The following is a 144,179-nucleotide window of genomic DNA, read 5'->3' on the forward strand; positions in this document are numbered from 1 at the left end:
TCGGTAACAACACATATATGGTTTCTTCTTAATGCACGTTCGTCACGGTTCTCTCGGCATTATTTACTTGAATATAACGAATATGCGATGAACACACAACCATGACTTCCTACTCATAGAAAAAAAAAGTTGAATACCTTCGGGTATTTTTCTAATTTTGTCATACGTAGTTCATACAGAAAGAACTTGCTGCCAGTAAGTTGGGGGCTCTATTGTAACGTATTCGTGATGGTTACATTTGCATGTCATTCGTTGGTTTGATCTCAATACTTCAAACAATACCAAATAAAAAAAAATCATTTGCAAGATTGGCAAGTAGTACCAAACATATGTAAGTCATTTCAGTACATCGAACTGCGTCAGACTTTGTTGGCTTGGTCACAGTATTCCAAGAAATAACATGTTTATATACAAACTCATTTTTCACGCTGGCAGCCATATTGGATTACAGATTATACTCTTTGATATTTTGTGGACTATTAACCAAAAACGTTCACTTCTTCAACACCAGTGGTGTGAGCTGGATATGCGTTCGATACATAGTGCAGCATTTTGAACTCAAGATGTCGCGTTTTTGAACATTTTGCATATTTTAGTGACTTACTAATCAACATTAATGCCAAATTTGTTTTCCTAGCTTCAGCAGTTTGGTATGCTTATCCTTTCGATATAGGTTTTAAGCGGCCATCTTGGATTGTTTTCCAATTTGTTTACATTTTGACCCACCGCAATTTTGGACAGGGTTGTCGTAGAAAATCGAGACGTGCTCCATCTTCTTTCACTTAACAAGAGCTTTCAAACGATGTCCTACCTCTCTTGCCATTTGAAATTTTTTAGTTGGACCCCACCTGGGACCATTTGGGGACCCTGGGACAAGACGTTTTCACTTAAATCGTTACACTTTGAAAATAATACCACACATCCTTTTCTGTTTTCACATTTGTCTCACCATTTCCGATTTATAGGGGTGACCATGGACTTTTCAATTAAGTTTTTGTTTACACTTTGACCCGTCGCCATTTTGCACAGGGTTGTTGTAGAGAGTCGAGACCTGCTGCATTTTCTTTCAATTTACAACAGCTTTCTAATGATGTGCCACTTAACCCCCTTTGCTATTTAAGAAATTTTGAGTTGGACCCCGTCTGGAACCCTGCTGGGGACCCTGGGACAAAGTTTTTTTTACCCCAAAACGGTTGTCGTTGAAAATGATGGGAACGTGTTGGCCGAGTTTTCCACTTACCCAACCGTTTCCGAACAAATGACTCGGTTCAAACTATTCTGCCATTTTTTTTTTTTTTTTTTTTTTTTTTTTTTTTTTTTTTTGTAGTTCTTACATTACAAAATATGTTATAACTCACGATATTCCTCCTGGTGGCACGTATAACTTTGGGATTCATCTAGTTATAGCATTTCAAATGCAAACACAATTGTCTCGTTCGGATCTGAGCGGAGCCACTGCGTGATCCTTCCTTGTGAGTTCAGTCATAGTTTAGGTTTGGGTACACTATATGTTGTTCTCCAGATATAAAGCCTACAAGAAATTTTTTGTCTGAAATATATTGGATCTTTTGATCCAATAATAGTCCTTTATCCTCCATTTATACATTAAGCAAGTAACAGTATAACGTGTACATTACGTGATACACTTTGTATTTTATGGTGTGATTTTTAATAATAAATTATTAACAGAATACCCGTTCTTCGCACGGGGAGAATAGTTTCATTTTGAGCATAAAGGGCAATGGTATCTGAGTATGAATTTAAATTGCATCGGAAGTGTTACTGTTCGTCTGAGTGACTCCAAATACTATTTCATCGACACTAATATCGGTATTATTTTTTATCATTATATATATAGGGTGTAACTTAATTAATGTAATGAACGTCTGGAGGTGATTCCTGGACTCGGAAGAAGAATTTAAATGAAACGAAGTCTTTAGCTTATCACAATTATAACTTCTATGCTAATGGTAACGGATGATCAATAAACGGCTTCCCGTTCAACTTAAGAGTGTGTAAAAATGGAAAAAATAACTTTGATCCAGAGTAGTTTTATAACGACTGTGCATAAGACAGTCAGGGGCAAAAGATCGTGTATGATGAACTAGAGTATAAGGGATTCTTCACATAACAACAGTGATTCCCACAAATTATGTGAATATAATTTGAGCCAAAGTAAGCTGCATTAAAAGATTTCCTCCCCGTAATGCGTAAATCCGTGGAAGATAATAACTACGAGTACAGAAGGAATGAAATTCGACGATACTCAAGGTGTTGCGCGTGTTGCACAAGGAAACAAAGAAATACAATTTCAAATTATCGATTTATTCTGTTTCGTACAAGGTAGGATAATGTGAAATACTCAGAGGTACCTTGTACAGTATTTGTGCAATGCAGTATGTGTACACGAGACAACTATGAAGAATAACAGTTCACAGTCTGATATTGTCGACCGTTGACCGCACTGCAAAGATGACATCGGCGAAGCAAATTTTTCCGCGTGTGGTCAAGCACATCTGAAATTTCGTAGATGATTGCCGCAGCTATATTAAATCGAGCTACAAGTTCTTCGACTGTCGTGGCCGGAGTTCCATACGTATCCCCGAAATAAAAAATCAAGCAGCGTGAGGTAGAATGAACGAGGTTGTCATAACACAGGTTTTTCTCTCCCAATCAAACGATCTGGGAATGCTTCATTTAGGTAAGTCTGCATATTCCTGTCAAAATGTGCAGGTGCACTGTCATACTGAAATCACATCTGCTGTCTTATGTTCAAGGGCACATGTTCTATCAATTTTGGGAGAAAATTACGTAAAAATAAAAGATACGTACTCCCACACAGGCAGGCCGGTAATAAATAAGATCCTACCACAAAATTATCCACCATACCACACCAAATTTCTGCTCCTGATCGTTTACTAGAGTTGCATGTGGATTTTTACGCCATACACATGATAGTTTCAAGACGGTCTCTGATCATTCGACGTACGCTGTCTTCAAGTTCAGCTGTCCATATGGGGCTATTTCCTCAGATTGCACGTACGAGAAACTGAAGGGACCTCTCTCTCGAAGTCGAATATGGAGGCGTGGAAAAATACAAGGAAAGTTACTCTCTTTTGAGGGCGACGGTCACGATATAAACGCCTCGCCTCTGGGCTATTGTCCCTTGCTACTCCATAAATGAATTGCATATCTGCCAGCTCGTGGACAGGGTAATCTTCCATTGCGCAGGCGTGTACAGGTTAACACAATCAATTTTACTTAAACACCAACGTCTACACTTTTACACGACCTTAAATACCTGGACACAACCCACTACCGTTGAACGCAACACTTTCCATTCTGTTATAAAGCAATTACACGTGTAACAGTAGAGCATCTGACTATGTATATCACTCACAAGTTGCGTAGATGCTTATTACTACTCAGCCATGCTAATTGATGCCATTCCACAATAAAACTGCAAGACAGCCTTCTGCAAGCCACTCGCAATTGACACACAAGGGACGATAGTTCCGTAGGTATTCCTCCGTGTAGGTATTCCATACAGCTCTAAGGTACAAATGGTGATCAGAAAAATGGAATCACCTGAACGAAATTGCAACTTACCAGATTAATATGGTGTCGGGCCGCCTTTCGCCTTCAGAACAGCCTTGATGCGACGTGGGATGGAGGCATAGAGGTCGTGAGTAGTAGCAAGTGGAATTTTACACCATTCCTCGTGCAGGGCATCAGTCAGTTCTGTGAGAGAGGATGGAAGGGAAATCATCGCTGGAGTCGTGTTTCCAAGACGGACCACAGATGTTCAATTATGTTGAGATCTGGAGATTGGACAGGCCAGGGGAGGTGTTGAACTTCATCCCGATGTTCCTCAAACCACGCTGCAACAACGCCAGCTGTGTGAATGGGTGCATTCTCATCCTGGAAGATGGCGTCATTGTCCGGGAACAACATCCGGACCATAGGATGCAAGTGGTCTCCTACAATTGCGACATAATTGTTGGCAGTGATTCGTCCGCTAAGTGTGACCACAGGACCCAATGAAAACCATGATATGGCAGCCCACAGCATCACCGAGCCTCCGCCATGTTTCACAGTTGGGCGGAGACACTGCAGATCATAAGCTTCTTTGGGCGTTCTCCACACATAAACATGACCCGTGGTTGGGAATAGGGTGAAGGATGACTCATCCGACCATATCACACGTTTCCAGTCCTCAACGATCCAAGTTGCATGGTCGCGGCACCATTTGCGGCGTGCGAAAGCGTTATGGTCCCTGATGAGCGGTTTGGCCCGTGCAACACGACCTCGTAAGTTCATGTCATATAATTCGCGGCGGACTGTGATTGTCGAAACAGGGTGGGGGAGATGCTGATTGAGTTCCCCCGTCACTTGCTCCGCAGTGGCACGACGGTTCTGCGTGACAATGCGCTTTAATACCCGGCGTGACCTGTCACTCATGATTTTCTTCCGCCCACTGTACCGCTTCCCCGATGTTAGGGATGGTACCGAGACGGACTTTTATATACCGAGACGAGACCGAGACGAGACCGAGATCGAGACAGACCTCTATAAATCGAGACGAGACCTTGGTCAGTCTCGAAAGTCTCGGTCTCGTTTCGAATATTGATAGTTATTTTGCCTTTACTCAAAATTTGTTTCGTTGCTGTGTGAGCTAATATGGGAACGGTTGACTGATATACAGTGGCGTATTTAGGGGGTAGGTATGGAGCTCAAGCCCCTCCCGAAATATATTTGGGCGATTCTCAGCGTTACGCACGGGACATTTGTACACAAAAACTGCTTTTTTAAACAAAAATGTATTTTCAAATAAAATAAAAAGCATGTCAAAATTAGAAGGAAAATTATTAGCGCATAGTTAAGTAAAATGAAACACTCAAAACAATTTCAACTTTGAGTTATAAGCCAAAATTAAGCGTTACGCACGGGACTCAGACAAAAAGCTCATTTGACAACCTCAGTTTCATTGGACATTCTCTGCGATTTATGACAGAATTTTCATTTTGTATGCCATCACTTATGTTCTACAATCATTCTCCTTACTGTGCATTACATTTTTAAATTGAAAAATATAATTTAATTAGTTTCCCATTGTGTTTTCTTTTTCGACTCACCGTTACGCACGGGACAGAAAAGTAACCATGCAATTGTTTGGTTGTTCTAAGACTATTCTTATGCAATATCCTTACTAAAGAGATAGATATTTTAAGATTAACATTTGGACATTAACAAGCATAAAAAATTGCATCCATAATTTAATTTAAATGAATTAAATTACATTCCAAAGTATCAAAGTCTAACTTTGCTAGGCAACTCGCTTAATGTTATTACCATGTCTTTGAGGTATTTGTCTGAGCGCTGATTGGAGGCGTTCAAACCACATAAGCTGTACAGTTGTTGAGCTGTCGATCCTCTGTGCTGCCTACTAAACGTTTAGTCGTTTGACCGTTGCCATTGTCAGGTGAAATGTGGGAAAGTGAATTGAAGGGAAAGAGTTGGTTTTTGGTTATTTGGTATGATTGTTTGTTACTTCATAGGGAAGATTTGCTTTAGGGTGAGTTTTTTTAAATAAGTAATATGGATTCACAGGCAAGTAACTCTGTTCCAAGTAATATTGTCAGTGATGAACTGAATCAATCAACAAAAGCAATGAGTGGCGCTGAAATGGCTAGAAAATATACACTTAAACATAGGAACAAGGTGAGACAGAAAAATAAAGTGAGGATGCAGCGTTATAGACAAGTTAAAAGATTAACTTTTTTACTCTCACGTTTCTTTTGCGAAACTCATTCCGCATTGTTTGCTATTTAGAAGAGGAAAACACTCTAAAATGTGAAGAACAAGGTAATTCAAGTTAGATTGGTTCAAGAAAAACGAAAAGAGTGCCAGTGTACAGAATGATATATTCATCAAATGATGAGAGCGACATTAATTCAGAATACAACTTTGAAGACTATGTTCATAATGATATTCCAACCTTCCAACTGTCGAGGTCAGAATGGACAATATTAGACCAGGTGTAATTTTCCTAGTGAAATTTGATTGTGGTTCTTCCAGAAATAGGATTAAATATCAGTATGTATGTGTCTGAAAGTGATGTAGAAGAAGATGAGGACATTAGAGTAACAAATCCGAAATACATAGACAGCAGTTTTACGAAGTTTTGTATTGATAAACTCATTTGGTCAAGTTTTAAATATACTTAAAGCACCAAATTTGCGGATAAAGGGTAAAAGAATTTACTATAAAATTCCAGAACCAATAGCCGTTTTTGTAAAGAACTTAAAGAGTGTTGAAGAGAATCCATTCGTCCCCAACAAGACTGTCGAACCAACTTAGATACCTACCTTTCTAATAAAAAGAAAAAAAATTGTGATTTATCATGATAATTCGTTTTTAAGCTACGTGGTAAATGTTTCCATGTAACTTAACGTAAACTTTTTTGGTAGTTATGTTTAGTTATATTTGATTTAGTTTCTCTCAGCAAATTCATGTTTCTTGGAGATAATATAAAAGTTTATTCTTCATTGTTTAATCTCAATAACAATAAACACGTATTGAAACCTAATTAACTTGATTTTATTCACTTTCTTGCATAAATCTGTAAATGTCCCGTGCGTAACGTTACGCACGGGACAACATTTCGATAACTCATAAAATAAATAAGGGTGATAATAAACAAATTTAATAAGTACCACTAACAGGCTAATAATAATTCTACTTTGGACCAAAAGTTTCAATACTTTATATTCTACAATTACAAAAGAAATACGAAAAATACATGTTTTCCGTTACGCACGGGACAGCGAAACATGACATGAGAAAACTACGATTTTTGCCTACCAGAATCAAACATTAATTAAAACAAAATTATCAAATTTTTGCCAAAGGCTCACTTCATATTTTTTGCTATTGTTCATATAATTACAGATTTAGAATTTAGTTTGAAAGTTATTTGAAAATTGGGATAAGTAAACTGCATTGAGCATGGTGTAGAACAGATAAAGTTTATGTGGTCAAAACCTAGTAAATATATTTTTCAAAAAGATTTTAAATGTCTCAGTATATAGTTACACTATTTCTTAATAGAAAAACATAAACATCATAGTTTCAAAATAATTTTGAAAATTTACTAACAATGGACCACTTGCCAGAGAATCGCCCATTTATGATAATTTTTTCGCATTACAAGTACAACACAAAGGTTTCTTACCCGTTCCTCAAGCCTCTTCCGAAACAAAATCCACTGCTGTTGTACATAATCTCCTCTCTCTCTCTCTCTCTCTCTCTCTCTCTATATATATATATATATATATATATATATATATATATATATATATATATATATATATATAGGCGCAGATCTAGGATATGATAAAGGGAGGGGCTTGAGGGCCGGGAGGGGAGAGGAGGGACCATACTTTGCCTCTTTATCCAGTGTAAAGCAGGAATGAAGCTCATTTTATTCAGTGTATACCTGAGCGTTAAGGGGGGATAAGGGGGAATCCACGTATGTATATATATAATCAAAATGCTGAAATTTTGTACCATGTTGTGTGAAATATTGAAGGAAAAATTCTTCTAGATACCCTTCAATACCACTAGATAAAGAAGCAGTGTTGCTAACGCAAAATAAAGTTTTATTTTCTCAAATTGCATTATGTAAAGTATTACCTATTTCTAATTTAGATATTAAATAAAACCACAATACCACATACATTATTCCGTGTAACAAAGGACAATACAGTATCGCTAACGTCAACATTTTGGAGATGACTAATAACTCAAATGGAATGGTGCAATGATCATTATTTGTATCTTAGCGTTAAATACTATGATCATGGCATAATGCATTTCGAATGAATGAAGGAACAAAGTTATAAGAAATGAAAAAAAATAACTTTTTCTGAAGATTTTACTTCGAAAACGCGCTGACATATCACGTCTCATCATGTAGATTCTTCCAAAAGACTTAAGTGACCATAATGTGATTTACAACAATTGTTATTTCAAACCGTTTCAGAGATACCAAACACTTGGATAGTGATTGTTATACTGCTTAAAATATCGTATTTATGTTAAATTTCTATAATGATTGGTGCTTTAGTTTGCTTCTATAACATTACAACAATAGTTTCTGGTGGTTTTAATTACAAGTCGCAGTTCCATTATTTTAAGCAGTGTTGCCATCTTAAATAAATGCTAGATACTATTCTAAATACAGTGAAAATAACGTAGCTAAACTGCAAAATATTTTAAATTACACGTAATTTGTTTTATGGTACAAGAATGTTTTCAAAAGACGATGTTTTTCAGTCTTTATAATGTTAATGTCAAAGTTTTGGTTCCAGCAATACATGTAAATGCAAATTGTAACTGAAATTAAATGTAACTGATAACTTTTTAGTAACACTAGTTGTTCCCCTTAGCCTTAGGCCTGATATACACAAAACCATACTTAATTAAAAGTTCTAATTACACCCTACTTACATTTTACTTGTTTTAGTTTGACCACCGACCACCTCAAACTCAATCCATACCATAGTTGTATGAAGTTATTCAAGAACTTACAGTTAGTAATACACATTGTGTTGATTTTTGGTTGGGTTTGTTTTAGTTTAACGTCCCACGATTATGCTAGAGCGTCTAAAGCAGACGTGGAACTAATGATTATAATGGAATCCGAACCACTTGGGTCGTTCAACTGTACCCCCACCGAAAATCGAATTCGGGACCACGCGAAACGAAGTCAAGCGTGCTAGCCGCCAGACCAAATGGAGGTCCTCATATTGTGTTGAATTAAATCATTGAATCAGTGTTGTCAGATTCAACACAAAGATCAAAAACTAGCGTTTCAGTGCTCCAAGAGTAGCGGATTTGAACTATTTGTAGGCCAAATGTATAAAATAGAAAGAATTATTTGGCAATTAATGACTGGTACTAATAAAATTATTTTTAGCATGGGCTGGAAAATGTGCTGGACATATTGCAAGAAATTATGATCGATGGACAAAAACAATTCTAGACAGGATACCACGAGATAGAAACAGCCTAGGAAACGTCCTTATACAAGAAGGTTTGACGAAATCAAGACCAACTGGGGAGTGACCTGAAAAAGAATTGGTCAAGATAGATAGTTGTAGAGAAGACTTGGAAAGACCTTCATCCAGCAGTGGATTGATAATGGTTGATTATGATTATGGCTAAGACTTTATTATATCTGGACCTCAGAGGTAAACAAAACCAAGTCACAATTTCGCAATTTTACAGGAGAAGCGAAAATCCGGTTCCTTAACTAAGACCTATGGTACTGTTTTCAAACTATACTAAGCAGTTACAAAGTAATAGGTTGCTTTTAGGCTTACATTATTACACCACTGGAAAGAACATAGTATATTAAAAAAAGTATAGTTAACTCAATTTCGACCAAAAAGTGACTTAGCATAGTCTACCTCTAAAATTTAAAATTCATATATATATATATATATATATATATATATATATATATATATATATATATATATATATATATATATATATATATAAAGATAACTTTTACTAGGTAAGGTAGGGTAAAAACGGATCAAAAATTTAACGAAATTCGTACAGCGAAAAAAAAATATATTGTTGATCCTTCATATTGCAGCAAAACGACGAAAATTAATAGAAAAGAAAACTAGAAAGTTAAGAATCACTTCTTTTGCCGGGACAGAGAAAATAGATACAGATAGCTCGAATTACCTATATACTTATATAATATGTGAGTCCATGTTTCGCAAGTAATTTTCAATCAATATAAAATTTCAGCGTAATGAACGCATGATTAGTTTTCTCTAATAAAGATAACATGCAGCGCTGAGAGCTCAGGAATAAGCTTAATCTATGTTACGACACTGAATATATGCTTATGTAATACATTACGACATTATGAACTTGTATAAGAAACAGAATGTACTTAAAGTGAGACGCATACTATACGAAGCATCGGACTTTGAATCTAACTTGTTTGGTGATCCAACCTAGGGATGGCCAGATCCGGATATTTTTGGATCCGGATATCCGGATCTACTTGGGTCCGGATATCCGGTATCCGGATATCCGAACACTGGATCCGGATCCGAAATTTCGGATCTTGGATCCGGATCCGAAAAAACGGATCTTGGATCCGGATCCGAAAATCCGGATCTTGGATCCGGATCCGAAATTTCGGATCTTGGATTTGGATCCGAAAAACCGGATCTTGGATCCGGATCCGAAAATCCGGATCTTGGATCCGGATCCGAAAAAACGGATCTTGGATCCGGATCCGAAAATCCGGATCTTGGATCCGGATCCGAAAAAACGGATCTTGGATCCGGATCCGAAAAAACGGATCTTGGATCCGGATCCGAAAATTCGGATCTTGGATCCGGATTCGAGAAACCGAATCTTGGATCCGGATCCCAAAATTCGGATCTTGGATCCGGATTCGAGAAACCGAATCTTGGATCCGGATCCCAAAATCCGTATCCGAAATTTCGGATTCGAAACTCCGTGTCAGAAAATTCGGGTGTTCCGAATCAGCAAAATTTTCGAAATTATTGACAAAGTGATTTTCATTCCTATGCTTAAAATAAGATTTTAAGACACTTTTGGTATCTGATCGTGTGACAGCCTTGCGTTCTCTTCATTCCAAATTTGATTGAGTAAAACTGTCGACTTAGGTAAGAGCAATCTCATTGTCAGATTCGATTCTAGTGGAAATACTTGACCGAAAAGGTAGTAAACCTTTTTTAAAGCGGTCGTCCTGATGGAAATTTGTCCTTTGTTTTCTGTAACACTAGTCAAATGCTGGGATGAAACCTTAGTCTCAAGCTTCTTCATTAGACTCAGGCTGCTTACTTTTCTAATTCTTTCTGAGTTATTGTGGTCACTGAATGAGGCCATTTCCTAGTCGTGATGGGCTAGGCCATTGCTAATGGAACAGACTATAAAATATAGATCAAATCAAATTAAGGAGCAACTTCCTATTCTTGCTCTTGATAAGTTTTTTTTCTTTCTTTAAAAATACGTTTCTCTGTGACCGTACCACTCCAGTTAGAATTAAGAATTGTAGTAGAGATGAAGTTCTAAATGGCAATTAATGTATCAAAATCAATGTATTAATGTACTGTATGTGTATACAAAATACCATATGGAGGCACGAGCAGTAACACGTATCTTTGTAATTAGTAATCCACTACTTTAACTCTGCATAGGTTGTATAAGGAGCTATATCATTCATGTAAACACATAGGCGGATGCAGGGGGAGGACGAAAAGCCGTTCGCCCCTACCCAGCGCCACCATTAACAGTGTACTACTTTAGTAGTAATTTGTGGCAATTTCAGATCATCTAAGTAATTTTTCACTGCTAGCATCCCCAACCGCCCCCTCCAGGAGTCCGTTCTGGATTCGCCCCTGCGCAAACATAATATACAACTCATTTTGGTAGCTTTTTAAAATTTTTATCTTAAAGGATTGTCATTTCTCGTGGCTACTTATGCAATTTTCTCCACAGGCATACATGCAATTTCCAGTCATTACGCAAATACATTTATATACTTAATAGACCTCGGCTAGTTGGGGGCTTCGCCACTAGACCCCCGTTACTAGGGCCTCGCACCACAAAAGCCTCTAATCATAATTAATTTAAAAAGAAATGTCTGGGGATTTGCCCTTAGACCCTCTGACATCTCATTTGATCGGCCTATGACCTCGTACCTCGTAAACCTACAACCATACCGAATCTCAGTTCAAATATCAAATTGTATGTAATAACATTCTGGTATCCCGAGACATACCGGTACCGAATTTCAGTGCGAGTACATGGGGCTTTCCCCCCAGCCCACACATTTGCTCGGTCTACGGCCTCGCACATCATATGCCTGCAAACATAACGAATTTTTAAGGGGCCGCGGTGGCTCAGTGGTAGAGCGTTCACCTCCGGAGCTTGGGGTCCCTGGTTCGATCCCAGATCGCGCCGTGTGGACTTTGTGGTGGACAAACACCGTGCTCGTGGGTTTTCTCGGGGTTTTCCCGTTTCCTCCCACTTTCTTCATTTCATTTATTTTTCATAATCACCGTCTCCTTTAGCCTAACCGGCATAAACCTGGGACGTAAAAACTCAAGGATTTCATTTCATAACGAATTTTTGTTCAAATAACAAGTTTCATTTCTCTAACATTCCAGGATTCCGAGATATAAAAGTCTTTTCTCCCCGCCCCTTTTCTTCTCCTCTAAGACATCAAAAAACGCTTAAGTACATACGGTACCTAATTATTTAAATGTAAAGTCCAAATACCAAATTCTATGCTCCTAACCTTCAGAGGTTCCCAGAAATCGACATGTTATTATGTATAATAATTACAATCCCCACTCTCTTTCCTTTCCATCTCTTTTCTTTTCCTTTTTACTAAAACGTCAAAAAACACTGAAACACATGTCAAATTATTTTCAATGAGAAATGCAAATACCAAATTTCAAGTATCTAACCTTAAAGGATATAACATATTAATACAGTAATTGTAAACCCCACTTAATTTTCTTCTCGCCCTTTTTCTTCCCTTCTGGGCCACACACACACACACACACACATATATATATATATATATATATATATATATATATATATATATATATATATATATATATATATATATATATATATATATAAAACGTTGAAATACGTATCTAATTATTTTAAGTGAGAAGTCCAAATACCAAATTCCATGTTTCTAACCCTTTAAGTTTCCGAGATATAGGCATATTATTATACTAGTTGCAATAATTGCAATTACCACCCGCTCTTTTACTTCCTATATCTTCCCTGCCCCTTCTAATTTAAATATCAAAAAGCACTTAAACAAATATCAAATTATTTTCAATGAGAAACCCAAATATCAAATTTGAAGTATCTAACGTCAAGAATCATCAATATTTTCCACCCCATTTCCCCCCTTCCTCGTCAAATTTCCCAAAGTCCTTCCTTAGTGGTATCCTACGTCACAAAGCCTATAAACTGTCCAAATTTCAAGTTTGTAGTTTAAGCGATTTGGCCTGTACGGTGATCTGTCACTCACTCACTCAGTCACTCAGGACTTTGCCCTTTTTATATAGAGAGATTTAAGATTTTATGGGAAAGCCATGGATTTTGTCCTAAGGCCGCCAGTGTCTTAGAAATGTAATAGCTTTGCTATAAACTTTAAGCAATCAACTGACTGATCTGCGTCTATATGTATTATGTAAAATACCGCTTATAATATTTATTTTGCTCGTAATAAAAGAAATAGAAATGATGACGAAAATTCAAAGACATCCATGATTTTAGCGTAATGCTGCAGGAGTTCAGATCATTGAATTAATCATAAGAGCCGACTGTATAAGATAGACTACATTAAATTCCAATGTGGCACAAAGAAAATATGCAGCATTACTATGCAGTTTTTCAACGTTATAACTCATTCTGAAAATATTATCATAGGTCTCACAAACAATCGAATTTTAATCCTAACTCGATTAATATATAACAAAAGGCAGATCTATACAACTACTGACTTGAGATGAAAGTGGCATACTTGTAGTACGTTTAAAGATATACTAAAGACTAAATGATGGGGTGTGCGCAACAATGGTGAAAATGACATTTTGATGTAATCTTTTGTCATTTAAATTGAATTGTCTTCCCACTGAGTTAGATAAAATTCACCTAGTAAATTTTATACATATGGATATTTTAGTTCTGGCTCTCAATCTAAGGCCTAAAATATTCAAAACAGGAGTCCGAATCTGAACTTCGAAACTTCGGATCCGGATCCAAGATACAAAACTTCGGATCCGGATCCAAGATCCGAAATTCCGGATCCGGATCCAAGATCCGAAACTTCGGATCCGGATCCAAGATCCGGATCCGGATCCAGGAACCGGATATCCGGATCCGGATCCAAGATCCGAAATTCCGGATCCGGATCCAAGATCCGAAATTTCGGATCCGGATCCAAGATCCGAAATTTCGGATCCGGATCCGAGATCCGGATCTTATAGGATCTGGATCCGGATCTTATAGGACCCGGATATCCGAGATCCGGATCCGTCTGGCCATCCCTAATCCAACCAGAAACCACAGACAGCAAAGATGAGTGTCGTAGCTTCCACCACAAGGTTAAGGAAGTGCCAGTTTTAAAGTGTCAATTAAACACTGAGATGTGAAACGGTAATAAAGCATTTCATCAATTTGAAACAAAATATATTGTAGTAATAATTTACTCTATTTGTTAAGATAATGACCATTATATTCTGTTTTTAAAATGACAGTCAAAGCAGAATGTATTGGATAGTAACTGAGAAATTGTAAAATTTCAATTTCGGTACGACTAAATACATTCGTGTTGCTATGTGTTGCGTTATCCGTTAGGAAGTATTGAACAACTCTGTTTCAAAGGAAGGAAATAAACTACTGTATAGTTCTGGCGTTAATTTAATAATTTTAATTGTATAGGCAGTACTGAGGCTATATGAGACAAAATCTATTACTGAAATTGAAATATGGGTTACTATTAGGGTTTTATCCCAGGTATATTATACCCACACTGATGATTGATCCTGGAACACACGCACGGAAACCATTAGAGATAGCAAATTAGCTACGAAGAGGTACATCATACCATAATTCTAAATCAAGAATGAAGGCAAAAAATAAGAAGCGAAAACGACAGACTGTCACTATTTATTTAGAGACTTTCGAGACGAGACCCGAGACGAGACCGAGATCGAGACAAGCATCTGCTGACCTAGACGAGACTGAGACGGCGATTTTTGACTCGAGACGAGATCGAGACCGAGACCGCTACTTATCTACCGAGACAAGACCGAGACTGTACAAAGTCTCGTCTCGTCTCGTCTCGATACCATCCCTACCCGATGTAGTTTTCCCGTGTGTTGTGTAGGCCGTCATCAACTTCGACACTGTCCCACGCGACACACCTAACACAGTAGCCACTGCTGTCATACTCACTCCACATAACCGCGCACCAATAATTTGCCCTCTTTGAAAATCTGAGAGGTCTCACATTTTACACTACCTCCGTCTGCTACAGCCACTGGACACTGCTGTTCCACTGCGCCTGACGTAGTATGGAGACCGACCTAACACACCACCACCAGCGGTCCGGCGCTGCGGGCGCACGACACCGCTGCCATCCCATACATCTGACGTGTTGCCAACTACAGGTGTTTCCATTTTTCTAATCACCATCTGTACATTAGAATTTCGAAAAAAGACTACCCTTTTTTTAAAATGTACTTTCAACGAGCTTCCTTTTAGAAAATTTCTCCAGCAATGACAAAATCAAAATGTAAGTGGTCTACACTAGGATAGTATTTTGGTATATTCACAATAGCAATGAAGTTTTTCATAGCTCAGGGAAAAGTTGAGGTCTGCCAACTCGAAGGAAGGGGAAAACGCCATCAAAAGTATTCCAGGGAGAAGATTCACCTAACCGATAAATCAAGGATACTGTTCCAGCGCACTTCTTGGTATCCTTATGCAACGTGTACAACATCTCTTGTTTCCCTACTTTTGTTGCTTCTGTGTACAGAAGTACCATATTCCACGGAATTACATATTACGAGGAGGAAACCGTTTAATGCAGCTTACTTTTGCCCCATATGTATTCACTCAATATTTGGAATCCCTGGATCATGTGGAGAATTCTTTATAATCAAGTGTGCAGGCGGGACATAGAGCCCGGTTCCTCTATTTACACCTAAAATTCTTTTCCTTTGTTTCAAGAGAGCTTGGTTTCTCCTTTATACCAGCGTTAGGGTCGAGTCGAGCCAAATCTGGTGTGTAGTTTCGAGTATTCTCTTCAAGTATCTTGCATAGACAATATAGGTTATCAATGATACTAGTACTACTACTAGTACAACTTTTATTATTATTATTAATAATAATAAATAATAATTATAATTATAATTATAACAACACTGTGATTAAACATGAAAGATACGCGGTCTGTATTTGAATACTAAAAAACTAGTTGATTGCTAACCTCGGTAGTCGTGAATTCTAGGAGTCAATGATATTGTTCACGAGCTTGTGAATTTGGGTTGAGGGTTTAGGTTGAGTATTCGGGCTCAAGCCAAACATTGTTAAAAGTTATAGGGCACTGGCCAAATATCTTCAAGACTGTTCGCCCCGGGTTTACAATTGTCAACAACTTGAGCAGCTCGGCTCACAGCGCACTCACTATCGACCCGAACCGAGAAGTGAGCCGAGCCAACAGCTCACCGAACCGAGTCAGCTAGAGCCTTCGGCCCAGATGAGCCGAACCGAGCAGATGACTCATCCCAACCAAGCCAGCTCGAGCCGATGGTTCACCCCAAGCGAGCCGGCTCGAGCCATCGGCTCAATTATTACTTCCCAACTGAGCTTCTTATTAAAAAATCTCTTGTGGTCTCTATATCGAGACGAGAAGACATGCGAGCAGTGTTTCCTCTAGTGAACAACATTAAAAGTATTCCATATTACTACTTAGCTTACATTTCTCATGGCTTTCGCTTTCTAGTGTAATCAGGCCATGATTTCAAAACGAGTTAAAACGTAATAATAATAATAATAATAATAATAATAATAATAATAATAATAATAATAATAATAATAATAATAATAATAATAATAATAATAATAATAATAATATAATAATAATAATAAATATAAGTATTCCAAACATATAGAATTGCTTTTGATCAAGCACACAAGAAATTATATTTAGTCCATTTAGCACTATCATTCTTTTGTCACTCACAATTATTAATATTCATATAGTAAATATCTTATATTTTAAAATCAATTGACAGGGCTCTGATTGCTTTTATGAGAAATAAATCTTTGGTTTTATAGATCCTACGCAGTGGCGATGATCGTGCGTCGTTTCGGTCCTACGCCGTTTCGGTCCTGCGCCGTGTCGATCCTGTGCCGTGTCGATCCTGTGCCGTGTCGATCCTGTGCCGTTTCGGTCCTATGCCGTGTCGATCCTGTGCCGTGTCGGTCCTATGCCGTGTCGGCTCTATACAGTTTCGATCGTACGTATTCTATGCATATAACTTGCACAGGCATAGAATCGACAGGAGTTTATAATTTGTAAGAGCAAAGATTAAACAGATAATAAAAATATTATTTTTTAGGCACATGATTAAATGTTAAATTATTTCAGAGCAGCGGCGTGAGAGCAAAACGGCACAGGACCGAAACGGCATAGGATCGACACGGCATAGGACCGAAACGGCACAGGATCGACACGGCACAGGACCGAAACAGGTTTCTGAGCTGAATTGTCGGTCGTATGCCGTGTCGATCCTGTGCCGCATCCCCGTTTTTCGGTATAATGCAATTTGAAAACTAAAATTCTCATTTTTTTTTCTTGAAAAGAGTTGTGAAGGATTTAAACTCAAGAAAATGTCGGTGTTAAGAAAACAAAGAGCAAATGAAGAAAGACTTGAGGATAGAATAGAAAAAAATTAAAAGCAAAACAAATTTAGAAAAGAAGAGCGAAAAAAAAATTAACATGATTGATTGCTAATAATTTCTTATTCACTTCTTTGCTACACTCCTATTTCTTCCATCCGAAAATTAGTGCTTATTGTAGACAGTACACAGGAATTTATTTCGGAAGTGGTCCAAATTGAGTGTGAGGATGAATAATAACATTTATAAAATTACCCCTCTAATTAGACTAAATTTACAGAAAAGTTGGGATTTCGGGGAGTCCAGGTCCAACAGGACCCACCGCTAGGTAGTCCCCGGTCGACATACTGAATTTAAGGCAATCACGAAAACAACAGGTACTTATGCAATTGAGCTCACAATCTTTAATATGAATATTTCTGCATGTTACGTATTACCATCGTTAATTCTAACACCTATAACTACTAACTATTAACGCTACATAACTGCTAAACAAAGATACATAATACCAAAACAGGGGTGGATCCAGGACGGACTTCTGGAAGGGGCGGTGGGTTCTAATACTGCTACTTAGAGCCACTTTTAAGAGCTCCAAACCCTGGGATGGATTTTATTTATACAGGGTGTTTCAAAACAACACGGACAACGTTTGGGAGGTATTTTCGTAGGTGACACCCAGATAAGACAAAAAGTATAGACCAACTTGGGTGCACAAACGCTTCCTTTCGGAGTTGTAGGCTGCCGAAAACATTAAAAATATAAATTTTAAAGGTCCACAGCTCCAAAACTATGAGACCTACCGTAGTCGGGTCAAGATTTCACTTAGGAACTACTGTGCCCTACCAAAAATAAATGTTTCGGAATCCTAAAGTACTCACGCAACAATTTTTATAGAGGGAGTTTGACTACGAACATTTAATTGGAAGTATTCATAAACTACCTCTAAAAAACTGATGCGGAAGTACTACAGGATTCTGAAACGTGAATACTTGGATAGGACACATATTAGTTCCTAAGTGAAGTCTTGACCCGACTACATTAGGTCCCATAGTTTTGGAGCTGTGGACCTTTAAAGTTAATTTTTTCATGTTTTCGGCAGCCTATAACTCCGAAAGGACGCATTTGTGCACCCAAGTTGGTTTATTTTTTTCTTATCTTGGTGTCAGGAATCACCTCCCAAACGTTGTCGGTGTTGTTTTGAAACATCCTGTATATGCCCCTTATGGATCCGCTCCTATACCAAACTAAATGAAAATAACAAAAGAAAGTGATATAAACACTTACGTCTGTTATTCAGTTTTTTGGGTTTTAATAACTCCCAACTCAGGAAATCTTTCGAAGTTTATCTGAACACAAATATCAACCATCATAAGTTCTGTCAACCTGTTGTTTCCATCATTTGAGCATAAAGCTTGTATTACATCAAACACTCTTTCGATGTGTGCATTACTGACTAGTATAGCGAGAGTACACTGCACTATTTTGATCGAATTTGGAGCATCTGGCTTCTTTGAAAAGGTACTTCATAATTTACAATTAGTAGTATCATTCCTATCAGCTGTCGATATTACAGATTTCAAAATGAAACAAAGAATACGCAGTTCATTTCCATCGAAATAAAAATTAAGTTATAAAACATTAAATGGAAACAGTATTGTTGCCGTGCCATAATACAGACGCAACAATGAAAAGAAATTGAACTGAGCCTTTGATTTAGTTTGGAAATTGAACTAACAAACAACATCTACATGTATTATAAAACATAAACAATTATTAATTATCGGTAATTTAATATTTCTGCTCGTAGATCTATAGAAGGTGTTTCGAACATGGGCACTCCGGTTAGTGACACACGGATTTGTATTTGTATTGACTTTGAAAAGAGTAAAGATCGTGTTAATCGAATTGATTTTTTTTTTTTATGTCAAAATAGTTTGTAGGTATATAATCATTATCTGTGACATTTTTTCCTTGGTTATTTTTCTACACTAATGGAATCTCTACGTCAGTAGTACGCCCCATAAACACAGCCTGGGCCCCTCAAAAAATAGTTTAACGTCCCATGTTTATGCCCTTTAAGCTAAAGGAAACGCATGATTTATAAAAGTGAATGATTATGAAATTACAATTTTGTGCTCTCCTACCGGGACCACATGCACCAAAAGCGCACACGCTAGCCACTAAACTAACGGGAAGAGCTAAAAGAACAATAGCTATACACCCTGCACACTGGGCAAAGATACTTCTTTCCCCAAAATTTTGGCAATTGTTTCAGGTAGCCTCTATGGGCACAAGTAACTCTGTGTCTAACGTCTGGGAAGCGATAGAACTTCCCCAGAGAATAGCATGGTATATTTCATTCGAAAGTATTATTAGAACTATTTGTTTTACACAATTCAAAATTCGTCCAGATCTGTGTTACTATTAATTGCAGTTTTTCTTGCTAGAGTGACATTAGACTGCGCTTGTTAAAAATTATTATTATTATTATTATTATTATTATTATTATTATTATTATTATTATTATTATTATTATTATTTGAAAGTTGTTTAAAACATGCCCTGCATTTGGTAACAGCAATCGGAGGTTCATTTTGTAGCTAGAAAGGCAGGCTAATTTTATTCTCTCTCTCCTTGTTAGGTCAAAATGTGGAATGGCAAAGTAGACTTTGCTCCAGATTTTGGAATGACAAAGTAGATGCAGATAATATTAGATCCACAATAGATGTACTCCTGGGCAAAGTAGGTACAGAGAGAAAGAAAAAACAAAGACGAGAAGAAGACTGCAGGCTTATCCTTGAAGAAGACAGTAGTGACAAGCAAACAAGGCATAGTAGATGGTTTTGCATATGCACTCTTGAATTCATGATTGTTTTATTCCATTCCACCTACCTCGTTCCTTCCCCTTCATTGCTCAATCTCTTCTTTCTGGCCCTGGTTCTGATCTTGGAAGCCCGCTCTTAAGCCATACATTTGCCAGTTAGAAATGACTTGTTTTTAGATTCAAATTTTAGTTTTTTTAATATCAATTTCGTAAGTACTCAAAGCCTAAAATTTTGAAGGAGGAGATCAAGATGAGGACCAACTGCTTATTTTCTTTCAACGGCGTGCAATTTGGTCAGATCAGTGTTTTAGCCCTTTTAGAGTTGGTCCTTGATCGAGGGATGAAGGTACGTAGTTCTCAATATGGAATCTATACGATAGTCCTCGATTTGGTATACCCCCAGTATATTCAATTTCGAGAGGAATACCTATTTGGCCCAGGTGTGCATCAGTTCTACCTGTAGAGATCTAATTTCTAATATTCTGGGGATTTCCTGGTTTGAAGTGTAGGACACGTAACCTTAAATTTTAGAATTTTATGAAGACGAGACAAGACAGAGCTCTCCTAATAGAAACAAGTACGTTCTTTGAGACGAGACCACTTTTACGACAAACTTTCGAAACGAGGCATCTTCAATTCTTGTCTCAGACGCTTCCTTACTAAATTTTGGTCAGGGATGTATTTATCTACTGTGCAGTGAGGAATGTACTACTACGAAAAATCCAATCAAATACGTGAATCCTGAACAAGTATTATAAATCCTGTTCAAATAAGCAATTATTATCTCGGTTATCTGTGACGTAAGCAGTAACACTTAAGGACACAAGCTAGGTTACTTTTTTGTCACATATATAATATGAAAATGAATAAAGGTAAGTAAAATTCCGTCTGGAGGTCACAAGATATAATGAGCACGGCCTTCACATGAACTACTAACAGAAGCACAAACCCAGCAAAGACCTCTCAAACTTCATGAACGAACAAATTAGTTGACTCCATTTATTCTATATGAAGAAAATAAAATAAAATTTTTAACGTTCCACGTTTATGCACCGAGCCCAGGGATGATGACAGTCAATAAAATGGTGAAAAGATCGAGGTAAGAGGAAACGGGAGAACATCAAGAAAAGCTACGCACTTGGGATTGTCCATCGTGAGAGCTGGGATCGAACCAGGGACCTCATGCACTAGAGGTGAGCGTTCTACTACTGAGTCACCGCGGCCCTATGAAGGAAATTAGTAATATATTTTAAACCTTTTTTTGTAACAAAAGAAATACTGACCAATGCTAAGCTGGCCAAAGTGTTTCTTTTGTTACAATATCGAATCCAAAGCCATGGATAGTGTTATAGAAGTGACTCCGAGACTGAGAAGGAACATACACATACGAAAAGATAGGAGAAGAAGGGAGATAGTAAAGATGCAGAAAAAATGTTTCCTGAAAAAAAAAATGTTTGGAAGAAGTAGTGACACCAACAGGTCTCAAGATAATGAAGAAAGGAGTGGAGCACACATCAGTGATGTTTAGGAAACTACTGAAAAAAGCGGAAAAAGAATTAGTGATAAGTGGAGTGTGATAGAGTGTGATTAGAAGAGAAAAGGGAAAAGAGCGAAGAAGTAGAGAGACTATAGAGAGAATAAGAAGTCAAATAGAGGACGGACTGACAGTGTTTATGAGAGAAAAGGTTATGAATGGTTTCGAGAAATGGGAGAGAAATTTCCAAGCAAAAGTAAAAGGGAGATTGATGAAGAAAGGGAGAACTTTAGGATGGTGTAGAGAAAAAAAGCAGGGAAAAAGTGAGGGTTGTGGTCTTGGGGGATGTGAGAATAACGGAAGAGGAAAAAGAACGTCTTAGTTTAAGTCACAGATTCAAGGTGAAAGAAGAGGAGGTGGACTTTAGAGAGCTGATTTACTCAGCAGAAGAATCCTTAACAAATAAGCTTGGACATGTCTGTATCTTGATTTATGTTCTATAGTGTCTGATGTCCTCCCTCAATATCTCCACCTTGACGCGGTGGGGGGCTTGCCTGCTCTAATGATCCCAAGAACTATGCCGGAGATAGCTTCGCTATCAGAGGGTTCCCCACGCCCGACAGGTCTTTAGGGGTAGGATCCAGACGAAGAGAGATTATGGTAGTGGGCAGCAGCTCTACCATTACCACACTGAGGCTGAAGATGATTGACATCGGCAAGGTTCAGATGTGGACAGAAACAGGCAGGGACAGGATGTCCTCTATGGCTGTTTCACTGCAAGGTGGAAGGACCTGGGACACCACCACTTTACTCAGTCCCTAGCAAACAACATGGAAAGAGAAATAAGTGAATGTAATATTAGGGAATACGACACTGTTGTTTCACAGAGGGTCGTCCCTGGTAGTGGAGGGAAACACAGTAGGACCTCCTCGGTCATCATCAAACGAAACCCCTGCAGGATAGGAACCTGGAATGTGCGATCGCTGATATAGTGTGGAAAACTGGAAAACCTGAAGAAAGAAATGGAACGCATGAAGATAGATATCTTGGAAATCAGCGAAGTTAGGTGGCCTGAAGGAGGAGACATGTGGTGCATGGACTTCAGAATGATTTACTCAGGAGCTGTAAACGGTACAGCAGGAGTCCGTTTTGTCTTGAATAAGAAGATAGGACAGAAAGTTATAGGCAGCTGGAGATACAATGAAAGAATAGTAATGTTGCAGATAGCAACCGAACCGAGGAATATGACGATAATCCAAGTATATATGCCTACATCAAGCTACACAGATGGAGAAGTAGAAGAAACCTATGAGCAACTACAAGTATTGGTGAAAGTTGAAGACCAGGACAACTTAATCATCATGGGTGACTGGAACGCAGTAGTCGGTGAAGGCAAAGGAGAGACTGTAACTGGGAATTCCGGCCTAGGAGAAAGGAATGCGAGAGGTACACGATTAATTGAGTTCTGTAAAACCATAATCTGACTGTAACGAACACTCTCTTCGAACAACCACCAAGAAGAAGATACACATGGACAAGACCAGTAGACAAAGAAAGACATCAAATAGACTATATACTGGTCCGACAAACATTTAGAAATCAGGTGAAGAATAGTAAGAGTTACCGAGGAGCAGACCGTTGACTCAGATCATAATTTAGTTTTGATGAAGAGCGAACTCCGACTAAAGAGGAAACGAGTGGTAGCACCAAACAAAAGATGGAACACAATCAAGCTAAGAGGAGATGAAACATGAAAAGGGAATTTGCAAACAAAGAGACGTCTCAGGTAACTTTAGCAGGTGACTACATCGATTCAAAATGGGAAGCCATGAAAACAAGGATTACAAAAGCTGCCGACGAGCACATAGGAAGAGAAACGATGACCCAATATAAACCGTGGATAACAGCAGAAATATTGGGAATGATGGAGAAAAGAAGACAGTTCAAGATAACAAAGAAGAGGAATACAGGAGATGCAGAAATCACATCAACAGAGAAGTAAAGAAGGCCAGAGAAAACTGGATAAACAACTTGTGCAAAGAAATTGAGGAAAATATAATCAAAGGCAATACAGAAACGGCATATAGAAAGGTTAGAAAACAGTTCAGTGAGAAAAAGAAACGCACAGACATTATCATTGACAAGGACAGAACAACGCTAATAGTAGATGTACAGATAACAAGAAAATGGAAGAAATACATTGAAGAACTCTACAAACGAGACAGAGTGAACGAAGAAGAGATAGAGAGGGAAGAAGACGTCGATGAAAATGAATTAGGACCATCAATTTTACAGTGCGAATTTGACTATGCTTTTGAGAAAATGCAACATGGTAAAGCCCCAGGAATAGATCAAATACCAACGGAAGTGATTAAGAATCTCGGAATAGCAACAAAGAAGAAACTATTTAATCTTATTAATGAAATCTACATCTCGGGAAAAATACCAAGAGACTTCCAGAAAGCACTGGCATCTATCCCGAAGAGGAAAAGCGCACGGAAATGTAAAGAACACAGAATGTTAAGTTTGCTTTTCCATGCATCAAAAATACTGTGCAAAATTATAGAAGATAGAAAAATTATAGAATATACTGTGCACAACGAATAGAAGGGAAAATCGAAGAACGGCTATCGGAGGACCAGTTTGGATTCAGGAGGAAAAGGGGAACAAGGGAAGCAATACTGAGTCTACGGTTGATCATGGAACAGCACATCAGAATAAATAAACCAATTGTGGTAGCACTTGTAGATATAGAGAAAGCTTTTGACAATGTCGATTGTAATATCATGTTCAGAGCGTTTTCAATCTGAATCTGAATCTGAAAGTGGATTACAGAGACAGAAGAATAATATAACAACTTAATATATATGAACCAGAATATATTACAGAGACAGAAGAATAATATATATGAACCAGACAGCTGTTATAGGAAGAGAAAAGAAGGAAGCAAGAATTAGTAAAGGAGTGAGGCAAGGATGTGGACTTTCACCTCTCCAGTTCAACGTCTATATAGAAGAGGCTATGAAAGAATTCTTTGAGAAAAACAAGAAAGGCGTAAAAATAAATGGTCAGGTTTTCAGAACAATAAGGTTTACTGATGTCATAGCATTGATAGCGGAGAACGATAAAGACTGGCAGGAAGCAGTTTCAAACTTGAACGACCAACTGAAAAAAAAAACATGCAAAATGAAGATAAATAAGAAGAAAACCAAAGTGATAAAGTGCACAAGAGCAGGACAGGAAAAGGCAAACGTGTGGCTAGATAGAGAGAAAATTGAAGATGTTAAGACGTTCCCATATTTAGGAAGTCTAATATCCTCAGACGGAAGGAGTGAAAAAGAAGTAAGTTCCAGAATAGTGCAGGCTAAACAAGCATTCAATAGCAAAAGAGGACTGCTAGCATCAAGAAATATGTTGTTGGACGTTCGTAAATGATTTATTAAGACCCTGGTATGGAGCATGGCACTTTACAGATCAGAAACGTGGACATTGAGAAATGCTGAAATATCCAAGCTGGAAGCATTTGAAATGTGGTGTTGGCGCAGAATGCTCCGCATATCATGGACCTAAAGGAAAAGGAATGAAGACGTACTAAAGGAAGCTAACGAGGGATGACAGATCATGAAGATAATAGGAAACAGAAGAAACAGCATGCTTGGCCATCTTATTCGGCACTCCGATTGAATTACCGTGCTGATAGAGGGAAAGGCAGAAGTAAAAACAGGAAGAGGAAGACCAAGGATAGAATATCTAGGTGCAGTTACGAAGAAGAAGCCTTATCAAAATATGAACAGTTCTCCCAAGCGAGAGAAAAGTTCTAAAATTTCCATGTTGCCCACCAACCTATGGTGAGGTGAACAAGAAGAAGCATCTGATGAAGGATGTTAGATATCCGAAACCGTAACACTTTATAGTTTAAAATACAGTGTGCGTTGAAGCTGTAGTCAGTGTTTCTTTTTGTTAGAATATGCAATCCAAAGCCACGGATAGTGTTGTTAAACTTTTTTCTTTATTTATTTTTAAAGTAGGAATTTTTAGAAGCTGCTCTGAAGTCGTTTTTTCTTTGACATTTTTCTGTTTTACTATTTTACACATTTCGCCCACAAAATAACATAAAATGATTACCTCGTTTAATATAATGTATCCTACTTATGTTCGGAATCATGAATATTGTCAATTCAATGAATATAGCAATGAGTATTCAATGAGTATTACAAGATAAGAGTGGGACCGTCTGGTCTCAAAAAAAAAACATCGTGGAAGTGATATCTGGTCTCGAAAAACTATTTGCTAGGTTTGAGGTATGGTTAGCGTCCCTTACAGCACCAAGGCTATGTAAGACAGAGAGTGAGATCCGAACCACATGAGCTCTCACCAAGAATTGGACCCAGCTTTCCCACAGCGAAGGCACGTACGCTAACCATACACGCACGAATAAGCTGAGTCTCGGAAAGCATACCTACTTCGCATTAAAAAAGTTATCAGATGGTTTCATTCACTTGTATACATGAGATTTCAAACGGGCTCCAGCTCCCTTGTGGCTCAATGGTAGTGTACGCTCCTTTGGACAGGGACAACCAGATTCGATTACCGGAGGAGCTGATGTGCTTCAGAATCTATATTTAGTTGAAGTACAGTACATGTCTTATATACATTGAGAAAAATCCAGACAGCGGTATATTGTACAAATATACGGTATCCTTATGTTTACAATAGAAATCAATACGGAGCATACGTTATTCATATGCTACATACTTTTCCCACTTAGATGTTACATCATGTTGTTGCAGGATGTATGACATCTAACATGTTACATATGTTAGCTGTATGTTACATACGTCTATCTATATGTGAGATACTGACCACCTGTATACTGTTCTTCGTTCGTACGAAAGTACGTTTATTCGGAGCATTTATGCAGAAAGTACGTATAAAATATAGCCTACTTTTTCAGTTATACGTTTGCTATACGTTAACTATAAAAACTACAGGATTTACACATGTAACCTACGTTTTTACGCACGCCACATACGACTTTTTTTCTCACTGTAGAGTCGGTGCTGAAACATTCAAAATCAACTAACAAACTTAATGGAACTCCATAAGTGACTTTAATTAAGCTCTTTCTTATGATTTCGCCTTCGATTCTTTTGTAAACGTACATTATATTAATAATTTCCTTAGCAGCTTAATCAAGCAAGACCAATAAAATAAATCGTTAGTTTGTGCAAACCCAAGACGTAAATACCTCGACAACTGCTTCATATAGATGGTTCAACTCTTATTCGTTCTTTTTTTAAATGTTTGTATAAAACTCAATTTATAATAAAAGAAGTTATTTCTTAACGAACAATTGACCAAGATATATGCAACCCTATCAAATAATTCAATAAACAATTAATAAGGATAGGTTTTTCATTCTGGAGATGCTTTTGTTTCCTTGTTTGGCGCGTTTTCTTTATGCAAATAGACAACCTTATACAGTATTGGTCTGATTAATAGTCCCTATAACCACAGGTAATTTCAAATAAATAACATGTATTTGGACACTGATACACACAATTTGGGGTTTGGATTTTCTTAACTTATTATTAAATAGTGACAGGTTACGTAGTGCGCACAGGATATTCCGTGGTTGGATGGCTAAGGATTATGTTTTATAGTGCGTCCAGTAAGAGAACGTCTCTGACAGCTCGCAGTGACATTGCCACTACTCGCGTGTCAAGGTTTTTTCGGTGCAACTGTAGTGGCAATTTAATTAATGATATAAGACAGAGTGATCGTGGTTGGTAACACTGGTATCAAAGTAGGGGCTGCAATGTCCCACCGCATGTGGTAAGAAACGTCAGAGACCATCTCTTGTTGGCCGTGCTATAGCACTATTAATCTTGAGTTTCCATCAATTATACCAAATACAGACTAAATCTATTGCATATTGTGCGAGTAGGTTACTTTAGTTGTTTGTATTGAATTTCTAGAATCTAGTAGACCCACATTATGGGCAAAAGTGTCATCTTTAGTATACCACTTACATAGACGTATGTATTACTTACAGTAGTGGAGATAATACGGAACCTTGAGAAACACCTTTGAGTTTAAAAGATGGATCCAATACGTTGTCAAGTTTACCATTATGGAAGAACGTGATGTATTTTAGCAAATGATATATAGATAACTACAGTTCCTTTGACACAACTTGTCCTTTCTGACAGTTCCTTTCCTCTGTTTTTTACTTGCTGCACGTGATCATAACAATCAGGAAAAAAGAACTGTTTCTATGACAACAGCACGTTCAGCCAATTATAGTGGCTCATTTCTCTCGCTCTGCAATAGTAAACATTCCACCCTTTCTGCATGTTGCCGGTATGAATATAAACAAATGCACATTATTTTAGTCGAATGTCAACGTGAGTAGTGGACCTGCTGATTAATAAGAGTATTCTCTTTAGTTCTCTTTTGTTTAATTTAATTTTATAAAACTGAGATTTACTTGTTGTGAATAATTTCGTGTTTGAATACCCGTGGCAAAAGCTGGCAACACAGCATTGAGCACCCCATGCGTGCAGCGAGCTGTCAGAAAGGACAAATAGTATAAATTGCAGTATAGTACTGTAGTTGGAAGATATAGATTTTAATAATTACCCTGTTATGCCACACGCTATCGAAGACTTCCATCAAGTCAAATAGAAGAGATAGGATAGACTGTCTTTATTGCATTGATTACTAAGATTCTTAAGGTTAGCTAGGAGACTATATTGAGGGCAAAAGCGTCATTTATGTAATGGTAGGATATCATAAATATTGAGGTGAACATGAAGACAATGAATTATATTTCTTCCAAATTTTTCTCTGGTGTTAATGTTAGACGAAGAATTTTATCAAGAGAAACATATCCTGGGGCAAAATTAAAAATGTGAGGGTGATTTGCTAAAGGCACTGTACTATTGCACTGAGGCGCTATTTGCTAAAGAACGTGCCATAAACCAGGGTGATATGTTATCCCAACTTAATTTATCTTAGCTGCGGAAGTTGAGGCGGTTGGCTAACTCTGGGGAAGAGGAAGGCCTTTGGAAGTATGCTGCAAGAAACAGTGCTTTTATTCGGTTTTGGAAACATTCACACTTCAGAAACGCTATAGGTGATGGGATAGTGTTGGATTCGAAGGACAGTGTTATAGAAGCTAGAGAGGACTTGCAGCATAACTGCAAAAGCGTTTTGCTGTGTCTGTTAAGTCGTTAGGTATAATATTGCTCATGCACTTTTGAAAACGAAAACGAAACTTTTGTACAGTTCTTGAATAGTATTGTTCTGAGAAAACTGTACATACTTATTACAATGTTTTAATTAAGATTTAAAAAAAGAACTAACGAGGAAAAAATAGAGTGGTACTTGTAGAAGGTAAGAGCGTTGCAGATTACTAAACCATTAGAACTAGTTACTAAACTATTGGAAATACATTTCCACATCTAGAATCTTATTTCATATATAGGGTGTTAATGAACTATACCGAGCTAGAGCTATCCAAACTCATGGAAAAAGCTAAATTACAACATGTGTTGTTTTGAATTTGAGAAACCGTGGAGGACGGTTCATATCAATGTAAAGGAAGCCATACATACACAATCCAAAAAAGCATATTTCATCAAAGTGCAATGTACGTGCAAGGGATTCCTACAGGGTATAATTCCCAAACATGCTCTCAACATAATTTTTAAATGTGCTCTGATTTCAAGGAGGGTCCAAAGTAGGCACAAAATAAAATTTTACAGTTAACATGGAATGCTTTTGTGGGAAGATGGAACTGTTAGGGACTACCAGCACCACGGTCCCTTGTGTTCGGAATAATGCGTGCCGCGGTAATTTGTATCACGCTTATACATAAAAAATAAATATACCATACCAAATTACGTCATAGCACGCATTATACCGAATATGAGGAACCCTGAAGCTGGGAGTATTCCATATCCATTGTTGTCAAGACTTCCCTTTTGCTTACTTTGGATCCACCTTGAAATCAGAGCTCAAAAATTTTTTTTGAGAGCAAGTCTTGGAATTATATCCTGTATTGGATAACTTCCACCCCATTACACATTGATTAAATATGGATTTTTGGATGGCGTATGTTGTATGAATTCCTCTGCAGTGATATAGACCACCACTTCAAGATTTCTTGATTTCGAAATAGTGTATGTTGAAATTTAGCTTTTCTGCGATTTTGGAGAACTGTAGCTCTAAAATGATGTACCTTTCCCCACAGATTTACTGTATATGATATCTTTCTCCTACTTTGATGTAAGGAATTCCTCTTACTGTTTGTCGGTATAGTTCATTAACATGCTGTATAATATTATTCATATACCACAATCTTAATCATCTTACATGATAATCTTTTACACAATACTTATAAATCTTGAGTCTTCAACCCATATGTCCATACCATATTTCTTCTTAACATATCTTGCATTTTCCTGTTATTCTTAATCCCACAGACTATCTGACAGCCAGTATCTGACTCGGCATGCGCCAATCTGTGATGGAATGCATCACGAAATTCGTGATCCGTGAAACGAAAGTCCCAGAGGCAATCAGACTCACGGCCCACCAGATCAAGTGGTCCGTACACATCCATGACCCGAAGTGACTCAGTGACACGGCGGACCCATGACCTGAAGTGCCCGGTCTGATTCATGACCATAGTGACCCGGATAGATATGGTGTGTTCTGGAGACCCATGACCCGGACTGATCTGGTGGGAGCCGAACTATAAACAAGTCGAAGTGAACCGAACTGAGAAGCTTGTGGCGTGTAAGGCTGTGGAGTACAGCATTTATTGTCGAGCCAAGTCTGACCCTGAACAAGCTCGGCCACCAAAGCCAAATATAACAATCTTTAGTTCTTAGATGATGGGATCCTTGCCCATCGAATTTCATTCAGATAAGGAGAGTGGTTACCAAGAAATAAAATACATAAAAGGCGAGCCGAGCCTATCCTCGGCCGAGCCTGGCCACTAAATATAGCAATCTTTAGTTCTTAGATGATGGGCTAGTTGTCCATAGAATTTGGTTCAAATCCGGTCAGTGGTTACCGAGAAATAAAGTACTACATAAAAGGTGAGTCGAGCCAAACCAACCTTTCCTGGCCTTGCTTGGTCAGCAAATATAGCGCTTTTATTCATTTGGCCTGGGCTCTTTGCCCACCAAATTCAGGTCAGACTCGACCCGTAGTACCACACATACATACTCATGCACACGTATAATCTTTCGTATGCTTACGCCGGGAGCTAAATATGAATTATGATGAACTGAGTAGTGAAGTAATGTCACATGTTTTAAACAGGGGTAAATTCCATGACTAAATTTATGTACTCTTTTAATCGACAATGTAAGAAGGAAACATAGATTATTTCTGCAATCAATCTATTTATCTATTTATTCATTTAACAGCCTTTTCTGTTTATTTCAAATTCTGAATCACTCGAACAAAGATTCATTCCAATAAAGATAGTAAGATAAATTTCACTACTTCTTGAAGGAGGTTGGTAAGAAAGGGCCAACGTTGTTTGGGAATAATGATGTACTACATGATTCTTCTCCACAAGAAAAATCCCTATGCTGTAGGATCCATCACTCAGCATGACAACATTGAGCTCAATGCAAACGGAACTGAAGACAAATGAAGCGAAATTGTATGACGACATCATTAATAGAAATCTCAAAACATAAGACCATTGGTTGTTTAAACACGCAAGATATTCAGTTCAGCACTTGCGCAAACTCAGGCGATTCTTTGTAATAAATAATGTTGTTCTAATATTATTATTTGAAAAGCTGGACATATTATTAATTATAAGAAAGCAGCCTGGATGCATTTTCCTGTGCCAATTGCTTTTATGGAACCATAGATGTGTAAAATTTACAGAAGAAATATCTAATGTTACTTCAAAAGGAGAATGTATCAGTGATAAACATTTATGGGGATCTTACCTGTGACGTGTTTAATAATACACAAATACATCAATAAAAGGGCTATCAGCTTTTACACACGCATTCCTGCCCTACCTGCACAAACAGGCCAATCGTGGGAAACAGTACGCTAGCCAACTGCTAACGTTATTCGCTATTCGGCCTTACCTCTAAACCGCGATGCTGTTGGCTTACCATTAGAAGTAATGATAGAAGTATTAAATTTATGCATGAGCAGTGGTTTGGCGCCAATTAAACTGTATAGGTGTGTTCTGTTTTTAAGTCTAAAAGATGGTTAACATGAATTCTGATTCCGCGAGTGTTTTAATAAAGCACAACAAGAGAAACTTTTATATAGTGACGTAAAGCATCTTGTGCTAAAAGTGTTTAATAAGTTCTGTTTACTAACGAAATTAAAATTATTATTTTTCAAATCACTAGCTGAACCTGCGCTGTCTACTGAGTGCATCAGTCTGATATGACCATGGATCTCCTTCCCATTTCCTCGCTATATTTATGAATGTCTGTTTACACACATAAGTGAAGGACAGGACGACTCACAAAGGAAATGAACTGCTATAGACAAACATATAAACGTAGCCTTTAATGTATATATGTTGAGTTGAGTTTGTGGTAAACTGGAGAAGTAGCAGATGATGTCAAATAACTCTTTTCTCCTTATAAATCCATATCCTTTGAGTACGCTTCATTGCGGCTTTTGAGACTTTTGAAGTTGTCAGCATGCAATAGGTTTCGAAATTAAGATTTATGCAAAGTGCCTGCAATATTCGTCAATCCGCTCTACGTAGCTCCTCTGCTGGTTGCTTAACACAAGGATATGAACCTTATCTTCGTCCTAGTGACAATGTTACTCATACGGGCTCAAAACGATCCATAAGATGTTGATTCGAACAATAACGGCACATTTAAAAAAAAAAAATGAATGAGAACTGGCAAGTATACACAAAGTTAGAAATAGGCCAGTGAAAACAGCACGTTTGTAGAGCTTGTGGTTTGCGAGATCTCATTGTAAAAATTAATTGGCCACAAATATATACACTTATCTTGACCACAAACATAGAAGCCTAGCATTTTAATATATAGATACGGTAGTTCCATGTTTCGAGCAGCAGAAGGATACAACAATGTTTATCTCCCTTTAGAGGTAAGCCGGAACAGATAATACTTGGCTCTACTTTGTAATTGGCCGCTTTGCCGATTGGGAGTACGAGGTCGTTGGATTAATTATGGCAAGTCGTTGGTTGACCAACATACATTTTAAACTACGTTCGTTTAACGTATTTTTCAACTTTATATTAATTCGCATTACCATCAGCGACGAATTTAGAAGGTAAAAGCTGAACGGAAACAGCCAGAACCCATACTGTAACAAGTTTATCATGAGTTTAATATAAACTTCCAAAAATATATAAATAATACCTTCAATTATAAGGTATATATTTGTTACTCCAAAAACTGGGGGGCCTAGACCCCCACGCTAGATCTGTCACTAATTACCATATGCTGGCCATTAGATATGTAAGATCTATCAAGTGTGCTACTAGGGGAGAGGACTGCCCTTTTTTCCCAGACACTGTACACACAGAAACTTGATCCGCGTAGACAATCTTAATTGGGATCAACATCTATTCTCTGACGTTTTGAAACAAGAAATTATGTTACGAAGTTCCGGATCCAACGTTAACTTTTCATATTCCATTAGCACCGAAAGAAACAAAAAACTTTTTTTTTTTTTTTAAGTAATTGTATCTGATCTAGAATAAAAGAATCTGATGCTTTTGCACAGAAGCCTCAAGGACGTGACCTTGACTTCGGCCAAAGTGACTCCGCCCAACGCAATCCACTTAGATCGGGTAGTGACTGCGTTCAAGATTGTTGTAATAGCGGTTCTCCCCAACACGTGTCCCCCCCCTACTCCAGAGGAATTACAGCTGGTTTCTACCACGAGTAGACACACAAATTACCTGACAAGAACTCTTTTAAAATGTAACAGTGATTACAGTTAAAAAAAAAAAAGTACGTATCACATGCGTATATATATATGCCCAAGAGAGTAATTTCTTTTGTAGACGTTTGAGCAACATGTTTAGTGCGGATGGAAAGCCCCAAACAATCTTTTCCTTTCAATGTTATATATCAATGATGATGTATGAGTCGCCAAATAGAAATACAATTTACGATGTAGCGTGCTACGTTTAGGTCAGTAACGAGAGAGAATGCATGTTAAACGTGGTGAATGTCACGTACTCATTGTCTAATTTTTCACCTGACAGCTACAACAATAGGAACGATAATCTAATCAGTTCTTTTATAGCATTCTAGCTGAGGCTCCGTTAAGACTTGTTGTCGCCAAATTGAGTCGACTTAGCAGCAGCAAGGTATGGAGGACATACGAAGGTGTATGTATCCCACCCTTAAACGCCAGAATACGAGAGGGGCTCAGAGAACTTTAGCTTTTTAATATTGTAGTTGAGAGCAGAGACGTAGTTTAGTGTGTTCATGGGATCCTGCATACTTAAAAAAAAAAAAAAAAAAAAAAAAAAAAAAAAAAAAAAAAAGGGAAAAATGAAAAATGGAGACTGCGACAAATAAGACATTACCGGTACTTTTAAAGGTAGCAAAAGGTTGGCCCCCGAAATGAAATTTCTGGCTAATGCTAGATTGAGGGGCTAAGCCTCTCAATTGTTTCAGTGACCTTTTCGTGCTCGTATTTCTGCAAAAGTATTCTCCTACGTTATGTTTCTTTTCTCTTTCTTTCTTTTCTAATTACTACTCATGTAAATTTTAATTTTGGAAACACAGTATTAACTTGGGTATTATTTAGTTTCTCCCCCAAATCACTTGCTTATGACTACGGTTCGTTGTTTGTAACACTGATTTAGTCGTAAGTATAAAGACAATGTGAACGTATGATATATAAACTAAAACAAGAACCAACTTATGCTAGGTGGCCACTAAACAGCACGAATGGTATCTAACTGAGTTAGGGCAGAAGCGCAGCAAGGAGGTCCGAGCAGTAAAAAGAAGTTACGTCCGTAGGGAACAAGAGCGTCAGCGACGGTGCGTGTACGCATAAACGGGGTCGTTTACTATGTCACAGTACCGAGTGATCGATGGATTTGGGAGGAGATACTAAATGTCATTCATTCGCTTTTTAAACTTATATGTTGTATGTTATTTAAGTAGTATTAGTAATTCGAAATAGCTATTTTCATTTTTTCCAGAACTTTTATTGACAGATGGAAAGGCATATTCTTCGTTTTCTTTTTCACCCAGCTTCAGTTGTTTGCTGGTGACTGATGAGCACTGTTGTCGATTTATTAATTCGTAAGTTGTAACTCCCTTGTTATTCTTACAGTCTAAGGCAGAGCCGAATTTAACATTGATGATGCCCTGAACTATTGAAGGTAATGGGGTTCTATATATGTTCAGCTGTGAAACCAGTCAATGGAGAACGCAGATACCCTATATACAGAAATGAGCTAACGAGTCATGTTTTACAGAGCAAGCCAACAGAAGAGGGCCCAAGTAGGTCTACTTATGTCATAAAAGCCTATACAATATAAATTATTGATGATATATGTAGGTTTTATTTTCTTTCTTTCTTTCTTTCTTTCTTTTTTACCTTACATATTGAAAACGTACGCCCAGTTCTTTTTTCCTTTATTTTTTTGAACTCCCAAGAAAGTGGTGCCCTAAGCTATAGCTTGATTAGCTTATACGTAAATCCGACACTGGTCTAAGGACAGCCGGGATCATGGGCGGCGATTAGGGGGCCAAAGGGGGGAAGTTGCTCCCACTTTTTTGAAGTAACCCATTAATGTACATAATTTCATTTGGAAATGTAGTTTTTGTATGTATTACTGTTTCATAGAAAAACTGGTACCGTATAATATTTGCCGTTGCGTGAATACGTATTGGTTGTCTTCCTGTGGAGTTAAGAGAGCTACATAAATTGCAGTTTAATTGCCTCGCAAAATAACTCAAAAATTAACCTATTGGAGCACAACGATTCCAGCATACTTTCATTTCTTCTTACATGGGGTTGATATGCAAGTCAGCCGCTTTGAAACTGAGAGAACATTAAAAAAAAACTTTCACAAATTATTCTTTAATTGCACAAAAATTGACAGTTTCTAAAATGTCTTTTCTTCTTTCTAATAATAAGGAGTATTGATTAAAAAGAGAATAATAAGAAATAACTTCTACATTGTTTTGCTGTGTATTATACGAGTGAAGTGGTGTGTTCAGGAGTACGAGTACAATTAAATTGAGTGAATTTAACATAATTCTAGGTTTCAGGATTATTTTGTATAACTGGAGTGTGGAGTGATTCTAAGTATTGTGTTTTGATGTGTTCCAAAAAAAAACTGCACCTAATGGCAACGAACATTTTCAGGAAGCTGCAAAAGCAAATATTTCTTTAAATGTCGTATCATATGCTTGTAGTATTTACTGTCTTTCATTTTCTAAGAGTAATAACATACATTTAATAGCATGTATATAATTAAAAATATAAGTTGTTCATTAATCCCCAGTTTCAATATCACTTTTGCAAAAACAAGCCTCACTATTCATTACTGTGATTAATATTATCCTTGGTATTTGATTGTTTTGCAAATTTGTTATTAAATAAGCTGATCACGCAAGTTTCCAGACAGAATTTTAAGATGTTCATGAGCAAGGAATCAAATCTTTCTTACACCTTCGTTGTTTAAGAGTACAAAGGGCTAGTACCAACTTACGTTGCTCTTGTCAATTTACTTAATAAAATATGAAATACGATATACGGTGTGTTAACTGAAAAAGATATTATCCTATTGGTTATACAATCTTTCGTCAAACAAAGTGTTAGAAACAACCAGGAAAGATTGAAATACAAATATTCAGATCGTGTCTTGCCCCCAGCCCCCACTTTTAACGTCCAATGGCCGCCAATGAACGGGATGATGATTTATTTGGTTCTAGTCCTGGCTTTTTTTTTTTCAAGTGCAGCCTGGACGCGAAAATGTTTTTATTTTTTTTCTTAAAGTTAGTTATTTTATTTTACACAGTTATTGTTATTTTGTCTTACAAATCTTATAAGGTTCATTGTTAACACACGTATTTTAAATCATCGCATATGGATATTCCATCAGAGTGATCTTCAACCTTTCAATATTCGCAGATTGGCAATAGACCCTATGCTGGAATCCGGCAAAATATAAAGCACTACACTCAGTGGCGTAGCACACTTTTGCGCCCCCCGCAAAGTATAGAGAAGGGCCCCTAGTTGTAAAGCCGACAGAAGTAAGGTTGAAGCTCTGCTTCTTTAAATCTTTATTCATCCAAGACTTCGGGGCCCCGTATACCTCGCCCCCCCCCCGCACTGCGGGGGTTGCGGGGGCAGCTGCTACGCCACTGACTACACTTCTAGTGACACTAATTAGAAATGACTTTGCGATCCGGCAATTGAAAACTATTATTTTATACAATAACATTATTTAAAAAAAAACAATAGAGATACGAAAACTATTTTCTCTCTCTCTCTCTAGTAGTGGTAAACAGGCGCGCACCCAAAAATTTTTGTTAGGAGTACAAGCTTTGCAGAAGAGTCGAATACTACAAGTCATTACGTCTATGTAGTATTGAATGGGTATTATTCAGCACTTGAAAAGACGATAAGTAAATGTAAAATATTTCCACCCATATTTTCAGGGAAATGATAGGACTAGATTGTTTTTATAAGAGAAAGAGTACAGATGAAGTTTCTATTCTCTGTGTCAAGTGAAGTGAAGTTTCTGTGCTGGGAACAGTATACTGACTTGAAGTGGCAAGGAATTATCAGTGTGTGTTGCGTGTGGTACAGTTATAAAATAAAACTTCATATAGCTACAGTTAAAAAATGTTTTAGAGAAATGTCTCAATTTCATACTCTAAAAAATATAATAGCCTTGGAAGGGCGTACCCACGAGAGTAATCCACCGGTTCCAACCCCCCCCCCCCAAACTTTAAACTAAGCTTGCTCTAGAAGAGAAATAATTAATATCAATTACGTACATAAATATGATTTGTTCTCCACAAGAAAGTCTTACTGTTAGAATTAATATGCTGGTACACTTCTCTCCTATCTGCATGAAGTGTCCCTAGTGTTGCCAACAATATTTTGACGAAGTCCATACAACTAAGCTAAAATGAACCTACTTTCCACCGAAAAGTACGTGCAGGAAATTTTAACTCCAGTATTAATACTAAATATATGATCATGCGTTACGGAAGTCATTATATATAATTTTGCTATATAAAATTACGTAACATGTGTTTTTACTAACCAAAAATCCTTTTATTTTATGCATGCTAACGTTGTATCCTGTCCATTATTTTTTTCTTTCTAGAAACATTCCAAGACACACTTGCATTTTACATGAAGTACCATGGCTTCGGATCTCATGAAGAATAGGCAATCTGTATAATAATTTAGTTGTGGAGAGATACGAGAATATGCTGATCTGTTATGTTAAAAATTGTGCAGTTTTTTTTTTCTTGTACCTTCCAGCGAAAGACCCAGAAAAAGTCAGACCCATGATCTGCCAGATCTGGTGTGATTCGGGCAGACCCTGTCATACCCATGATCCGTTGACCAGGACAGACTCGGAGACGACGAAGCATCGTCATACACATGAGGAGTAGATGTGAGTCTGTTAATACAATTCTAAGAAACACGATTTTTCCTCTCGATCTGCTAACTAAATCTATAATATTCCTTTTCGCTTGCTGTTTGTGTCTTTGTGTGCCAAAGCACTGCACTGAAAGATAACTACAAATTTTATCAGAGCATAAATACGTGAAAATCACAGAGAAGATAAGCTACTTGTTTTTCTTATGAGGAATCGTCAAACAATACTGTAAAACGTCGTTTAGAATATAAAAGATATTCCTAAGCCCAAACAGTGAAATCTTTTTGTATAGTTCATGTTCAAAAAGCACCGTATTAAATTCCAGTATGGGGAGACGAATAAACGTGAAATTATACTTGAAATTTTCAAGACATGTGGACACATTCCGTAACGATTTGCGTCAAAGCAACGCGAAATTACGTATTTATTTTGCGATAATCGGCATAGCAGTTATATTGACGTTTTGCAATTTTTTTTTTTCAATTTTGTGAAGATTGGTACAGAGTGACTCCACAGTATCTTGATTAAGAGATGTTACACCAAGAATCAAACAAGAGAATGTTCGAGTTCAAATAATGAACATTGTTAATCCGCTACAAAATAAAATTCTTCAGTAATGCTTCAGAGCTGATATTTGGGCTGCTTCTGGGTTACTAGTTTAGCGAGTTTCGGGGTCATCAGGCCTGTTCAGGCCAAACTGGGTCTGAGAAGCGAGACTCAGACCTGGATGACCCAGACTAAAGTCGTGACTCCAGTGATGCATGGCCCGTGTCTCAAGTGATGCATGGCATCACTGGTGCCTTCAGCCGGGAAGGACTCAAGTAAAAGTGAATTTAGAAGTTCTTGCCACAATTTCGCCGATCCTAAGAGTTTCATCCAATCCATGACTCAAGCAGGACTATTATTGGTCAAATTAAATGCTGACGTGGAAAGTTTCAAGTTCAACTTGCTCTTGCTAGTCTTGTTGATATCCTTTGTTTCTTTCTCTCTCTCTCTCTCTCTCTCTCTCTCACACACACACACATATTTTATATATAGTGTGTGTGTTAGAGAGAGAGGGGGATAGGAAAAATATTCCATTAAATATTAAATATACTGTAATATAATTCTTGATTTATTTTCAGTTCCTACGCGATAAAAATAGGTTTATATTATCTATACATAAGTGTTTGTCCAAGTACGTAGGTATTTTTAAAAAAGAACCACATATCACTATTATTACTATATAATTTTAACATTTTTATTACATAATCTATTAGTTGTTGGTGTCACACACAACGAATTCATTAACTTTTGCATAAGATCATGGGTAAACTTTGTAACGCAACACCTTGTTTTGTTTCTACAATTGCATACAACACTTGAATTCCAGTCAGGTGAGGAAGCAAGCTAAGAATATCTTGGCATTGTTACCAGGAGCGTCATTTCAGATTTTGCTTGGGGGGGCAAGACCCCTTAATGTAAGCAAAATTTCGCGTTTTTCACTGACTTTCTACTGTTCTATTGATAAAAACTATATAGATCTTAAATTCAGGGGGGCAATTGCCCCTCCCTGCCCCCCTAAATGACGCCCCTGATTGTTACATTTACCATAATGTATAACATGACAATATCTTTCAATGTGTTTCTTGGGTATAACTTTTCATTTTAGACTTTAACTTTTAATTCCCTTTTCAAGATAAAATTTTCCTAATTTTCGTTCAATATATATATACACTCACACCATTGTTTAAAGAAAGCATTATTGCTTACCTATGGATTATTATACTGTGTTTCCATCTCCACAACATACATTTGTGGTTGTGATATTCTGTTATTACTTCAATGTTATCTTGTATAATGACATCCTCAAGCCAGGTCGCGGAAGGCTTGTGGAGAACAAAATGTTTGTCACTTTGTGTGGGATTCTGAAAAGAATGCAACCGTCTTTTGTCATACCGCCGCAGTACTTAGTAACATAACATTTGCTAAAAGTTAAATTTCTCTACGTTTTATCTCATATTCGTAAATTCTCCATTTTTTCTCTCTTAAAAGAATCTTTGCTAAATCTGCCTACGCCGCGGGAAATTTCCCTCAAACTAACATCACTGCATTCACTTCCGTTAAATTTTCTACTTTTTTAGCCTGAAGGGCATAGACGTAGAACGTTAAATTAAAAAGTAAATAAATAAATAAATAAATAATAAAAATCTTCATTTCACGCTCCAGTTACTCTTTATGCTGAGAGTGATGTAGAAGCATTTTGCTGCAAATAGTGTTATTATATCTTTACAAATAAGCAATGTTTGATGCCATTATGCGACATACATCCACTAACTTGTGATAGGTTATTAGTACAAAAATCGTTCCATCCGTTCTTCTAAAGACATAGGTTACGGAAAACCAGAAATTAACGAGTTGGAATAGACAAATAAATAATATGAGAATAAAGATAAAAGATACCAGGAACTGAATAAATATGACTTAATTACACAGATATTCACTTCTAGATGCCATTAATATTCTAGATGTAAAGGTCCTGCATAAAGAAAGCAGATACCCGACACCTACAAGAAATTATAAATTAGTATCCCTAAACTTGACAAGAATAAAGAAATAGACTGGGCCAAACTCAATTTTTCGTTTCGTCCAAGCACCGTAGTCCGTAGAAGAAAATTATACATTTGATTTATCGCTAGATGTGAACACTCAACTAGTGTAATAAATTAATACACCTTTCCGGGCTTCATCATCATTTGTTAAACAGTTCTTTATATATAGATAGATAACAATACATAGTTCTAAAATGGTTGATTCAACTAACGTATTGCAATAATTGCCACTAATTAGAAAATTAACTTTTGATATTTATCTTACTGTTTACCTTGAAGGATAAAGGAAAAAATGGCTGGTAACCTTGAGAATGTTATTTTATGTCAGAGGCTATATTGAAAGACCTTTCAGCTTGTACTTACTTTTTTTTTTTTCCAAAAAATACTTTTAGTCATGAATACACAAATTGAATTTGGGAATTGGTTAGGCCAACTAAAATTGCTTCTTCGTATAATTGCTTCTTTTTGTCACGTTGCTTTTGGAATTATATGTCATTTGCAGATGAACATAAAGATAAAAGTATGAAATATTAACAAAATCCGGTATTTTTTTTTAATCAAACAAGAGGCGTTCAGTTATCTATCATCGAGATCATAAATCCCACATGCTTATATAAATTGATTTATTACACGCAATCAGCCGGATGTAGTAAAAATTAGTTTGTTAATTTTGTTAACCATGTCCTTGGACAATCTTTTTCCCACTATAACTAACTTGATAATTTAGTCAATACGTGAAACACGTTCTCTGTGTTGAAAAATTAAATCTTTTGTGCTTCCCCTTCAGTCTTAGTAGGTTTCCTTTAAACAATTCCTTAATTCTCTCTAAATTTTCCCTTTTCTTATCAATTTTTTCCTATTTCTTCAGTGTTCAATTGTTACGACAGAAGTTGTGATAAGATTAATTTAGTTTTACTTTAACATTTACTCTTTTTTATTTCTTTACTGAGCCGCAGTGACTTAGTGATAGAGCGTTCACTCCTAGTGCGTCGGGTCCTTGGTTTGATCCCTGTTCGCGCTAAGTGAGCTTTGTGGTAGACACACTTCGTATATGTGTGTTTTCTCGGGATTCTTCCGTTTTCTTCCCCTTTCTTCATTCTACCATTTCTTTCATTTCTGATTATCACCGTCTCCTTTAGCGTCGGTGTATAACGTGGGACGTTACAACTAAATATTTTCATTTTTTTTTTCAGAATTCTTTACAAAAATACATTCAACCATCAATGAGTGAAAATTATGCTATTTTGAGCACACACACACACAAACAATTGTTATTGTATCGGTTTATCTCTGAAGAACAAAGAAAAATTTAAGCATTTATATTGGTCAATCAGTCAGCATGAAAATTTCCCTGGATCGAAAAATTTCCTTTTCGCTAAATTTATCTACGAAATTTTCCTAGATTACGAAAATTTCCTTCAAGCTACGAAAATTGTTCCCCTGTAGAGCATTCTGTAAATTTCCGTTCATGAACTGGCTTTTGAGTGTATATGGCTGGCACTTAAAGAAACTACCTTCTCATATGGAATTACTGAGGAGAAGATGTTTATCACTGCACAAAATGAAATTTAACAATGCAGACAATTTGTCATTCAAATTAACAATAAGCTTTAAAACAAAACAAACAAAAAAAAAATGAGGCGATTCCATAAGCTTTACAAACAGGCAATTTAACAAGAATAACATTTTATAGTTTGTATGATTTAAAAAAATATCAAAACTGGATAATAAAAAAGACGCTTTTGGAGTATAATATTTTATATAGAGTATTAAAACAATAATATCAAATTAAAAATTGATTTATAGAGTATTAGAGATTAACAGTATTAAAACAATAGTAAACAATCTTATATAATCTATAAAACAATATTTAATAAGGCTTAGAAAAAATAAAATACTTTTCATTTTTCATAAAATAGTAAAAAAAATTAAAAAAATAATACTTTCGTTATTATTAAGTAAGGAACTAAGTGAAATGCCCGTTTTTCGTATTGCAGTTGGGAATAATAGGTTTATGGACTTCTTTGCGAAAATTTAAAATCCTTGTTGCCCCTACCCCACCCCACCCTTGGGATACATATTTCAATCCAAGTGAAATAATAAAATCCCAGATCAACCTAAGATCTAACTATGTTCAAAAATTAATTTTAAATGGCAGGAACCCACTTTTGTAGGCCAGTCGAATTAGAAAATAAAAATGAAATCTTTGAGTTTTACGTCTCACGGTTATGCGGCTAGGCTAAAGGACATTGTGATGATGAGAAATGAATGAAAAAATGAAATGAATAAAGTAGGAGGAAAAGGAAAAACCTCAAGAAAATCCACGCACACAGTATTTTTCCACCACACACTTCACTTGGCGCGAACTGGGATCGAACTAGGGACCCACACCAGAAATGAACGCTCAACCACTGAGCCACCGCCCCTCAGTCAAATTAGAATGCGCTTATATGAACTTCATGGACATAATTAGTAATGAAGTTCTTTCTTTTTTTCATAGAATTGTCGTAATTGTCTTCCTCATCAACATACTAGAAGTCCACATTGATTCGACTTCTGCTAGAGTACGTTTCTTTTATCTTGGCACGCTTCCCGCCTAAAGGATGGATCTGTCTGCAACACGTTCTTGCCACGCTGCAGTTAAGTTGCGAGATCAATACGCTAGAAAACAAAGCAAAATACACCATTCACAAGTCACTGTAACAGACTTGTTCGCATGTGGCAACTAAGCACCAGTGTTTGTAGTTTTTTTAAAAAAGAAAATTTCCCTCGACTGATACAAAATTTTCCCTTTTCTTATCAAAATTTCCCTAGTTTGTTGAGTGTCCAATTTCTATAACAGAAGTTATGTGATAAGATTAATTTAGCTATATTAAAAAAAACTACGAACCACATTTGTTTCATTCATTCGCTTTTTTCTTCTATTTTTTTGTTTACTTTTCATTCGTTCATTTTTTTAATACATAAATATACACACATATACACCCAGCCAACAAAATGTAATGAAATGAAATCTTCCAGTTTAACGTTCCATGATTATGCCTTTAGGCTAGGGGAGACAGATGATTAAAGCAAGTAATTGATGATCTAAGAATTAGTGGAATGAGAAAGTGGAAGGAAACGGGAGTACCTCAAGAAAACCCACGGACACGATGTAGTTCATTACAAACTTACATGGCCGGGGATCAAACCAGAGACCCCAGGCACCAGAGGTAAGCGCTCTACCACTAAGTCACCGTGTCCCCTTCCAGCAAACAATGGTTGCAAATTATCTTATTTTCAGCACACGCAAACTATTGCTATTGTATTGGTTTATTTCTGAAGAAGAAAGAAAAAATTTAATAATTTATATTGGTCAATTAGTCAGCTAGAGAATTTTCCTGGATGTTTCACGTTTGATCAAAAAATTCCCTTTTTCGCTTTTTGCTAAATTTACCTATGAAATTTCCCTAGATTAGGGAAATTTCCCTCAAACTACGAACACTGTTAAGCACTTCAACTACCCTCCAAATAGCAATGGCCTCACTTGATCGGCTGGCTGACAACTAACTTCACCTACACGATAAAGCCAATAAGAAGGCTATTGGATTAAAACGATCACATGAGTGCTAGCAGAAAGTACTTTAAAAGCCAACCAAGTGCACTGGCGGAAAGTGTGCCAAGATAAAACAAACTTACTCTAAGACCGCCATCTTGAAAAAATGGCACACGAGCGATCATCTTAATTCTGTTTTAGGGATTTTTTTTTTCAAACTACGTCTAACTAGAGCCTTTCTAGTTCAACTGTGCCCTTGCTGGCTCTGCTATCGATATGTGATTTCCCTTACCCCTCTCAAAAGAGGAAGGATAAGTTTCTGCGACTGACATCTTTCAATTGTTGGATGCGGAAGCGTTGCCACAATGAATTATTTCACGAACTTCGCTGTCCCCTGTCTTATTAGCCACTTTAAGTAGCCTACGATCTTCACTCGTCAAGACCAAGCGACTGAATGACAAATTGGCAACACAGCCCAGGTCATTCACTTCTTTTCCCTAAGCAAAGGGAGGGTTTCCTCCATCAGAGGACGGCGGGGGTGGGGCCGAAGTTTAGTTCGCATAGTTTCCGAGGACACAGGTGGAATAGACGGGCTTTTTTTTATTTTCTAGAAAAAATGAAATGTGCTAATTTACAAGAGCAAAAAGAAAATCCTATCAAGTTGAGTTTTAAGAGTTGCCCCAGAAATGGTCATCTTCCGGAAACTTAAATTGAAAGAAAAAAAAAAAAGCAGAAAGAAAGAAAAAGAAAATAAAACGCGAATACTATTTACTTCGTTTTCCAAAATGCTCTGGTTCTGCCCTTATGTTAGCTAGCATTGGCATCATTTGGAGAGGCCAGAAGGTAGACTAATTGCCTTCTTTAAGTTTGACAAGCACGTGCTTTTTAATAAATTGTGTGTTAATAGAAAAAGTGAAACTGGCATATCGGTGGACAATCTTGCCTCCCTGGTAAAATCTCAAATTATGCCACTGTCTTCTGGATCTGTACGCAAAAGGAAGGTCCCAAGGGGCCATGAACCCTACTCAAACAAGATTAAAAAAAAAAAAAAAAAAAAAAAAACATGCTCACATAGCTCGAAAATGCCACCAAGGCACCACAGCATTGAATATCACACACGAATTAATATTGCAACGATATATTTAGGATTGTCTATTCTTAAGTTAGTACATGAATTTTAAAGCCTATACTTCCTTCGGAAATATAATGAAGTTGGCACTAGCTCTGGTTTCTTCTTAAAAATTCCCGAGTAGGCCATGTTTCATATGGAACAATTCCACTTCACTTCTATTTCATGTTACAATTGTTGTCCAGGAGAAAATTTCAGATTGATTTGAATAATCCAACACTCAGAATCACAGTAGATAAAGTACGCAAATAATACATTTTAAGATGCTGTTCATGAGCAAAGATTTTACAGTATAATCTTGCACTACCAAAATTTGCGATTAATCTTTAATTCTTAAAAACATATAAATCGAAAATTCTTTTGAAGTATCTTTACTTTTTTTTTTTTTTCCTGTTCTAATGTGGTAGTTGTGTAGAATCTTTCTGGCATTTTCTTTTCATGTTACTTACCAGGTTAGATATTTTAGAGCCAGTTGACAACGCAAGCTTTACGTACTTTCTTAGCGGGCGTTGGAAGTGTAAGGGTAGAGTTTCTTTTTTTGTTTTCCGAAAAGTACACTTTTACATAATTTGACCTACGTTGCAATACAACATACCTAGGGAGCATGCGTTGTCACTGGGGAGTGCTCGTCCCCCTTTAGCGTAATCACTGTTTATGACTATGAAGATTGAGCTCTGATCAAGCATTTGTGCAAGAAACTCAAGATAAGCTGGTTCATTGATTTATAACTAGGAATATCTTGTATCCACATTGAAGACAGATATTCTTACTTTAAAAGGTCGTGGCTTTATAAACCAATGACTTTTCCAGATAATTTGCAAAATTAAATTAAATGAAATTTTTACTTTTATGTCCCACGATCATACCCCAGGAAAACCCACACAACGTGATCCACCATACATTCACGTGCCCGGTATCGAACCAGGGTCCCTAGCACCAGAGGCGAGGTTTCACCTGCCACTGTGCCTTGTGTCCCTACCAAAATTTGCACCCTAGAAAAACTACGTGGTTCACTAAAAACACATGATCCTGGATTCCGAGAAGGTGTACCATTAAATTCCAATTCATAGAAGAACATACACGAATGGTATTTAAAAAATGATACATTTTCACTTGCATTTGTGTTTATGTTTTTTGGTGCAGTTGTCAAATAATAAGTATGTTAACTAACTTTAATACAATTGAAATACATTTTCTTGAAGTGGCAAAAAGAAGAAAAAAAGTGGTATTCTCCTGTAGATACTTGAAACGGAAGCAAGGTACTTGGCATCCACTTGCCGAAGGACTGGGTGTGTGCCCGGATGGAAGCAACTGCAACCAAGACAAACGCCCTTGACACTTTGCAGACTCCCAGCAAGGTCATTTTCTTGCCTGCTCGCACACCCTGCCTCGAGGAGAAGCCAAATTTATACCTGAGGAACAACGGTGTCTTGAGTTATAGACAATGTTCATGTTGTAAACTCTCTTTCAAACAGCTACCGAAGCCACCACAGAGAGAATAAAATATGTACGTGTAATACAATAAGTAATGCCTGTTATCGATTTTATGTTCTTTTAACTGGAGGAGTTAATAAATTAGTTGTCTAATTCAACTTAAAAGAAAGAAAGACAAAAAGAATAGGGCGAACTAATGAGATAAATAAAAAAAAAATCTTCAAATTGGTGCGTGGCGCTCGTCGCTAGGTGGAGACAGCATCTGGTAGCGGACCTATTGACCTGCTACAAAATGATATAAAATGAAACGAAATCTTTTAAGTTTTACGTACCACAGTTATGCTTGCTAGGCTAAAGGAGATGGTGAGGATGAGAAATGAATGAAATGGTGGAATGAAGAAAGTGGGAGAGCTCCGAGGAAATCCACGCACACCGTGTTTGTTCACCACAAAGCTCACTTGGCGCGAGCTGGGATCGAACCAAGGACCCCCATGCACTAGAGGTGAACGCTCTAGCACTTACCAACCGCGGCCCTAACCTGCTACAGTACACCACATATTACGGTTCAACTATGTCGATTTTTCTTGCATTTTACATGAACAATAATAAATAAGGATAAATAGGCGAGTCACAGACCTTATGGACTTTTTTTTTCGGAGTTTCTGGTAGCATTTAAGCATTGTATTTGATGTTATTTCTAGGATATCGTAAAGCTAGATAATAGTTGGAGCAAGTTTTGAACACAGAAAGTTTGGAGTTCATGATGGGTACCAAACAATCGACAATGAAATTTCAAAGCTTCCCTTTTCAGTGTCGGGGCTATATGATGTGTGGACCTACAGTTTAGGCCGACCGAAGTAATGACTGGGGGATAAGACAGTTGAGCTGCGGTTCAGGTTTCAGTATTTGTGAGCAATACAACAAAGACTAATATTGCATATTCACTAGAAAAAGCCTAGTACGTGCCAGAAAATGGCCTCTCTGAAGTTGTGACCCACACACAAAAGCAATATATTCAGACCTCTCTCTCTCCGTATCCTCTACTGGCTGGTGTCCCTCTGATCAATATGCAGCCGACCATAAGGTCGAATCCGAGCCAACGTAAAATATTTCAATTTGAAGGCTCTCTCAACTGGAATTCAATCCGGCACTCTGTAAACCAAAGTTGCTCGCGCTAACCACTAAACCAGCGGGAGTGTGGTGCGGGCTAAAAGAAGGAAAGAGTAAAGAGTCTATGATTGATGTAGGTATAAAAACAAATTGCGTGACACTTGCTATATGTTCGAAATTAGACCTTAGGGGTCAAGCAGGGAGGGAACATTTTCGGTTGTTAAGTCAGAGGAGAGATGCAGTTTCGACGAGTACGCAAACGCCACGCCTCATCATATATAAGAAGCAAAATAAAATTAACCTCAAATAAATTTGTAATTTACTATCTTATTTTACAACAGAGTTAAATTAGTATGTATGTTAGAGACAATAATCAATTGAAGTTCAGGAGCAATATATAATGTATGAAATTATGATAAAGTTAATACTGAATAGGTCTACAATGCAATGATCAGTATTATAAGAATACAAATTGCTAATCTAGTATTGGTAACGGATCGTTTAAGGGTAATTCCCTGTTAGCTTGGTGGCGGAAATAAGAAGCAGTAGACATTATTTCTACTATTGTCAACTGGAAAAGTTTAGCGCTACAGTTTGTTCAACATTCATTAAAAGAATAATGTAGTTTTAATGTACTCTGGCATACTCTTCAGACTAAAGAAGATGTGCTAAATGAAATGGAATAGTAAGGAAATAATCCAATGAAAAATGAGGCTGGAAGGAAGGCAAAACTCAGAGAAAACCCACGCATGCAACGTTATTAACTACAAGATTCATATAGCACGATCGAGGATTGAAACAGGAATTTTTAAACATTCATTTTTTTTTTAAGTGCTTGTGCTCTCTATACACGATATCACGACCTTATCTTGTGCAAGCTTTTTCACTGCTGGTTTTAGAAGCCACTATTGGGTCGCAGTGGCTCAGTGGTAGTGTGTTCACTTCTGGTGCGTCAAGATCCTAGATCGATCCCAGCTCGCACCAGGTGGGCTTTGTGGTGGACAAATATCATTTGCGTGAGTTTTCTCTGGTTTCTCCCGTTTGATCCCACTTCGAAAGGGTATGAGCATTACTACGTACGCGTACTGCCAACCATGAACAGGCTGAAAGTATTTATACGTCAGAAACAAAAAGGGGCACTGGCAGACGAGGTTATTTCATGATAACGCACAACCACTTCCAGCCTAACGGACCCATACACAAATCATGAGTTTTAACTGAAGAATTCTTGACTATCCTCCGCATAGCCCTGATTTAGCCCCTTCTGATTACTATTTGTTTGGATCCCTAAAGAAACACCTTCGTCGGCGGCGTTTTAATAGCCTATAAGAGACACAACATGCTACGGTTACCTAGTTAGGGAATCTGGAGGAACATTTGTTTGCAAAGGGCATGGACGATTGGCTGTCACGTTGTTACCAATTTATGTTTGCATCCCAGTGGTTCCTATATCGAATGTTAGTATGATACCATGTGTCAAAATGATACAATGTGCAAATGTGATACAGTTTCCGGTATTTATTTCTGCACGGTTTTCAGTAAATCGAAAATTCACCTTACCTTTTGATATATCTTTGTATAAAAATGGATGTGTGTGTGTGTTCCAGCAGAACTCTGGAACATCTGAAGCAAATTTAACCAAACTTGGTACACATTTAACTTACAATTGGGTGCGCGGTGGCTCAATGGTAGAGCGTTCATTCCCGGTGCTTGGGGTCGCTTGTTCGATCCCAGCTCAGGCCATGTGGACTTTGTGGTGGACAAACACCGTGTTCGTGGGTTTCCTCGGGGTTCTCCCGTTTCCTCCCACTTTCTTCATTTCATTCATTTCTCATTATCACCGTCTCCTTTAACCTAACCGGCATAACCGTGGGATGTAAAACTTGTAGATTTCATTTCATTCTTTTTAAACTTACAATTCTGGAAATCAGTACTGCAGGGTAGGGCCCCTAGCACAACTAGGGAGAAGATGGAGAGGTGATATATAAAATGATCGAAAACGGCCGATAGTATTGTCGAATCCGTATTTTCAGAATCGCTTAGATGAACAGTGACACTCCTTATGCCGTTTAAATCCAAATTCAATCCCCATTAATACTCTTGAGGAGGAGATTGTTACATATATAATAATTAAAAACTACAGATGTTAGTGTCGAATCCGTAGTTTTCGGAGTTCTTAAGCTGATTGGTGACAGTTCCGATGCCCTTAAGTCCAAGCTTAGTTTCCAGTGGGGATAAGACACCCTAGAACACCTAAGGTGAGGGGGTGAGAAAAATAATCGAAAACGACCGATATTAGCGTTGAATTTATTTTTGTTCTATGGCGTTATGTGTTGAAACCTACTCGCTTTTTCACGAAGCTTTGCAGCCCTTGTAAACAATGCAGACGGCAGTGTGTAAATGTTGCCAACTAACAGACTAAAAAGTTTATAGAAAACCTCGAGCTAAGAAATTAAGAAACAAACCGAAGAGCGGGAGATTGAAAATGAAATGGCATGGACTTTTGATAGATTACCAAGATGCATTTTCTCTCTCCTGAATCTTTGAAGTAGCATATAAATATAGACACAGAACTCTAGGAAGCATGGCTGCCCGCAGTGGGAAAGGGTAAAAGGGGATGTTGCCTCCCTGGGTTTTAAAATGTTTTTGGAAGTGCATGTCAAGACATAATAATTTGCTTACTTAAATGTTGTAACACTTAGTATATTCATATTAAATACAATAGTATCTGGTATTATAGATTATTTACTGTAGTTAAAAAGCATACGCGCGTAAATAACTGTTGTTTTACTTGATGTATTATGTGCCCTCGTGTATCAAAATATTGTGTATTCGCGACTGAGTTTGTGTGTCGGTCTTTTGTACCCCCCTTGAATCGGTATTTTACCCCCTTGAAAAAGTCCTGCGGATGTCCATGCCTGGAAGCCGGGCTGAACAATCTCTTAAATTTTCCCTGTAACTGCAAATCATGGCTAATCGTGGTTGACCATAAATCCTCGTCTTTTGTATATCAGGGAGTTCGCATTAATGGTTCAAAATATTCAATCTATCACTACTAAATTTTATTTAGCCTGCCCATAGCGTTAAGGGATAACATGGAAAATTAGAATCAGAGCTATTGGATCTTACTATGTTCTCTAGTCTCTGTTGTCTTACTATGTTTATTAGCTTGACTAGCAGATCTACTAAAACATATGCTCTTTACTCCTGTCCATTTCAAGACTGTTTCGGATCACTACGTAACTCTCAAGTAGAGGCAAGAGAACCTGTGGATCAAATAATTGTTCATTAACAAAAAAAAAAAAAAAAAAAAAAAAAAAAAAAAAAAAAAAAAAAAAAAGCGAAAGAGTTCATTTATTGAATAGATTACAATTTTGGTATCCCTTGAAGATTTTTTCAGATATTTTGTTACTCCTGAGAACGGACAATCATTCTTGCGACTCTTAAATGTTCATTTAAACCCGATCGTTTCTTTTAATCGATATGCGAATTATAACCAGGGGTAAAAGTGTGAGGGAACGCGGGAGAACGCCATCCCCGACCTCGGAAAAATATGTACGGCGTCCTCCAGTTCCTAAAAAATTAAAATGGGCTAGGATTAGCGGAGGTAACGGCGTGACGTCATGCCGCTGCTACCGTCCCAGTACCTTTTCAGATCCACTTTTACCCCTGATTATAACACAGAATTAACATCAGACGTCACGCTACTTCGAATCGGTGAAATAGCTTTTATCTTTCTTTCTTACTTATCTTTAAAATAATAGGCCTACAACTTTTTATATCCAATTATCCGAAGTATAATGCATTTGATATATTAAATAGAAATTTAGTACAAGGGCTCAGCTTTTCTTTTGGGTAACATAATGAACATTTGCAGCCCAGTTCTCTGAAACTGACTAAACAGTCTGACTACGATTAAAAAAAAAAAAAAAAAACGAAATATAATCAGAAGTGAGCAACACTGACAATGAGCCAAATGACCATTATTCTTCCATAAAAAATAGTCCCCAAGAAATTCCACTTGTTCAACCTAGGTAGCAATTATTGTATTTTTAAATCACACTAAGAACATTTTAGTTTCAATTAAAAGCACATCTCTACATGTGGATTGACATCATACACAAAAATATTAAATTTAACAAGAAAACAGCTACAACCACTGACAAATACGCAGAGCGCGCGCTATAGTTGATGATGGTCATGCAGGCAGGAAGGTTACCAGTGAAGAATTACATGCACGTGCAGAAGCAGAAATATTGCGGGAAACTGACGAAGCATTTTCTCCTGCACCAATCACTGAATACTCGTGCGCGGAGTGATACAAATTGAGTTACGCGGTTTGTTTTTGAAAGGTGCAAAGGACTGTGAAAAACGCTTTAGAAACCGGAAATGGTTAATTTGAACCTCTTCCAGTTTGAATAGAGGGTTAATGAAAGATGAAACTTTTCTTCATACAGTGAATTGATTGCAAAACATCTTGATATCTTTTTGCTCTGTGGAAATCAGTATTGAAACCGGGAGTAGTAAATTTTAAACACTTACGGTTTTGGCAATGTACGATATAGTCGTGGTACGCTGTCTTGTGGCGCTGAATCGTTTGAAAAAAAAAAAAAAAAGTTTCTCGCTCTCTCTCACCGTTTTCGTTCTATGGCGATAAACGCTGAAACCGGAAACGACTAACTTGAACAACTTCCAGTCTGAATAAAGGGTTAAGAACATATTCTTGGGACGTTGAATCGATTGCAAAGAACTGCATCTCAATATCTCTTACGCAGGAGCGTCATTTCCAATTTTGCTTCGGGGGGGAGGGGCAAAACCCCCTGATATAAGTAACATTTTTGCGTTTTTCACTGATTTTCTACTATTTTATTGATAACATCTGTATAAATCTCAAACGCAGAGGGGTCAATTGTCCCTCCCTGCCCCCTAAATGACGCCCCTGCTCTTACTGTTTTTACTCTACCTGTCACCAAACGTATGGACAAAACCGTTCTACAAGACTTCCGACACTTATGCATAGCATAATTTTAAAAAACTGAAACTTTTCTTCATATTTCGTATGCTGTATATGCATGTGTATCTTTAATAGGCAAATAGTTCCTCGTATACTATAATTTTCATGTTGACAGAATATGTTACAGAGCAAGCGACTGTCTATCTTTATTTCAGTGGCGAGGATTGAGGATAGACAGGGAGACAGCGTCTACCCGTTAGAATTTTATGTGCATTAAGTTTAGGACTTTACCTAACTTAAAATTTCCTATAATTTATTTTCCTTTTTTTTCACTTTGAAAGTGGATTCTTATTTAGGCCCTGGCTTTATGTAGGTAGACAGATCGTCCAGCGTCTACCAGAACCATAACGTTATCCTTGCATGTAATCCATATCCCTTACATCAACTTACAGAAGTGTAGGAATACGAGCCGCGCGCGATTAAAGGGCCAAATATTCGCTTTGCAGAACTTCTCAGACGTTAGGCGTTCCGTCAATTACAGGATTGGTAGTCTTGTTTATTTTAAAGCTAGATTTCTAACTATAAACCTTTCGATAAATACTTCATCAGATAGGAGGGGACGTGAGAAAGGCATAGAGAAAAGGGTATAAAGCATTCAGATGGATCCCACGCTGGCTATTAGAATTATATTGGAGTATTTTTATCCCGTCTCTCTTTTCTTTGAATATCTGATAATTTATTTTAACATTTCAGAATTTTGCTTAACAAAATTGGTTCCTTCTTGTATTCATTAAAAAAAAAAAAAAAAAAAAATTCTTGTGCTAATACACAAGTCGATTATTTTAGCATATTCGCAAAAATAGAAATTAACATTATATTAGTTAATTACGAGTTATGGACATATTTTCATATTTTGTTAGACAAACTGCCACAGTTTAACTCCTGTACTATATAGTAAAACCTCTTGATAGCCACCATCCAAAATTTTTAATTAAAATCGGTCGTTCAGATGAGTGATCTCAAGCTTTCTATTATTTACTGAAGATTTTCTAATCAGGGAGTAAAACTCAAAAGAGATAAATTATTGAGTCTATCGTAATTTTTGTTCTTTTTTCTTAGAATTTTACAGTACCAATGATGAAATAAAGGAGGAGTTGGTTTGTGTTACTATTATGAAAATTTTGAGGAAACATGCAATGTTTTGTACATGGAACTGCCTGTAAAAGCCTGTCAGATTTTGACAGGCATTATACAGGCGCCTGTTACGGCGAAAACATGTAAAAAAAATATTACAGGCACATTGTAACTGATATGCATGTCGAACAAGTATTAAACTTCTGTTGGAAATTTTGCACGGAAACACGCGTTGTACAGAGCCTGTACATTAAAATGAGAACATGCAACGTACACGTAGTCACTCACATGCAAGTAAATGGAGGGAATATGTGCATGTAAAGTATCTTGAATGGATTGTTGATAACATTCGCAATACAGTAAGAATGAAAAGTACAAGGAAGGTGACTGCTTACCAACATGTAATATACATGTGAAATTCGCATTACATGTAAATACCATGTATTAGCGTATAGCATGGAAAACGCATGATGTAGAATATGTTATTTTACATTTATCATTTTTATATACATGTGAAGTGTGTAACTCTCGTACGTGCAGTGTACAGGCAATGTACAGGTGAACGGAAACATGCAATGATCATGACTGCCAATAAATGGATTAAACAGATACATGTGGTGAACAAGGTGGATTGGAGCTAAACATTCACGTTATAGGCATAGGAGACATGCAATATTAAGGCACAAAGTCTCCAATTCGACTTCGCTGTGCAAGGTCCTGATACATGTATAATACATGGGATTACAACTGAATACATTGCCTGTATTATCTCCGTGTACATGCGAAGTTTGAACCCACCTATATGCAATGTACAGGCAATGTGCAGGTAAACCGAAAATGCAATGATCATGATTGCCAGTAAATGGGTTAAACAGGTGCATGCAATGAACAAAGTTGATTGGAGTGAATCATTAATGTTACAGGTGTAGGAAACATGTTATATTCAGGCACCAAGTCTCCACTTTGACATGCACATATGCAAGGTGCTGACATCTATATATACGGAGGCGTGTGTAGACCTTTGGATTAGATGAATCAAATAATAGTATTACTCCTCCTTAAAGTATGCAGCCTACATTCTAGTAATCCACCTATAACATACATTTCCCACGTATGTCACAGGTAGAAGTAATTCACCTGTAACATGCAGGTCTCATGTATATGTGATCAACGTTTAACATGCATGTGATCTATACAATACATACCCAATTCATGAACAGGAAAACTGCATGTTACATGTGGCTCCCATGTACATGTTACCTACATGTCTCTTCTGCCGTATATATACATGAAACGCACGTGTATTATGCGTGTCCCTACACATGTGACACGCAAATTTGATGTACACTTAATGCGATGTACTTTACATGTATATTCCGCTCACACGCCCACTAATTCGCTAGCACCTGTATTTAACATGTCAATTACATTTTTATCAAATGAAAAGCAGCTGTCGTCAGATCCTCATGAGGTAACGTATATGTCAACTACATGGAATATGCCGGTTACGTACATGTCCTTCCACTCTTTCATGTTGTTTACACGCATTTTTCACGTTGCAAGGTTGCAACCCTATCAACATGAAAACTACCTTTTCCCGTGAAATGAACATGCAATGATCTTGAAACAAATCGATACCTGTCTCATGCGTTTAAATGTTCCATTTTCAGGCGCCTGTAAAAATATGCCTGTTCATGTAAAAGGCCTGTAAAAATGTGCCTGTAAACTACCTGCATTTTCTGTCTGGGTGGGAAATGATGAGGATGAGGCCGTACCTTACCTGGTTATATTTCCAATTACACTCATCTACTGTACCACTTCATCATACTCTTCACTATTAAGACAAAAATAAAGAAATAGATCAGATTGCAAATACAACTAACTTCCAACTTATTTCTTACGACTGGACTGTACAATTATCGATTTGATTTACAAAGGTAAAAAACACGACAGGTTAAAAAAAAAAAACACCCCCCACAAGCAGGGATTTTAAATTTCATGCACCTAGAAAGAGAACATCTCATTTTAAGCATTGGTACAAGTACTTGAAACAAAACGCTCTACTAAAGGATTTATTAAAACGTGAATTATCTTGATATGTCATTCACATTACACTTTTAGTATTCAACTACCTGAAATGCCCGTTTTTGCACGTGAGAATACATTTATGGGAAGTATTTTAACCCCTTCTCCCTTTAGGACACGCATTTCAATGAAAATGTAATGATAAAAATCTGTAATGCCTCCCTTTCTTCCTCAACCTCCATCGCCATGGAGGTTGAACTGGAACTTAAATGGCATCAGGAGGTCACTATTCATCTCAACAACTCCAAAAACTAAGGAATGCATATTAATGTAGGTTGTTTTCAATTATTTTTACATGTCATCCCCTTTCCCACCCCTATGCAAATGGGGAATGAATTTGTACTTACGCGGCATCAGGAGTATCAATATATATATATATATATATATATATTATCTCAGCGACCCCGAAAACTATAGATGTACCAAAAATCATCTAATTCGGTGCAGCGGTCTAGGAATCGGCAGTCAAACATCGTTACATTCATATTTAATTATGGAGAAAATGGCTCCCTGCATTGAAAGGAACATTTTCAAAAACGCTGGAACATGTGTCCCCTTATTTTTAATGAGCTCGTACACCACGATTCGTCTTTTTAACCTGATGGGCTCATGAGATTTTTGGCATAAATATTTCACCCCATTTACCCTCTTAGGATAAGCTCTTCCGGACTAAGATAGTACGATAAATCCTGATGCTTCTTGAAGGAGGTTATTCAAGAAAATTCAAAAGTCTGCGAGAATATTGGTTCATTATATAATCCCTCTTCACATATACTCCACACACAAATCCCTATGCTGTAGGATTTATCTTTGAACATGACAACACTGAACTCAATGCAAACAATACGGAACAGAAAGTTAAAACAATCGAAATCGTATGACGACATTAGTAGAGCCAATCTCAAAACACAAGACCACTAGTCATTTCAACACGTGTTTGGTTCTGTCCAGCATGTGGGCAAGCTTATTTAGGAGGTTACTTTTAGTAAATAACTTTATTCTGATTTTCTATAAAAACCGTCTCATACTACTATACTTCACAAAGCAGCGCAGACGCTTTTCCACGAGGGAAAAAAGATGTTTGCTAACCTTCCCTATAACTAGATAAGTATTTCCAACTTTAACGAACTCTCAACCTCAGAAAAATGGTGCCACATATGTGTGAATATAAATTCCTCCAGAGTTGCAATAATATAAGTAGTCCTCAAACATTCACTAACTATAACTTCCATAACTTTTGGTAGGAGAAATAAAGCATTACGGACAATTTCTCTATTTTAGAAACTCTTTTGTGAATAGTGTAACAAGAAACTTCTTAGACTTATCTTTAAAATAATAAACGACCTGAAGTTCCTTAAGACCTTTTAGCAATTCAGCAAATGAATAACTGTGATAGAAAATCCTGAATCATACAGATCTAATTTGATTTTTAGACTTTCTTGACCTACCTGACAATTTCTAGACTTTCCTGACTTCCTTGACCGGTAGACATCCTGATGTAGAGGGTCAAAAGCAGGGTTGGCAAAAACCATGGTTTTTATTGAAAAAAAAAAAAAAAAACAGTTTTCTTTTTGGTTTAAACCCGGTTTTTTTTTGTTTAAAACAGATTTTTTTGGTTTAAATAATTTACTCTATGTATTTATATTAGATATGGACAGAAATTAGTTTCTTTCGCCTTGGTGTTATTATGCAACAACAAGGTTATGCTGGAAGGGGTCACATAAGCTTAAAGCGTAATCCAAATCGCTTCTCGGCTTCATCCAAGAAAAATTGTCAATTTCGACACGAAACCGGGACAAATTGGTCACAAATGCGATTGTCGACTCACTCACGAAGGACTCCTGATAAAAATACGTTGTACTGATCTTTACATAGGTCTAATTGTTAATATAATTGCCAAGAGTCATTTCAGAAGGACAAAAAGATAAATAGTTACACAAGTAAAGACATTATACAATTATATATAAATCGGGAAACTCCCACCTTAACCATTGGGAAAATCCTGTTATTACTTTAAATGTATTTGTATATAAAATTTTAAGGTCAACGTATCATAATCACTACGTAAAATCTGAGGTATTAAATTACAAATTTGGTATGTAGATATCATTCAATAAAATTAAAACAAAGTCAAATCCAAGCTGATGTTGGAAGCTGCGTAGGCAGTTGATAAATTTTGCCAATTTCTATCAATATATTTAAGCAACGTTGGCTTCTTTATAAAACAGGAATTCAGGCAGTAGAAATATATTTTGGTTTCGTTTCGTATGTTTAGGCTTAACATCCTTATGAAATACCAAGGTTATCACGGAGAAGACTTTCGCTTAAAGGGACACCTCGAATCGCTACTTGGTTTACACTTGAAAGATGGGTTGTGGTTCGACCGAGAATTGAACACGGGATCCTTGATTAAAAGGTGAAAAGTACATAAACGTAATGCAGATGGTTTCATATATGGAGACTTCACCATGAAGTTCACACGATTTAAAGCATTTTTCGTTCTTTTTTTGTTTGGTTTAAAGCAGTTGGTTTTTTTTAAAAAAAAACAGCTGGTTTAAACCATGGTTTAAACCAGCCAACCCTGGTCAAAAGTTCGCTGATGGAGGTGGTATTTAAACTGGAAGTAGTCGAATTCAACCATTGCTGGTTTTAACGCTAATCACAATAGAGCAAGAAACGGTAATAGCTAAAAGCAGTTTCCTACAACCTATTAAATGTCTCAAGAATACGTTTCATCTTCATGCTTAACTCTCTGCTGAAACTGGAAGTTATATAAATCCACTACAACTTCTGGTTGTTTCAATATTGATCCATATAGAGTAAAAACGATGAGAGACAGCGAGATATGTTCTTTCTGGAATCTATTTAACGTTCTAAGAATAGTTACCATCTTCTCTCTTAACCCTTTATTTAAACCAGAAGTGGCAGAAATCAAACACTTCCGGTTTTAACCTTGACCGTAATAGAGAAAAAAACGCAATAGATAGCTAGAAGATGTTTCTTGTAATTAATTAAGCATTAAAAGATAGAGTGTATTCTATCTCCACTCTAATATTTCTATTAAAACCGAAAGAGGTGAAAATCTACTACCACTTCCGGTTTCAGTATCACCCCATACAAAGTAAACTCATTCAAGTGATATACAAGTGACACTGCTACTTGGTTAAACATATTTTCGCAGTCTAATACTTAATAAACATTTACGTTTACTCATCACGTATTAATTCTTCAGTACTGACTGAATAGTTAAGCCTGTAGCTATGAACTATCGGGATACGCGCTGCGTCATCACGAAACTCACGTTGAGAATAAGTTCAAATCCACTATTCAGGGAGGTAGTCTTAATTCAGTGATTGCCGGTAAATACAGGTATCTATGCTCTCCACCGTGGCTTCAATATTGGCATACGTGCTTTTGATTGATTAGTTTGAGTTTAGTGTCTCTTTCAAGCACCGAGGTTATATGACACGCGGAAATACAATTAAAGATGATATCCACACGCGCATTCGGCGCGACAGACCTGACCTCGATTCCCGTGGTTTGGATTCAATGTTAAGCTATAGATCCATATCTCATGCACACTTAGTGCTAAAAACGGACGTTAACTCTTCATCAACCAAATGTCCTACTTTGCTAATTCGAACTCCCGGATAATACGAGGAACATTCAATTTATAACCGGATTATTATTATTATTATTATTATTTATTTATTTTTTTTTTTTTCAAGTGTTACTGTGCACAGTTTGGTGCCCGTGTGCCATCCTGTGATAGGGTAGTCTTCACACTTTTCTGCGACAAAGGGCAGTTGTGGAGATAAAGTCTCAGAGAGCGGCGATGGACAATAGCAACAAGCCTGGAAGTATGGAGTTGGTGGCCCCAGAGGAGTAGCGCTGCATCATCAAGTTCCTCCTGAGGAAAGGCGTGAAATCTGATGAAATCTTCAGAAGATTAAGTGCGCAATATGGTGAAGAAACTCTCTGTCAGTCGCAAGTGTACGAGTGGTGTTCAACATTCAAGGCAGGAAGAGAATCTGCTCTTAACGTGGCCCGTTCTCCACGCCGAGCTACCGCAGTCAACGAAACCGACATTCATCGGGTGAAGCAGCTCATTCGAACTCAGTAATCTACACATCCGTCTAAGAGATTTGAATGCGAAAACAAACATCAGCGTGGAAACAACCATTCACTCCGGAAAATCACAGCTAGATGGACCGCTTAAATGCTAACGTTTGATGAGGAACAGTGTAGGGAAAACGTCGTTTCGTCTCGTCTCAGCATCTGCAGCAATATCAGAGAGAAGGCGAAAGCTTCCTTGCAAAGATAATAATTTGCAATGAGCGCTGGGTGTATCTGAGTCAAAGCGCTCCAGCATGGATCTATGGGACAAGTGTGTGCATGTACATGGCGAGTACCTTGAAAAAGAAAAGTAATTGATTCACATGTTGTCTTCTCTACGTAACAGAAAAAAAATCTGCTTATAATTGAACGTACACTGTAACTACAATTTTAAGACAGTAACAATGTTGACTACCATTTTTCTCACAATTATGTATCTTGTATCCTGTTACTAAGAATTAAGTCACCATTTTCCACAGAATACGGATCTAATTCTTAATATTACAGTATTTCAAAATTAGAAGTTATATATTTAAAAAATCATGTCAGTCTAATTAACAAAATATATTTCATAATCATGTACATTTTTCGCTGAGGCACTAAATTCATTGACAAGAAAAACAATCTCGATATCATTCAATACCTGCCCACAAACAATCTATCATCTTCCCAATTAGAGCATAATACTGTACAAAAAGTTAAGTACTAATGCAAATATGAATGCGGAGCTTTCGGAGTGATAATACTAGCTTCATTATGCTAACTATAGTACTTTTTTTTATGCCTAATAGGAAACGTCGGGAACGGTGGGCAATAAGTATTGTTACAAATACAAAAAATATGACAAACATCAAAAATTTTCATCAGCAAAATAAAATCTCTTTCTGTATTCACACTCGATTACGAAATAATTGAGCACTCGAAAATATATATATATCTAAATACACACGCGTACAAAGCACAAGAAAAATTGAAGCTCAAGCATATATATAGATTCTAGGTCAGCTTTGATCAAACAATTTTCTTAATCCTCAGGGATAACTTTTATTTCCATGCGTTGGGATCCTCTAAATACATTCATTCTTAAAGAGCCGCTACTTTCAAGTGCTGTATACACATCTGCTGCAGATCGAACAGCCTTTCCATTAATGTGAGTGACGATATCTCCTGGTAAAAGACCACCACTGAAATTAAAACAAAACAGAGGATAAGCGAGACATGTCAACTGTGCATCAATCATCAAGAAAAACATGATCACTCACCTTCATTTCTACAGCTCTGCACTTACATTCAGAGATATTTATTTTGATACGAAAAATACAAGATTTTCTTTTTTCTTTTCTGCAATACCTGCAAAGAACTGAGCTTTCGAAAGAAAGATGGGTGTTTAACTTGTCTTGAATAAGAATACCTATATATCATTACAAGAAAACCGTGACCATACTCATTCTGGGCCTTACTGCGGCCCTGAATTAATTTAACAGAGTGACTACGGCACCGAAATCGCAGCAAGTCGTGGGTTACAGTAAAGAACACAGCAATTTGCTACAAACACAATTAAACTTTTACATTGAAGTTCATTTCTGTATCTCGCAAGTGAACGAAGAGATCTACAAGCTCCCTCATGGCTACAGAGTTAGCGTACGCGCCTTTGGGGTGGGAGACCAGGATTCGATTCCTGGCAAGAGCTTATGTGGTTCGGATCCCACGTTAAGCTGTAAGTCCACGTCTCATATAGCCTCGCTGCTGAAAGGCGCATCAGATCACATCAAATCAAGTCAAAATCAACGAAAAGGTCTATGTTATTAGGATTGCATTCAAATTCATGGTTTTCCCTAATACCCGCCTGCACCAAAAAAACTTTTTAGTAGTATGAACTCCTTTGATTAGTTTCCTTAATTGCTGTTGTTTCTATGAAATATTTTATTTCACTCCTTCACATAATGCTAGCTTATATGGTGATTATTAATACAGTGAAGGTGTTTCATGTACCTCTCGTAAATATATCTTCAAAATGTTACCAGTAAAACAATTTTTGTTATAACTTTGTGTTGATATGAGCTATAGCGTTTAGTTTGCGGTATATAAAACACAAGATAAAAGATTAACATTTTACTTTCAAATTCCAGCCGGGCATATGTTACAAAGGCTGTCTTGCGCTCTCACAGGCGCCGACTAGCAAGTTGCGAGAAGTAGCCTGCGGGGGTCTAAGTCATCTTATCTGTATCAATCATACGCTTCCCTCTTGCGAGCTAATGAACAGACCACTCTTGTCTACAACTGACCTTTGGTGGACTAACTGGGAGTCACACTGCAAAGAGTGTTATATCTAATTTACTCCAAATTCTCTGGAACGCTGTTGAATGGCTTTCAGTAGGCAATATTGACACCCTTCAAAAGTTCGCGATCGCAAGATGGACTCGCTGTGACTATAAAATGTTGGGCAAAAGACGTGATGCGATGACGTGTAGATTAGGCACAGGTCACGGATTGCAAAACTACTTCTCTTTTGATTCCCTCAACGCATCACAAAAATAAAAAAGCTTGGCCCTTTTTAGGCCATATCCAAACACAGAAACTTTGGCCCTTCTTTGAAACAGCTTTTCAATTTGTGTTCACTAAAAACATATCGCGTCAAAGAACAAACACAAATGCTTCAAAGAAGAAAGAAGCAGAAGGTGGAGACGAAAACAAGAGGACACACAGAGATGTAAACTCTCACTAATGAAAATCAATACTCCCTGCAAGTGAAGCAGAGGATTAATACACGGCATACGGCCTGTAATACTTCACTTAGCCCGAGCTTCAGGTCAACGGAGGATATCATGCGCAAGAAACGCACTAAGATAGATGCCACAAACATTCAAGCTACTAAACTAAAGTTACAGAAACATGCCATCTACTTTCAGACAGAAGGGAAATTTTTGGATCTTCGTAGACGAGGAATTTTAACCACAAAACTTTCACAGTAGACAATGAGGGTTTAGTAACTGAAATCCTCCTTAGGCTAAGCGGCTGTTATAGAACCAAGAACCACTATTCTAGGAACCACACCTGAGAGCAGCGAACCGTGCACAGAAACACAGGCGGAGGAACCGTGTTCTCATACAAATGGAAACCATTCCGACATAGACATACAGGAGGAAAATCAAGGTTCCTCATTCTCACACACAGAAGAAAACTTCACGAAAGTGAGATTAAGAAGAAAACAAACCAAAGGATGTGTAACTTCAAGGAAATCTGTCACACAAAGAACAGCAACAAGATGACAACAGACCATCAAGACCCGGTGTCTGGCTGGAATTACTACCAATATGGGCGCCAAAAGTATCAGGAGGCAGAGCATCAATGCAGACCTCCACACAGAAGCAGGAGCCAACCTAACGGAAGGCAGCTGAAGTATAGTAGAAGACATTAATACCAACTAAACAAAACTACAGAAGACTAGAAGCATATAGTAAGGAAAGAGGGAAAAAAAGCAACACAACGACGCCCTACATTCAGATGCGTAATAAAGGAAGTCCCCACACAAATATCATTGGAGCAAGTAATAAAAGAGTTACACAGTCAGAAAGCAAACTTCATTAATGTAACGAGAACTCTTATCTTCCAGAAGACCACTCCAGCTATTAAGACTGTTGCACGGACTCCACACGAGTAGATAAGATCATTTTCCGCGAAGACCTATGAGTTGAAGACTCAAAAATTCAAGCAAACCCGGTGTCTGGCTGGAATTACTACCAATATGGGCGCCAAAAGTTCCAATATCAATAGCTTCAAAGTTGCAGATGCTTTCTTGGACTCAATATGTTTCAAGGTTTTCCTTCCTGCTACTCAAGACATTGGTGAAAAGATTTTAACGCTCTTTTTTATCTCCTATTTTACCCTTCTTTCTTCTCTAACACACCATCTAGAAAATGTCTTCGGATAAACAAAAGAGTGCGCGACACAACATTTGACATGCTGCTAACTAAATGTAGGAGGTACACGTAAATATAGACTGGTGCACAACTCAAAGAAGCGACCTGTTTTCGTAAAGAACCATCTTTACTTTAATTTATTTCCGTGTAGATTAGGTGTGTGCCTCAAGCAGTCAAGGTGACTTCGCTACAGTGTACTAATGTGATAGTGCATTCTTCTGTTCTGTTACTGTTTTGACAATCGGTTGCCGCTAGTTTTGAGGAAGTGTTTAGTCAGAATGAGTCTTTCCAGGAGGCATGAAGAAACACTAAGATTTACCACCATCATAGTAAATGGGAAGATGAACAACTATGAAAACATTTAAGGTATTCAGATATTCAAAAATATTTTTGTCTTGTACAAATATAATCAGCGAAGTGAAAATTCTTTTTTTCAAGAGCACCAGGAAAGCATCCAACTAGACCAACATAAAATACTTATATTAACATAGATTCTATTAGATGCACGGATAATGACTTGCGGGATTCCCATTAGATGGTGTTATTTCTTACACAGGCATTTTGTTAAATGTGGTAACATATGTATTTAAGGGGCACATATGTCAGCTTCAAAATACTATATGCCATTCGAACGAGACATCACAAACATGTTTTCTTTTCGTTGTGAAAATGTCCACTTTTGTTTCGGAAAAACGACAATTGCAGGAAGTTTTACTTCATTATTTTCTTTAAAGAGAAGTTCTTAAGAAGTCCATCATATGCTTGTGAACCTTGCAACAAATATGCTCCATCCATCAGCATGTGTGAACGATGGTTTAAACGATTCAACGATTGCGATTTCGGTGTTTACGACAAAAAACGTGGAAAACCTTCTAAGATCTTGACTTGCACGCCTTACTGGATAAAGATTCATCTCAAACGTAAAAATAGTTTGCAGTAACAACACAAGTTAATCAAGCAACTGCTTCCATACGTTTACATGTTTTAGGAAAGATCAAAAAGGAAGGAAAATGAATCTCATACTGATTAATGGTAAGAGCCATAGAAAAACGAAAAACACCCAGCGAAATTTTGCTTGCTAGGGAAAAAAAAAAGAAGTATTTTCTTTACCGAACTGTTACTGGTGATGAAAAGTAGATTTATTTTGACAATCTAAAACGCAAAAGCTCAAGAATTGATCCAAGCCAGCCATCAACACCTCAAGCAAAACACAATATCCACAGAAAGAAGGCTTTACTCTGCATCTGATGGGATCAGAACGGTGTTTTGTACTTCGAGCTGTTGGAACCTGGTCAAACAGTTATTGCAGACCGCTATCGACAACAACCGCCGATCTGAAACGAACTTTAAAAGAAAATCGTACAGAATTGGCCAATAGACGTGTCCTTCATGATAATACTCGACCACATCTTACTGAGCCTGTCCGGGAAACTTTGGAAGCATTGGGTTCGATGTTTCATCCCACCCTGAGTATTTAGCAGACATAGTCTCTTCCGACTATAGTTGTTTCGTTTGATGTAACATGGACTTTCGGAACAGGGCTTCAGTTCTTACGCAGAAATCAAACATTAGCTTGAAGGAGGGGTTGCCTCAAAAGATGAGGAATTATTCCAGCGAGAAATCCGTAATTCAACTGAAAGATGGACGAAGGTTGTAGTTAACGACGGTCAACATAATGATTATTATTTTTTTTTCGTTTAATAAAAAAACCAACGTGTTTCACTTGTCGAAAAATCTCGCAAGTCACATACATAGATTTAATATCTTACGGCAAGTAAAACGCCAGTGATTTCTGAAATGAAAATCAATCCTCAAACCTAAAATGCATGGCCAACATTTTTTTTTTTTTTAACTTCAAAATACAAGTATTTCTATTTCATTCTTGGGTCCAAATAAAATTCCTGAGTCTACTATATTGTGTTTGTTTCTTTCAAATGTTTCGCAAGACGTGAAACTGGGTGTTGTTATTTTTTAGCTTCTCTAAGATGTTCTTTGACCCGAACATTATATTATTATTATTATTCGTCATGCCCACATAACCCTCCAGACAATATGTCTTTGATGATTTAGTTAGTTGTATTTTTATTCTTTGTGAACATGGCTCCAGAGGAGAACGAAAAGCTTGGAAGTGCAAGCAATTTTCAGTAAACAGAATTTAAAGCAAGTGAAATGATTGTTACAATTCCTGAGCGTGTTAGCATGTTACCTGACTATGGCTTGTACACAAGATTGTTAATGACAAAAATCGTCGGCTTTCAACCCTTTACCTAGCAAGTAAATTCCCTTACTCCACTCGATTGTGGTTGCTGCGACGGCCACAAGGCCGAACGCTCGAACGGCTGTAGCAAATTTCTGCATAGAATGGGAAGGGGAATGTATCGCTATATCGCTTCAGCGATTTTCCGAAGATTATGCACGATACGGGGACGGTGTTGAGCAAGTACTGTTTGATGAGTCCAAATCCGCAGTAGTCCATTGGCGCGGTGTCCGGCAATTTCACAGTAATGGACGAAAATGGAATCATTCGAATCCCTGCCTCTTTTGCCATTGCATAGAACGCCTGGGATGTTTGAGCAGTATGGCTGAAGGCTTTGTCCATAAGGATCCATGCATTTGTGGTCTCGTTACCGTACAAATGAGGGATGTGTGTGTCATACAGGAAGTTCATGACATTCTCCTGGCAGTAAACTGCGATGATTTGACGTTGGAAGACGCTTCCACAAGTAGCAGCGTTGCCCAACTGAAACATCACGTCATTACAAGAAATTCCTTGGAAAACTTTTCCATGTAGCGTAGCACAAAGTCAAAGTAGTTCTTATGATCTGTTTAATGGCAGAAAATAGATCGGATTCTGTTGGCCCCATCTCGATAGAGCTACTCCTTATCCAGGATACACACCCATTTTCACTTCTCCCCTCCGAGATTATACAGTTTTCTGGCGTTTGTGAACCTTTCCTGGATATGCGCTCTGTGACGTGCTGTTCACGAGCTCCCAATACAAAGTTCTTCCGAATGATATTGGAAACCCTTTCGAGATACCGAGTAAGTTTGTTTCATGGTCAAATTTCTCTGCGTTGGAGAAGCCCTGTATCAATGTTCTCCTAATGGCGTGCAATGTATTGGGGGTTTGAGCAGGCTGAGGCTGTATTCTTACAATTTCCAGCCATCTACCGCAGAGCCTATTGGGCACATCGTCGGATAATGCGACCCACCCTTGCTCTGTTGACGTTTAAACTGTCTTTTATGGATCCGTTTTCACTATTGCTGAGTAGCAATCATGGGCGGCAGATACTCCACAAATGAACCCCTCTAAGAAAGCTGTCACTTCTATCTCTATTGTTCCATGGATCACACTCAACTGATATTGTTATCAACTATACTGATACTGGTAAATACGTCATTCGAGAGGGCCTAAAAGTCGACTATTTTTATCGTGGGCAACCTTCTGTAACATGTTTCACTGATAGTCGTAGAAATAGGATCAGCTGCTAGAGGAAAGCATTGCGTTCTTTAAATGTTTCAAATATACTACAAAATCTGGCAGCATTATATTTAGTCATCAGTGAATTAAAGAGTAAAGTTCTAATTGCTCTATATATACCTATTTTCTATTTTGAACTAAACAAATAAACGATTAAATATGATTTTAAAAATCACAATTTCCAGTCGGTAGTAGTTTCGTTTCTGTTCATACAGATTTTCATTTATATTTCATACGTTTTCGTTAGGTAATATACAAGTCAAAATAATTTCATTAGTTTATCGCGATAGCAAGTGTGTTCATAAACTTATTCTTTCTTTGGTTCAATAAGGATTTAGCACATATTCTGATTTACGGTGAAATGAATTACTGTACGGATGTTGCCCAATAGAACCAATTACTACACATATTTTTTATAGTTAATTTCATTCAGGTGTCATTTTAATATCAAGAAAATTATTGGCTAATTTCTAAAGTTTGACAGTTCTTCAGACAGTTACGAGAGAAAATTTCCTGGAATGCTTCCAAAAATACAAACACAATTGGAGTTGGTGTGTTCAGTCAGGAGGGAAGTACTACATTATATAAATTAATATTGGTAATCTAACCAATAAATACCACATCTAAATCATATCTTGGAAATATACATACTTCCATGCAGGAGATCCAGTAACAACCTTCCAAACAAGCACTCCGTGAAATACTGAAGGAGGAATTTGGTGATTTCTCATTTGTAGCTCGTTGATAATTTCTGGAGTTAGTGTCAGCATGGTGATCCCCATGTAACGTCGAGAAGATGATGTTTGTCTCTTTGCTGAAATAAAATAAAATAAAATGATATGCTAAATACAAGTACCCGGTTCCAAATATCAGTGAACAAATAAACAAATTTACCAAACACTACTTAGGGAACTGAACTGACGCGCGATTGCAAATATTAATTCAACTCTGATACACGTCAATGCATTTACTTAATTGCTGCTGATTAAGATGAGGAGTTACTGTTGAAAATTCCGGTAATGAAATACCAGAGTTTAAACTGAAATTTATGAACACTTTATATTGTTTATTATATTGTAAATGGATAAATAAAATCCCAGATTATTTTGAAAAACGATATTTCAAAGGAAGAGACGGTTCGTCGAACCACTTTTATATATACATGTGTATATATAGTGTTTCTGTAAACATGCTAATAAAGAAGAGTTTTCATCAAACGAAGAAAAGCATCTTATAAACGTAGGTCGAATATCGCTTTATTCAAGTGCTACAGGTTTCCTAAAGTCTGGAAAAATAAAGCTTGCAGCTATATATTTCTACAACTAATAGCCGTTGAGCTGGTTCTCGTCTTAGATTTGTGACTTGCTCTATCCAAAAACGCATATTTCAGAATCATCCAATGGTCCCTCAAGCGATCTCCTTAAGAGGTGTAAAGAATTCTCGGAAATTCTGTGAACTAAAGTGAACCGTGAGTGGAACTGTGAGTAAAAATGAGCATCATACAGGATCGAGCAGCTACAAAGAAAGAATAATACGTTTGTAGTAAGTGGCAATTTTAAATACTTTAAAGATAAGAAGTATTTATAAAAAACTGCATATTGACCTAGCTCCAGAAACAATAGACGAGTTTTTAAAAAAATGTCCGAAACACAACATGAGCTTGCAAACAGAGAGCAAATTCATGGCTTAATACTACAGTACTCATTTGAGTGGGAGATACTGTTATTCCATGCATTTGTTAACCACTATCTACTCAATACTGATTGTAAACAATTGTACTGATGGATTCTATTTCTGTTTTAAGTTGGCTAATATTATTTTACTCTTTTTTAAACTTTTTCGATCTGAAGTGCTTCAACTTCCTCTTTAGTTTATTCTAACAATCTCCTTTTCTTCTTCTTCAACTCATTAAGATATTCTGCTTCCATCTTGAATTTGTTTCCTCTTTCGTGTTCCTCACTGATTTTTTATATATATATGTATGCGATAGCCTGCGATTTGGTAGCGTCTAAAGCCGACCACTGACATTTTTGGTGAATTTCAACGTTTTATAGAACAAAATATTCCCGTCTCTACTTACATTTGTACTCCAGTCTCTACTTACTAGATAAAAAATCGTGACCGAAAAGCTAAATTTCGTGATTTTTTTTTTTTTTTACTTTACTTTTACTGATTTCGTGACTTTTTCGTAACTTCCGTGACCGATAGATACCCTGTATTTTTTTTTCTGTTATTGCATATACGTTTTTAGTTAATTACTTTCCTTATTTCTTGATCAGTTTTTACTAGTGTGAAACCTAGAGAATTGACAAGGACCTTCTCGGTTTTTGCCAATTTTTCTCCTCGGTCACAATTATTCGCACCGTTCGTAAATTTAGCCCACATACTCCTGCGGTTCTCTGCTGAGAATTGGTAACGCAGTGATCGCATGCCGGAGATGGGAAATTTCCTGCTCAGCCTCGTTTTTAAAATAATTACATACCCCATAGAAAATTTTACGAGCCTGTTTGTGTGGTCCTTGGTGTTTACTAACCTCGTCCTTCATTATTAACAAAAATAATTTTAATATTTCACGTTTATTTGCACGAATACGTTAAAATAATCACAATGTTTGAACTCCTGACACTATGATCATCCACTGAAGAATTACTGTAATAAGTTCCATCTGTCATCCGAGCCGTTCCCAAGTCTAACAGTTATTAAAAATGGGAAGTGTGAATTCAGCACCCTATAACGTATTTCTCAAAAGTAAACAAATAAATTGCTTCGAATTTTTAGTTCTACAGTTAATATAATGTTTCTTGTTTATTTATCCAATTGTAATTAGGTTCAATAAACAAAGTCAGGGGTTTACATAACTCACTAAATTAAGTTCCCGAATCTGCCACACACACACACACACACACAGAGAGAGAGAGAGAGAGAGAGAGAGAGAGAGAGAGAGAGAGAGAGAGAGAGAGAGAGAAAGCTATATTCTAAACGACATAGAGAAACACGCGTAGGGGAGGATCCTCTTTACATGTCCCCTCTCTCTCCCACAAACCATTAATTACGCCACTGACATATTTTCTAATTGTATGCCATCACTGAACAAACTTTTACCTGATTCTGTTCCCGTTCCCTTTTTTCTTTCTTCGGTCTTCTTGAGGAACTCTTTCGCGTAATCAATAGGAATAGCAAAAGAAATTCCTGCTGTCACTTTCATTGAGTTTATGCCTATGCACTCTCCATCCAAGTTCACTAGAGGACCTCCTGAGTTACCGAACTGCAAAGAAGCAAAACACTGACTGTAATATATAATAATGTTAAAGTTTATTCTTTACTACGAAGTTTTCCTATTTGTCTACGACAGAGTTAAGACAAAGTACATATATTTGAATATAGTTGTCAGGACTGCAGAACCTCAGTATGGAAATGTGGAAGACGAAAACAGAAGTATTTAGCTTAATATAAAAACACATACACAATCATATTCAATTCGTCAAATGTTATTAACCTTGTGGAAATCGCTATGGCGCACTATGGCAATGGAACCGTAAATATTTAAAAGGGTTATGTGATGTGTGTAAAACTATTACAAGAACAGAGTTTCAACATTTTATATTTTGTTAAATTTGAGCTAAGATAATTATGAGTTTCTCAGCTGATGATTATTTTCCATACATCAATTAATCTGTCTACACGGTGTTTCAAAACAACACCGACAACGTTTGGTGTTGTACATGTTTCAGAATCCTAAGGAACTCACGTAACAAGTTTTATAGAGGGAGTTTGGCTACGGACATATAATATGAAGTACTCACCAACTACCTCTATAAAAATTGTTGTGGAAGTACCGCAGGATTCTGAAACATGGATATTTGGATAGGGCACGTACTAGTTCCTAAGTGGAGTCACGATTCGACTACGGTAGGTTCCATAGTATTGGAGCTATGGACCTTTACAGTTCATTTCTTCATCGTTTTCGGCAGCCTCTAACTCCGAAAGGAAGCATTTGTGCACCCAAGTTGGTCTATACTTTTCGTTTTATCTTGGTGTTAGGAATCACCTCCCAAACGCTGTCGGTGTTGTTTTGAAACATCCTGTATATAACCATCAAACCACAAGGTAATAGATTTTATTGATTTACAGAAAGTACAACAGTTATAAAATAAACCTTTTGGGAATAAGTGGTGTGAAATGATTCAGTGTGTTCGTACATGTTATGTGTGTACATGTTAATTAATCTGTCAAAATATTCATCAACTACAAGGAAACAGTTTTGATTATTTGACTATTACAAACATATTTTCAGGAACAATATGTTCGTGCATAGAAGAATAATGAGTCGCCTTGGAACAAGGAAAAAAAAAATTAATATCATTATTTTCATACAAGGGGTGTTACTCACTAGCTGATATATTTCGATGCATTATTTAAATGTTTAAAGTAACTTCAAGCTCACAGTTGTCATTTTTCTACAAGCGGTGGTAGTTTCATATACAATATTCAAAATGAAAGTGTGGAATTATTTAGCTTTTAGCGCACACATAAATAATCTGTTACCGTTTATTTACTTCAAGTCTGCATACCGGTAATGAAACACAACTTAAGCTATAAAGCAAGGTACCGTACCCAAAAGAAGGGGAAAAAAAGCTCTGTTTATCAACTCAACCATAATTTCTACAAGGAAGAAAAGTTGAAAAATGCGAACCATTTCATGGGTTCTCCTCTCTCATCTGTAGAAACAGTGATGGCTTCTTTCAAATGCCATTTTCTCCTATGGTTAGAACATTAAAGCAACATAAGACTACACTGAAGATGACAAGAATTTATCGCTGAAACAGTTTCGAATTGTTTCCTTAATCTGATGCTTCAACTGTGTATCATACATTTATATTATTATTATTATTATTATTATTATTATTATTATTATTATTATTATTATTATTATTATTATTATTATTATTATTATTGTGTATTCTATTCTACCATTACGTAATTTACATTTATTTTTCCTTAACCAATATAATCAGTATTTAGCATCTACATTGTAAAACAATACTTGTTCCGGTGGCTTTGATAACATTATAGTATTGTTATATTCAGATTATTATAACTCTATCCTATTGTACCAATAGTCTAATTTTTAAGGCATGCAAGTGATTACGGAGAACCTGGACCGGTATCTTCGTATTACGATATTATAACTAATTAAATTGTCGAGAAATACTATGATTAATTTTTTATTAATGGTACGTCACGACATTCCTTATCGTACTATCGTTACATCAATTAGTATGACATGTATTAATCAGGGTGGGAAAAAAATCATGATTTTTTAAAAAAAAAATCATTTTTGTTGATTTTTTGATTTAAATCAAATCTTTCTCCTCGTATAATACAAGTTGCGAACTGAAGAAAAAGCATTAGGAATTAGTATTAAATGCTAATTATGCCATTTAAGTGAAAGTATTGGTGTTGAATTTTGAATTATCCTCAATCGTTAACCTATATCAATCCCAAACAATGTTTCTTAACCCTTTTAAATTATGGCTCTTTTTAAAGGTAAATTACAGACTTTCAGTCAAGCAGCGACAGCCCATCATCCCTATTTATCCTAGCATCATGGTACATACATCACTTTCTTTAGAATAGAACAGTTTTTGAAACGGTAACATTCACATTTCCCTATCATGTCCCTGAGGCAGGAAATTTTGAGAGTAATCGGTATTTTTTTTGAAACTTTTCAGTCTTCTAAATGCAAAATGTAACCCGCCAAAAATTAATAATAATACGCATAACAAAAAATATCATTTTAAATTTATGACGTCATCACACACTATGCCTCAGCGCAGAAAGGCATGGAAGCATATATAACGTGTTCTAAAATGCCTCCAGTCTTGAAGAAAACGAAGTAAAAAGCCTTATTTGTACTTTTTTTTTAATCGAATAATGAAGATTCTACCCTATCACCTAAAATATGTGATATAATTTAAAAGGTTAAGCATTAAGGAAAAAGTACAGCAACGTTTATCAAAATGACACTTTTTTTTTTTTCACAAAAGTTACTGATAATTGGCAGGGGCCTATTTTTAAAAACTCAGAACTAGCTTGCGGCATGAAATACATAAATTCCGCCTAAAGTTATGAAATTAAAAAAAAAAAAAAAAAAAAAATGGAGAGGGGATAGGACACCTCTAAATACACCCTATTATATGGGAACAAACAAACAGACACGCACAAAAAAGAATTTTCGTCTTAAATGTCGATGGTGATTTCCTCGTTGGAATAGTTAACGCTTTTAAAACCCAAACCCAATGTCACGAAAAGAAGAAAGCAGGATTGCTCCGTTACCTGTTCAAAACGGGATTTTTCCTAATCATCCCCTGCATGACACTTGTTTTCATACTATACTGTACATTTGAGTCTCATTGTATTACGATTATTAATTTCCATAATCGAAATAACAGAACAGAAAGGGGATTTTACTTATTTTCATTTTAAATTAATTTATTTCGGAATTCGATTTAAATCAACGATTTTTATTTAAAAAATCAAGTGATTTAAATCAATCCACCCTGGTATTAATATTCCTGTTATTGTTAAATCCTTTTATTTAAATATCACTGCGTATTTATTGTTAACCAAAGTCAAAATATATTTATTGTTAACCAAATAGTTGTTGCATACCTATTAATTCAAATCATATTTGACTTTAATGTCTAATTGCATCTGTCTATATGTAGCAGTAATATTTGTCATTGAAATATTATCATTTACTAACTTTCATGACTCAATTAATTATTCTTACAGACTGAGGATCTACTATTTTTATTGAGGTGAACCATTTCATACGTCCTCTCCAACTGTAGGCCAGTGTTGGGCAAAATCAATTGAAATCAATTGCAATTGATCAATCAATTGAAAGTAATTGCTCTGAAAATCAATTGCAATTGATTTCAATTGCAATTGATTTCAATTTGTAATTGACAATTAATTTCAATTGCAATTGAATTCAATCATAAAATTTGCAATTAAATTTTCGTCAATTGTTAATTGTTAATTGGTCACCAGGCAATTGAAACTTTTAATTGTTAATTGTCAATTGCAAAGGGTGCAATTGAAACATTCAATTGTTAATTGCAATTGACAATTGAAACTTGTAATTGTTAATTGTAATTGTTAATTGCAATTGAAATCAGCAATTAAAATTGAAGATAAGAAGATGTGTGTATATTGTATTGTCCACTTGTTACTGTTTTACATATTTCAAATAAGGTACTTATAAGAAATGCTGGATACCTACCATCCCTTCCCCCCCCCCCCCCCCTGGGAAGAAAGCCGTGAAACTAAGTATTTTTTAAATATATTATGTTTATGGTTCTATCCCCCTCGAAAGAACTCTATATGCCCGTCATGCATACAAGAGGAATGAGCACGAGCGAGTTCGAGCGAGTTTTCTTGAAAACTCGACTCGACTCGAAGCAGACATATTTGAGTTCGACTCGAGATCTCGGCTCGAAAAATTTTCCCCAACTCGACTCGAATTCGGATCGAGTTTCCAGTCGAGTCGAGCCAATTCGAGCTAAATCCTTTGTGTAGTTCCAAGTACTACTATCTTCAAGTATCCTACATAGACAATATAATTATCAATGATACTACTACTACTACTATAACTAATTATTATTATAACACCGTGTACGTACATGTATAAACATGGAATATAGGCGGTTTGTATCGGAATACTAAAAATTAGTTAACTGTCGATCTCGGTAGTCAAGAAATCTTCAGGAGGCAAGGACATCGGTCACGAGGTTCTTGGTTTGAGTTCAGGAGGAGCAAGTATTCGGGCTCGAGCCAAAAATTGTTAGAAGTTATCGGACTCCAGCCAAACATGTTTAAAACAGCTCGACCCGGGTTTAGGGTTGTCAACGACTCAAGCGGCTCGCTCACAGCTCATTCACTTATCGAGCCGAACCGAGAACTGAGCCGAGCCAACAGCTCATCCAACCGAGCCAGCTCGAGCCGAAGGCTTACACGAGCCGAACCGAACCGAGCTGATTGCTTACCCCAACCGAGCCGGTTCGAGCCATTGGCTTAGTTAAGCTAACTCGAACCCAGCCTATGGACTCGTTTCAACGGAGCTGGTTCGAGCCATTGGCTTCAATCGAACCAAGTCGATAACTCGTCTTTACCGAGCCGATTCAAGCCATTGGCTCAATTGAGCCCAAGGGGCCGCGGTAGCTCAGTGGTAGAGCGTTCACCTCTGGTGCTTGGGGTCCCGGTTCGATCCCAGCCCCCGCCAAGTGAACTTTGTGGTGGACAAACACCGTGTGCGTGGGTTTTCTCGGGGTTCTCCCGTTTCCTCCCACTTTTTTCATTCCACCATTTCATTCATTTCTCATAATCACCGTCTCCTTTAGCGTAACCGGCATAACCGTGGGATGTAAAACTCAAAGATTCCATTTTTTTTCAATTGAGCCCAGTCGATGGGTAATCCCAACCAAGCCAGCTCAAGCTGTACGCTCAGTTGAACCGAGCCGGGCCGGTTGACATCATTACTATTCCGGTTGGGCTTCTACTTTGGCTAAAAAATTGGACCATGCAGTTCTCAGCCTTGATGGTAAGAACTACAAATAATTATATGAAATCTTTAGTTTTACGTCCCACGATTAAGCCGGTTAGGCTAAAGGAGACGGTTATGATGGGAAATGAATGAAATGAAGAAAGAGGGAGGAAACGGGAGAACCCCGAGAAAATCCACGAGCATGGTGTTTGTCCACCGCAGTCCAAACTGCGCGAGCTGGGATCGAACCAGGGACCTCAAGCACCGGAGGTGAACGCTCTACCACTGACCCACCGCGCCCCCTGGTAAGAACTACAGTATATACTTATATTGGTGCAATATATACAGTATATATTGGTGGATTAACTTGTTCCACCACCAACGAATTTCGAGGTACTTTGTTTTGCATCTTTTGTGCGTGTTTTCTGTCGCTTTGTGCGCCTATTCCCACATTTTGTGCATCACCGGAAGTGGGTCAAAATGGGCCTACAAATATGGCGGAACAAATTATTGCTCTTCCGCCACCAATGAATTTCGAGTCGTTTCCTTCACATCGTTTTGTGCCGTTTTGTGCGTCATGGGAAGTGGGTTAAAATGAGTCCCCAAGGTGGGACGAAAATGACCAAGAGTTCCGCCACTATTAAATCTCGAGGTCGTTAATTTCACATCGCGTACCCTTTTGTGCGTCTATTTCGACGTTTTGTGCGTCACTGGAAGACGGTCAAAATGGGTTTCAAAGGTGGGACGAAATTGACCCACTGCTCCGCCACTACCGAATTTTGAGGTTCTTCCTTTCGCATCGACTAGTGAATGTGTCGTGCTGTTTCGTGCCCTTATTTCCACGTTTTGTGCGTCACCGGAAGTGGGTCAAAATGGGCTTCCAAGATGGGACGAAAATTACCAAGAGTTCCGCTACTATCGAATTTCGAGGTCGTTAATTTCACACCGCGTACCCTTTTGTGCGCCTATTTCAACGTTTTGTGCGTCACTGGAAGACGGTCAAAATGGCCTCGAAGGTGGGACGAAAATGACCCACTGCTCCGCCACTACCGAATTTCGAGGTCCTTCCTTTTGCATCGACTACTCGACTACTGAATTTTCGTGCTGTTTCGTGCCCCCATTTCCACGTTTTGTGCGTCACCAAAAGTGGGTCAAAATGGGCTTCCAAGATGGGACGAAAATGACCCACTGTTCCGCCACTATCGAATTTTGAGGTCGTTAATTTCACATCGCGTACCCTTTTGTGCGCGTATTTCGACGTTTTGTGCGCGTATGTCGACGTTTTGTGCGCCACTGGAAGACGGTCAAAATGGGCCTCGAATGTGGGTACTGGTATTCAACGTAGAACTGGTATTCAACGAAGTTACCTTTGGCTTTCAGAAAATGGCAAAGTTTGTATAGCAGTAACGGGTCACCATGAACTAACTTCATGATTCCCCCAAAATCGAGCTTCTGCAATTCAAAGTGTAGATATAAGGAGTCTGCAAAAAGGAACTTATGTTACATGCATATATGATGACCAGTAGTGGTAGTAGAAATACTATCAATAAATCATGAATTATGTAACGCTGAAGTGCTGTTTTTGCTTCCACATGGACCTTCAACAGGGTACAGGTTTCAGGGTTTGAAAAAAACCGGGTATTTTTGAAAAAACCCAACCCATCTGCGCCCATATGGGTTTTTCGGGTATTTTCGGGTTTAGTTGGGTTTTTCGGGTTTAATTGGGTTTTATCGAAATATTTCAATGTCTTTGGGGTAAAAGTGTTAAAATGTGATTTATATTTCAAGATGTCATTGTCGCAACTAGCAACAATTTTCTATTCACTACTGTTTTGAAAAAAATTTGAAATTTTACATTGGATCGCTGAGAAAATATATACAGCAAATTTAGAATGTCTCTTGCTTCTACCCTCAAAATTTCAACTTAAAAGACCGAAAATTGCGCATTGTAGCGTGGATACGCACTATTTTGAGAAAAAATGGCCGCCATTTTGAAATTTTACGTTGGTATGCCGCCAAAATCTATACAGGAAATTTAGTGTGTCTCGTGCTTGTACGCTAAAAATTTAAACTTGAAAGACCGAAAGTTGTACCCTGTAATGTGTATGTGGTACAGGCCACTATCAATGTGATCACCTTTGTTGTACCAATAATATACAAACAAAAAGCTCAAAAACCCAGGTGAGTTTTAAAGTGCGTTTTTTCAGGTGGGTCCAACCCGAAAAAACCCGCCGGATTTTTTCGGGCTGGGCCCACTTGGGTAAACTCACGACAGGTTTCCAGAAGAACATAAGAGAAGTGAAAATAAGTGTTTTGTGACTTATCGATGATGCGCTACGAGTTTTGATTGCACCAACACCTATCAGAGCATGTGCATGGTTACATGCTATTAGCAAAGACACTAAGCAAACAAATGATTGCTTCAGTGTGGAGAAAAAAATCAGTGAAACTTTGTTTCCGAAGACCATTTTAAGTAAGTAAACTTAAAATTTGTGTGTTTCGTAATCGTAATTTCCATCTCAGATTACTTCGGATTAAGAAAACGGAGGAGCAGTGGGGGAGGTTCATTTTACTTTTCAGAGAGAGCCTTTTTGATCAAAATAATAAAAAGCAGTCAGGAAACAGTTTTGTTCTTTATGTTATGAATGTGAACCACAAACATATTCAAATTGCTGCACTTTTATTGTTTCTAGTGTAGCAACTGCGACATCAAAATTAACGGAACTTCGCTAACTTCAAAAGGCTGTAGTTAATTTATGAAGCATTGGTCGAGAATGTTATTTGGTATGTTCATTATTCATGTAAAGTTGAACCATCTGACAAAATTTCAATATTTTAAAATATGGTGTTTTTGAGAAAATGGCACCCAAAATGGCGATTTTTTGAAAATTTGACAATTTCTCGAATTTTTTGCAACAAAACGATTGCACACAGAAGCGATAAAAATATTTTTTCGTAAAACAGGTAACGATGTCTTACCAACTGTGAAAAAAGAAATTTAAAATTCGAACCGGAAGTGCTCAAAAAAAAAATCGCGAACTTCGACTTTTTAGATAAACTGACGTTCATTTGTTAATTTATGTACAAAAATATGTTCATGCGCAAACCTAACTATAATAAAATATAGTTTATTTATATTCCTATGTACATATCACAAGAATTATAACTACCTGTCTCCATAGCTGAATGGTGGGGCTCCGAATTTGACCATTTTCCATGTTTTCTACAATTCATACATTGTATTCCCCGTTTTTGATGACCCATTACTTGGCGGGAAATTTTTTTTCGATAAAACAAAAAATATGGGTCCCTCAAAAACACGTATAGTTTCTATTTAAAAAGTTTCAACAATATCTGAGATGGTGATGGTACAATTTTATTTTTAATTTGTATTTTTTAATTAATTAATTAATTTATTTATTTATTTTTTTGTTGCCTGAGTTGAAGTGGAAGGCACCTATAAGAATTCACATCTGCAAAGGATCTGGTGTATTAAAAAATCAGTTGTTTCTTCTTTCACTAATATCTATAAGAAACTATGTAGTTTGGATATCAATTCATTATCGGAAACTTTAGAGTATCCAAAAACTTTGCAAAGCCCAATTCAGAAGACAAACATAGATACAGTGGGAATTCAAGTATGTTTTTAGTAATGAAAATCATATGATATTAACTAATTTTATGGACCGAAAGGAATAGGAATCATTACCTAGTAGTCAAATCATTTTACAAAATTAATCATACAAGCAAAGAAGTTTGTAGGAATATTTTATATCTTTCTAATTCAAATTACATGAATTCTCCAAAAGTAAAAGTTGAGCATAAGCCACCACTTTGGAAACTCTGAATACTCTCTCAGTATTACTCTGAATATTTTCGAAAGAAGTCGCAGCTCTAAGTTTAAACGAATATAGCAAGCACACTAATTGATAGCTGGTACAAATTATAACTCTTTGGAATTACAATAAAATAGACATTTATACGATGTATAGCAGCTGTCTGCAGTACCTAATAAAGAAAAGGAAGTAACTATGGAATTTTTTTTAGATTTAACATCAAAAATGTTCTTTTTTCGACTTTTCCCTATTTAACATGCCAACACTGCATGGAAACCAACCTCTCTCCCGCCAAAAAGTCAACCTACACTAATATAGTAGTAGGCCCCCGCGTATATTGAGCCGAGTCAGCAAAAATTTTTGTGACGTCATAGGTCAAAGGTCAATGACCTTGGCCCGGGGTCAATGACCTAGGGGTACCTAGGACCACCCCCTCTAAATTTTGGCAGGGGTACCTTGGCCCACCCCCTAAATTTTGGCAGGGGTACATAGGACCACCCCGCTTAAATTTTGGAAATTGCCAAATCTAAAAATTTGGTATGGTAGCCTAGGACCATAGTATGTACCTCTATCAGTATTGGGTGTCTATGTCGTTCCCTTTTATGGGTAAAAAATTGCCAAAAATTCAAATTTCCAGGGTTTTTGACCTAATTTATCCCCTTTGATGAGGTGTTATTACCCTATATAGTTATATGGGCGTATACAGGGGTCCATTACCTTTCATAACATATGGGTATATTAATGCACCCCTTGAAAAATTTGGGAGGGGTACCTTGGCCCACCCCTTAAATTTTGGAAATTGACCAATTTAAACATTGGGTATTATAGTATAGGACCCTAATATGTATTAGGTTAAATTTGGGTGGTCCACCTCGTTCCCTTTTAGGGGTACAAAATTGCCAAAATATAAACGTAAGCAATACGTAGTACCACGTGTTTGGTTTTTGGTCGATTTTATCCCCTTTGATGACGTGTTATTATCCTATATAGTTATATGGTCATGTATAGGGGTCCATTACCTTTCATAAGATATGGGTATATTTGTGCACTCCTTTAAAAATTTGGGAGGGGTACTTTGGCCCACCCCTTAAATTTTGGAAATTGCTCATTTTATATATTTGGTATTATAGTACTGGACCCTAACATGTATTATAATAAATTTGGGTGGTCCACTTCGTTCCCTTTTAGGGGTACAAAATTGCCAAAATATAAACGTAAGCAATACGTTGTACCACGTGTTTGGTTTCGACCCAAGTTATCCCCTTGGATGAGGTCCTATTACCTTATATGGTTATATGGTCATGTATAGGGGTCCATTCCCTTTCATAACATATGGGTATATTGGTGCACCCCTTTAAAAATTTGGGAGGGGTACATTGGCCCACCCCTTAAATTTTAGAAATTGACCATTTTACATATTTGGTATAATAGTATAGGACCCTAATATATATATATATATATTACTATAAATTTGGGTGGTCCACCTCGTTCCCTTTCATGGGTACGAAATTGCCAAATTGTTAGTACAACCACGTGTTTCGTTTTTGACCTAATTTATTCCCTTGGATGAGGTCCTATTACCTTATATGGTTATATGGTCATGTATAGGGGTCTATTACCTATCATAAGACATAGGTACATTTGTGCACCCCTTTAAAAATTTGGGAGGGGTACCTTGGCCCACCCCTTTAATTTTGGAAATTACCCATTTAATATATTTGGTATTATAGTATAGGACCCTAATAGAGATTACTATAAATTTGGTTGGTCCACCTCGTTCCCTTCTAGGGGTACAAAATTGCCAAAATATAAACGTAAGCAATACGTTATACCACGTGTTTGGTTTTTGGTTGATTTTATTCTCTTTGATGAGGTGTTATTACCTTATATGTTCACATGAGCGTATACAGGAGTCTATTACCTTTTATAAGACATGGGTATATTGATGCACCCCGGGAGGGGTACCTTGGCCCAACCCTTTAATTTTGGAAATTGCTTAATTTCATCATGTGGTGTCATAGTACTGGATCCTAATATGTATCATGATAAATTTGGATGGTCCACCTCGTTCCCTTTTAGGGGTACAAAATTGTCAAATTTTAGTACAACCACGTGTTTGATTTTTGACCTAATTTATCTCCTTGATGAGGTCCTATTACATCATATAGTTATATGGTCATGTATAGGGGTCCATTCCCTATCATAAGACATAGGTACATTTGTGCATCCCCGGGAGGGGTACAATGGCCCACCTCTTTAATTTGGAAATTGCTCAATTAAACATTTGGTATTACAGTATAGGACCCTAATATGGATCACTATAAATTTGGGTGGTCCACCTCGTTCCCTTTTAGGGGTACGAAATTGTCAAATTTAGGTACAACCACGTGTTTGGTTTTGACCTAATTTATTTCTTTGGATGAGGTACTATTACCTTATATGGTAATGTATAGGTGTTCATTCCCTATCATAAGACATAGGTACATTGATGCACCCCGGGAGGGGATTCGGTATCATAGTACAGGCCTCAACATGTATCATGATAAATTTGGGTGGTCCATCTTGTTCCCTTTCATGGGTAAAAATTGCTAAAATATAAACATAAGCAATATGTTGTACCATGTGTTTGGTTTTTGGCCCAATTTCTCCCCCTTTGATGAGGTTCTATTACCTTATATGGTTATATGGTCATGTATATAGGTTCATTTCCTATCATAAGATATGGGTACGTTGATGCATCCTTTAAAAATTTGGGAGGGGTATCTTGGCACATCCACTCGGTTTTAGAAATTGTTTAATATAAGCATTTGGTATCATAGTACAGGTCTTCAATATGTACCATTATAAATTTGGATGGTCCACATCGTTCCCTTTTCATAGGTAAAGAACTACCAAAAATCAAATTTCGGAGGTTATTGACCCCTATTTAGCACATTATATGGGTATGTACAGAGGTTTATTACCTTTATATGTTTATGTTCCCTTTTAAATTTGGGAATTATCAAATAACAAAATTCGGTAAACGTTTTCTAGGACCCGTTGGTATTCCTCTTATGGCCAAATATTCAAAATTTAAAGGTTATTGACCGGCTTTATTATTGAATAAGTACAGGATTTATTACTTTTTTCATAAGACACAGGTGTATTTGTGTACCAATCTTAAATTTTGGAAGGGGGTACATTTCTTATTGTCATATCAATAATTGGTAATTGTTCTTAAAATTGGATAGTATCTCATTCATTGGGTAAATTATTAGGATCACGTGATCGGTTATTGACCTATGGTGGGATTAGGAGTCCAGGACATTGGTACATTGAAACTTTGTAGGATAATTTGAGAATTGTCAAATGAAATTACGTCATTGGTTTTGATTATTCCCGCCAAATATAAACGTAAGCAAGACGTTGTACCACGTGATTGTCCTTGATGAGGTAGTGTACAGGGATTCATTTCCTTTGTTGTGGTACTTCTTAAGTTTGAGTACATTAAACAGTTGGTTCTACTCAGGTAAACAATTGACGGACATTATTGACCTTATTGATATGATTAATTCTAAGACTTAGGTATATCAAGAGAAGTATTCTTTAAATTTGGGAATGGTGATAAACAGAATTTTAACATAAGGTGCGAAATTTGAAACAATACATTGAACTTTAGTCACAGCTCATAGTCTAAGATCATTGGTGGTGATTCATTTGAAATCTGATAGCTAACCTTATTGAATCTTATGACTCATAGACGAAAGGCAATACATGCTACAACACTGGCAAAGTTATTGTTAATGCAATTTGATTGGTTGATCACTATCTTTCCTGCAATCTGATTGGTTGATCACTATCTTTCGTGCAATCTGATTGGTTCAAATCTTTGCTGTATTCAGTTTTAAGTTTTGTTTAACATTTAAAAATCTTGGTTTCGTTCAACATTTTGCACTCACTGATAAATATGATCAAAACCGTTTATTTGTTAATCGAATAGTTAAAAACCGGATAAAGTTTGACGGTTAACCGTGAAACGTAAATTTTTTTTTAGTTTGAAATTTTTTTGCTTGAAATTTTTTGTTTGAAAATTTTTTCGTTTCCAAATTTTTTTTTGTTTCAAAATTTTGTTTGAGATTTTTTCGTTTGAAATTTTTGTTTGAAATTTTTTTCGTTTGAAATTTTTTGTTTGAAAATTTTTGTTCGAAAATTTTGTTTAAAATTTTTTGTTTAAAATTTTTCGTTTCCAAATTTTTTGTTTGAAATTTTTTGTTTCAAAATTTTGTTTGAAATTTTTTTCGCTTCAAAATTTTGTTTGAAAATTTTTGTTCTCGAAATTTTTGTTTCAAAGTTTGAGTTGACATTTTTAAAAGTTTGTGCACTTATTAGTAAAGAACCGGAACTGTTTAGAACAGAAACCTTTGACAACATTGTGGTGCAATAGTACACGTCAGAACCTGGGGTTGTACTTGAAATGAAAAAACACAATTCATTGAAATGGATCATTTTATTACACTCCACATACATCCATACCAGATAGTGGTTCTGGATATTGTCGATACAATGTATTTTGAACTTCTTGCACTAGTTTGTCTTTAGCATATAATTTTAATTCCAGTTGAAGTCTTTTAAGGTCTAGTGCAATATCAATTGGTGGAAACTCAATGTCCATTTGATCACAAATAAACTGTTTATCAATACAGGTATGCACCCACGAACGATGTTGACAACCGTCACAATATCTAGATACATGTTGTACAATATGCATAACACATTTTTTCAGGAATATACTGGTTTTGTTGCACACTTCCACTGCATGTTTCACACACTGAAATACGCTGATGAATTTGTTCCATTCTGTTTCCGTTAGATACACCATGTTGCGAGGGACATGGAATGTACTCTTTTACGTAACAGCACCATCTTCTCTTCGAGGACCACTTCATGATTTGAGCCTAATGATTTGACTATGGTCACATTTAGCTCATCGTTCATTTGGTCGATTCGTGCCATTCTTCACAGGTCAGTTGTACACCAAATTGTTCTGCTTTGCCCAATCGAATCACAGGTTCAAATGTTCTAGCACTGATACCAATCATCACATGTTTTGTTTGAAATATATTTATTGGATAATAGCTTGCGAAGATGAACTCTTTATCGTTAGAAGTACACATCTTTCCTCCTGAAAAGCACTTGCTCAAATGATTTCACGGTATTGGTTGATTTATAGAACTACGGCTGACGTCATGTGCTGACGTTTGAATTCACGGTTTCATCACAGTTGCCGACCAACCAAATTCATACAACTATGTCTGATGTGCTGATTCATGATTTCATCACAATTGCTGACGAATCCGGCTGTGTACTAAATTCAAACTGATGACTTCGACCCAAGAGTCTTTTATAGCATAAAGATACAGATCCAGTATTTAAGAAACGCAGCAGTTCTTCTTGTTTTGATGCTTCCATGGGTAAATATCTTGCTGGTAAAATTATATTCTTATCATTTTCAAGATTCACTACGATTCTTAATCCAAACTCTGTAGGGATCATTTGGCTAGCTAAGATTCTATGAGGTACATTCTGTTGTAAATCAGTAATCTTGGTAAATGATTTCATCACATCACGCGTGTTTAGAAACTGCAGACAAGTAGCCATGATGATGTTATCATGAATACTAACTCGAACGATGATGCAAAACTGATGACGTTTTATTATCATGTTCTGACGTGTACTATTGCACCATGTTCTGACGTGTACTATTGCACCACAATGTTGCCAGAGGTTTTTGTTCTAAACAGTTCCAGTTCTTTACTAATAAGTGCACAAACTTTTAAAAATGTCAAACCAAACTTTGAAACAAATATTTAGAACAAAAAAATCTTTGAAACAAAATTTTGAAACGAAAAAAAATTCAAACAAAAAATTTCAAACGAAAAAAAATTCAAACAAAATTTTGAAGCGAAAAAAATTTCAAACAAAATTTTAAAACAAAAAATTTCAAACAAAAAAATTTGGAAACGAAAAATTTCAAACAAAAATTTTAAACAAAATTTTGAAACGAAAAAATTTAAAAAAATTTCAAACGAAAAATTTTTAAACAAAAAAAATTTTTGAAACAAAAGTTGTCAAAAAAATGTCAAACAAAATTTTGAAACAAAAAAATTCAAACAAAAATTTCAAACGAAAAGTTTCAAACAAAAAATTTCAAAAAATTTTACGTTTCACGGTTAACCGTCAAACTTTATCCGGTTTTTAACTATTCGATTAACAAATAAACGGTTTTGATCATATTTATCAGTGAGTGCAAAATGTTGAACGAAACCAAGATTTTTAAATGTTAAACAAAACTTAAAACTGAATACAGCAAAGATTTGAACCAATCAGATTGCACGAAAGATAGTGATCAACCAATCAGATTGCAGGAAAGATAGTGATCAACCAATCAAATTGCATTAACAATAACTTTGCCAGTGTTGTAGCATGTATTGCCTTTCGTCTATGAGTCATAAGATTCAATAAGGTTAGCTATCAGATTTCAAATGAATCACCACCAATGATCTTAGACTATGAGCTGTGACTAAAGTTCAATGTATTGTTTCAAATTTCGCACCTTATGTTAAAATTCTGTTTATCACCATTCCCAAATTTAAAGAATACTTCTCTTGATATACCTAAGTCTTAGAATTAATCATATCAATAAGGTCAATAATGTCCGTCAATTGTTTACCTGAGTAGAACCAACTGTTTAATGTACTCAAACTTAAGAAGTACCACAACAAAGGAAATGAATCCCTGTACACTACCTCATCAAGGACAATCACGTGGTACAACGTCTTGCTTACGTTTATATTTGGCGGGAATAATCAAAACCAATGACGTAATTTCATTTGACAATTCTCAAATTATCCTACAAAGTTTCAATGTACCAATGTCCTGGACTCCTAATCCCACCATAGGTCAATAACCGATCACGTGATCCTAATAATTTACCCAATGAATGAGATACTATCCAATTTTAAGAACAATTACCAATTATTGATATGACAATAAGAAATGTACCCCCTTCCAAAATTTAAGATTGGTACACAAATACACCTGTGTCTTATGAAAAAAGTAATAAATCCTGTACTTATTCAATAATAAAGCCGGTCAATAACCTTTAAATTTTGAATATTTGGCCATAAGAGGAATACCAACGGGTCCTAGAAAACGTTTACCGAATTTTGTTATTTGATAATTCCCAAATTTAAAAGGGAACATAAACATATAAAGGTAATAAACCTCTGTACATACCCATATAATGTGCTAAATAGGGGTCAATAACCTCCGAAATTTGATTTTTGGTAGTTCTTTACCTATGAAAAGGGAACGATGTGGACCATCCAAATTTATAATGGTACATATTGAAGACCTGTACTATGATACCAAATGCTTATATTAAACAATTTCTAAAACCGAGTGGATGTGCCAAGATACCCCTCCCAAATTTTTAAAGGATGCATCAACGTACCCATATCTTATGATAGGAAATGAACCTATATACATGACCATATAACCATATAAGGTAATAGAACCTCATCAAAGGGGGAGAAATTGGGCCAAAAACCAAACACATGGTACAACATATTGCTTATGTTTATATTTTAGCAATTTTTACCCATGAAAGGGAACAAGATGGACCACCCAAATTTATCATGATACATGTTGAGGCCTGTACTATGATACCGAATCCCCTCCCGGGGTGCATCAATGTACCTATGTCTTATGATAGGGAATGAACACCTATACATTACCATATAAGGTAATAGTACCTCATCCAAAGAAATAAATTAGGTCAAAACCAAACACGTGGTTGTACCTAAATTTGACAATTTCGTACCCCTAAAAGGGAACGAGGTGGACCACCCAAATTTATAGTGATCCATATTAGGGTCCTATACTGTAATACCAAATGTTTAATTGAGCAATTTCCAAATTAAAGAGGTGGGCCATTGTACCCCTCCCGGGGATGCACAAATGTACCTATGTCTTATGATAGGGAATGGACCCCTATACATGACCATATAACTATATGATGTAATAGGACCTCATCAAGGAGATAAATTAGGTCAAAAATCAAACACGTGGTTGTACTAAAATTTGACAATTTTGTACCCCTAAAAGGGAACGAGGTGGACCATCCAAATTTATCATGATACATATTAGGATCCAGTACTATGACACCACATGATGAAATTAAGCAATTTCCAAAATTAAAGGGTTGGGCCAAGGTACCCCTCCCGGGGTGCATCAATATACCCATGTCTTATAAAAGGTAATAGACTCCTGTATACGCTCATGTGAACATATAAGGTAATAACACCTCATCAAAGAGAATAAAATCAACCAAAAACCAAACACGTGGTATAACGTATTGCTTACGTTTATATTTTGGCAATTTTGTACCCCTAGAAGGGAACGAGGTGGACCAACCAAATTTATAGTAATCTCTATTAGGGTCCTATACTATAATACCAAATATATTAAATGGGTAATTTCCAAAATTAAAGGGGTGGGCCAAGGTACCCCTCCCAAATTTTTAAAGGGGTGCACAAATGTACCTATGTCTTATGATAGGTAATAGACCCCTATACATGACCATATAACCATATAAGGTAATAGGACCTCATCCAAGGGAATAAATTAGGTCAAAAACGAAACACGTGGTTGTACTAACAATTTGGCAATTTCGTACCCATGAAAGGGAACGAGGTGGACCACCCAAATTTATAGTAATATATATATATATATATATTAGGGTCCTATACTATTATACCAAATATGTAAAATGGTCAATTTCTAAAATTTAAGGGGTGGGCCAATGTACCCCTCCCAAATTTTTAAAGGGGTGCACCAATATACCCATATGTTATGAAAGGGAATGGACCCCTATACATGACCATATAACCATATAAGGTAATAGGACCTCATCCAAGGGGATAACTTGGGTCGAAACCAAACACGTGGTACAACGTATTGCTTACGTTTATATTTTGGCAATTTTGTACCCCTAAAAGGGAACGAAGTGGACCACCCAAATTTATTATAATACATGTTAGGGTCCAGTACTATAATACCAAATATATAAAATGAGCAATTTCCAAAATTTAAGGGGTGGGCCAAAGTACCCCTCCCAAATTTTTAAAGGAGTGCACAAATATACCCATATCTTATGAAAGGTAATGGACCCCTATACATGACCATATAACTATATAGGATAATAACACGTCATCAAAGGGGATAAAATCGACCAAAAACCAAACACGTGGTACTACGTATTGCTTACGTTTATATTTTGGCAATTTTGTACCCCTAAAAGGGAACGAGGTGGACCACCCAAATTTAACCTAATACATATTAGGGTCCTGTACTATAATACCCAATGTTTAAATTGGTCAATTTCCAAAATTTAAGGGGTGGGCCAAGGTACCCCTCCCAAATTTTTCAAGGGGTGCATTAATATACCCATATGTTATGAAAGGTAATGGACCCCTGTATACGCCCATATAACTATATAGGGTAATAACACCTCATCAAAGGGGATAAATTAGGTCAAAAACCCTGGAAATTTGAATTTTTGGCAATTTTTTACCCATAAAAGGGAACGACATAGACACCCAATACTGATAGAGGTACATACTATGGTCCTAGGCTACCATACCAAATTTTTAGATTTGGCAATTTCCAAAATTTAAGCGGGGTGGTCCTATGTACCCCTGCCAAAATTTAGGGGGTGGGCCAAGGTACCCCTGCCAAAATTTAGAGGGGGTGGTCCTAGGTACCCCTAGGTCATTGACCCCGGGCCAAGGTCATTGACCTTTGACCTATGACGTCACAAAAATTTTTGCTGACTCGGCTCAATATACGCGGGGGCCTACTACTAATATGCACTAACAGTATTCGGTAAGTTACATATCATTCCAACGAAAGTGAAGGGAATAGTAATTAGAGATATGAAATGGCCCCAGGAAGGGTCTTCGCATTCTTCAAGCTATTCTGACACCTGTCTTGAATCGTAACAGTCTACCTGATATCTTCGACCGTCTACTGAGGGTTTCCATGTATATATTCTTCTCTTGTGCTGATTGAGCCAAGTGTTTCCAATTACTAGTGAATTCTGTCTACAGAAATTGACTAATCCGTCTCCCCTTTCATTTCTTTCACCTAAACCATAGTTGCCTATGATACTACCTTCCTGTTTTTCTCCCAAAACTGCATTGAAATCTCCCATTAAAATTACGCATGCACCTCTCTTCTTCTTGTGTATAATTTCTATTTTCTTGTAATTTTCCTTTACTTCTTTAGTTGTATGCGAAGTCGTCGGGTGCCCATGTCTGTACCACCACTAGATCCTTCTTTTTTCCCTTTAAATCTTAACATCATAACTCTGTTTGAAGAATATTTGTTCAGTTTCCCTGAAGATGTATTGAGAGGGTTGGGTAGGTGAGTGTCTACAAGAAATAGAGGGTACGATGATATTCTACGAGACAATTCGAAATGACAGATCTTCAGAAATTACAGTTCTGCATACTTTCTCTCCCTTTCAGATAAAAATTAATGGAAAAGGGGTGTCTATGCTTGATGAGTATTGATGATTTTAAGCTAACTAAGTATTAATTTTAAAGTATTCAAAATAATTACGATAATACAGGATTTTAAGGTAATTTTCTGCGAATAGTGTTATGAAACATGCATATTTTGTGATGTCTATGGCATAAGACACGTTTGATATGACGAGCTTTTGAGGTGAGCTTACTGCATATTGGAAGTTTGATATCAACATCAGTCTTTAAGGTGCAATCTTGAGTTTGACACTTACATCTATAACATGAACTGTGAACAGAAAGAACAAGGTGAAATTTATAATGTTTTTATCTGCAGATTGTAGGAATTGCTCTGACATTGACCTTGCTACTTGTTCTTCCATGAAAACATTTAAAATAACATAAAAATGACACACGACCAGATGCTTTTAATTCCTCTTACCATTCATTTTCTTGCCTCCTCGCTTTTCTATGCTCTGACAAGTCATGACTTGAAAGCTAAGTGTTCCTGTAAAGTGTTGTTATAGACTTCCAAACTGTGCCATACATAGGTATGGCAAGTCCTATAGAAAAACTGTCTGACCCTCCTTCTGAGTGTCTATCTCTCTCTGTACCACTCTACTGAAACCGGAAGTGATAGGCTTAGCATATAATTTAAAACTATCGTAGTTCCACATTGGGAAAGTTCACAAACTGCTGACATGATCACGTGCAAGTAACCATTTATACATATGCCCCACTGATATTCTACTTTACGTGCTACAGCTAAACAACATAACTAAACAACTTCATTATTCTTATTGCTTATTTATTACCATTTTCTTTCTACTGAAAATTACAAAACTTACTTTACATACCTACCGTAATGGCAGCATCTGTTTGGATATATTCCATGTCTTTATTTCGGAGACCCAATTCCGCACTGTATCGATGTGCAGAGCTAATAACCCCGGCAGTAATTGTATTGGAAAGTGCTAATGGACTTCCGATAGCAACAACCCATTCGCCTGGTCGAAGGTTGCTAGAAGATCCTAATTTCATTGTTGGCAAGTTTTTCTGCAATACAAGAAATATAATTTCCTATTTCTGCTTTTTTTTTTAAATTCATTTTTAGTTACACCTAAGTACAACACAAAAACACTTTCAAGGGCATTTGTTATAAATAACATGAATATACTCGTTTAATTGGTATTCATCACTCAATCCTTCATGGTAATTTAGGATGAAGACACTTCTAAAATGTAATATCAAACTTTTGTCACTAATTAGGAAGTCTGCAATCTATATCCACAATACGTGTATAATATGCAAAATATTTCTAGATCGATTGGCTTGTTTTAGCGTCCTTATCAGACTAAAACTATATGAAACGTGAACTTAATAGTTTCAGGTGGAATCCCAACCACCGTAATGCCTTCAAATTTCCAGGCTCTGAAACTGGCAATCGAACCAAAAACACATGTGCTAGCCACTAGACCAGTGAGGACTACAAAATATTTGTGCATAACAGAAAAAATAAAAAGGCGAGAAAAAAGACGAAAATTAATACGAACTGTATGGGAACAGAATTACATACTAACTGCATAGTCTTTGTCTTCGCTTAACAACTTTTATGTATGCTTTAAATGTACTTCCACTCAATTCACCTTTTTTAGGGGAGTAGAAAAACAAAGAAAAGACTGACTTATTTAATTTATTTATATATGCTGAAACCGTTATCGCAAAATTTCAGACTCGAAAATTATTACTGTATTCTCTTAAAATGTTAAAATAGAAAAACGATGGCTTCATAGAAGAGTGTTCACGTCTTGTGCTGAAGATTTTTTGTTTGCTTCTGCGTCAAGTGTGTTTGGTTGATTCATTTGTATTTACGTGAGGCTATATAGAACTATTAGTCTCATATCTCATGCAGCTAAAATTCTGCTCCGAATACTGAACAGAAGGTTATATGAAAGAACAAATAAAGAAGTTGAGGAGGAGCAGTTCAGATTCAGAAGAGGCAAGGGCACAAGAGATGCAATTGGATTATTAAAGGCGATCGGTGAAAAATTTATAGAAAAAGGGAAAGAGGTGTAGTTATATTTATTGATCTAGAAAAGGCTTTTGACCGCGTGAATTGGGAATTGTTGTTGGGAGTTCTAACGAAGACTCATAAGAAACTTATACATGAACCAACAAGTAAGTGTTAGGATAGAAGAACTGACGGAAGAGAGTGCAATTGGAAGGGGAGTTCGACAAGGATGCTGCCTCTCGCCAACACTATTTAATGTCTATCTAGAAGAGATAGTGAAAAAGAGTTTACATGATGATGATGGCATTTCGGTAGGAGGTAGAATGATTAGATGCATAAGATCTGCAGACGATATGGCGCTTGTTGCAGAATCTAAACAAAAACAAAAACAAAAACAAAAAAAAAATCAATAAAATGTTAGAAAAAATGAGAAAGGGCTTTGAAGAATATGGGATGAAAATAAATGTTAGAAAGACAAAAGCCATGGTGATTAGAACGAAGGGGTCTGTGTCAAATATAAAAGTACGAGGGGAGAAAATAGAGCAAGTGAATAGTTTTCGATATCTGGGTAGTATTCTTAATAATAACATGAAGTGCGAACGTGAAATAAAAGCAAGGATAGGAATGGCAAAAGAAGCCTTTAGGAGGAAGAAAAGTCTGTTTTGTGGGACCTTGAATAAAGAGTTGAAAAAAAGACTCATAAAATGCTTCATGTGGAGTGTTGTACTGTATGGAGCGGAAACGTGGACATTACGTAAAGGAGACGAAAATCGACTGGAAGCCTTCGAAATGTGGGTGTGGAGAAGAATGGAAAGAATTAGTTGGGCCGAGCGCAAAATGAATGAGAGTGTGTTAGAAATGGTGGGTGAGAAAAGAACACTTTTAGATAGTAAGAGGAAGAGAAACTGGTTGGGACATTGCCTAAGAAGAGATTGTATCATGAGGGACGTCCTAGAGGGTATGGTGTCGGGAAAGAGAGGGAGGGGGCGAAGGAGACTACAATTAATGGATGATATAAAAACAGAAAGATCATACGCGAAGACGAAGTAGTTAGCGGAGGATCGTGGAGCATGGAAGATTCTCAGCAGCGGCAAGTGACCTGCCAATAGAGACAGAATACCTATGATGATGATATAGAATGGGATTTACAGTTCAAATAGGAATCTGAACTACTGCAATGTGTTCGATGTTCTTCTCCAAAAATCGAACGCTGAATGATTGTACCAAAGGTACAGATTAGGACAGCGAGGAGGCTAAATGTGCTTGTGGTCGATAATGTAGTGTGTGATTTTTTTTAAAGGATTCTCCACTTGTTCTGATTATCTTAATTTTAGCAACTTTTTCATTATTATCCACTAAGATTCATCATCTTCCTTAAGGTATAATCAATGTATAAACTTGAAACTTTAAAAGTGGGAATGGATATAGCGGATTTTGTCTGGTTTCATAACTCACAGTAGGAAAGAGCTTCTTCGCGCCTAAGCGCTTAGTGTATGCGCCTTTGGCGTGGGAGACCCGGGTTCGTTTTCCGGTGGGAGCTCATGTGGTTCGGATTCCACGTTAATCAGTAGGTCTACGTCTCATATAACCTCGCTGCTGAACAAGACGTTACACTCAATATCAACACAACTCAACCAATAGCAGGAAAGAAGGAAAGCGAGGAGTAGAAAGAGGAAGAACACAACTGATCAATGATCTGAAAAATACAAGGAAATATTAAACGTTAAAAGAGGAAGGCTAAAGTTTGGGAAACGTGGGGAAAAAAATCCAGACTCGAACTTTAAGGGGTTTAAAAGAAATCCTATTCAATCCAAGGCCTACCGACGGGCAGAATACATAATAATAATAATAATAATAATAATAATAATAATAATAATAATAATAATAATAATAATAATAATAATAATAATAATAATAACAATAATAATAATAATAATAATAATAATATTTACTTACTATTTAAAAATGATAAATGTGAACCTACTTTACTTGTTGCGTCTTTAGGAGTTCTCCTGAACAGTTACAGCTATTTATTCTGCACCTTTTTAAATACATGTATTTCACTTAATTTGTTTCAAGATTTTGCTTTTTTCTTCCAACAACCTGTTTCGCTGATTCATTCAGAGATTTAAAGAACTCAAAAAAATCGAAAACGTAAAAAACTTAATCAATCAAATAGATCTTTCGCACTGTCACTTGTTTGTTTCAGATCAATATTATTTTTATACTTTTTAAGAGAGGACTGTGACAAAGTTATAGAACTGAGATAATTTTTTTTTAACAAATTGAACTTCACTTACACAAGGGATTCTCACGGTTGCAAGGTCTGAGTGCATATCATAGTTTTCGACGACTCCTTGGAATGTTCGGCCATCGTTCAGTCGCACCTAGAAACAAAATGGAAAGTATAAGATTAATGCCTAGCATAATATTAGTAAAACTTTGTAAATTACAAGCTGCGTGTAAAAAATAAAAGCGCGGGGTTAGCAACACTGATGAAGTTCAGCATGCGCAGGAGCATGATCTCGTATTCTGTGCTTGAACGAAGATAGAATCGTCCGAGTGGAGTTATGTACGTACGAGTAGCAGAAAGGTAGTATGGCCGCCATAATACAAAATCCTGCCAAATGTGAAGTGAGACCTATTATACGATCTCTGAATGTCACAAGGTAGAAAACAGCTGATATCCATCGGAAATTGTATGCTACTTACGGACCGACAGTATGAGTGAAGGAAAGGTCAAGCAATGGTGCAGACAGTTTCATGGACGGCGTTTAAATGATCATGACGATGAGTGTAACGGAAGGTCTAGTGTTCACACGGACGATCTGGTGGAACCCGTTAACAAGAAAGTGTGATCCAATCACCAGTTCACAATACCTGAACTCACCAAGGTTTTCAGAAGTGTCTTCGAAAACATTGCATCGAATTGTGACTGACAAGTTGGGTTCTCTGAAACTGTGTGAGGTGCCGAAAATGTTGACAGACGCTCACAAAGAGTAAAGAATGGCAGCTACACAGATTCCTGGCCCGCTGAGAGGAGAATGAGGATAATTTCTTTTCTCACATAGTGACGGAAGATGAAACCTGAATATAGTATGCCACTGAGTAGTCAAAACAGTCAATGCAATGGCGACACTAATAAAGCAAAGAAATTTAAACAAATACCAGAAGTTCACAAAATCATGGCAACCGTGTTTTGGGACCAAAAGGTCATTTCTGTAAAATTCTTGGAACTAGGACGAATAATTACAGTAGATGTATATTGCTAAATGATCTGCGACGTGCCATCGAAAATTGGCGGAGAAGGATGCTCTGGAACTCTGATGCATGACAATGTCCGCCCACATGTAGCTGCTCATACTGTTGATACAACTCAAAGATTTCGATGGGAACTATGCAATCACCCCGCCAACAGTCCCGACCTTGCTCAGCTTTTTTTTTTTTTTTTTTTTTTTTTTCCTCACTTGGAAGAATGGCTTGCACCGAAACGTTTCAACGAGTGAATTGCTCACGTCATCAGTTTTGGACCGGCTATACTTTTAAGCGGCAATTTTTACTCAGAGAGCTTGTGCCACGCTACCAGAAATGTCTGGAGCTTTATAGTGACTAACGGTTTGTATATCGTGCATACTGGTATATCAATCACAATAAATTTCTTCTATCATTTTCTTGATTTTAAAACATAGCAGCTTAGTTTTCTTTCTTTTGACATGTACCTCGTATTAAGAAGAGAAAAGATCATTAACACTACATTTTAACGGGAACCGGCACTTTCGTCAGCGGCTTATTTATTTACATAAACACATACTGATGTTTCGGTTAACACTTCATGGCTTCCATTACATAATGAAAGATCATCTGCGGTATGGTTAGGCTTACGTGCTGAAACAAAATACATGCGGCATGAAGCTTACATGCTGTAACATGTTGAAAACAAAATACAAAAACCAAACCACAATGAATACTTTGTAGCAAATATAATCGCTTCACATACGCAATACTATTATAGTTTTTATTTTGGAATATATTTCTCTGGTTACTTTTTTACAATTCGCTTTAAACTACTATATACAAAATAATAATAAAAATAAAAATAAAATAAAAAATACATAAAAATAAACACACACAGAAAAAAGTAGAAATTAATTTAGAACAAATTTTCAGCATATCATATTATATATACACAGGATGTTAATGAACTAGACCGACAAACTGAAACAGGCGATTCCTCATATCAAAATAAGGAAAAAAGTTCGTAGTATGGATTCGTCGTCAAAAATACATTCTTTCAGAGCTAGGACTGGGAAAATAAACTTTGGGGGAGAATATCTCCAAATAAAACTATTAAAGCCTGTGACAAACATCTTGGCATTTCAGCTAAACGAATAAAACGCAAGCTCTGGGGCCAAGTTGCCAAGTGGTAAAGGGGTGTGACTATGGCTAAGCAGACAAACTACAGCGCGATCAGATGGCAGGGGATAGACGTGAATGTGTACAAAGTAAATGTGGCAATATCACTGGCCTCTCATTTGCTAGCAGCATTTAAAGGGAACTTGGAGCGCCGCCTTCAAATGCCAAGATGTTTGTCATGCCGTTTAGTAGTGAACTGAGGCTGCATGTTTTTCTCTTAGACTTGTAATCTGCTCTATCCAAAAATTCATGATTCTGAATCGTTCAATGGCGGTGCAAGGGAGTCCCACAGGAAGTAAGGAGTCCCGCATATTCCGTTAGAACAGATGATCTGATTCATGACAGACGGAACACGTCCCATCAAGTAAAAAAAAGCCGTTGACAGACCATCGATGTTTTGAACACCGATGTTTTACAATAGGGACTGAATGTAGCGGATAAAAGAAAATTAAATAAAATCATTGCATCTGCAGGTTGAGGACCCACAATCATGACCTGTATGCTAAAGGAGACAGATATTAATAATAAGCAATGATTTTGGAAGAATTGACCCAAAAAGGATTTGCGAGAAAATGGGAGTATCCTTAAAAAATAGATACAATATTCTTCATTACAAACTCACTTGGTCACAGATCTAAAGTGGAAAGTTTCTTGGCCATGTAGGTCACGTTGTTGGTAGTAATAGGAACTAGGGTACATGGTATTGCCAGGAGTCACAATGGTGAGAGTGTCATTGAACGGATCAGGAGCACACGGACATGTCTGGAAACAATAACACAATCTACACTAAAAGTAACCCCCTCCTTTCACCTCCTCCTTCTCTCTTTGATGTATGAACATATGAGATTATCACAGGATAGAGGTCTGCACGGTGGTCGAACTCGGGTCTACAAAGCATATATCATTTCGGGCTCCGGCAGGACTTGGGGTGTAAATTTTTAAATATACAATCATACTTCTCGGGTCTTTTCGGGCCTAATTTTGTCAATATACTGTACTTCGATATTTATTGGACTGATCTTTCTGGAAAACTTTTAAAGCACAACTGCAAAATTATACCTCGAATTGCTGAAATAAAAATACAATTTTCCGTTAATTATTAAGTTTCTGTAATTCGGGCTTATTTAGGGCACATTTGATTACCACACACACACACACTCGAACCGGGCTCGGCCTAAAGGATAAAACGTATTTCGGACTCAGGTCGGGTCTCACATTATAAATTCACGGGCGGGCCGAACCCAGGCTCAAAATTTCGGCCCGCTCAGACCTCTATCACAGGGTCAGCGAAACAAATTGCAAGTAAATTGAAAACTCGTTGTTTAGGGGTGCACTCACATTAGCCACAATGGACGAACAATGTCACGCGCCGCCTTGTAATCAAGAAATTCCGGATTCGATTCCTAGAGGTTACAAGGGGCAACACTGTGAAATGTTAATTTGATTCATAACCAGTATTGTTGGTTTTATGTGTCATCAGCTCCCATACGTTGTAAACAATCTGTGGCAAAAGGGTTACATGGTAGCTCAGTGGTAGTGTACACTTTTTGGCACGGGGTTCCACTATAGATCTGCGACCAAGTGAGTTTGTGATGATGAACACTGTATCTATTGTTCTTATTTTCATTAAGGATACTCCCATTTTCTCGCAAATCCTCATTGAATCAATTCTTCCAAAATCATTACTTATTATTAATGTCTGTCTTCTTTAGCATACAGGTCATGATTGTGGGTCCTCAACCTGCAGATGTAATGATTTTATTTAATTTTCTTTTATCCACTACATTCAATCCCTACTGTAGTTATGCAACCACGTACAACACAACAAAAATCCTTCACCATCTTAATTCTGTTCAAAATATCAATAGTCTGTCAACGGTTTTTTGTTACTTGATGGGACGTTGTTCCATCTTTCATGAATCAGACTACATGTGGGGGACTCCCTTGCGCCGTCCCTGAACGATTCAGAATCATGCATTTTTGGATAGAGCAGATTACAAGTCTAAGAGAAAAACATGACCCTCAGTTCGCTAGCTAATAGTTTTTGGAGATATTCGCCCCCAAAGTTCATTTTCCCAGTCCTAGCTCTGAAAGTATGTATTTTTGACTACGAGTCAATAAGAACTTTTTTTCTTATTTCGATGTGAGGAATCACCCGTTTCAGTTTGTTGGTCTAGTTCATTAACACAATGTATGTATGTATGTATGTATATATATCGAGAACTTATCAGCCGACCCCCTTCCGAATGTACTACCCTGATGTAACTGATGTCATGTGAAATGTTGATCTTTTATATGTTTAAGTACCAAATTTCACGATTCTACCATGAACGGTTTTTATTTTACAGGTAATTGAATGAACCATGGCGGAGCCAGATGTCAAATTCACCAAAGAGGAGTTGCGAGGTGTAATGAAGTTTTTCTTTCTGCAACAGAAATCGCCCAACGAAATCCATGGTTGCATGCTAGACACATTGAGTTGATAGTGCCCTTTATACTCCACTGTGAAGAAATGGTGTGCGAACTTCAAGCGTGGTGAATTTTCAACAGAAGATGGTGACAGGTGTGGCAGGCCAGTGTCAGTGTCAACTCCGGAAAAAGTGGACCAGATTCATGACCTGATTTTGAGCAACAGACGGATTTCGCTTCAGGAGATAGCTGACAAAGTGCACATATCCAAAGAACGTGTTGGGTTAATAATCCATGATCAGTTGCATATGTGCAAGCTTTCTGCGAAATGGATTCCGAAATGTTTGAACGCGAATCAGAAACGCGAACGTGTGAGATCACCGCAGGTGATTTTACGGCATTTTGCGAACTCCAAGGACGATTTTTTGAATTGGCTTGTTACCCAGGATGAAACGTGGTTGCATTACTTTGATCCGGAAACCAAACAGCAGTCATGCAAGTGGCGCCACTCAGGATCTCCAAGGCCCTAAAAATTCAAAACACTAAAGTCCGCAGGGAAGGTGCTTGCCTCAATATTCTGGGATAGGGATGGTGTTTTGCTCTCAGACTACCTTCCAAAGGGCCAAGCCATAACTGCAGTGTATTACTGCAGTCTGCTGGCTAAGGTAAAGGACGCTATTAAAGAAAAGCGCCGGGGAAAGTTGACACGAGGTGTCTTTTTCTTGCAGGACAATGCTCCCGTCTACAAGGCTGGCAGAACAATGGATTTTCTGAGGGACCTAGGGTTTCAGTGTGTTGACCTTCGAGGGACTATGTTGAATACTGTCATGCCTGCAGCTCAAGTCCTTCTGGGTCGAGCCGAGAACTTATCAGCCCACCCTCGTATATACAAGCTTTTTGCACTAACTGAACAAAAATATTTTCAAGAATTCACGCAACTCTGATAGCTTTCTAACAGTATCTGCCTCTTCACGTGACACATTTGTAACAATCTTGGACATTTTACCTTTAAGCTCTTCTAATATGCTTATTACCATTATTATTTAATGTTTGCTGTAGCAAAATAAAGGTTTAAAACAATGAGTTCTGAAAAATGAAAGTCTGTACTTAATATTCTTTGACTTTTCCAACTTTTTTCAGCTTTTCATAAAATTACCTTCCCTGGGAGGGAATCACCTTAATTATAACAGATCCACAGACTAATCTGCCGATGTAGCAACATAAAGACAGATGCTAGGCAATGGAAGAAAACAGTATTAATTATTTTATTACAACAAAACACGCCTACAGTAATGATTGAGGACTATCGTTACTGCTAACAGATCACATGTCAGTTAAAGTGGGTGGAGATCATCCTTATGGACTGAGATACAATGGGTCAACAAGGAATTAGATATTCTACACCATTTGCAAACCGAAGAAAAACAGGAATATCAAGGTACGTTCACTTACATTTCAAGAAAGTCTACAATTCGGTTCAAAGAGAGAGACAAAAAGGAAGAGATGGTGTATCAAGCGCTCGTTGCAGTGAAAATACGATCTTTTGTATGTTGCTGTCGAGTTATTTAAACTATTTATTTATAAAATTACTTATTATATATTAAATTATGCACACATATATTATTATTTTACTATAAATACTCATATTCATATTCTATCAAAAACTGTCTTGATTGTTTCTGCATTTTTGTTATTTTATAACCTTCATTTCGAAATGAATAAATAATTTTTCCAAGCTTATCTCGTTTTGACATGTTTGTAACATAAAAAGTCTATTCAAAATTAGTTACATTACTCGGATCACGATTACTCGGATTGCATTCGCTGTTTTCATAACCATTAATTGTTTGAATTTCCATCTGCGAATCTCTACTGGTGTGTGTAGAACTCGAGCCACTTCCGAAGAAGCTGAAGAAAAGTGGATACCCGACAACAACAATGTGCGAAAAAGATCGCAGTTAAAGCGAAAACTTCCGGTTTGTTTCTTAATTTCACCTATAAGTTATCAGAATCCCTCCGCGTTACAAGAGGTCCATGAACAGTGTATTTATTAATTGAGCAATCTCGACCTACCTCTGTATTGCACTATCTTAATGATTAGTTTGTAATCCCGCGTTGATTTCTGGTGAGGGAACAAAATGTTCGGCTTTGACGCAGCAATATGAGACATTTAGGCAGCTACGACTATGCTCTTTAGGGTAAAGGAGACAAATGATTAACGGAAGTGAATGAATATGAAAGAATTTGGGAAATGACTGTATCAGAGGAAACAGGAGAACTCAAAAAACTAGATATCTACCACAAACTTATATTGCCTGAAATTGAATAAGAGATCCGTCACATCAGATGTCAGCTGTGCAGCTACTTGACTTAGGAAGTAGCAATTACATTGTAGTTTCAATTGCATTGTTTTGTACTGCTTTTATATCGCAGATGTAGCATAGGAGTTTAATTCAATCGGTATGTATTTGTCATTACTACGTATTTTTATATCTTTGTACCTTTGACGAGTCTTAGTCATACGCACGTAATCGCGTAATATGTATGACTAAAAAGACGAAATAAATGAATGAATGAATTGTTGTTTATATTTGATGAAGTTTAAAATTTCATTTCAGACCTGAGGCTATTTGGGACAAATACATAGAGTTTAAGATAGAAAATGAAATGAAATCTTTAAGTTTTACGTCCCACGTTTATGCCGGTTAGGCTAAAGGAGACGGTGATGATGAGAGATGAATGAAATGGTGGAATGAAGAAAGTGGGAGGAAACGGGGAAACCCTGAGAAAACCCACGAGCACGGTGTTTTTCCACCACAAAGTCCACACGGCGCGAGCTGGGATCGAACCAGGGACCCCAAGCACCGGAGGTGAACGCTTTACCACTGAGCCACCGCGCCCCCGAGTTTAAGATAGAATTCAAACCACCGTAATGTGTGATGTTCTACCGGGAATCGAACCCGGGACCACGTGCATCGAAGTCGCGAACTAGCCACAAGATCAGCAGAGAGTGTTCGTTATTAGCAACTCTAATCTGGAAAGCCCATAATAACGGTGTTGGAACTAAATGCACAGATAACTTTGTTGACGACATGCCATTTGGTCGGCCAAATCCTTCGAAATCTGTGGGGTCGATTTGAGCTTACTTTAAAAGTTATCTGAGTTGTGTCTACAAAGCTATCACAGCGCTTCTAGCTGCTACCAGTAAAGAACTCGCCTAGAAAGAAAGTGACTACGAAAATTGAGTGTCAAAGAAACAGATAAGTAATGTCCGAAAAAAAGAAAATCGTTCTTCAACGATATTTAGCAAATCCGTTATAAATAAACATTGCTTTTACTTAACGTTTAACAGGTTTGTTAAGTCTAAATTCTAACTTCGATTGTCAGTAACCTAGGAGCCAAAGATCTGAACACCACAATACATTATATGTGTATTAAACTCATGAAGCTCCATTCCATAACCATGCAAAATTTGGTCAAGATCACCTAAGCTTCATCGATCGCGTACGATATATATTATCCTTGTGAGTGATTCTTAAGAAAGAAAAAAAAAATCAAACACACACACAAGAACATGCATGATTAGCTTTTGAGTTTCAATCACATGCAGATTAAAAGAAAAAAAATACACTGAACACAAACTATGTACGTTTTTGAAACAACAGTTCAGTTGACAGGGGAAGAAATAACGATGTCCGATATAAATAAGCAGTGAACATAGTAACTAATTTTGTGAATTTGGACATTTTACAATTTCTAAGTAAAACAAGATAAAAAAGAAAAAGAAAAGAAAATGATACTAACTTGTACTGAGCTAAAAGGCTTGTTAATGACTACATGAGCATTCGTCATTATCAGTCCATCTGATTGCACTATAAAACCTGAGCCATTGGAAGCTGTTGCCGGAGTGCCTGTGAAGAAATCCACCCTGAAAGAAATAATATAATAACAATTACATTTGCTTATTGGAATACAATATATATAGAGTGCTGAAATAATCGTAATAACAAAGATAGTCACCTTGCAGGAGACCTGAACGGAAACCAGAAACTGTCTAAACATGTCAAACATGAAAAAAGAAACAATATTTTCGCAAACAACCAGGAACACAGAGGAAGGAATACAAAAGACACATAGCTAGTTGTATATCTATATAGCCTAGCTTGGAGGCAAACACATACAACACTTCATCTATCTTGCAGTGTCTTCTGAAGCTCTTATCCTTGGGCACATGAAATGTTGCCAAACGTATTTTGAGACGAAAAGGTCTATTTCTTTGAGTGTACTATTCACAGCTTAGAAATTGTTATAAAAATTTTAAGTCTAAATTAATAGTAAACTCTTGCCACGTTTGCTTATGCATTCCGAAACACACGTCTCGATCGACGGATTCCTTCTGCTATTCAACCCAACTCACCCCCTCCTCCACCTCCCCATGTTTAAAGCATTGTGTGACGTAATATACTGAAAAAAACAGGAATCAAGTTTACAAGGTTTATAGCTCTAAAACCGTCTCTATCATTCGTTTGTTCTGAAATGCCATTTTTGAACCTTGAAAAAACTTGTCACAATGTTTTCATAGCTTCATCAACGCCTTTATTTGCATTCTTTCCCTTCTTCAAAGACTGCAAGCTAGAAAGATGCTCCTTGTGAAATCTATGGAAATTGCCAGTGACGACAGTAGGTTTTGTGCTTCCCAAAGTCAGTAATGCAGGCACAAAGCTCCAAAAACTACTGACAGAAATAAGTGTTATTCAATGATTAATTTCATTTGGTTTCCCAGTAATTGGAAGCAAATGTTCCAGGAGCGTCATTTAGGCAGGACAGAAGGGTGTAATTCCCCCCTTCCTTGAGCTTGATAATTACATATTGTTCGATCAAATGTATAGTAATATACTAATTAAAAAAGTAAAACTCTTATGTTGGTGGATGATCCTTGAAGTTCTGAAACTTTTCTTCTTCTGTTTCACAAAATCACAATTTTTTTCATAATACGGATGTTGTCCGATTATTTTTTTTCTCCAATTCTAAACTTCCATACGTAAATCATCTCTCCCTGTTTCCATATTTGAATCTCTCTCTCTCTCTCAATGTCGTCCGCTATGAACTCATGGTTTGGGATCAAACCTTCGACACTTGAAACCAAATGTAAGCGCTCAGGTTTGTTATTAAAAGCACCGTCATATTAGATTTTGCCCGAAGGGTGCGTGGGAGTCTCCGCCAACATAAAGTTTTACTTTTTTTTTTTTTTTTTTTTTTTTATTAGTGTATTAGTGAAACGTGGGTTCCTGTCACCACGGCATGGCGCGTCCTCAGGTTGCGGATCGAGGAGAAGGCCTCTAGATATATAGTGAATAAGCTGCAAATATTCTGAATAAGCAGTCGCGGACAGACGACTAGGAGTGTTCCTCCAGCTTTGGGGTTTGGGTAAGGCTAACAATCTCATCCTGTAAAAAAAAAAGGCACTTGTTCAGAAACATTCACAAAAGCCTCAGACAAGGACGGATAACTTGGCACGACCTCAGCAAAAGAAAATGGACATGAGATTTGGAACATGGAATATTAGAAGTCTTTATAAGGCAGGCGCGTTAAAATCCGTAACGAGTGTGTTAGAGAAATACAGGATGGATCCAGTAGGAGTTCAGGAAGTTAGTGGGAAGGAAATGGATCTGTGAATTTCGGAAATTTTACGTTCTTTTATGGGGAAGGAAATAAAAATCACCAGTTAGGAACAGGGTTTTTCGTTCACAAACGAATATTACCAGCAATTAAACTGGTTGAATTTGTTACTGACAGATTTTATTTTATTACTCTTAAGGAACGGTGGTGTGATATTATTGTTTCAAATGTACATGCCCCAACTGAAGGTAAGGATGACGATATAAAAGAAGTTTTTACAAAGAAGTGGAACGGATATTTGACCAACTCCCACGATACCATATGAAAATTCTACTAGGGGATTTCAATGCGAAGGTAGGAATGAAAGTCTGCATAAGGAAAGTAATGACAACGGTGTTAGACTCGTGAACTTTGCAACATCCAAAAACCTAATCGTGAAGAGTACAAAATTCCCACATCGCGACGTTCATAAATACACTTGGACCTCACCAGACGAAAGAACACATAATCAAACTGATCACGTTTTAGTAAATAGAAGAAGACAATCTAGCATAATTGATGTCCGGTCGTTTAGAGGGGCTGATTGTGACACTGATCACTTCCTGATAGCAGCGATAATACGAGAGAGGTTATCGTAGAATAAATGTAATATTCAATGTCCGAAAACGCAGAGATTTAATCTAAAGAAATTAGAAGAGAGCCAGGCAAGAGAGGAATACCAGATCGAAGTTTCGAATAGATTCTCAGATTTAGAAGATTCAGAGTGCACTAGTGTTAAGGATACTTGGATTGAAATTAGAGATAGCATTAAAATTTCAGCAAAAGAAAAATTGGAACACGCGGAAATACGTAGGAACAAACCATGGTTCGACCAGGAATACATTAAACTAGCAGAGAAGAGAAAACAGGCTAAATTACGCTGGCTACAAAATCCGAATGAAATAACTACACAAAATTTCGAAGATATCAGGCGGGAAACTTCCAAAACTTTTAGAACAAAGAAACGCGATTTTTTGAAAGCTAAAATTAAGGAACTTGAAGATGATAGTAAAAATAAAAAAATACGGAACATGTATAAGGGGACCAGCAAATTTAAGAAAGGCTATCAACCTCGTGCTTAAATATTAAAGAAAGCTGACAAAACAGTTCTCACTGATACGGATAGCATCTTAAATAGATGGAAAGATTTCTTTGACGATTTGCTGAACACGCAGCCAAAAACTAATGCGCGTGGAGAAAAAGAAATACACACTGCAGAATCGTATATTCCAGAACCCAACCGAATAGAAGTAGAAACCGCTATAAAGAAATTAAAGAAACACATATATCTGTGTAGATAAAATTCCGGCTGAGTTAATTTTAGCTGGAGGCGAAAAATTGTGGAACAAGATACACAAACTCATTCTCCTTATCTGGAACAAGAAAGAATTGCCACAAGAGTGGAAAGAATCAATCATTGTTCCAATTCACAAGAAAGGCGACAAAACTGAGTAATAATTATCGAGGCATTTCTCTTCTGTCAACATCCTATAAAATCCTTTCAAATATTATGCTAGCAAGATTAACCCCATTCGCAGATGAAATTACTGGAGATTATCAGTGCGGAATTAGACGAAATCGATCAACTATCGACCAAATATTTACCATTCGCCAAATACTCGAAAAAAACTGGGAATACAATACCATGGTACATCAACTATTTATTGATTTTAGAAAGGCTACGACTCGGTTAGAAGAGAAAAAATATACAACGTTCTTACAGAACTTGGAATACCGAGAAAGTAATTAGATTAATTAAGATATGTTTAAATGAATCCCAAAGTAAAGTCCGGGTAGGAAAATTTTTGTCCATGAGCTTTCACGTCGAAAATGGCCTGAAACAAGGAGATGCGTTGTCGTTATTATTATTTTACTTTGTTTTGGAATACGCTATAAGGAAAATCAAAGATAGCAACCAGGGCCTACAGTTGAACGGTATTCACCAGGTTATGGCATATGCTGATGGTGTAACTTTAATAGGGAATGATAGGAGAATAGAAAAAAAAAAAAATGCAGAGATCTTATTAAACGCATGCAGGGACATGGGTTTAGAAGTAAATGCAGATAAAACTAAATACATGGAAGTGCGTCGGGACCGTAATACGGCAAATTATGGATGCGTTAAAATATTAAATAATACTTTTGATAAAGTGGATACTTTCAAATATCTAGGATCAATATTAACAGACGAAAATCATATTCACGAAGAAATTAAATGTCGACTAAAACTAGGGAATTCGTGTTACTATTCGGTTCAAAATCTCTTGTCGTCGCGAATTCCGTCGAGGAATTTGAAGCGTAAAATATATAAAACGATAATCATGCCTGTTGTTCTGTATGGTTGCGAAACATGGTCGCTTACTCTGAGGGAAGAACATAAACTGAAAGTATTTGAGAACAAGATCCTGAGACGAATATTCGAACCCAAGAGGAACGGGAATGAGAAATGGCGGAAAATTCATAACAAGGAACTACATAATTTATACGGTTTACCAACATTGTTAGGGTTGTCAAGTCTAGGAGGCTTAGGTGGGCAGATCATGTAGCTAGAATGGAAGAAAGTAGAAACGTTTTCGAAGTCTTGACTGGAAAACCAACCGGAAAACGACCATTAGGCAGACCTAGGGGCAGATGGGAGGACAATATTAAGATGGATCTCGCAGAGGTAGGAATACAAAGTAAAAACTGGATCCAATTGGCTAAGGATAGAAGTCAGTGGAGAGCTTTTGTGAACGCGGCATTGAACCTCCGGGTTCCATAGGCCATGATATTAGTTAGTTAGTTAGTGTATTACTAAACATTTGATCAAACAATATGTATTTATCAAGCTCAAAGAACGAGGGGGGGGGGGGAATTAAACCCTCCTGCCCTGCCCATATGACGCTCCTGGAACGTTTGCTTGCAATTACTGGGAAACAAATTAAATTAATCATTGAATAACACTCATTTCTATCAGTAGCTTTTAAAGCTCTGCGCCCACATTACAGAGTTCTGGAAGCACAAAACCTACTGCCGTGATTGACCATTTACATAGATTTCACAAGGAGCATTTTCCTAGCCTGATGTAATATACAGGTCTTTGAAGAAGAGAAAAATGCAAATAAAGACGTTATGAAGCTATGGAAACTTTTTTTTTATTATTATTATTATTTAGGCTCTACTAACATTTCAGAACAAACGAATGAAAGAGACGGTTTTAGAGCTATAAAGCTTGAACCATGGTTTCTTTTTTCTCCTGTCTGAATGGAAAGAGTATATTACGTCACACAGACTGCTTTAGACAAGGAGGAGAGGAGGAAGATTGGATACCTGCAGTCGATTGAGACGTGTGTTTCTGAATGCATAAACACACGGCGCAAGAGTTTGTCAGTACTTTGGTCTTAAATTTTTCGTAACATTTTTTTTATTTCGCGAACTGAACCAACTGTAATTGATCTAATGTCAATCAGTTCAAATCTTTTTCCAAAGAGTAACAAAATAATTGTTATGCAAACAAAATAAAATAGTTTTAATTTCTGAACATCTGCCATCTTCGTATTCTGAAATATCATGTATGTTAGTTTAATTTTCTTCCTTATTATTTCAGGTTTATTTCTGTCGCTTCCAGATTTTTTTTTTTTTCACTATCAATATCTTTTTCGATGTCGAGAGCCGAATTTTACCTGTAAACCTTCCAAAGTGCCGTTTTTTTTTAAAATCAACCTGCATCTAATATAGAACACTCATGTCGTTGTACAGCATTAAATAAAAATAGTTGATTTAGATCAAATTCTGAAATAAATTAATTTAAAGTGAAAATAAGTAAAATCCAATTTCTGTTTTGTCATTTCGACTATGGAAGATAATAATCTTAATACAATAAGACTCAAATGTGTGTAACCGCAGTATGAAAACGAGTATCATGCAGAGGATGATTAGGGAAAATCCCGTTTTGAATGGGTAACGGGTGAATCCTGCTTTCTTCTCTTCGTAACGTAGGGTTTTTAAATTGTTAACTGTTCCAACGACGAAATCATCATGAACATTTAAGACGAAAATTCTCTTGTGTGTGCGACTGTTTGTTTGTTCCCAGATAATAGGGGCGTATTTAGAGGGGTCCGATCCCCTCTCCGAAACTTTTTTTTATTTATTTAAATGTTATAATTTTAGGTGAAATTTATTTATTTTATATGTATTTCCTGCCCTATTTAAAAATATGTCCCTGCCAAAAATCAGTAACTTTCGTGAAGAGAAAGTGTCATGTAGATAAATATTGTTGCACTTTTTCCTTAATGCTTAAGAAACAATGTTTGAGATTGAAATAGGTTAACGATTGAGGATTAATTCAAACTTCAACCCCAGTGCTTTCACTTAAATGGCATAATTAACATTTAATACTAATTCCTAATGTTTTTCTTCAGTTTGCGACTTATACAAGATTTGATTTAAATAAAAAATCTATTTACATTTTAAAAATAAAAAAATGTCTTTTTTCACTTTGCTCCTTATGACTTAGGTTGAAACTGACAACGATAGCTTTTCAGCGCTTTCTTCCCTCTTTATGCTATTGTCATTCACAATATCTCAGCCCTCTCGGAAATCATGAACACGACCCAATACACTGCTGGTCGCACAAACTTATTTAAGCATCTTGAAATTTTTGTTGCCGTGTAAACGGAAATACATCCTAATGAGTACAAAAATACACTTTTAAGCTGATATTATGTCACTTCACTATCTAAGAAAACTAGGCAGTTTCTGTATAGTTATTAATTTTGTTGTAGTCTGATCATTTCTCACTTTTTCTTTTAATGTTCCTTCGTCACTCGTTCCTTTTGCATTGCTTTTTTTTTTTTATGTGTGTGTGTGTGTGTGTGACTATATACAAATCTTTACTATAACTGAAAATAACATTTATTTCCGAATTCTCTCTCCAGAATTGCCAGACAGGGCAACAAAACCTATCAAGACGTTTATCCGGCCAGTACTGTATTGACTTGGGCCCCGAGAAAGATGAAAAACCGAGAATAATGATCGCCTAGCAGAGACAAAGAAGCGTGGAGTGCAAGTAGTTTCTGATTATATACAAACGTATCATATAGCATCCCTAGCTTTCAAGATACGATTCTATAATGGCGGCCTTTGAAGGAAGCCATCGATAAAAATTAAAATTAGATTGGTACGTACAAGCTCATGGGAGAAAACTTATCTGATGTATTCATTCTTGGGCCTTTGTGTTGCAGAGCAGCTCAAGTATATTAATCCTGCGTTAGGCACGTACGTTTGTGTAGGTACGTGAGTGATGAGTGCCACCCACTTATTAAAATGTATCCAGCATACGATTTTTTTTTTTTCCGAGATGCTCTCCACGCATTCACAACTTCCTTGTAGTTTTGTTCCCCCCTTTTCTACAGGTGGGACAACGTCCTCTGGACCTCTAATGGTCTCAATCAGATACAAAATCAAAACTTCTATTGCACCCTCGACCAAACAGGCCCTACCCCAGCTTCCACGAATACGAATAATTATATTACTTATTGGAGAACGAACACTTTTTCTGGAAATTTTTGTGTCTTATCTTGTTTCATAATCCTTTTTATAACTGGATCCATATTCATCACTCGTCCCTTGTTTCGATTCGGTGTTTTGGTCACTTGCAGTTAAATTATCAATTTCATCATCACTTCCATCAGAACACACCTTCGTCTTCTTTTCCTCATTAAGTCACTGGAAAAAACATTCGTGTCCTGTATAGCCTCCATCTTCCTACATTTTGATATTTTACTAGTTACGCATACAGGCGCGTGGATCATAACGGTACTGCAGTGAGAACTTATTTCTTACAAACTCTAAGAAAGAGAAGTGCCTTACTGCTGCCACAACTAACACCAACAATTAACGTTCAGCTACTCAAACGAGTAACTGCGATAATCAACAGTGTTGCAAGCTTACGGAACAATTGTCATCCACGAGCCTAACCCAGGGATAAGGCTTAGACTAGAGTGGTTTACATTAGATTAGGTTAATTTCATTTAGTTTTGGTTAGGCTTCATATTCACAGGACTGCCTACTCTGCTGCCACAACTACTCTGCGACACTTAACCCCATCCCTAGGTGGTAAAGCAGCCATGGCTGAACCTCGCCCGCTTCAATAGATATTTTCATTTCATTTCATTTCATTCCTGTATAATTCCTTCTCAATCTATATGAAGGTCATTCACTTAACTTCAAGCAATAAAATTTAAGTCTTTAACGATATGACTTCTCTCAAGAGCGGCCACTATGCTTTGAGAGTTAAACTTTTCGATTAGCTTTTGTAAATAAAACACAAATTAGCTTTAGTTAGGTATTTCTTTGGGTTAAGTTCTGATAAGCTCCGCCGAGCAGGAACTATGTATAAATAACTCAAAGACACCAAACTAAACCAAACCTAACCTGACCTAAAGTACCTATTCTCATTCGAAAGCTGGAGGGGCTTAACAGAATAAATGAAATTATTTTGTGTGCATACCCATCTTCGCTAACGCACCTACGTAAGGAGGGACGCATTCCCGCATGAGTCTTCCTGCCTTGACCTAACCTGACACTAATTAGATGCAATATTAGCCTGCAGTGATCAACTAGCACAGGTTGGAAGATATGCTTTCCACAACTGCACGCCACATCCCTTATTTGCAAGGCCACAACACCATGTCTTAAAACGGTTCTAAATCACTACTATTTTTCGGTCTGCGTGAATACAACTGAAGCGTGTAAAGTTAACTTGGGCCCCGTATCATATAACCAGTGCTAGGAAGGAAGGGTTCACTCAAGCAGACGGTTCTACTAAATATAAAATTGCAAGTCTTTACTTAAATTTATAGTTAAAATACAATGTGATGAGCATGAATATAGGTAGCCCTACTTACTGTCAGTGCACAGCATATTGAAATGGGGTTAATTTTAGGAAATTTACCGGGTCAATTAGATAATTTATTTAAGTTTGTGAGGAAAAATGAGTGAAAGCCAGGTAAGAGAAATAGTAAACGTTAAGAAAGTGCTTGTATTTGTTGGTTGTTTCAATGTTGTAAGCGGCACTGTATGTGGAGGCGGATGGAATACTTCGCGGAGAGGTAAACTTGTTTTACTAGATCCATGGATTGTAAAATGTAGAGAAATATTTGGGCAAATCTAATTTGCCCATTTCATGTCGAGAGCAGAACCCAACCAACCCCTGCAAGGCTTCTAAACTGTTCCTACTACTATCCCTATTCCTACTTATACCATGGATCGTATAGAAATACTGCACGCCTAATATAACATAATCTAACATAACATAATGCAGGGTTGGCTGGTTTAAACCATCTGATTTCCTTTTTTCTTTTTTTAAAAATAACTATTCGTAAAATCTTGATGAACACACTTGTGAGTTATCACGTTTCACTCCCGTATATTATTCGTATTATATTCAGACCTAAATTCCCCATTCATTACTCAAAGAGATTATTCTACAAAAGCAACTTTTTTATTATATTAATAAGTTTATGGATGTTTGTTTTGTGATTTTTTATAGTTTGTTATTATTGTTATGTAATTGCAATCAAAGGAAAATTCTAAATATTGTTTCGTTCTAATGTTTACTATTGATAAAACACATCGAAATGCCGTACTCTTTTGGAAGGGGAGTCATACAAGTCCCACGAGAGGCATTTATTGAAATCAGAAGTATCTTTGATATCTATTTATGTATAAATGAATCAGAGCCAAAAAGGACTCAAATAATTCTTATTTTTATTCACTTTTCTTAGTGATATGCAAATGAAGTCGTCGTATTTCTTTAACTTGGACTAACAAAAGTCGTAGTGAACTAACTTGGACTAAACTAGTTCTTTTGTACTCTGCAGTACTTTGAAATTGTCTATATGTAATTCTGTATAATGGTACTACTTGTACAATAGTTTATCTTTTTGAAATGACTCTTGACAATTAACAAGTATGTAAAGATCAGTACAACGTATTTTTATCAGGAGTCCTTCGTGAGTGAGTCGGCAGACGTATAGCATTTGTGGCCAATTAGTCCCGGTCTCGAGTTTAAATGGAGTACAATTTCTCTCGGATGTAAGCCGAGAAGCGGTTTGGATTTCACTTTAAGCTTATGTGACCCCTTCCAGCATAACCCGGTTGTGGCATAATAACACCAAGGCGAAATAAACTATTTCTGTCCATATGTGATATAAATACAATGAGCAAATTATTTAAACCAAAAAAAAAAAAAGACCTGGTTTAAAAAAAAAACTTTTTCAATAAAAACCATGGTTTTGGGCAACCTTGACTTAATGTAATCTAACCAAATGTAACCGAATGCAGTACATTTTTCGATTTTCAAATTCGTCCGGTGATACAGCACTAATGTCTTAAAATGAATTACGAGTGACAGTGAAAGTATTGTATATGGCCACCTAACACAAGCTGGTTTATCTTTTGTCACTGTACTTTATATGCTATACGTTCACACTGTATTTATACTGATTCGGGTTAAGTGCCGTATAGCCGAACCAATTTTAGGAAATTTACCGGGTCAATTGGAGAATTTATTTGAGTTTGTGAGGAGGAATGATTGAAAGTGAGGCAAGTGAAATAGTAAAAGTGAAGAAAGTTGTTGTTTTTGTTGGTGGTTTTTTATGTTGTAAGTGGCTGGTATTTGGAGACGGAAGGACTATTTCGCGGAGAGGTGCATTACTTACGATATAGTAGCGCGAAAAGCATGCCGTTGGGGAAGAAGGAAGAGCATTTCGAGGGCTATTTAGCGGAGTATTTGTTTAATGAAAGGAAACCCCAAGAAACTTGTACACGATTTTCTTCCTGAAATTGGAAGTTTGCAAGCCTAAGTTTTGAAGGTGACTTCTAACTGAACGGGAATGTATTTCTTCACAGTGTACAGACGCTGTATTGTATGTTAACAAATGAAACGTTGCAAATATGAAACCATGACAAGTACTATTGAAATTTTCATGATCGCCAAAACCCACATGTTACTACCCTCGCTTACGCGTATACCCACCGTCCCTGACGCGCACTTCCTTCTGCCTTCGGCCGCACTTCCTAGCTTTGTTCGGGCCCTTTGCTGCGCTCCTGCCCCGACTCAGCTAGATAGCATTCGTGCTTTTTTTAAATAATGTCCACCTAGCACATGTAGGTTTATATTTTTGGACTAAAGTAACGTCATCTAACGTATCTTCATGTAATCCAACAAAATATAACCGAATGCAGTACATTTTGGTGCTTCTTTTCAGTTTTCGAAATGGTCCGGCGATACGGCACTAATACCCTGAGCCCACTCGCTCTGCTGAAAGAAATACAGACCTCTTATGTAACTTGAAAATGAACGAAATGTCAACATTTGGTAGAACCGTCTGCTCAAGTAATGCCAATAAATTACATTTCGATATGAGTCACTACATATACTTTTATCCAACATCCTTAAGGAGGAGATAGTAGGTGAAGTCCGGACCAAACTCGATAGTAGCAAAGTAAAGCCAGAAACTATCCTAATCTGCGACAAACCTTTGTACAATGTGTGAAGCTCTAATATTATTTAACCCTGTATACTACACCTGCACGATTTGTGGTCATCAAACTTACCTTCTAGTATCCTTGATTTCAATATAAACAACAGCTGGTGCTGAAACTTCCACAATGTCAGCTATAAAATTGAACTTATCCCTATTGCTTGAACCACCACCACCACTATGTACGAAGGGTTTCGCTGCACTAACGGAAGAGAGCAACGTATTTTTCGGAACATGTCTCCTCTGGGAATTATCACTAAACAACCAGCTTAAACTTACTCCAACTCCTATACCAAGAGCCAGCCCTCCGACTATTCGCTTGAATGGAGATGTGTTAGTTGACGTCCGTTCGTTAAACTTTTTATCACTATTTATGGTTAGAGACCTATTTATTACCCTGGAACACGTTACACACACAAGTCTTTCAAGAAATATTGTATTAAAACCATGTTTGCAGGTTGCTGAAATTACTCTAAGCAAACCCCGACTTGCCCTCATATCTTTGATGACTAATAACTGGATGTCTTAACACGGAAAAATAGATCAAAATTGGACACTGAATCGGGATGTCAATCCCGAATCGGCTGTCGTATCGCAGTTGTCTTTCTTTTTTTTTTTTTTTTTTTTTTGTAACCAATGTAGGGGCATAATTGAGGAAATGAGGCAGCCTTAGTAGTTAAGTCCGCTATTGCCCTGGAATTGCTAAACGAAAGACTAAGCTCTGCTAAGGCATTGCCTAGGTTGTATTTATAACTCCTTACGTCAGTAAAAATCCTTAGAGAAGGTGTATATTGTATGTGCTGGATATGATGTGTCTAGATACTAGTAGAAAATTAAAAAAACTGATATAAGTGAAGATATGAATGATTGTCCTTATGTATTGGTTGAGGGTACCACGTGGATTTACGGAAATTTCTCATTTAGCGACAGTAAAGCATAACGATACGTCGATAGAGCACAACTATATTAGTTGTCTTTATTAGCAGTAAGCACACGCAAGGAAACAAATGCTGAGGCCTGAGCGTAAGGCTGAAGTTTACACAATGTTTGCTGTACTTCTTCTCTTACCACTTAAGCTCCCGTAAAACATAAGATAATTGAAGTTCTAAATTACGAAAAGTGGTTGATAAATAAAGAAAATTACATGTTAATTGACAATAGCATTCATATTATAGCTTCAAAATAGTTTGATGTACATTGAGCATACACTCAGCTTTACAAAAACGAACTCTCAATAAGTAAATGAACACCTATTTGTGACTCTGACATTCCTGCCGATTAATGTGGACAATATGAGAATTAAATCAGTTAAATATGTATATAATTTGGTGGAGAGAGACAATGGAAGTCTCTGAAATGAAAAAGCACACGTTTAAGAGGAACAGAAATTATAAATACAAATTAGGTATGTTATAGATAATTGACAATAACACAAAAGAAATACGAAAACATCTATCAAACAAAGAAAAACGTCGTAGAAGATTATAAGTTGCAGCATAGATTGGAATTGCCTTTAAAGACGTCAATGACAAAACCTTTAGGACAAAATGGTCGTGGTTTAATGATTATAGCAACAGACCACCAATCCTAAAAGCAGCAGTTCAAATTCTTAGAGTATTTTTTAAATGATTTTTTTTCTCTGTGCTTGATAGGCAGTGCTAAACGTTTTAATATTTTATGTTAACGTAAGACAGGCATACTATTATTGTTTAATTGTTTAATTATTGTTTAATATTGTTTAATTGAGTTCCTTATTGTCTGAAACATTCAAAATATTTTGAATCAATTGCTCCAAACTTTGACATGAGTGAATTTATTTTTCTTACTTTTACGTTTTTTCCTTTTTTTTTTTTTACTACTGCAATATAAAGACGGGACCTAGACTTCAGCGTGGGTTTCGAACTACTCGTCCTCACTGGGAATCGAACACAGCACCAAACGCACCAAGTGGACTATGAAAACAAGTTACAAATTAAGATTTTCCACAAAATTTAAAGGATCACTTTATATAAACTTCTTGACAAATCAACAAGTGTTTTACATAACTTGAAAGTTCATAAGAATAACTTCTCAAATTTCATGTCAATATTTTCATAAACATAATGGGCATCATATTACACAGAAGAACTAGTTTCAAATGAAATTCAAATTACCTACAAACACGAAACATATACAATAGATTACTATCCATTGCCCGCTGATTCACTCTGATTTCCAGTTTTCCTGTATATTTTTAACTGATACTCATAATAGAATGTCAGAGGGTTATTTTAACAAAAGTAAGAAAAGCTGTAAGTCTGCCTGAATCTCATGCATTCAAAACGTTACCACCTTTGAAATGCACTTGTCTGACACAAAGGGGTCTGTTTCTTATATTTCAAGTGAATATATTTCAGGACTTGTTTCCTCTAACTGGTTGCGTAGTGCGCATATACAAGGCGTCATATACAGTACTTTAATTCTCTTTAAAGACGCATTTCCCTTAAGCAGAACGAAAACTATAACAGTTACAATTTTGATTCAAAATGAATAATTCAGCTAGTTTCTAAAAGCGCTCTTTTTTATCTACCCTTAATGAATGTGATAACACAGCACCAAAGTCTAACGATAGAGATAATTACTGCCTGAAGCTACTGTAAAGGTTATTTGGAGACGTTTCTGACCACATCTATTAGTAGAATGAAGTGAGAAACTGAAGCAAGCTTTGGTTAACCTAGAAGTAATAAAAGAAAAGTAAGCTTACAACAGAATCGAACCATCAGCCTACAAGTTTGTAGACCAATGAAGTAACCATTTACGCCACGGAGACCAACATGCTACTGTCTTTTAGTTGTGATAAAAGGTTATAATTGTTTTGTTCTTCGTTTTCTATTTCAATAAAATACTTCTACAAAGATAGAATTCGGTTTGAGGACTTCAGTTTCGAGCAAACAGTAAATTTTCAACTATTGAAAAGAAATCTTGATTAAGTGCACTTCGTAGTCAGTTACGATAAAGCAAGTTTCAAGTTTTACAACAACATACAAGATCATATATGGTTTAGTCTACTATGTCCAAAGTCGCTTCTTCTTCATATGTATATTTTAAATGTTGATTGTTGAGTTTTCCGTGTCAAGAAAACGCAGTTCCTTTACGAAAAAAAAAATCGTAGATGGAATTCGAATCCATACTTAAGAAAATAACATATGAGTGTAGAATTGGCACACTCCTTATTACACCAGCTGTGACTACTTCCTGTCTGTGACCGCTTTCTGACTCTACATGCTTGTGGCCGCGGTGGCTCAGTGTAGAGCGTTCACCTCTGGCGCTTGGGGTCCCGGGTTCGATTCCAGTCCCCAGCAAGTGAACTTTGTGGTGAACAAACGCCGTATGCGTGAGTTTTCTCGGGGTTCTTCCGTTTCCTCCCACTTTCTTCATTCCAACATTTCATTCATTACTCATCATCGCCGTTTCCTTTAGCCTAACTGGCATAATCGTGGGACGTAAAACTCAAAGATTTCATTTCATTTTTTCTATAAATGTTTGTACCATCTGAGTGCAATACGCAAGCTTTTAAGTTCTGCCTTCTTTTTACACCATTTCTGTTCTCTTCATCCAATTATATTTTTGATACATGTAGTAATCTAAGTGTATTATTGTTGTTCATAAAAGGGAGTGAAAAAACTTCTCCCTCTGGAGAGACCTGAGGAAATTTGGAATGATACAAGCTCATTTCAGGGACTTATGTTAATATCTAAAAGCGTCAGCATTTAACATGTTCTGAAGTGAACGTTTCAAATGAATGTGAGTCACATGACATAAGACTCGTTGAACACGGATAGAACAGAACCAAGAATAAACGATCCAGATATACCGACATGTGGCTAATAGGAAAATATGAAACAAAATCAATTATATAAAAGAGAACGCTAGTTTCCGTCTGATCGCATCACGCAATAACTACAAGAACAATTAAAATGATATTTGGAATGATTTTCATCCTTAATCCTGTCCAAGATTATGATATTAAAATAGATATCTTAAGGGAAAACAAGGGTCATAATTTATGCGAAAAATTGACTGGTGATATGCAAAAATAATCGAAAACTGTTGATATTAGTGTCCAATTCATAGTTTTCGGGGTTGCTGAGATGAATATTGACACCCTCGATGCCACTCCTTAGACTACATTTTTTTGTTAATATGAGGATATATTTATATATAACTTTGAGACATACGTGTTACATAGAGTCGCTGTAAGTAAGTCATGATTTATTATGTTCGTATGATGTTTTGGAGGGAAACTCGAGGCGGGATATGTATCACTGGTATTTTGCAATGTTAAACAAATTCCATTTCAATTCTTTTTATATGTATTCCGTTGTTAATCTAAGAGTGAAGCCCGAGTTCTGCACCCACAAGCATGAGAGGTGGTGAATGGAAAGGGACTGACATTATAGACTTTTTATTATTATACTTTCATTCTGGTGCGTATCATAAGAAGAAAAGTGGGTTCAAATACTTTGTATAAAACTATTCTCCCCGCTCGAAAAGAGGCTTTTAGCTACTTAACAAGGACATCCTGTGACGTCACAACCGTAGGGTTCCGTGGAACCAAACTCAGCGGAATACATTAGAGTATGATAGTGAATACAATGCCTAAGTTTCAGAATTTTTGACCAAAGGGTAAGCGTTTGTGACTGAAAGAATAACATTGTCATACATACTTTTCCATCATTGTATATAGTTGTATACTACACATTTTCTCGTTTGAGAATCAAAACACTAATTTCATTTTAAACAAAAAGAAGTTTGTTTCATCTGCATTAAAAATTTTATCATCTTTTGTTTTTAGGTACAAGAAAAATAAGGGCGATTCTCAGCGTTACGCACGGGACATTTGTATACAAAAACTGTTTTTTTAAACAAAAATAATATATTTTAAATAAAATTAAAAATTGTCAAAATTAGGGAGAAATTATTAATGCATAGTTAAATAAAATAAAACACTCAAAGCAATATCAAATTTGAGTTATAAACCTAAATCAAGCTTTACGCATGGGAATCAGACATAAAGTTCATTTGACAACTTCCATTTCATTGGACATTCTCTGTGATTTATGGCAGCATTTTAATGTTATATGTCATCACTTATGTTCTACATTAATTCTCGTTACTGTGCATTATGTTTTTAAATTGGAAAGTAGAATTCAATTAGCGTCACATTATGTTTTCTTCTTTGACTCGCCGTTACGCACGGGACAGAAAAAAGTAACCACGCAATTGTTTGTTTGTTCCAAGACTGTTATTATGCAATATCCTTACAAAAGAGATCGATATTTTAATATTAACATTTAGACATTAACAATCATACAAAATGATAATTTAATTTAAATGAATTAAATTACATTCCAAAGTATCAAAATCAACTTGCTTTGCTACGCAACTCGCTTATGGGGCGTTTACACTTAGTCGATTTAGTCGCACGACTAAATCGACTCGCTGCATTTGCCTCTAAATCGAGACAACTAGGCCGAATCAGATTGATGGATGTGTTCAATTATTTCAACCACAGAAAATAGAACGTCTTTTAATTCAGTTGCCAGTCGATTAGTCGCCTTCGATCAACAAGCGATTAAGTTGAAGTCCCGTTTACACGGTCGATTAAGTTGAAAGTGACGTCAATTCAACTGAATTGAACGCAAATCGACTATGTGTAAACGCCCCATTAGTGTTATTGCCATGTCTTTGGGCTACTTGTCGGAGCGCTGATTGATGGCGTTCAAACCACACAATGTTGTACAAGTGTTGAGCTGTTCGATTCTCTGTGCTACCTACCAAACGTCGAGTCGTTTGAACGTTGCCATTGTCAGGTGAAATGCGGGAAAGTGAACTGGAGGGAAACGGATTTGGTTATTTGGTATGATTGTTTTTTACTTCACAGTGAAGATTTGCTTTAGTGTCAGTTTTTTTTTTTTTTAATAAGTAATATGGATTACAGGCAAGTAACTCTGTTCCAAGGAATATTGTCAGTGATGAACTGAATAGATCAACAAAAGCAATGAGTGGCGCTGAAAGGGCTAGAAAATTTAGACTTGAACATATTGACAAGGTGAGACTGAAAAGCAAAGTGAGAATGCAGCGTTATAGGCAAGTTAAAATATTAACTCTTTCCTCTCACGTTCTTTTTGCGAAACTCATTCCTCATTGTTTCGTTGTTGGCCATTTAGAAGAGGAAAACACTCTAAAATGTGAAGAACAAAGTAATTCAAGTTAGATTGGTTCAAGGAAAACGGAAAGAGTGCCAGTGTACAAAATGATATATTCATCAAGTGAAGAGAGCGACATTAATACAGAATACAACTTTGAAGACTATTTTCACAATGATATTCCAACCCTCCAATCCTCGAGCTCAGAATGGACAATATTATAGTAGATGTATTTCTCCTAGTGAAATTTGATTGTGGTTCTTCCAGAAACAGGATTAAATATCGATATGTCTGTCTGTCTGAAAGTGATGTAGAAGAAGATGGGGACATTAGAGTAACAGTTCTGAAATGCTTGAACACAGTTGTACAAATTTTTGTTTTGATGAACAGATCTTGTGTCTTTTCATCAAGATTTAAATATGCTTCCAGCACCTAATTTGCTGATAAAGGGTGAAAGAATATACTATAAATTTCGAGAACAAATAGACGTTTTTGAAAAGAATTAAAGAGTTCTGAAGCGAATCCATTTTCCCCTTGCAAGACTCAAACCAACTTAGATCCTACCTTTCTAATGAAAAAAAGTTGTAATTTATCATAATAATTTGTTTCTAGGCCTCGTGGTAAATGTTTCTATGTAACTTATCGTAAATGTTTTTGGTAGTTATGTTTGGTTTGGTTTCTCTCAGCAAATTGATGTTTTTTTCTAAATTAATATAAAAGTTTATTCTTCATTGTTTAACCTCAATAACAATAAGTTGATTTTATTAATTTTCTTGCATAAATCTGTAAAGACTACATTTCTATACCTCATGAAATAAATAAGAGGGATAATAAAAAAAAGTTAGTAAGTACCACTAACAGGCTAATAATAATTCTACTTTGGGGCAAAAGTTTCAATACTTTATCTTCTACAATTACAAAGGAAACACGAAAAATATATGTTTTCCGTTACGCATGGGACAGTAAAACATGACATGAGAAAACCACGATTTTTGCCTACCAGAATCAAATATTAATTAAAACAAAATTGTCGTTTTTTTTTTTTTTTTTTTTTTTTTTTTTTGGCCAAAGGTTCACTTCATATTTTTTGCTATTGTTCATATAATTACAGATTTAGAATTTAGTTTGAAAATTATTTGAAAATTGGGAAATGTGAAAAACATTGAGCATGGTGTAGGACACAAATTTTATGTGGTCAAGACCTAACAGATGTATTGTACATAAAGATTTTAAATATCTCAGTATATAACTACACTCTTTCTTAATAGAAAAACGTAAACATCATAGTTTAAAATTAATTTTGAAAATTTACTGACAATGGATCACTTGCCGGAGAATCGCCAATAAGCTTCAGAAACTTTTAACATCCACAATACGAATATATATCTTCCTCTTCAGCATTCAGTATAACTCTGCACTCACTCTGTACTGTTCTGTATATTTATTCCTGAATAATCATAGCAAAAAATAATTTTCTTTTATTACTGGCTTTTTGTACAAACACACTCATTTCTTTCGTTGTAGACTGTACAGGGCAGATACTTCGGAGAATCGAAATTACTTAACTTCTTTCTTTGGTTGTTGGAGTTTAGCATCACTTTTCAGCGGTACTGGAGGTATGTGAGGTGTAGACCTTCAATTTGAAGTAGAATTCAAACTACCGCGCTGCATTCAATGGTCTCCCAACGAGAATTGAACCCAGAATCGTGTACCAAAGACACATCCACTAGCCACTAGATTGGCAGAGAGAACAAACTTAACTGCTATTGCTATGAATGTTTACTTCTGGACTCTTATGAAAATATTTCTCATCTGTCCTGGTATTCCACAAAATATACTTATTTTTATTTGACTTGCGAAAATGGGAAGCAATATCATTCTGACAGCTTCCGGGATAAATATATTTCGTGACTCTGTCAGCTTCTGTCAAAACGTATTCAAATGTAAGCAAATTGGCAGTAAAAGAGCAAGAGCTCTTTTCTAGTGACAAATGACTATGAACACAATAAATCGACCACAAAATATGTACTTGTACTCTAAAACACTAGTGTCAGCCATTGGTACAGCCACATGCTGAAGTATATCTGTATGTGACTCCCCCTTTCTCCAAACCATACACTCTATAGCTCCAAACTAAAAATATGGTCTTTCTGTTCTATACTAACATCTGCCTTCAGTGCTAAAAGCTTATGCATGCACCAACGAAATTACATTTTTAAGAAAGAAAAAGATATACATACCTCTAACGTATTCATTAACAAAATCACTTTGCTTACCATACTTCCACAGCATATATAACTTAATATTGACATTCAACTGTTAAGTACAATATATTCCAAATAACATTAACCGTATTGTTACCAAGTTATCCAGAGAAATCTATGATTTGAGAACTTTGTTCAAAAGAGAATAATTAAATTTATTCTCGCCCTTAATTTGATATCCTCCCGAAAAATCAACGAATAGTATATATCATATGAACTCATCCAATCGAGATCCAACTTGCATGGTGGTGGGCCTTAATCTCCTATACAAGCGTCAGTCATTTGGTTCCTAAGTTATGCTTGAAACTCTAAGTGAATACATTGGGCAAAATGAAAACATTATAAATAAAGATCAGTCTTTGACGAAAAAAAAAGTCAACTAAAGGATTATTTTATACGATTATGTATATTTCACATGTAAAACAATACAATACTTAATTTAAACTGAAAGTGTCAGCTATTGGTTCACTTACTTTATGGAAAGCATAGTTAGAAGATGTGCTTTCATAAAGTACAATAATTAATATCTACATGTTGCTGGATATGTCTGCTCGTAGTATGAAGAACTTTCGGAAGTTACTTGAATTATGTGTGTCAACTGCATTCTAAAGTCAGAAGAAAACGACGTTGACAGTTGATGCATTGGTCAAGCATCATGCAGTCTAATCAACCATAGTCCTTCGTAACTATAGCACTGAGTTTAGAGTCGTATACATACGACTAATAGGTACTACATTTTCGGAAATTTATTTCTTAATGCACTACTTGACTGATTTCGTAACTTTCACATAATTTTGAGGACATAATAGCCACTTTTTGAATCTGCTATAAAGTCTGTTTTCAGAAATATTATGTAAAACATTTTATTTATGTATATATAGAAAAGAATTTAGGAATTAGATTTCTAGGCTTTTTGCATCTAGGGTCATGTTAGCTAATCACGTATGAGGGATGACGTCCCTCGGCGATCATAATACTATCCGAGGAAAGGGAAGGAAGAAAGAATTGGAGAAGGAAGGAAGCGGCCTGGGACGTATATGATAGATACCATCCCGACATTTACCCGATATGAATGAGGAAAAGCCAGGAAAACCTCATTTAGGATGGATAGATTGAAAAAGCTTTTTACACTCTTTCGACCGAGTGTCCCCATCGGAAATCGAACCCGGGACTGCTCGCATCATATCTAGAAAAGAAAAACGAACTTCAAAAAGTAAGCAGAACATGAAACAATAAAACTATCATTCAAACAATATTTTTATTAACAATACTTTACAAGAATAATAATACACTGACAAATTTAAGTTTATATGGTTACAGTATTCAAAATAGTGAGTGTTATGGTTTAGTGTAATCGTGCTGACTATTAGTGTTTCAGCATGCCAATGTCTGGACTTTGTCATGTGATAAGTAAGTTTAAAAAAATATATGATATTAAAATTAGTGTAATTGGAAATTCTGATACAAATTCGAAGTTACAGTCAAAATACAACGTTTTTATATAGAAAATCATGTAATTTTGCGTATCGATAATGATATTAGAATTTTAATCACTGCAGCTCATATTCCGCAATCACGGTTAATACCTACCTTCAGAATCAAGGCAATACTACATGGAGAGATGATTGTGTAATATAAGGAATGTGAACCAATTGAACCACTGATTGGAAAAAGGGAATAAGTACAATTTTTTGCGATTTTAACCTGAGATAGCAGATGTGTTCCTTTAAGATAGTTGCATCGTTGAGTAGAAAATTGGAATGTTTGGGCAACTCTATGTGACCAATGTAGAAGGCAAAATCTCTTGCTGATTAGAAAAAGGGAATAACTACGTTTCTTATTTCCTTCTTACGGTCACTACAGGACACGACCACAACTGTGAGACTGTGTGAAAGTAGACAACCACCAGAGTCCTCTGCTTTCGTTACGATACTTCGCCTTCTTTTTGCATTGCACAATCTATGGAGAACTTTTTGCTCCAATCAGTTACAGATTTACATGTTTTCAGTGAAACAAGTGGTGGTCAAAACTACAATCATTCAATGACATGAATGCTTTTCAGCCTGACCGTATCATAACGGTTTCCACTATACACCAATATTTGCCTGTCAGAGGTCACAGTTTTTACCATGTGACCGAAATTTTGCTGTAATCAAACCAGAACTCAAACGACACAATCGCATTTATTTACCAGCACAGTATAACCACATGATTACGAATGCAACAAATACTGATCCTCCATTTCAGGTTTACGAAGTTGTCAATGAAGAAATCTTAGATTTTAAACATTGGTGGTAACCGCTTTAGAAATCTTCAGGTAGCATTGTGGACAAAACAGTGAAATTCCAAGTAAGTAAATAGAGACACTGTTTACAAAGCAGAAAGAATCTCCAGGTTATGTCCAAGCTCATAAGTTTATCAATGGACTAAGAACTGATATTTTTCGATTACTCAAAAGTAATGTCACAAACGTTGCACTGCCAACGTCAAAGGCATACGATTGGCAAGTCTTGATCAATCAGAAAAAGATCAACGATTCTTCACAAATCATCAAATACATACCTGACCAATACAAACAGTTTTATAGGATGATTTGTTCATGGAAAACCACTGATCAAGAAACTGTAGAAGAAGAAGATGCAGACGGATAGGACCTTATGTAAACCCATTCTACTGTGACAACGTATTTTGCTACGTATTTTGTTCAGTTGTCTATTGTATTACTTTTCTTGTTGTATGAATAACATGTGCTGTACAGAAAAACGAACGGTGACAATAAAAGTGTTAGAAGCCTAATATGCGTGATAGTTCGAATACATATATCCAAGATTAACATACAACATTGCATTCAACATGTACATTTTCATAGCTTTCTATCAAACTGCACATTACATACCCTACAGACAATTACAATTGCACCCGACTTTAATTGATTGGAAAAAGGGAATATTTTTTCCATTTTTAAGCTTTTCTAACCAATTCCAGGGCTGCAATACAAGATTCTTCTTGTTGTCTTAGTGTTTGTTAGTTGTTTTGCTACAAGTAATCAATTATACACTTTTTGCAACAAATACAAACAACGCTTCTAGAAGGTTTTTTAGCGTTATTGAAAACTTAGGTCTGATGCACTTATTCCCTTTTTCCAATCAGTGATTCAATTGATATATTAATTTTAATGTTTCGCCTACATAGCACCGAATTATTGCATATTTGACGATGGGTCTGCCATTTAGTATTATATTGATCTTAAAAGACCTGCATGAAGACATTTAAAGGTTGCATCAAGAATTTTTGAAATAACAATATTTTCATGATTCGAATATAACTTTTGTTGCCGAGTGTACTAATCTACCATTACAAAATAGTTATTCCGGGTATTGTAACGTTTAAGTAATTGCCTAAATCATTTCTTTTCTTCAAAGTTATACAATTCTAATATGGACCACCAAAGTATTTTCTGCCTTCGATTTTTTAAATCAATGCAAGTACTATGGTATATCGATAGCAACGTGATGAACATATCATTCAATCGTGATCAATATAGCAATTGAAACGTAACAACAAATTAAGTAACCTTCCACTCTAGACCCCTCTTTATCTTCTGAATACAAAAAATGCATATGATAGTTGGGATTGATGGGTTCCTCTCTAGTTATGCAAACTTGACATTTTATTTATTTATTTTTTTTTCAGAAAGCACAAAAATTGTCTAGATTTTTACTTGAACTTCTGAAAGTTAGCCGTCATATATTTGATAATTTGCCGAGTAACCCACATTATTCTTTGTTTTTGAAAATTGTGCTTTATTGATTTATTTATTTATTTATTTATTTATTATTATTATTATTATTATTATTATTATTATTATTATTATTATTATTATTATTATTATTATTATTATTATTGCATATTATATTTTATGACATTTTATTTAAGCATTGATAATAACAGCAATGCTTAAGAATGACAATCTAGTCATCTATGTCACTCTAAATTTCTTCAGAGCTTCCTTGTGGCTAAACGATTAGCTTACGCGCCTTTGGCGTGGGAGATACGGGTTCAATTTCCGGCGGGAGCTCATGTTCGGATTCTACGTTAAGCTGTAGGTCCACGTCTCATATAGACAGTGGTGCTATTCAGCCGGTTTGCACCGGTTTGCTAGAACTGGTTGTTAAAATATTTTGAGTTTGCAGAACTGTTTGTTATACCCAGACAACAGACATAACAGTAAATTTTACTCAGTTATACCCAGAACAATAAATTTTAGTTTAAGTATCTTTGGTTTTAGAAATTGTTACAGCTACAGGGTTAAACGTATGATCTCTCAAATTAATGTATAAGAGTTATTTGTTAATTTCAAATGCTCAGATATCAAGAATGAGAACGGATTTTAGATGAGTGTAGTGGTGAGGGTTATTTATATTTGAAACGCATACATACCATTATCAACAATTGTTGATCCATTTCTGGATTAAGATCTTTCCAATACTTTTTGACAATCATCTATCTTGGATAATACGTTTCCAAGATATTCGCAGTGCTACCTAATTTCCTCGCACCACCTTGTATTAGGCAGCTGTGTAGGTCTTTACTTGCCACTTGTTGTATCCAATAAAAAATTTGCTTTTGTCTATCTTGTATGGGTTGTTTCCTAAGAGTTATATCTATCTACCTACATATCCAGCTACTCTCTCTCTCTTCATATATATACAGAACCGGTTGTTTTAGAAATTAGAATAACACCCCTGCACCCTGCATATAGTCCTGCTGCAAGGGACACTAAACTAATTCTATCTTTCACAACAAGAAACGGTTTTGTACGAAGTAGTAATAACCAAGTAATGTCCTTAATCTACTTTCGGTTTCTTCATTGACTAATTTAGTTAAATATTTAAGACAGATTGAAATTACATCCTTGTATAATATTCCGTATATAGAAACACATTTCGCATAAATATTTTAAAAATACAGAAGATAATTTTAATCTGTTAGAAAATAATGATAGGAAATTTAGATAGAAAGGACTGTAGTAGATAACAATTATAATGATAATTCTAGATTTCGCTTGTTTCATACTTAGACTTCTATGTTTAAATATTATAAGATATTTGAGTTTAATATTATGTTGCTTTTTTGGTTTCTTTATTGTGTTAGTTATGGAACAAAGGAAAACAAGATTTTTATATATCTTTTACATTTAATTTATATCTGTTTCAATTTCGAATTTCTTCAACTACACTGTTTTATTTTCATTAAGCACTCTCTCCGAACTTTATCCATGTATCTCGTTAGATTTTTATCTTCCATAATTTCATATTACATTTTTACTATATAAATTTTACTATATATAAATTTGTGGTTACCTCCTTTGCTTTTATTATCACATCATCTGTTACATTTACAGACCTTTTTGCAGTGACTACCTCAAGGACTTATTCTTTTTTTTCGAATGTTTTTCTCTGCTATGTTGAAATCTTACTGACATTGTTCTGGGTATATTCTTTCTTCGTAATGATTAACATCGGAAATATTAACTTACTTTCTCTCTTTCTCTCTTTGGTACTCGTTTTTTTGTTCTTCAACTCATTGTCTTTCAATACTCCTTTGATGACCTCGACGACCAATTTGAGACTCGAGAGCTTACAGTTTCCACTTTTTCCAATGTGCTTCTTTTTTTTTTTTTTTTTTTTTTTTTTTTTTTTTTTTTTTTTTTTTTTTAAGCATGTATATAACTTAGATGTTATAGTAAACTGTAGGTATGCACTATGCAGTGTTCAAATTGAGAATAAATTAGTACCTTATGCACAATGCATAAACATGTCTTAGGTACACTTTAAGTACAGTACAGCTTGTTTTTAAATTTTTATTTCGTATAAATTTTTGCATCTTAATTTACCACCTGTACTCCATACCTATACTCCATACCAATTCGATCGCTGTGGGCCTACATTCATATAGTTTCGCTGAAAAGAACTTTTAATTCCTAATAAGTAGACAAATTCAACTTAGATCGTTTCGATTCTTAATGTACCGTTCTCAGGTAAAAGAAGGGTAAAGAGAAAGCAGAGAAACCAAAAGAGATGGATAATATCAAGGAAAAAGTTAAAATATGTTTATAGAGTATGGTATAATAAATACAAACAATCAGGAATATAAGGTATTTTAATGTAATGCATAAAAGTTGCTACATTTTCATTAATATTTTTCTTTAGGCATTAATGTTGAATTATTTGAACAAGCTAGGTTGACCATAAATGGTCTTAAGGGCATAAATGATTTATTACTTTCCAATTCACATCTTTATTTAAACTATATATTGCTATTTTCTGGAATCAGAAAATATTTTCAAGCCTATGTTTATGAACATTAAAAAATAAAATGTTGGAAATTTGCTTTGGTTTTAAGTGATACCCCTGCTCAATTTTTTTTTTTTTTTGGATAATTTAAGATCCTAGTCTACTTAGTAGCTGTTTCTAGTGAACAAGATTATATATGTGGATTTTCCTGGGTTTTCCCGTTCTCTTCCACCTTCTTCTTATACCAATTCCTTTCATAATTATTCATTTTCATGAATCATTGGTCTCTTTTAACTTATTGCAAGACATTACCGTGAAACGTAAAACTCAATTTATTTCTTTTCTTTCCCTTTTTGGAATTATTATGGTTCTAGAGCAATCCGCCTGGAAAAAAACTGCATTTGATTTGCATGCTTCTGAAATCCAAATCTAAATGTGTCCATCTTCAAACGTTCTCGTGAGAAGCGGACGATGGATACGACCAACAAGTAAGCGTTTTATCATTTCATTATGACGTTGATCCTAATATTCAATGCTCTCCCCAAGCTCTACTGTAAAGAATATTGTTAAGAAAGGAATAAATAATTTTTAATATAATTAATAGAAGCTGCTATAGTTATTATTAACATTTTATCTTTACATTAATGTTTCAATTAATATATATATTCAAGCTCTGCTATAAATTATAGTTTTATCTGAAAATTCTAGGAGTCAGCACATTTATGATTCTTTCTAATCCTCACACATAATTGCATATTATTTTCAATATTTGTGTACCGTTTTATGTCGAGAATTTCAACATGATGATGTGTCACTACCATATTGCAGTGAAAGAGAATGCCCAATAGTGGGGTCCCTAATGACAAAGATATGTATATGGATAAATGAAAAAATGTTATCATTATAAACCATGATCAAAATCTCATCCAATAAACGAAGGATACATTTATAACTAATACTTAATTTTCGATACAAATGTGTCTCAGTATAATAAATAATAGCTCGTAATTAGTTATATATCGTAGCGTAATATTTTGTTGCATTTTTTAAAAATTTCATAAGTCCTTAATTATCAAGGACATTTTCACTGTTGTAAGGACTAAGTTAAAATCAGTTGTTTCAAATGAAAATTTTGCGTCCTATATTTTCAGAACATGTACAATTGTTCAACATTTTTATTTAGTACAATTGTTCAACTTTCTTCTTTATTTATTTAGTACAATTGTTCAGCTTTCTTGTTTATTTATTTAGTACAATTCAACTTTTTGTTTATTTATTTAGTACAATTGTTCAACTTTCTTGTTTATTTATTTACTAACTAAAATTCCCTACCTTTGCAAGGGAAGAATAAATTTATGGAAAGTATGTGAATCCTTTCTTTCCGTTAGAATTCGCATTTCGTTGAAAACGTAATGATAAAAATGCATAGTTACTGCGTCATACGATCAGACAAAAATCTTCATTCGCTTTTATATAGTAGACTAGCCTCTGGTACAAGTGAAAGGTGCCCCACTTAAATATTATGAGGAAGATTTTTCAGTTCCCCATAAAATCATATTAAAGTTAGACAATTTTATTTTTGGTGATTTACTTCGATAACGCTATCAAAAACCTACAAGCATACCAAATTTCAAGTTTTGAATCCAATTCCAATTGCTTAAAACATGAGATCTAACGTTCAGAAAAAGAAAAGAAAAAAGGAGGCTATTTGAACAACATGAGGAGTTTTTCTTCTCCCCTTTAGATCTCTAGAAACTAAAAGTATTCACTTTTGGCATACTTTTCTGTAAGTTAGTTCCAGGAGACTACAAATATGTCAAATTTCATCATTTTAGTCCTATCGAAAGTGCTTAATAATTATGGGAAATGCAAAGTGTCCAACTGAATAACTTGAGGAAGGTTTTTCAATTCCACATATCACCTCATTAAAGTTAAACATTTTTATTTTTGATGATTTACTTGGATAACGCTATCAAAAGGCTATCAGCACACCAAATTGCAAGTTTTTATTCCAATCCCAATTATCTAAAACATAAAATTTAATGCCCAAGAAATGCCTTCTTAAATAACATTGGAATTTTTTTCCTCTGCCTCTAAGACACCCTAGAAACTAAAAATACTCACTCTTGACAGTTTTGTTTAGTTCAGTTCTGGAAGGCTACAAACATGTCAAATTTCATAATTGTAATCCTACCGAAGGTGGCTAATATTTATTTGGTATAGAATTAAATAACATGGGAAGATTTTTCAGTTTTCCATAAAATCCACCAAAACCCCGAAATGTTCATTTTCGGTGATTTACTTAGATAATGCTATCAAAAACTTATAAGCATATCAAATTTCAAGTTTTTATTCCAATTTCAATTACCTAGAACATGCGATTTAAGATAAGAATAAATAAATAAATAAATAAATAAATAAATAAATAAATAAATAAATAAATAAATAAATAAATAGGATAGGAAGTTTTTCATTGCCCTTTTCACGTCCTAAAAATGAAAAAAAAAAAAAATATCTGTTTAATAATTTTTTTCTTGGTTTCTCTCCCAAAGCTATGAGCATGCCAAATTTCAACTTTCCACGTCAACCAGAAGTGTCCATGATTTTATGATAGTGAGTCTGTTCATTGAGCTTTATATATTGATAATTTACTAGAAATAGAAATCTGATTCAAATTTATTCTGCCCGATAAACTTTTTTTTTTTTTGCAAGGTTTTTCTCTTTAGTGACTCTTACTGGATTAACAGTAGAAATAACTTCGTAAAGCCCCTTCCGCTAGTATAGTGATTAGCGCGCGCCCATTTGGGGAATGTTGTCCCATATGCAACTCCCGGTACTAAAGCATTTAAGTGTTATGGTAGTTCTGATTTTATCTTAAACTGTAGAGCCATATCTCATATAACCTTGATGCTTGAGAGATGCTAACCTTCAAGAATCAAACAAAAGAAATTGAATATAGAGTTACTAAAAGGCTTCTATTAGATGAAATTACGAGATTTTGGACGTAAATTCTTTTACAATAGTGTATTGAATTACAATAGTTTAATTTACTGACAAAAATGTTAAATAGAGAAGTAGCACCAATCTGTGAATTTATCTTCAGAATAAACACTTATAGTGTGATACATTTTGTTGACCAATACTTGTCTTACATTTCGGAGCATCGTCCTACATTTTAGTGCTTGATATTTTGTTTCTGAACAGTGATCATTCAATCACTCTATCTTGAAAATAGCTTTTAAATACCACTGGGATAATTATAGATTTTATCAGAATATAATGCGAAATTTTAATCAAGACTCTTCTAAGGTAAATTCAGTGTCTAAGGTAAGTGTCTAAGGTAAGAGTCTAAGGTAAATAAAGTTTATGTGTGTTCAATAACTAGTCTACAGTTAGCGGATTGCTTTTGAGTAGTCAGTCACTACAGTTTAAAAAGATTTAGTTAGAGATATGAAAAAGGGCATTTGAACTGTAGCAGAAATAAGGCAATCCGGATCGTGTACGAGAAACATTCAGTAGTCTAGATTTTTTTTTTCCGATATTTTCTGTTTTTTCATTTACTTTAAGATAATGTTCAAGAAACTGAAAAACTTAAATCATTACTGAGCTCCTCCGTGGCTAAGCGGTTAGCGTACGCGCCTTTGGCGCGGGAGGCCCGGGTTCGATTCCCGGCGGGAGCTCATGTGGTTCGGATTCCACGTTAATCAGTAGGTCCACGTCTCATATAGCCTCGCTGCTGAACGGGACGTAAAACTCAAAATCAATCAATCAATTAAATCATTACTCTCCTGATTCAATATACGAATACTCATTCTTTTCCTTTCAAGTTATACAAATCAAGAAAGGTATTATTATCAAAGTTTAAATGCTCTTCTTAATCTGGATTATGCTTTAAAAAAAACTCTTTTAAAGGAAATAGATATGTTATTCATAATTGGCATGTTTGTATGTATAGTTGTATTTCATCAGTTGTCAATTTTCAACATTTTGAAATTATTAGTGAAAATTCAGTATTATCAATGAACTTATAAAGTTCATTACTGAATTCTCTCTCCCTCTCTCTCTGTCTCTCTGTATGTGCGTCTATTATTTGCTAATTTTTCAATTTTGAGCCCTCCATTTAATAGAGCATCAAAAACTATTTAAAAGAAGTGATGGAATTTTTGGCATCACTCTTACCGTTCCTGAGATACTAACTCAAAAAAGTTCCGATTTCGGGAGATTTAAGGAACCATATCTCGGACTCCGTAAGTCGTAGAGAGATCATATTGGTGTTGACCAATATCTAAGAGGATGGTGAACATTTTGGTACCAACTGGCCAACTGGCCACCCTTCCCTAGATATTGGCCAAAAAAGTTCAGATTTCGGGAGATTTAAGAGCGATATTTCGGGAACCGTAAGTCATAGAGAGATGGTATTTTCCGAATTTTTCAATTTTGAGCTTCCATTTTGAGCATATGTCATCGTAAAACACCATATCGTAGAGAGTTTTAACAGAACTCTTAAACAAAAACATGTTGAAAAAACTTAGTACTCAAGGAAATTATAAATGGATAGATATATTGCAAGCATTGTAACGTTATTTCTTCCGTTACATTCCCTGATTCCAAATATATATTGAATATTTACAAAGTACACGAGATTACAATGAATCACACAACACAGTTATGAACTTTTGGATATATATAATTTTCAACATATATCGTATTTGTCACATTAAAATATTATACATTCAATCCTTACAAGATGGTTCTTCGTTCTATCTATATCTTAGTTATCTTAACAACCAGATAAACAAGTTGTCATAGCAACGAAAACAAGAAATATATCGATATAATACAAAAATATTTAAATTATTTCTTTATATATTTTCTTCTTCTTCTTAATAGCTTGTGCCTTTTAAATATCACTTTTGCCCTTAAATAGAAACAATACTTAGAAAGTACATACAAAATATACATTATCGTTGTATGTATGGCTCCCGAACAATACTACTTCTTTAAATTGGTTTCAATTGAAGAAAGAATCCTGGACCATTAAACATTTCATATACATAGTTACCTTACTTTTTGAATAGCCTTATATATGAAAAAAAATTACAATTCATGACATAATATTTTATTTTCATCTTATCTCAATATCATTCTTACATTTATTCAATAATCAATTTTAATTCTATAAAATTATCGATGAGAAAGACATTCAAAATAGGATGTTTGTTGATTATTAAATTACATAGGATGTTTGTTGATATTATGAAATTAAATAATCTATTTAGGCAGGTCCTAAATAGATTATTTAATTCAATACCATTTATACTTGTTAACAATAAAGTTGATGTAAATTAAAATACAACATAACATGTTTAATTTATTCGGGCATAATCAACATAACTTTAGTAGATAATATTTGTATTGATGCATAGGTATGATTACATAGAATGTGAACGAAATAAAAGTTACAATGAAATCATAACAATATTCAAAGTGAAACAAAACAAAAACTAATTGATATCACAAAAAAATAATCACACAATAAAGAAATGATTACACTAAGGATTAATCTGAAACTTTGATATTATCTATATTGATCTTAGATAAAACTTCTGTAGGAACTAACTTTTCAACCAATTGCATCCACCTACTTTTGGTATGCTTTGACGGACGCCATAACTTTAGCTCAAGTAACGTTACCAAAAGATTCGATTAAGTTGCATTGAATGGCACAATCTTGAGTACAGTCCTGTATGTTATTTACTTCACTAGTTCTTTGGTTTCTATTTTAAAAATTTCGTTGCCACCTATGTAATTACTACGAAATCTGGGAGTTCTTGAGAAATTAGAACGATTATTTACATTATTCCTAAAAGCGGTACGATTATTATTTCTGTTTCTTTTAAAATTAGGTTTGGTCGTATTACCGTTACGAGAAAATCCTTCGCACGGGAATATGATTAGCTTGATTTCTGTTAGTATTAACTTGCAATCTAGACTGACTATATAATTTTGAACTATCATTAGTAAGTGATTAAAATTAATACACTGCGAAGAGATCAATATTTGCTGTAACCTAAACGGTAATAATATTATTATACCGTAACCTAAACGGTACAATAATAGTAATTGATGCAATAATGCGTGATTCCTGCTGATATGGATTGATCTGTTTCAAGTCATTATATGCTGAAATTACAAAATCTGTAAGACTTTTGTCCACTTTAGGATCAAAACGTCGGTTTCTAATCTGGGCATCCCGGTCTGCTAACAAAATCGTTTTCAAAATTTGCTAACAGCGCATTTTTAAAGTCTGAATAATTACGCAGACTACTTCTGATCGCTTTATACCATACCGAACAAGGTGGTAACAAAATATGAGGCAATAGTTTAAGGAAATTAGCCTTATCTATACCAATTAGTTCACATTCTTCTTCAAATTTTTCTAAAAAGGTACTCGCTGGGATGTCTTCAATTCTACCGCTGAATTTAGTTAAAGATCTTATTTCACTAAATTTCACGCGATTATTATTAGTACTAAAATACCTTAGATGTCTAGGTTTTACGTGTGTATGGTCCCTTCGACGTGGTCTTCTTTCTTCGTCCTCGATATTAGAGATTGTGTCCTCCCTTTCAGAATAGACTTCTGATGAGTTGCTGTCTTGTTCACAGGGTCTTGACTCCGTTCTCTTATGTTCCTCATACACTACGTTGAGAACAAGATCAGGATTACACTTGGCTGTACTGATTTTCTCTTTGATGGTCTGTACCTCTTCTTACAGTCTCCGAATTTGGTTTGTATGTTCATTGACTTGCGTTTCTACTACATCAACGGTACTTCTCACCACTGCAAAGCTATGGATAATTTGCTCTATCCTATTGTCGGTTACTTCCAGTTTGGTATTTATCTGCTGCATTACTTGCTCCAATTTGGAATCTATCTGATGTCCAATTTGTAATTTTACTTGTTCCAGTCTGGAATCCAAATTTTGTGTTACTTGTTCTAATCTGGAATCCAATTTGGAATCCATCTGTTCCAAATTTTGTGTCATGGAATTCATCTGTTGTCCTAGCTGCCGTATAAGATTAATCACATCTGTTGAAGTCTCAGTTGCTGAGATATTGACATCTTCAACTCCTGTACTAGTATTCATTTTAGTTCTTCGATATATTTTTCTTTTATTACGTAGTAAAATGTAATCCGTGATGTTGAGATAGTTTACTAAAAGTTCTGACTAACCTCAAGGTTCCCCGGTTTCGGCACCAGTTAATAAAAAAAATTAATTTTTTTATAAGTTCGTTGTGGCAATGCTCTTGGAGCATTATCAACTGTCTTTTTGTAGTTGTTTTTGTTCCTAGACTCTTTAAACGAACTCTTAAACTTTATTATTGTGTTAAATAATCTATTTATAATGTAATAATAATAATAATAATAATAATAATAATACAAAGTTTATTTTTGGTACTCTTTAACTGACACTTACTGAATTCGTAGTAATGCAAAACATAGAAAAAGTAGAATATACATTTTTCAACAATAGGCTATTCATACTACAGCATATCTCCATGGTGATTTTTTATTATAACAGAAATTATTATTTTTTAATTATGTTACACATTTGCTTCAATTTGTATTTGCTTTTGGTAAGTATTTTTTCTCCTTTCTTTAAGAAAATACATCACATTAAAAAAGTTCCGGAATACCTTGTGGATTGATAATAACTTCTTTAAAATTTCTAACAGTAAACTCTATGAAAACACATAGAAATATAATTTAGGCGGAGATCCTTGTGTGAAAAGTAGGTGACCTTTCCATTTTCCTAACAGAGTTTCTGATTGCCTTTAATTTTAATTAAATAAACTAAGAATAAGCCAGGAAAATATAGTCTATTATTTTTACTTCTATTGTTTTTTAAATGTTTAAATAAACGATTTTGATCATTTATAGCCTGACATAAGTAAACAGACAACCGAAAAATGAACACTATTGCTATGTACTAGTGTAAAGAATAGAAATGCAAGGACTCGGAAAAAAAGAACCCGGACATTTTTTGAAGGAAAGCTATTTTTTAAGGAAATTTTAAGCCTTTCTAAATATTTCAAGTTTATTGGAGAGATAACAGTACGCCCCATTTTTGTTTTTCCTTTATAAAAAGAAAAAATATTGCATTACTGCATTCTGAAGAGAAAAAACAAACTGAAAAAATTCAGAGCTCAAAGAAAATTGGTCATTCGATAGGATACAAAATGTGGTAATCGGGGGGAAACTACAATTCCAACAAATTGCATATAGAGCTATTAGATCCACGTTCAACGGCAAAAATAATTTATCAAAAAAGTTTAATAATGTAAGCAATAACTGTTCTGAAAACGTAGTAGATTTCGAGGAACAAAATTACCATTTAAAATTTATAAATGAACTGACACTTCGTTATAGCTGTATATAATATTTATCGAGGCCGCTAAAATTCGAGGGAAAAAACGTTTAAAATGAAATGTTATCCATAATCTTTTTATTTCAAAACTTTTGACATGGTTTAACAATAAATAAAGAATTATGTGAATAATGATGTTAAATTAGTATAATACCCAAAATAATAGTTAATAACTTTAACTTTCTAAATTTAACTCTCTGAAGCACAGGATAAAATGTTTCCCGAACAGGGAATAATACGTAATATTTTCCCTAAAAAAAAAAAAAAAAAAAAAAAATTGTATCTTTTTCTTGATTTATGGTAGTGTTTTCTTTCCTGTCAGAATGAATTTAGGCAATCAATAAAACATAAATGAAGATGTATACCTTTCAGGTACTTGATAAGATGATTAGGCAGCCAAAAAGACCTTGAGATATATATATGATTACATAATGAGTACTTGCTGGCAACAACCGCAATGCCAATTTGAAAACGAATCAATACAGTAGCTTCAGGCTGGACATAGGACTTACAAATATTGGATATGTAAGAGTAATTCCCTAATCGTGGAATCCATTACAGGGAAGTCAAAAGTCGAAAATTCCCGTCCCCCCTCCAAAATTCGTCCTTTTATGAAAGAAAAAAAACTTCGTCTCAAATAAGCTGGCTTTTATCACCTCGAGTAAAGAATGAACTGTTTTTTGTTGCTGGAGTTAGTACTTGGTACAGTCCCTTTTAGCAACACCTAAAGCTTCAAATCTACATGGTATGATAAGTCATAAATGACATCGTGTGACAATCGATACAATTTGCCACAGAAATCCTCAAGTAGCTGCTGTTCATTTGAGGTTCTGTTTGGGCGTTTGTGCCATTTCAGTTGTAGATATGTCAAACATTTTCTATAGGACTCATGTCTTGGTATTCTCGAGCTTCGGCAGAGTTTGAACCCCATTTTGTTTTTTCCAGCGGATGATCGCCTTTGCTCTACGTTCTAGGTCCAGCTAAATGTTCTTTCTATTAAGCAATCGCGTGTTTCAATGTTAAATCCCTTTCTTTAATTTCTAAATATTCTGTCAGCAAGTTATAGACATTTAAAAATGTATGGTTTTGTGCAGATAAATGCCTTGCGTAACTGCTGGTCATAACTGTTAATTTATTCAAAGCTTAAGTTCAAGATTCATCGTTATTGAATTAACGTTTAATAAATAACAATTGTTTTTATTTACTTTTAAAGAATAGCTTCTTTTGCATACATTACTAGCAATTATAATAATAATATTCATGTTGCTTACATATATGAATTATATATGTTGTATATTATGATTTTGTTTTTGTTAAATTATAGTTCTAGCTTGTTGATATACATTTTTATCACTTTTTTGTAGTGAATTAAGGTTTATGTAAATTTTTGTTTCTTTTTTTAGTATTGAAATTTAAAACTCTTACAAAATTATAAATGATTATATGATCATCTATAATCTAGTTTCTAATTCAGAATTCAAACGTTGACTAAATTATTTAGACGGATCTCCTATTCACATTTATAATTGTATATTTTTATTATTATAGGTTATTGGTATTCTATATTTATATGTACAGTTATCAAAATAATTAGGATAAATTATATTTGTCATTTTCATCTGTATTACTACTGTAATAGAAGTCCCTAAAACCAAACTTACGTAAAATAGAAGGCAAATTTGATATTTATTCATTACATATTGTGATATTAGTCTTTTATTATTCTTTTCAATTTATTTTATTATCTGATGCTTTTCATATGACATTGTTGAGACTCAAATATTATTTGTATTGCATTTTAAGAATTGTCAAATTACTTGCATAATGCGAAAACAGATAACAAAATTTATAAAAATGCGTAATCGAAATATATCACAACAATGTTCTTTCGTTATAAAGTATATATATCTTATATTAAAATAGTGTATTCCTAAATTCGTAGCTATCTACCACTCGTCGCTACAGCTAGAAATAAGCCTTGGTTTCCTTTATGATCAACCCCAATTTGATTATATCGTTCTATTGTTTTATATCTACATCTTTTTCAAATCGTCTTTCTCATCTTGCAACTATTTCTTCCTTAGCGTTTTTCTTCCGTCCTCTCAACATCTTTATTAGAATGACTTAATCTTGCACTTTCTCCAATATTTCAGGCACCATAGTCGTTATACGTTTATAAATATTTTTTTATTTCCCACGTATTTCATCCAATTTATGATTACATGAGGTTCCCCATTTTCCATCTTCTTTTACTTGTCCATGTTTTCCTCGAGATCTTCCTTTCGAATATTTTAAGTGCATTTTCTGCATTTTTGTTAACGTCTAGATTTCTCCACCTAGAGAAATGTGTTTTTATCAGCATCTTATACACTGCCATTTTTGACTTTTTAGATATTAATTTGTTCGCAAAACATTCGTCGATGTACACCTCATTTCCTGCTTGAATTGTATCTTTAGTGTATTTATCTTGGATAGATTGGAGTTTAGCGTCCCTTACAGCACCGAAGTTATATGAGACAGTGAACTACAGTTTAAGGTAGAATCCTAAATAATATAATGCATTCGAATTTCAAGACCATTCTAACGGATCCCGCACACTAAAGACGCACGCTAGCGACTAGAACAGGGGTGGATGGTTCTAATGCGCTTATGTGCTTTATTTTGCTTATCTATTATTTCTCCAAATATTTAAATATGACCACAGCTTCAAACTTTTGTTCTCCTGATTTTAGTTTGCTATTCTTTCTTCTTGTGTCCGATGTATAACTATGTCTTTTATTTTTGTTTCAATTACAAACATTCTTTATATAAGTCGTTCAGTTTCTGTCTAGTTCTTGAAATTATCACTGTCATTTGCATACAACACAATTGGTTAGGTTTATTGAAAATTATTCCTCTCTGATCTCCTTTTCGTATGGCTGTACTTAAAGCTATAATGTTGCAGACAAACCATTTTCTTGTGTTACTACTTTGTGTTATTTGGGTTAACGACAGCTTATCATCTATTCTTACTTTTGCCTGTGACTTACCCATAGTTAATCTGGTAAACCTTATCATGATGTTTCGATGAGATATTGATAACTTCATTTCTTCCAACAGCTAATTTCTATCCACATTTTAGCAACTTGTTTAAAGTGAATAACATATTTCTAAGTGGTATATCTAAAAGTATATTTTGTAATTTGTTTTTTCTGGGTTCTTTGTTATTTAGCTATTACCACTATGTGGTAATTGTAGTGTAAGTTACTGTATTTTTTTTTTTTTTTTTTTTTTTTTTACATTTTTTAATAATGAGCTGGTAATATAGTAGCTAACTAACAAAATAATCCGATTTAATCTTATACTGACATGGACTTTAGAAGTGGATCAAGTAGTATTATAGATTCATAATTATGTTGTGTGTATGAATGTGTGCGATAAATTTTGTCTACCACATACAAGTATTATCACTATGCATAAAGGGGGTAATGTACTAGGGAAGATAAATAACTTTGGTATTATTATTAATAATGTGGTAATAATTATATTTCTTTTAAGAATATAGTATTTGTATTCAGTATCTGTACTTCAAAGTTTAATATTAAAAGAATGGACTTTATTTGGTGTTAATACGAGTAATAATAATTTTGTTTATGGTAGTTGTAATTTATTATTATTATTATTATTATTATTATTATTATTATTATTATTATTATTATTATTATTATTATTATTATTATTATTATTATTATTATTATTATTATTATTATTATTTTGCCTCTTGGTTCTGGGTCTTTTTTTGTTTGTTTGTTTCTTTGGAAATGTTTCTTCCATGTTTCTCGATGTTCAGCTTCCTCTTTTAACTAACAATATTTTCTTTTATTTTTCAAATCATCGATCAGTTTTCTTTCTCCTATTTCTCGCTTTCCTTACGTCTTTTGCTCTATGGCGGTATGAAGAAGACAGTCTCTGCGGAAGATGTGTCCAACCCAATTGGAGTTCCTACGAAGGATGCTAATTAAAAGCGTCCTCTTTTCTCCTATCTGTTTTAAAACATCTTTGTTTGTTACTCTCTCTCTCTGTCCATTTTTCTTCTCCATCTTTCTTCCTCCAAAGCTACATTTCAAAGCTCTCTAAATATTATTTCCCTAACTTCCTTAATATCCAAGTCTCAGAACCATGCAATCCAATTCTCTATATATTATTTGACCAGCTTCTTTGTTAGTTCAATCTTAAGCCAGCTTCTTCGTTAGTTAGATATTTTCTTGTTGAATTCCTCTTTGGCTATGGTAATTCTTGACCTAATCTCTTTGGCGGAGTAATCATATCTCGTCAAAGCCCTTCCCAGGTATTTGAAATTATCGACCTCTTCAAGCTCTCTTTGCTTTACTCTGACTCGTAAGTACGCGTTTCCACTGAATATTCTCTTGACTTGATTTCTCGATATGTATTTTCATTCCATAAAGTACATTAGTATAATTACTTTATTCGGTAGTAATAGTATTAATAGTTGTATACATAAAACGTATTTTAATTTAGAAAAATGTAGTTATTTTAAATAGTTTTAGTCCTAAATATAGAATCTTCAGACTTTAAAAGTCAGAAATAACGAATAGAATAAAGTCGACTACGCTTAAAACTCTATTTCAGACCTTGAGAAATGTATTAATAACTAGACTTAAATCTTCTTTCCTAGCGTGACCAACTCAACCCAGCACTACGACCAAAAAGTTACTTGTTATTTTGAGGTATGTATTATGCTTGCTATTTGTTTTAGTAGAACTTATATAATATAGAGTTTTAAATAATGCTTATTTTAAAAAAGAAGGTTGATTTGCATATATTAATAACAATTTTGCAGATTTGTCTTGTGTAAAACGTAGTTTGCATACACACCGATTCTACATGTTTTATTTTGTGATTTATTTTTTATTTATTTATTTATTTATTTATTTATTTTTATTTTTTATTATTTTTTTAAGTATTGCAGTTAAAAGTTCGCTAATTCAGAATTCAAGTCCAGAATATAAAGTATTTAGACATTACTTTTTCAAAACTTACATTTATAACTTTATATTTTTTTACTTGTATATCATTGTTGTTAGTTTTTATTTAGATGTAGATTAGATTAGATGTAATTTGTATTCGCGTATTTTAGAAAGTTACAGAATTTAGTTAGCTAGTTTGTGTATAACTGACAGCAAACCTTCATTAGTTTTGCCTTTTGAGCATACAGATTGTTTCGTGTGAACGTGTGTACTTCACTACTTCATAGATGCTGTTTTACAAGACATGATGTTAGGAAGTATGGTATACAAATTGTCAGCCTAATTTGTATTCGTACAACAAAATATTTCATGTGGTTTCTTTATTGATATTATTGGTTTCGCGTTATGTTTTATTGAGATAATTAGAATTCATATCTTCGAATCGCCTGCATATTTTTCTGAAGATATTAATTGTTCAGAGAGCATAGAATGATCAACTAAAAGAATAAATAAATAAATAAATAATTATAAAGAAAAAATACGTAACAATTGTAGCATCAAGTGAGTTAGGATTTGAAATTAAAATAGGTAATAAAAACATGTATGAAATTGAAATTTAACAAGTAAAGAAAGGAAATGAAAATGAAACCTTTAAGTTTTACGTCCGACTTTTATGCCGGTTAGGCTAAAGGAGACGGTAATTATGAGAAATGAATGAAATGGTGGAATGAAGAAAGTGGGAGGAAACGGGAGAACCCCGAATAAACCAACAAGCACGGTGTTTGTCCACCACAAATTCCACGCGGCGCGAGCTGGGATCGAACCAGGGACCCCAAGCACCGGAGGTGAACGCTCTACCACTGAGCCACCGCGTCCCCTTGAAGTAAAGAAAGAGTTCCAATGAAATAAGTATCCAGTTACATGGGTAAGTACTAGACAAAATACAATATGTAATAGTGAAACAATACGAGACTTAATTGAATACTAGATAGGTTAAAATCTTAAGGATGATGCTTCTACGATGTTGGTGTACACATTTGCAATTAAGGAGATGAGCAGGAGGAACAAGAAACAGCAAGTCCAGAAGTAGATGCTCCTAGTGAAGATGGCAAAGCCTCAAGAGTGCATCATGCCGAGTGC

The 144,179-nt window shown here is 35.9% G+C and overlaps 1 protein-coding gene and 1 pseudogene across 1 annotated transcript; one reads left to right on the forward strand and one right to left on the reverse strand.

Moving 5' to 3' along the window:
* The first annotated feature begins 22,822 nt into the window (after window positions 1–22,822).
* LOC145666175 (protein CFDP2 pseudogene) lies at window positions 22,823–23,284 on the forward strand (annotated as a pseudogene).
* A 37,788-nt stretch (window positions 23,285–61,072) lies between these two features.
* On the reverse strand, window positions 61,073–115,507 carry HtrA2 (HTRA2-related serine protease). Its single transcript, XM_081734378.1, has 7 exons — window positions 114,969–115,507; window positions 103,515–103,638; window positions 95,189–95,275; window positions 91,739–91,933; window positions 71,031–71,193; window positions 68,580–68,742; window positions 61,073–61,711 (listed from the first exon to the last, which is right to left on the reverse strand). The coding sequence occupies exons 1-7, from the start codon at window positions 115,391–115,393 to the stop codon at window positions 61,552–61,554; spliced, it is 1,317 nt and encodes a 438-aa protein (XP_081590504.1). The 5' UTR covers window positions 115,394–115,507; the 3' UTR covers window positions 61,073–61,551.
* Between the last annotated feature and the right edge of the window lie 28,672 nt (window positions 115,508–144,179).

This window comes from Thermobia domestica, chromosome 12 (genome assembly GCF_964235325.1).
Source record: "Thermobia domestica chromosome 12, izTheDome1.hap1.1, whole genome shotgun sequence".
Classification (NCBI taxonomy): domain Eukaryota; kingdom Metazoa; phylum Arthropoda; class Insecta; order Zygentoma; family Lepismatidae; genus Thermobia; species Thermobia domestica.

Bases quoted from the DNA above. Each gene is read 5' to 3' on its own strand.
- HtrA2 (XM_081734378.1), bottom strand. From the start codon at position 115,393: ATGAGGGCAAGTCGGGGTTTGCTTAGAGTAATTTCAGCAACCTGCAAA. The intron at 91,934-95,188 runs GTAAGTGAAGTT...CTTGTATTGCAG, and splicing joins CAACCGTGAGAATCCCTTGT to AAAAACTTGCCAACAATGAA. The intron at 61,712-68,579 runs GTATGTATATTT...TTTTAATTTCAG, and splicing joins ACTGGATCTCCTGCATGGAA to TGGTGGTCTTTTACCAGGAG.